At 41.8% G+C, this 129,238-nt stretch overlaps 8 protein-coding genes and 2 long non-coding RNA genes across 19 annotated transcripts; 3 read left to right on the top strand and 7 right to left on the bottom strand.

Annotated features, from left to right (window-relative positions):
• Positions 1 to 9,139: 9,139 nt before the first annotated feature.
• Positions 9,140 to 29,533, bottom strand: EIF4E (eukaryotic translation initiation factor 4E). 2 transcript variants are annotated; one of them, XM_014875264.2, is made up of 7 exons: positions 29,424 to 29,533; positions 20,482 to 20,588; positions 18,764 to 18,859; positions 16,730 to 16,793; positions 14,742 to 14,855; positions 12,189 to 12,328; positions 9,140 to 10,353 (listed from the first exon to the last, which is right to left on the bottom strand). In XM_014875264.2, the coding sequence occupies exons 1-7, from the start codon at positions 29,439 to 29,441 to the stop codon at positions 10,239 to 10,241; spliced, it is 654 nt and encodes a 217-aa protein (XP_014730750.1). In that variant the 5' UTR covers positions 29,442 to 29,533; the 3' UTR covers positions 9,140 to 10,238. The 2 variants fall into 2 exon arrangements, with proteins under 2 accessions (XP_014730750.1, XP_088020052.1); XM_088163926.1 differs by lacking the exon at positions 29,424 to 29,533 and adding an exon at positions 28,913 to 29,047.
• A 7,200-nt stretch (positions 29,534 to 36,733) lies between these two features.
• On the top strand, positions 36,734 to 63,675 carry METAP1 (methionyl aminopeptidase 1). 2 transcript variants are annotated; one of them, XM_088163907.1, is made up of 12 exons: positions 36,734 to 36,888; positions 46,801 to 46,852; positions 48,871 to 48,983; positions 50,281 to 50,341; positions 51,524 to 51,615; positions 52,337 to 52,420; positions 53,862 to 54,000; positions 56,552 to 56,683; positions 59,098 to 59,241; positions 61,365 to 61,430; positions 61,599 to 61,776; positions 63,182 to 63,675. In XM_088163907.1, the coding sequence occupies exons 1-11, from the start codon at positions 36,769 to 36,771 to the stop codon at positions 61,757 to 61,759; spliced, it is 1,164 nt and encodes a 387-aa protein (XP_088020033.1). In that variant the 5' UTR covers positions 36,734 to 36,768; the 3' UTR covers positions 61,760 to 61,776; positions 63,182 to 63,675. The 2 variants fall into 2 exon arrangements, with proteins under 2 accessions (XP_088020033.1, XP_014730742.1); XM_014875256.2 differs by having other exon boundaries at positions 61,599 to 63,675.
• A 2,593-nt stretch (positions 63,676 to 66,268) lies between these two features.
• On the bottom strand, positions 66,269 to 76,323 carry LOC106852558 (alcohol dehydrogenase class-3). The gene is made up of 9 exons (XM_014875258.2): positions 75,687 to 76,323; positions 72,864 to 72,965; positions 71,812 to 71,953; positions 71,122 to 71,209; positions 70,089 to 70,308; positions 69,318 to 69,578; positions 68,503 to 68,638; positions 67,498 to 67,636; positions 66,269 to 66,570 (listed from the first exon to the last, which is right to left on the bottom strand). Exons 1-9 carry the CDS (start codon positions 75,696 to 75,698, stop codon positions 66,546 to 66,548), a joined length of 1,125 nt encoding a protein of 374 aa, XP_014730744.1. The 5' UTR covers positions 75,699 to 76,323; the 3' UTR covers positions 66,269 to 66,545.
• Positions 75,786 to 79,082, top strand: LOC148224026 (uncharacterized). The gene is made up of 4 exons (XR_015803318.1): positions 75,786 to 75,883; positions 76,535 to 76,654; positions 77,240 to 77,418; positions 77,734 to 79,082. It is a non-coding gene; the product is annotated as an uncharacterized LOC148224026 (long non-coding RNA).
• Positions 79,083 to 80,566: 1,484 nt separating this feature from the next.
• LOC148224025 (alcohol dehydrogenase 1-like) lies at positions 80,567 to 85,005 on the bottom strand. Of its 5 annotated transcripts, none has more exons than XM_088163905.1 (10): positions 84,904 to 84,995; positions 84,606 to 84,777; positions 83,591 to 83,692; positions 83,000 to 83,141; positions 82,817 to 82,904; positions 82,485 to 82,704; positions 82,094 to 82,354; positions 81,650 to 81,785; positions 81,203 to 81,341; positions 80,567 to 80,801 (listed from the first exon to the last, which is right to left on the bottom strand). In XM_088163905.1, the coding sequence occupies exons 2-10, from the start codon at positions 84,621 to 84,623 to the stop codon at positions 80,777 to 80,779; spliced, it is 1,131 nt and encodes a 376-aa protein (XP_088020031.1). In that variant the 5' UTR covers positions 84,624 to 84,777; positions 84,904 to 84,995; the 3' UTR covers positions 80,567 to 80,776. The 5 variants fall into 5 exon arrangements, with proteins under 5 accessions (XP_088020031.1, XP_088020030.1, XP_088020028.1 ...); XM_088163904.1 differs by having other exon boundaries at positions 84,606 to 84,809; positions 84,904 to 84,990; XM_088163902.1 differs by lacking the exon at positions 81,203 to 81,341 and having other exon boundaries at positions 84,606 to 84,809; positions 84,904 to 85,005.
• A 3,827-nt stretch (positions 85,006 to 88,832) lies between these two features.
• LOC148224024 (alcohol dehydrogenase 1-like) lies at positions 88,833 to 93,281 on the bottom strand. Its single transcript, XM_088163917.1, has 10 exons — positions 93,185 to 93,281; positions 92,887 to 93,090; positions 91,872 to 91,973; positions 91,281 to 91,422; positions 91,098 to 91,185; positions 90,766 to 90,985; positions 90,375 to 90,635; positions 89,938 to 90,067; positions 89,480 to 89,618; positions 88,833 to 89,078 (listed from the first exon to the last, which is right to left on the bottom strand). Exons 2-10 carry the CDS (start codon positions 92,902 to 92,904, stop codon positions 89,054 to 89,056), a joined length of 1,125 nt encoding a protein of 374 aa, XP_088020043.1. The 5' UTR covers positions 92,905 to 93,090; positions 93,185 to 93,281; the 3' UTR covers positions 88,833 to 89,053.
• A 3,827-nt stretch (positions 93,282 to 97,108) lies between these two features.
• On the bottom strand, positions 97,109 to 101,552 carry LOC106864693 (alcohol dehydrogenase 1-like). 2 transcript variants are annotated; one of them, XM_088163912.1, is made up of 10 exons: positions 101,462 to 101,552; positions 101,164 to 101,335; positions 100,149 to 100,250; positions 99,558 to 99,699; positions 99,375 to 99,462; positions 99,043 to 99,262; positions 98,652 to 98,912; positions 98,215 to 98,344; positions 97,757 to 97,895; positions 97,109 to 97,355 (listed from the first exon to the last, which is right to left on the bottom strand). In XM_088163912.1, exons 2-10 carry the CDS (start codon positions 101,179 to 101,181, stop codon positions 97,331 to 97,333), a joined length of 1,125 nt encoding a protein of 374 aa, XP_088020038.1. In that variant the 5' UTR covers positions 101,182 to 101,335; positions 101,462 to 101,552; the 3' UTR covers positions 97,109 to 97,330. The 2 variants fall into 2 exon arrangements, with proteins under 2 accessions (XP_088020038.1, XP_088020037.1); XM_088163911.1 differs by having other exon boundaries at positions 101,164 to 101,367; positions 101,462 to 101,547.
• On the top strand, positions 101,507 to 122,009 carry LOC148224022 (uncharacterized). Its single transcript, XR_015803319.1, has 4 exons — positions 101,507 to 101,571; positions 118,290 to 118,364; positions 121,276 to 121,308; positions 121,875 to 122,009. It is a non-coding gene; the product is annotated as an uncharacterized LOC148224022 (long non-coding RNA).
• LOC148224023 (alcohol dehydrogenase 1-like) lies at positions 105,380 to 109,795 on the bottom strand. 2 transcript variants are annotated; one of them, XM_088163910.1, is made up of 10 exons: positions 109,708 to 109,795; positions 109,410 to 109,581; positions 108,389 to 108,490; positions 108,043 to 108,184; positions 107,646 to 107,733; positions 107,314 to 107,533; positions 106,923 to 107,183; positions 106,486 to 106,615; positions 106,028 to 106,166; positions 105,380 to 105,626 (listed from the first exon to the last, which is right to left on the bottom strand). In XM_088163910.1, the coding sequence occupies exons 2-10, from the start codon at positions 109,425 to 109,427 to the stop codon at positions 105,602 to 105,604; spliced, it is 1,125 nt and encodes a 374-aa protein (XP_088020036.1). In that variant the 5' UTR covers positions 109,428 to 109,581; positions 109,708 to 109,795; the 3' UTR covers positions 105,380 to 105,601. The 2 variants fall into 2 exon arrangements, with proteins under 2 accessions (XP_088020036.1, XP_088020035.1); XM_088163909.1 differs by lacking the exons at positions 109,410 to 109,581; positions 109,708 to 109,795 and having other exon boundaries at positions 108,389 to 108,611.
• On the bottom strand, positions 113,380 to 125,021 carry LOC106852560 (alcohol dehydrogenase 1). 2 transcript variants are annotated; one of them, XM_014875262.2, is made up of 9 exons: positions 124,782 to 125,021; positions 121,797 to 121,898; positions 120,478 to 120,616; positions 118,446 to 118,533; positions 118,118 to 118,337; positions 117,166 to 117,426; positions 116,527 to 116,662; positions 115,156 to 115,294; positions 113,380 to 113,759 (listed from the first exon to the last, which is right to left on the bottom strand). In XM_014875262.2, exons 1-9 carry the CDS (start codon positions 124,797 to 124,799, stop codon positions 113,735 to 113,737), a joined length of 1,128 nt encoding a protein of 375 aa, XP_014730748.2. In that variant the 5' UTR covers positions 124,800 to 125,021; the 3' UTR covers positions 113,380 to 113,734. The 2 variants fall into 2 exon arrangements, with proteins under 2 accessions (XP_014730748.2, XP_088020027.1); XM_088163901.1 differs by lacking the exon at positions 124,782 to 125,021 and having other exon boundaries at positions 121,797 to 122,025.
• Positions 125,022 to 129,238: the final 4,217 nt, after the last annotated feature.

The raw sequence follows: 129,238 nt of genomic DNA, 5'->3' as shown, positions 1-129,238 counted from the left end.
ACTGCTCTGTCAACTTCAAAAAACAGTATTATAAATTTATTCAGAAAGGAACTCATCAAATTAATGGAGACAGATCAATCAGGAGCTATTAAACACAGCAGTCTTAGATGCACAGTTTTTTGCCAAAAGTGGACAAGGTGTCCCAAAGGAAAAATCACTATGGATCTTTCATTCCTCAAGCTGTTTCCTAATCATCTGTCACTGGCCACTGTTGGAAATAGGACACAAAGTTGAGTCAATATTTTAACCAAGTCAGTAGGATACCTTTGCTGTCAGCCTCAAGTTTAAAATAAGCATGGTTGAGAACATAATATGTGCCAAAGGAAAGCAAACAGCAGAGCTCCTGGTTCCCAAGTGAGCCAGAAAAGTAATTTTCTGTATGGAATGCTCTAAGTAATAAACTATCTTTGAAGCTTTACTAGTAGGAATCAAACTCCTGCATTTGCAGGAAATGTTGGGGTTTTTAACTGCCCCCAGAGAATAAACAGGTCCTGGGTTTTACCACATGGAGACAAGTAAAGCATATCCCCTTTAGTGATATTTGAGTCTACAGAACACAAGTTCCTATCAGCCCAGTTCAGTGTTATAGTTACATATAATTAATTTTTCCTACTTGTACCACAACTCATTGTAATAGATTAGAATTAATAAATATGTTACATTTTTATCCTTCTACACCGAAGGGAGAACAAACTGCACACTGAAAACAACTACCAGCATTTTCAAAAACATCCACCATGGTTTATGAGTTAACTTTAATTCAGGCAGCTACAGAGAACTGCTCTAACTATTGCATTTCCAGCTTTGGACTATGGCAAAGCACAAGAACAATTTCTGCAACAGTTATTTTCCTATTGAACATCTCACTGCCACTAGACAAAAGAAATAAGCTCTCTCAAGGGCTCACTGCAAAAGTCAGCCCATGCCACAACCCCCTGCTGCAGATGCCTATTGATTTTTCCACGTGTTAAGTCCTTCTTGGTGGGGCAGATAGGAACAGCTTTACAGGAAAACACAGTGAAGGTGTTTTTAGGTGATCCTAAACACAGCAAGCAATACCAGCTGCTGGGAAAAGGCAAGGCACTGCTGGTTTGTGTGTCTCTTTTTACTGGAGTTCCATTTGGGATATGCTGCCTACTGCTGTATTGCCAAATGTCTCCTTCCACATGTGTTCACAGCTTGAAGTTTTTTACAGAATCACCTTATTGCTGCTTGAGGGCAGATGGCAGCTGGAGGCCAGCACCTGGAAAATGTGAACTTTCAAGTATTTGAGTCAGCATTCAATCATTTCAGCCAGGAAGGAGGTGGGAACAGGCCCAGCTGTCAAACCTTTCCAGAGCCTATCTGTAAATAAAACACACACCTGGTGACATTCCCAAACACTTCTGTGTGTGTGATCCACAACCTGCTGCAGGGAAATGTGTGGCCACATCCCCTCAGCAGAACAGTCTTGCACAAAACAGAGAAAAGAGAATGCCTAAAAGCCAGGAATGGCACTCGAGTTTGCAGCCTGGGTGGACTTGAGCTGTTCTTACCTGTGCCTCTGGCAAACCATCTGCCCAAGCAAGCACATCACCCTGCTGGATCTTCCTATTATCTGCCAGTTCTGTGTCAATGAGGAGTTCCTTTTCCCAGGGCAAAATTCCTAAACCACACATTCCTTTCCCTGAATCTTTTTAGAGCCTCTGCAGCAAAACCCAGACCACGAGAGATTGCCCCCGTGTTACTTAATGACAAAGCAAAAAAAACTCTGCTGAAAGGAAAAAAACAAAACAAACCAATAAACTAAGTTGTTCAAGTTGTCAATGACTGTTTTCTCCATGGGAACAATGTGGCAAGAATGGAACATAGCAAATGCCAAAGGGCTGAAGTTACTGGAAAACAAGAACTCAGTCCTCAGTGTTCGCTGAAATTTGTAAAAAAAAAAAAAAAAAAACCAACAAATTACTAGGTCTCACTAGTTGACCAAAACAAAAGATTTAAGTAGCATCTTACCTGACTTGTTTCCCTTTCTACAAGGCATCAAACTCAATTGAATTACTTTTCTGTAAAATATCACAGAGATAGAAGAAAGGTAGGGAAGCTCTGTGATTCCATATTCTACCGCAGCACTCTCCACACAGACATGAAGACCAGGATGGACTTTGGCAGACTATCAGGAAGTGACAGAAACTTTTCTCTGCCTTTCTTCCTTTCATGCCACTCCAGAGCCTTCTGCTAACACCCGAGCTGAACACTGGACCAATGCTGTGGCAAACTCCATCCAGAGAGCAAAAGTCCTTCTTTTCTTGTCTGGTTGATGTTTACACAGGGAATTTGCTGCACAGAGCTTATTTTCTTCCCCACTTTGTCTTCCGCAGTAGAAAGGCCTTTACAGTTGATTATCCCAAGGGAAACCTCAGACTACAAACTGGAAAGTATGAACTGCCCTGTCCAACAAAACTGTTTCAGAAGCTCTGATTTCTGCCCACTAGTAAGGGAGCAGCACAGGGTGAACTGGAAAGACCAAACACACTACATTAATTTAAGCAACCAGTAGAACTGATACATGCACAGCAGTCACCTCACAGAGGTGACTTTGCAGCTGCAAAGGAGGAATTAAAATATTTAGGACAAAACCTACAGATTTGAACAGCATTTTGGATGGACCACTTCAGATCCAGAAGCTGTTTCAGTCCCCCAGTAGTTCGGTTGCATCTGAGTAATTGTTTCACTGTCCTCTGGCACATTCCTGTGGCTCCTCTATCTGCTGCTGGCCACCCCCTCTCCATTCATAAGCAAACTGAAAGAATGCCTTTACTATCTGCAGTCTCCATTTTAAGGTTATGGCTCACCCTTGGGGAAAAAACTCCTCAAAACCAACCCTAAATAAATGCACTAGGCAGCTAGGAATCTCTTCTCTTTTCTACTCCAAGCAAACTAACCCAGCTGCTGCCAGCATGCAGGTACATTAACCAGCATGGTGCTCCAGAACTGCTGGAAGATATTAGCACTCCAATAACAGTTATATATATATATATAAAATAGTTAATGGCATCAGTAATAGTTACTAATGAGCACAACTCAGCAACTGAAACTGTTAAAAAATGACAAAAATAAAGCCTCTAAAAACTGACACAACACAGGGAAGAAACCAGGATTTTAAGACAGAAGTATTCTCAAACGTACTTAAGACCTGTAACAAAGCTCCTTACAAAGTCTGGACCCAGCACTGCAAGGCACAGCACTTGGCAACAGGACAGCCGGCAAATGATCTCACTGCAAACACCTCACACTGCCAAGGTATTTTATTCCCTTGCTCAATTCTGCTGCAAATTCCTTTAGGGGACAGGAAAGCAGACCTAAGCCATAGTTCAAGATTATCTGTATTAAAACAAAGGCATGCTACATTCCAGCATTTCCAAGGAGCTGATTCTCTGTTGTTCAAACCTAGAAAAGCTCTAAAATTAAAGGCAATGAGTAGGAATGAGTTGCCTCAAGGTAATTTAACTAGAGATGACCCCAAACCATACTACTTCTAGTGCCATTAAGTTGTAGCATCAAGAGCACAGAAAGAAGAGGAACGGTTGGTTGGGTTGTATTCAATCCAGAATGAATCCCGTTCTGGCAGAACACCTAGAATTTCACATGAATACCCATCTTGAAAGCGATACAAGGGGCAGGGTTAGTGCAGCAACATCAAGTGCACAGAAGCAGGAGCATGTTTGTGCACCACAGAAGCGCAGTTGGAGGAGATCATGCCGGAGGGTAGAAGTGAAAACCTCATTTCTCAGTCCTGGAGCTTACAGGAGATAACCGAGAGCACCCACAGCACAAGCTCAGAGAAGAGAAGCAGCTCCCAGCTGCTGTGAGCTGTCCCAGTGCACGTGTCCCCTCAGCAATGCCATTGCTCCTGCTGCCTTGAGACAGCTGTGCAGGGACAGCTGGAGAGCACCGCCTCTACTGAGAAACAATGGCCGAGGAAAAGCATCAAATCCATTACAAAATCTCATTCTTCCCTTAGTATTATTTTCACATTTTGCACAAATGTGAAAGAATCATCTATTGCTTAAGGAGTCATCCATATCCAAACCATGTTTTTTTTCCAGCACATTGCTCAGTTACAGCTTGTTACAGCTTACAACTACTCTGCACCACTGTTACAACCCCCACAAAACATTGGCAAAGCACCAGTTCAATGAAGACAAAAAGAGACACTCATGGCCTTGTCACACTCACAAACTTTAAGCAATACTGAGAGTCTGGGGTTACTTTTGCCATAATTAAAGAATACCAGAACCTTGAAGGGAGAATTTACCTTAAAATTCCATAAGGGTATCAGTGCTTGAATCTGGTTGCCAAGTTTTATTTCTTCCCAAATGACTTTTGAAAAACCCTCATGGCCTGAGGTGGAAAAAAAAATAATCAGACCTCAGTTCTGCCCTTGATGCCCACCTCCCCCTGGCCACCCCTCCACCTGGTGGGTACAGGGAAGCTACCTCTACTGAAGAAGCAATAAGCACTTAAGGAACCTAAGCTTTTTTCTTTTTTTACCCAAATCATCTGGGATGCATCTGTCCCCACACATCAGCCTGCCAATTTCTCCCTTGCTTTTAGGGAATGTACTGAACGATGAATTTTCCAGGCCCAGGGAAACTCCAAAGCAGCATCCCCACCTCTGGACTTTGGTGTCACCATTTCCTCACTGTGCAGGAGGACTCCCACTTCAAACACTCAATACAAACTGAGGCCACGTAGTGAGGTCCATTTACAGTCACATCAAACATTTACTCTTGTATCAGAAAAGCTCTCTGGCACTGAAGTGCACAGCTATATAGTGATAACACACAGTTTCTTTCTGGCACTGAAGCCCCCAGTGGACAGCACAGGCAGACCAAATCCCTCCTGCAACTTCTTGGCGCTGTCTGCAGTTGTTTGATATCACTGCAGTGGCACTAGAGGAGCTCCCATAAGGGTTCGGCTGCACTTTCCTGCCAGTTGATCCACTACACCATATTTAGGCTACTCCTTCCTACTGAAGAAACTGGTAAAAACAAGAGCAGTGATTTTGCAATCATGTTACACCAGTTTTGTTTAGAACAAGGCTGGTGTGTGGGTGAGCTGCAGGAGCCCCAGCAACACACAAGCTCCAAACCAAAGAGCAAATACAAGTTTCAAAGTAGTTCCATACTCAATTATGTTTGATCTGCATTTTTCTACATCCCATACAGAGTCAAGAAGCTGAGACATTAATTCCTCAGAAACTTTATTTTCATTCAAACTACAGAAATAAAATAGTACCTTCCCATTTCCCATTATATTTTCTGCGTATTTGTACGGCTCAGGGCAAGATGCACTAGGATAAACTATCCTGTACATACAGAGGAAGATAAGGCTCAAAAACTAGCTTTACTTCAAAGAATGCTAAACCTTACCTATGAGGTTGGTTCCAACTCTTTGATAACAATAATAGGCACAACATAGGAAAAAAGATTGATCTAAACTAGCTATTGTAAGCAAAATCCAATATTCATTACAGAAAGTCAAAGAAACCTTTTAGAAATAACAAAACCATTTTCTACTTTGAAAAAATAGATGAGTAATTTTTGCTATACATACGGTATATTCACACACACTTTCAAGTATCATTTTCACTATTATCATACTTACATGGCTAGAGATAAAAAAATGAAATCCCGTAAGCAGATTATTATGCCAAAGAAGTCACACACAGTCTTTATCTGGGTTTAGCAACACCTGGATTTCTCCACGGTATCACAGTAACTAAAAAAGCAGTGACTAGACTCAGTGTAATTTTTCCCTTTATTAAACATGTTTTAGTAAGGCTTGAAAAGCATCAGGATTTAGAAAAATGGAGAGAAAAGCATAGGCAGTCATAAACCCCACGCAGTCATAAAATTCATAAATTCACAGCTAAGCTTGTCACATGCTCAGTACTAGCAGGGAATTAAAAAAAAAAAAAAAAATCTGAGTTATGTTTGGTTAGCAGGCAAACATACCAACAGGCAGACTTCAGCTAGGATGTTTTTACATGTAAGGCATCACACACAATGACAAGTTAATGCTGTGAAGCATAACAATCATCATGTGCACAGCCATAATTCACGTTTAGCTCTGGACATCAGAACCTGCTTTATTTCAAAATAAAAAGGCCAGGAGGGAATCCCAGAGTCTTCTGAGAAAGCGCCAGGCAGCCACCAGGCAAGAGGAAAAGTGACCATGGTTTTTATGACAGGGGAAGGAATTTAAGTGCTTATTAAAGGAGTTGCTGCAGTGCCAGAGCTAGACACCTGAAAAATTCTGTCAGAATACAAAACTAAGAGCTAAAAGGCAGAAAATCTGTTCAAGCAACTGCAGTGAATGGGTGTCCCACAAAGATCAAAAACGGCAAGCCTTTGGGATTGAACAGCTCCTGGAGCTCTGAAGCAATGATGCAAAGGTGCAGTAGGTGCCTTCCACAGGACTGGTTCCACATCACCTGCTAATGCACTCTGCACTTCTGCCCTCCAAAGAATTTAGATGGACAGGTATGAAATGTCTCAGAACGAAATAGTTATATCTATTTCCTTCTTGGTCATGTCATTTCCATTTGCCTGCTTCTTACCCAATGGGAAAAGGCACAAATTCTGCATTAAAAAACCCCGTATTTTAAGACCTAAGTAAAACCTATTCACAAAAAATTTTGCAGAAACCACTGACTTTTTAAGAGGGCAAAGTCTTCTAAAAGTTAAGTGCCAGGCAGCCTGAAAGATTTATGGTTTTAACTATCAAGCTTAACTGTCTGGTAGACAGTTACATGAATGCAGGACGATCTTAAAAACTAGTTTTAAAGCCATCAGGCCAAGACTCAAAAATAAAGCTTCTTGGAAACATGGAAGGTCACACAAAGGGAAGATCTATGTCACTTTCAGAGACTAAAATGTAATGTTTTAGGCTTTTTTTTTTTGCATTTAGTAAGAGTCCCAGAATGGAGACCAGAGTATTTTTTCAAGCAATTTAGTAATAAAGGATTCCATTAGGAAGGATGGAAGCTTTGAGCTTGCTCCTAGCTTGGCTAAAAGCCATCACTGCAAGTTTCCAGAATTTGGGTAGCATTTAAGATAAGTTTCCTGAGCTAGAGACAACTTGATACATAACACAGTAACATCGAAGCAAGACAAACAGAAGTGACAATGAAAAACATTGCACAGCCCAAGACTTAACATTATACCCAGAAACTGACAACTCACATATATTCCTCATCTATTGCCCCATCTTCACAGGCTGTATTTTGGCACGTTCTTACACCTCTTCTAGCACAGCAATTTCTGCTTTCTTTGCTCTGCTGCACATAACCCCACTTCTAAAAAGATGCTTTAGATACTTACTCTGTAGTCTTCCCAGGCTTACTAAAACCACACATTGACAACAGCCACCCCTTTAGCTGGGAGTTTAATGACACTAAATATTCTGCATCAATACAAGATACTTGAACATTTACTGCTTTATCCTCTCCTGAGCCTGTGGCTGTTATATTAATATGCAGAATGGAGAGCTCTCAGCTTTCTCCCTTAGCACACAAATACAAACTACACCATTATAATCAGAAGAACATTAGTATGCAGTACAAAGTGATTTGCAAGCTGGAGAAAACAAGGTTCATGGTCATTTGCTTCCTCTAAAAATGAATTAAAGGCATAGGCTGTATGTTTGATAAAGCAACCATGTCAGCTAATTTCCTCTCAAGTCTTCTAGAAACACTGCAATTGTTGTGTTAGCAGCAAAGTCTCAAATCAACCTGCCTCCAGTTTTCATACTACAGTGCATATTAGCTGGCTGCTTCCAATAGGTTCAGGCTCAAAAACCTGAGGCCATACAAAAAAAAACTAGCAATTGCTTTTCTAGATGAATAAATGCTGCTACCCTAAATAATACTCTCGTCAGTCTTGTAGTGAAATGAGTAAATCCAACACTATATAGTTCTCACAACAGCACTCAGGTTAATCTCAATGCTCTTTACAGAAAGGCAGCACTACCACTGTTTCCAGTGAAACTCCTTTGAGGGAGCCTGGCCACCATGCTCCCAAATTACACACACACAGTCACCACTCGGGAGGCTGATTCATCTTCACATTCCTATGCATGCAAGCATTACTGATGATTAGCTGGAAAACAGGCATGGACTGCCATATTCTTTATCAATGAACCTATTAAACAAACCTGACTTGCTCTGCACACCAGCTGAATCAAGACAGGCAACCAGTTACACAGGAATCCACAGAAACCAGCACACAAACAGCCTTGACAGCTCTCTGCATTCACCAGCTATCCTGGTTAATAACCAATATTGAAGGCATAGTATCTTTAGATAGATATGTCTATTCTAAGTGTTTCTATTAAACAGCTGTAATAATGATACAGACATTTTTGGCATAGTCTGATATGCTCATTATGACACATTTCTGATCAAATGTGCAAGAAAAGCATTCAAGTCTATTTCAGCACACAGACACTTCAGTGCCTTCATCAAGCAAATTCAACCGAAGCTTCACTGCCAGGGACTAAACTTGCTTTAATAAGTTAGCACAAAGATCAAAACTGCAATAAGCACCTGCCTTGACACTTAGCTGAAGAAAGGCTCCATAGCCCTGGCAACACCTTTAAGTACATCGCACACTTAAAAAAACAAAACAAGAAATCACCAATAAAGCACTGATTTTGCTGCATGCTTTGCTTTAAGAGGTGGAAAGAAAAAGCCTCTCCTGTTTTGCTCAAAATAAGTGAATTTGACCCTCAAAATCTCCTCCATCCTGTGAGCTTCCAAGTAACCTTACAGCTCTCCTGGAGTAACTTCCAAACAATGAAACAAAGCTTCAATTAGCCAGACATATGTAATAGCTTGCTATCTAGATCCTCATTTTTATTTGTAGCCCTGTCTCTGGTATGCTCTACTTGTACTTTATGCATTTCATCCTCAGAGCAGAATCACTCACTAAAGCACTTGTACTGTAGCTCCTACCTGAAACTTAACTTTCTGTGTACCCTTGAAATTCTTGGTTGGGCATAAAACAGAAGTCAAAAGAGAAGCAACACAAACCATGATCAATTAGACCAACCACTAAGAAAGAACAGTAGCCACATTGATATAATTCCACTTTGATTTAGGGTGCTATCTAATAGGTTTATTAACAGTTTCAGACTATAGCTCCAGACTTTATCTTTCTTGGAAGACACTACAATACAAGCCACAGTAGAGACTGCCTTGTCACAAAGAGGTACAAATACTTGCTGTATAGATGGAGAAATAAAAGGACAAATCTAGTTGTCTAAAAGACAATTCACTGTACACATTTTATTTACAGTTTTGTACACTGTCTTAGTATGAATGGGACCGCTTTTCTACTTGAGCCATTTTAACCAAAGCAAAATAACCTAAGTAATACAAAGTGTTAAAATACAGCATAAGATACAAAAAACAGACATACTATTTCTAGTAAGGAATGTAAATTACGGTGTTACATTTAAAAAAAACCTCCACATTTATGTTCAGGAAATCACACAAAAAGATCACTGATTTGACTGAAATGCATAAATCTGTAGCAAAGCTTTGATGTTACAAAAAAACCAAAAAATTACCAAAGAATGCACAAAATTAACGTTTATTCCACCTTTGTCATATTCCCAGATTCTTCACCAAATGTTACATGAGCAAAAACAACTGAAATCAAAATACCACTAATGTTATCAAATAGGGAAAACAAATAAATTAATCTAGCAGCCATCAGCAGAGGTTACAGCAAAGATGATGCTGTATAAAAAAATTGCTAGAAAACTGTATGCACCATACTCTTTCCAAACCAGCAAAATCTTACTGCATACAATGCAAATGTAAAACAGAGTAATTTCCTGCAGGTACAGAAATGCAACTTTTCTGAATACTTTGGATAAACAAATTATGTTTTGCAATAGTAATGTTTCTACCAAGCTATTATAGAGTGGGCCAGAAACACACTTATGGATTTGGGGGGGCGAAGTGTACTAAAATTCGAATTGGTAACGGTTACTTCAGCCAAAATAGAAAAATTGAACATAGAAGTACAAGACAAAGGCAAATGAGACTTCTCACAAATCTTAGCAACATTTAGATGGAAATCTAATTTAAATGTAGTCCACTCTGCTTTTGAAGAGGCTTTGGTTCAGCTCCCAATCTCGATTGCTTGACGCAGTCTCCTATGAAAGAATACTCAGAAGGTGTCGTCTTAAACAACAAACCTATTTTTAGTGGTGGAGCCGCTCTTAGTAGCTGTGTCTGCATGGGACTGATAACCAATGACTATCTTTGGAGGAAGTCCTAATCTTTCCTTGTATACTCTCCTGGAGAGGAAAAGAAATAAAACAACAGTTTAAACAAAGTCCCTAGGAAGAAATTACTATCAGGACACCTGCTTTTAAGATCTGTGGACACCATAAAAGAGCTGCCTATTTAGAAACAATTTCTCAAATATGAATAAAGGACTTGAAATAGGATTTTTCTAGTGTATTGCATCTAAAACCCACTTGCAGTTTTGTAAAATGACTTACCACATATAATAGAAGCTCTTGCAAAAAATAATTAACAGGCCTAAATAAATGCAAAATGCAGGGACTCTATACTGCATTAATGTGAGTATCATTAATACCAGAAAGCTGCACTTCTACACACAGAAACAAAATGGCTATGAAGAACTCATGGTTCACAATTCCAGAACTACTGAGATGATAAAGTCACCTGAACCAAAGTAAACAGCAATTCCCTGGAACAGTCAGTTTTAATCACCCCACACATCGTGGCTGCAGAGCGCTTTAACTACTGACAGAAAGCAGAGCCCCATAGACCTGGTCACAAGCACCTTACCCTACAGAAGCTTTAAGAAAAATCAGCTTGGATCTTGTATTTTAAGAGAAAGAAGCAGCAGTACCTGCCTTAAGACACAAACACACACATAGCATTCCTTAGCACAGAGGGAGATGCAAGTCACTAATGGCCACTCCTGTCTGGAGTTAGGGCAACATAACTTACCTTGGTCTTTGTGTCAGTACTTTTTCCACAGTTTTCTAAAGGAGTCAACTCTTTAGTTAATGGTTAATACCATTCTAAAATGCTGTCTGATGCTTATTAAGTTTATTGCAACATTCTGGTAACAGAAGATGAATACCACAGTTTTGCTTGTTTATTATTAAACACTTATCACTGAAGCCTAAAAATATGACTGTATAATAAAAATGTTAGTAGAAGGGAGACACATACTCTTAAAGGCCCAAAAAAGGCATGTGCCAAAAGAGTCATCAGGTAGTGAAAAAAGTAGGCTGCTATGTTTGACAGTTCAATTTTGGCTTAAGACAGATGCACTAAGCCAGGAAGATAAATATTTTCATTGGTTTGCATAAGGTAAATGGCCTACAATGACAAATTTAACAGCAAGTTATTCCAAAACATCAGTACTACAGAATCCAATAAATACTTGTGTAACTAGTAACTGTAATCACATATTGATGCAAATAGTAACTGTGTAATCAGTAATACTTGCTACACACTAAAGCAGAACATGCATTTTCCATAGCATAATCAGAGGTAACTGATTCATAATCAGAGCTAACTACTGTTGCTTACTTAAAGTCTACAGTATGCTAGTACACAGGTCAAATAGCCCATGAATCTCAGCATTGTTTCATCTGTACCTAAACAGAGGCAAAATGCAGGAAAACACCTGTAGAGCTCCACAGCACACCACTATACAGCTTTTTTTTTTCAGATTTAAATACATCCTATGCTTAAGACTTGCAGCACCTATCCTATTTGCAAGCATCACTTTCCTAGAAAAAAAAATACTCTCATCAATGCTTTACTCTTACTGACTACCCACCTTTACAAACTGACAGGCTGGAACAGATTGCACATTACCTGCAGTTGTTAATTACAATGCCTCATTGTGAAATGAGAATTTTTGCCAAGATTTGTGGATAGGCTTATGTTAGTAACTACACTATAGTGCTGCACTACCTTCACTGTAGTTTAGAAATGAAGACTTGAACACAATTTGGCACAGTTACTTAAGCTGGGGATCCAGCTCTGCACAGGCTCCACTTGCCTGAAATGCCTCCATCTCGCCAGCCGCCTTTACACGCATGGATACACTTCATACAGCAGAGGCTCCAATCCCACTACTTACCCTATATGCGTAACAGCATCCTTGTTTTCACATTCAGTTGTCCATATTGCGATTTTATCACCCTTAGTTCTAACATTAACAACAGCACCGCACACATCATCACTGTAGTCATCAAATGACTCCCCAATAAGGCACAGCAGCTGTGGAAGAGAAAGTTCAGAGTCAGACTCCTGTTCTGTAGGCAAGGACTGAGGAACACATTTTACTGCCTACAGCCACTTGCCATACAACAATCATTTTCTATTTATTGCAGTGTCTTCTTGAAGTTCCAAATATTACAAGTGAACATACTCTAGTAGGGCATCCTCCTTCTATTCTGAATTTTCCATTCCTGTTCCTCTGCCACCTGCTACAAGTTCTGACACAGCAGATCATATCCACAGTGCTACCTTCCACCCCATCTTCCAAATCCAAAACAAGAGAAGAATTAAAGCACTGTGATCTTCTTTCTAGAGAACATTTAAAGATTGGTCTATCTAAAATTTTAGGTGTTTCCATCCATTATCTGGGAAAAACCTGTTAGGAACTATTTCCACAACATCAGGTACATAAGATTTAACTTCAATCCTGAAATCCATCAATTTAGAGGTATATCTTACCACAGACAGATGGTAAATGCTATCCAATGAAACGTTACTTCCTATCAACACATGATTTCCATAAACTCTAAAGTGGACATCAGTGATCCTCAGCTGGGAGGGTTTAACATAATGCACCAATAACACAAGATTCTTCCTCCCAAGTTTCTAGCAGTGGAGCTTGGAATTGGCCAGGAACATCAGACTGAGCAGGGTCACAGCCCTGTGCAACATGCTAACTGTGAAAGTGGTATTTAAAATCTTCAGCTTGCAACTTGTCAAATAAGCAATTCTGACATTCAAAACTAATGGTTTCTTATGCTTGAGACAGATTCACCTAGACTATGCTAAATTAAAAATTAAAAATCTTTCTGCACAATGAATACTTGTTTCCTTCACTTCTAGAGTATATTAAATACACTGCTGTTGTATCAGTTTTCTAGTATCACTTATGACATTTGGAAATTCAACATGTCTGCAACTTTTCAAACAAAGCATGGCTTCCAGCACCCATCAGACTCAGAAAGGCTGGCTTACTCGAGGAAATACAAAAAGGACAAAGTGTCCTAATGAATAAATCGGGTATAACAAGACATGCTTTCAACATTACATCCAACTGCAGACTGCACACAATCACTGAGTAATTCAAGCTATAAACAGCTAAGGCCAAACCACACACAAACATGCAAAATACCAAACAACTGTCTTAGTTCACATACAAGCAAAGATGGCTACCATGTTTAATAAACACTACTCAGGTACATTTTTCAAGAATGTTGCACAACAGGGAAAAAAATGTCTTCTCAAATGAAGTGTAGTTTACTGTTAAGATCATTGTAATAAAAATTTGTTCCAAAGTGGAGTTATAAAGGCTTTGATTTCTACTGCAGAAAATTGGTTACATATAATTACTGGAATCAGAGGTGACAGGGTTGTTTTAGGGCACGTATCACAGTCACCTGGGTATTTAGGCTCTGTGTCATTGCTCACTGCTAAGCAAAAAGCAGAGCCCTCTAGCTTTCAGTTTACATAGTCTATTGACATATTTCCAAGCTGTATGTCACGGCTACTAGCAGTCAGGACTCACACATACATTAGGCCAAGTATATGCAGCAGGATGTTCATTTGCTCACGTGCACTCACACTGCCCAGTACTGTAATGCTCTCTTCAAATCCTAACTACAGTAACTACAAAGATCCTGGAAGTTCTAACATTTTGGACACCTCTGCTTTGATTCTGAACGCCAGTTCTCCCTTTCAAAGGGGTGCAATACTCCTTGCCTCTCTCAAAAACAAGGACAAAAGTTTAAAGATTTGCCAAGACTGCTGTGCATTGTCCTGTCTGCAATCCATGTCCCTAAATCCCAGATCGCACTAGACTGTCTTAGGCTATTCTGTCTCAGTTCCTAGACAACACAATTTTCTCTAATACATTTACTGCCATCCACACTAGAAATATATTTACCATTCCATTCTATTCCAAAGAGATAACAGCAATGAAAAAAAAGTATTTCTATGGTGTTTACATACAGGATGAATGTGCTATTATTGCCTATCCCAGTATTAAGATAAACACAGAAAAAAAAAAACTGAATGTCTCTTGTTCAACAAAGCCAAAACCTGCAAACTATTCACTTTTTAAAAAAGTATTTGTAATACAAATTTTTTTATCAATTGAATCAGCAAGTTGCACTCAAGACAATGTATTATTTTCACAGCAGTTCAACAGTAATGTTCTTCAAAAGCTTCATCTGTCCTGCAGAACTCTCCCTGTTGCTGCCTGTTACAAGGAAGTATTAAACAGAATACACCCACATGAAGGATCACTATTGAAAAAACACTTCAAATACAGCCTGTCAATAAAACCCTACAGGACACTGCTGCCAAGAAGTTAGAACAGTGTAGCACACAAATACCAAATCAGTTAAATACATTTTCACACAAACATGACTTCTCAGCTGCCACTGGTGCTTACTGTCTCTAGCCAGAAGCGATCAAGGTCACTTCGTCTCTGCTGCTTGTTTAGTGTGATTAGCCATCGGCCTCCTCGCTTGTTTTTTTCATCTTCCCACATGGGCTCAATCCCATCCTGCAAAGAAAGGCCACAAGTTAAATCAGACTCCATTTCTTATTTTTCCTGAAGAGCCACCAAGAGGCCAGTGGTAACTGGAAAAGTAAATTAAGAAAGAAGTGTGCAGTTGAAGATACATACAAGAATGTCCAGAAATACTGTCTCACACCAACATTAAACACTAATGAATTTTTAGTTCTACAGAAATATCACAGTCCAGGCAAAACAAAAGTCTTAGCTACATATTACATTTAAAAAAAATCCTGAGGCAACAGGCAAAGACTACCACTTGCTTTGCCCTGCATGAAACCAGAACATAGCTGCTAATTTTATCTGGAATCCTTATTTTATGTCTTGCACTCAGTGCAAGATCAGCCAAGTGCTTCACTTATGCATACAGATTTTTCACTGAAACAGACACCTTTGGCAGTCTCTCAACAACTTCCTTCACACACAAGGTGAAAATAAGAGGGTTTTCATTGTTGGGGAGGGAAAAAAAAAAAAAATCCAGATACCCTTTCCAAACAAGATCTTATTCACATTTTGCCAGTGACCCTGCATTGAATTAAAGGATTCTGCATGTGCTGATACAGCAAAGCAGCCAGCTACTACTCCCAGCTCAACCAGCTATACTGCACTTCAGAAAGTCATTAAAAAATGAAACAGAGGAGTTCTGTTAAGAATTGTCCACTAAGAATTGCACTACAGGACTTATGGCTGAAAACCAAGTAATCAACATGCAGGATGGAGTGGTGTCATCTCACTTTAAATATAACACCCTTACTGGCAGCTGCAGAGCTTAAACTACTTCATCACCTTTAAGAGGACCTCTTAACAGGTCACAACCAAAGGAGAGCAGTAAGAGATTGTCCAGAAGCCTAAAACAGTTGCCAATTCTATACCTGTTCCATGAAGTTACATAATTATTACCACTTGATGACAAGCAAACGCAGAATAGGTACATGTACTTAAAACACAAGTTGAGGATTCATGCAAAAAAATAGAAGCATTATCCATAGATACCCAAATCTCTGAAGGGCCTACAGCTTCTTAAAATTCTAGTAAGGTTTCTCAGTCACCTGGAATACCATTACCTTCCCAAACCCAAGCAGCATCACCTCTTCACTGCATAAAGCTGCTGGGTCTAGAAATGGTGCACACAGCCTGCTGAGAAGGCCCAGCCTGTGGCTACATTTTATGAGCCAAGGAGGAAACAGGCACCAGCACTTCAAGGACTATTTAGGTGCTGGAATCCAGAAAGGAAGGTGCATGATCAAGCACTACCACGAGGTTAGGATCTAGCTTAGAGCCCCAATTTATATTTCCACCCTAGCTGAGGCATTTTTCATGTACACTTTCCTATCAGCATTTCCTATTCACTAGTCTGGACACTTCCTCATCATGTTCTAATTGTCCACGTTGTGTGCAGTTTTCTATTTCATGCTTAATTGATACAGCATTTAACTGTTAGTAGAAAAATTAATAGGAGTACTGCGTATCTGGCTAGTAGTACCCATAAGGAATAACTGGCAACATTGCTGCCTCCCACAGACATCTTGATTCATTTCACATCAAGTGAAATGTTTTACATTAGAAAAATTTACACTTAATTGTTTGCACAAATATCTCAAATGTAGAATGAAGACTAATAGAGTCACAGATTAAAATCTACTGTCTGTGATATGTGTTAAAGTGCTTGCAATTTCACAAGTTGTGACAACCTGATTTTCAGACAGCACCTGTTTGGGATTCCCTCAAAAAAAATGAAAACTGTTATGACATTCCCAACTGTGTTCCTAAACGTCCTAAGTGAAATATTTGGACAGTGTCTTGCTTAGTCAGGAAACCATCCATCAACACCCTTAACTAAAGAAAAATGTTAGCAAGCCTACCTTAAAGAGCGAGTAGTCGCAACCAGGCATTAAATTACTAGAGAGCTGGATATGGTTGTATAAACTATTGGAGGGAAAAAAAGCAGGATTAGAAACTAAGCATTCTTTTAAGGAACAAAATTCTTAAAGAATTTAAAACATATGACCAAACAAAGCGCAAAAATTAAGGGGCAATAAAGTCATTTCAGTAACAACCCTACTTCTTAAGTATTTTTAACAATATAAGAATATCAGTATTAAGATGTTCTAGGCTTAAAGCAGCAGAATGATATAGAAACACCACAATTGTTTTTAAACTAATTTCCAATGCTTCTTTTAGACCTAGTTCTAACGCTTAGAACTCAAGTTCAAAGTTATTAGGAACATAACTCACTGAGCTTTCATGGCAACAGGTTCTGTGTCCATATGTATTCTATACATTGATGAAATAAGGATAACTTTCTATTTCCAGGGCTATTCTCACTGCTGAGAGTGTTTTTTAGGAGAAATGCTCAACCTTGCTATCTGATACAGTAATCTGGGTATCTAGAATGCTGTAGGCCTGGTAATTGAAAATCAAAAGGCAAGAACAGGTGACAGACAAAATATATATTCAGAATTAAATTTGCAACTGTGCAATTCAGAAAAACAATCAAAGGAGTACATAGTGTCTCCTCCTCAAACAAGGAGATAGATGCCTTTTTTCACCTCTGCACTGTTAGGCCAAGACTTCAAAAAGAGGACTGCACCTATTATAGCAACCTGTAGCCCAAGACCAACTCATATTGAGGCACAGTTCAGCATCAAAAAGAAAACTTATTACTGTGCTGCTCTAACAGTGAGAAATCACACACAGGAATTCATAACACTAGTTACAAATTTAACAGTTTGCCTCTTAAGTTCACCTTGACACTGAAATTTTCTCTCCAAAACAACACGCTCATTTCCCACTCCAACTACAAAGGAGGTGTAACTTAACTGCTGGTGGCTGATTTTATACCTTCACTGCAGACATCTAGATTAAGCACTTCTTAATTACCAAAATTCTCTCGGTTACAGAAGCTCAAAAACTCACCCTAAACCAACTTTAGTAGCAAGCTTCAAACAATTCAGCTGCCCATCACATACTCCACCACTGTCAGCTGAGTGAACCAGAGTTCGCAGTGACCCCCACAGTAGGAATGGGAAAGCTGGTAACATGCCCAGAATCCATTCCCCTTCCAGGACTGCACCAATAAAGTTAGTGAAAACGCTGAAGCACTTTTCCTTCCGGTGCTAGTGGGTCACTGATGGGTCCCTATTACTACACTCAGACCCCATCTTGCTCCATGGGGATCCCATCCAAATAAAAGTATGCAACAAAAATAAGAACCCTACCACTCAATGTAGCATGAAACACTAAGATCAAATACGTAACACTTTTTTTTCCATTTTCAATTTCACAGGACTTGCATTTTTTCCATGTTTCAGCATTATGGCAATCAAAATCTTGACTGAAGAAAGTGTTCGGAAAGCACAGGCCCACCTTCAAAGGCTTTGCATTGCTGTTGGAGCCTAACCACTCTCACAGACCTTCAATTTACAATGACGGTAATTTCTTTTGCAACCACTAATGATTTTTTTTTCAAGGATGCTATTAATCTGCATGAATCTCAAGTACTACGTTCCAGATTCAGGCACACTTGATCTTGTGACATAAGCCAGCAGTCAGTTTAATCAAGGAGGAAGATGTGGGGCCATGGAAGTGGCAATAGTTGGCCACCAGAATTTACAAGTTCATGTTACTATGAGAGAGCTACTGCACAAATTAAATGTTCTACATGTCTGTCATGTACACATGAATATAAGCAGTGTTGCAGCAAGACAACGTGCATTGAAAGGACGAAAAATTTCTCCATTTACATTTTCTTCAAAAGACTTGAGTTTTGCAAATATTTCAGATTACACGCAAGAATTTGCGGTTAATGGAGTTACTTTATGGGTTTTTTGGCTTGGATGTAAGCATTCCCAACAAATCCCAGAATTATTGTGCAGATTAAAAAAACTTTTACTTACGCCCAAAAATCTTCAACAGTATCGAACTTTGAGATAAGACGAAGATTTGCTTGCCAAGTTTTGCTCTTATCATTTTTAAAAAACCAGAGTGCCCATCTAAAGGAGAATAAAATAAAAACATCTAGAAATTAAAAGTATATTAAAAATGCAATTATTTCTATTGTTATATTCAAACTAATTGCAAACCTTAATATATTATGAGCATGGAGGTCATTTTTCACCAATAAGCGACATGATCAATTCTTTAAAAACAATGTTTGTGCTTTCATTACAAGAATCATGGCAGTTTTATTAATCCATTAGGTAAAATATTTAAATAGCTTTGGAATTCTTTTAAAACTCTAAGCCTCAGATGTTTCTCCTTGCTGTCACTGCTAAACTGCAATCTCCTACCACAAACAACTGATAATGGTCTAAAACAACACCAACTATTCAAACTGGGCTCCCTGGCCACTAATTTCCCTGTAAAGGTTACATAAGCAAATTGTATCACTCCAAAGCTATGTATGACATGGAAGATTCCCAAGCACTCACATACTAGGAAAGCATAAATTTAAAAATGGAAGCTGCATTAAGTTTACTAATGGTAACCACCTCAAATCTTCATAAATTGATTGTTTCAAATTTTAAAATTAACCTATATAAAGACAAGACTAAATGAAAAAATCATCTCTGCAGAGTACAAATAAGACAAAATTGAACCTTTCAGATAAATATGCTCTTTCTGAATCTAAAAAGCATCATTGTAGCAATTTAAAATATGGGAAGAAGATACCTCATAAGGCATTTAATCAAACAGTTGGGGTTTTCTTTTCCACTCTGATCATTTCAATAGTGTTGAAATAACTCAGGTTAGCACTAGATTAAATTTATCTTCTCTCAGCAGAAAACCTTAGGTCACTAGGTGTCAATCTATTGTTTTGAGCCCTGACACTGCAAACCCAGTAAACTTTTAAAAGTTTATTCCTTTCCAGAATAGCCTCACTACACTTGTAAAGAAGTGTCAGCATCAATTTAATCAAGGGGTTTAGAAGAAAGGGAGGATGAAAGCTAAAATACAACAAAGAGAACGGAATACATGCACCACAGCACTACAGGGAAGCATTGTTTTCCATTTCCACACTTGCTCAATACTTAGAAAAAGAGTAAGGTATCGCTTGGTAAAAGGTACCTCCCAACAATATGTACTGAGCATTCCACAGTAACTCATCAGCTCACTTAGAGAAAATTACTTCCAAACTGGTCTTTTTGAAGCTGCAAGAGGGCTTGAATTTTTCATTAACTTTGACATATAATTTTACTTGTAGTAAAAACTGCAACTTTTTACCACTGGCACCTTAATTCACCCAAGTACAAGGCAGAACACAAGGTCTTCCAGTTCCAGTGGGCAACAGCTTCACCTCAGTGTCAGCCTCTTAAAATACACCAGAAAAAAAAGCAAAAAAAGCTCTGCCTGCCTCCAACTAAAAGCAAAGCCATGCTCTTTCAGAGTACCTGGCTGCATTTTGAAAACTTGCAAAGATTTGCAGCTTCTGTAACTGCACTATCTGAAGAAGACTCTGAATATTAACATCTGGATCAGATTGCAAAAATCTTTAAAAAAAAACCTTGAGAACTCCCAAAATACTGCTAGAGAATGTAAGGTCAGTAAGAGCTGCAAAGCCACAGGCATTTTTCTATCCCTGGCAAAACTACAATCACGTTTTGGTATCATTTACCTGTTTTGTAGTGGATGTTTGATATACTGTTCAGGGCTGGCAACCTCCTGACTAGGTGCTGGCTCAGTTTTCTCCTCTTCTGCAGGTTGGGGGTTGGGAGTGGTTTCCTGTTTGTAAAAAAGAGTTATTATTAATACACTCCTTATCAATTTTTATTGAAGTAATTTAGGTCTCTGAAGTTACTTTAGAAAGGGTAAAGCTAAAAGTCCCTATAATTTATCTTGGTTAGGGGCCCAAATCACATCATGGAAGCACAATTTGTATCCCTTTTTTCTTCAATATCTGAACAGATCCTACAATAAACATGAACCTCAGGAATTCACGTTCTGCGGTTCAGTGATTTTCTTCCTATGTAATTTGTTTCCAAAACGGTTCACTATACATATTGTCTAATTCTGAAATAGTTTTGAGTGCTATTTCAGAAATATACAGTCTATGTGCACATCTACAATAAATTCAGAGTAGTAATTTCAGAACAAAAATTATTTGCATCAGCTTCTGACAGAGCATCACTTGAAACAGGTGTACAGGCTGTTATTTAGCAAAAAAAAAAAAAAAATCTTAATTCAAGTAGAAGATAAAACTAAAGTTCTTGGATCGAAAATCAGCTACTGCAAGCAGCTAGAAGCCAAGTCAGTGCATAGTTGTCTTTGTATTTGCAACATCATCATGAACAAAACAGTAGAATTTAAACACTTATTTCAGTTGGAGATTTGAGAACTGATAAGTGTACTTACTGGTTCAGTATGTATTAGATTGATTTCAAGAGTTATTTTTTCAACCTTCTAGAGACAGCTCTAGAAATGTTAAATATACTTTAACATAAAGTAGCAAATTATGTTCTTTTGGCATGTAAACCCCCTCAGGCTTGTAATTCAGTTTGACAAGTCACTATGTCAGGTTTGAAATTCTAATGCCTTTCCTTCAAACCAGGGAATACAAAGCTTTATTGTGAGGCCAAGTGTCCCTGCCAGTTACCACCATCCCTCCCTAATCTGCAATCCATACTAGAATATTACAGAAACACAGAATGAGGACTGTAATTCCTTCCCAAGAGCTAACACAAAAATGCCTATACAGCTGACCCCATGAAAGAAAAAGCACATGAGTAATATAAATAAAAGCTAACTACAGCAGACCCAAAGACTCTAGACATTTCCAAATGTGGCAACATAAGAGTAGTATTTAAAAATTAATTTAAATTTTGTGGTTTTAACAGAACAAATTAACATGGGACTGAATTAAGTAATGTTAAGTAATGTAATTAATGCAAGTTTACTCCAGGCTTCCGCATACATTTATCACACCAAAGCTGTTGAAAAGTGGAATGGATTTGAAGTGGTAACACTGTTCAATCTTCACAGACCAAGCTGGCACACTCTTCTGGATAACACCTAAAGATCTGTCTTAACAGGGATTTTCTTTTCGTTATCAATATATTTAGCATTATTAAGCATTATATTATATTTTACATTGAAGAAGTTACTCTTTCATGGTTGAAAATAATCAAGTATGCTTTAATTTAACAGCCCACCTAGAAAAACAGCTCATGACATTTCAGAACACTCAAATGTACCTGCATTCACAGCAAAGAGACTGAAATGCCAGGATCTAACAAGAGCACTTGGCCAGTGCTTTGATTTACACAGTACAATACACACTTCCCTTCCTCTTAATACAACTAAATACTCTGAGGATTCCCCAAAGGGATCATCACTAAGAAACGCACAGAAACAGTGTTGAACAATCTGTCACATCTCCTCCAGTGTAATACTATAAAGAGCTAAGTAGACCTTAAAAAAAGTTACTAAGTTCTTCAAATTCTATCTAGAATAGAATTTCTAGTGTTACCCCCACTTATTTTTTGTATCCTTCAACTTTAATCACACAAAACCATTCCACTGAACAATTCAAGACAGTGCGCAAAAGCTGTAGAATTCACCAAGGAAGAACTTCAATACTTCCTCCTTCACATTATCTGTATTATATTACAAAGAAACAAGTACAGACAACTAAATTTTAAGTGTGGCCCCTTCAGGGGCTTCTAACCAGAAAACTGAGAAAAGTTACATGTGCAGATACAATAATCCTACAAGAAAAATTCTGCTGATATTCGGGAATAGCACTAGGTTTTGTGATAAAGCTCGCTTTTTGGTCACAATACTCTGCAGTTGTGGCATCTAATATTCACAACTGATTTACAAATGCTATTACACTAGGAATTTTAACGTCAAACAGACTCACTCTTGTTCAATGCAGATGCAGAGTATCTTCCAAAAACTATTTCAGCTGAGAATCTCATGTTTGCTCAGCAACTAGCTTTCAACATATGAAGAGTTAATCTCAAAGGCTCCCTGATCACTCTCCCAAAATTATCATAACTACATAAAATGGAAGAATCAATACAAAGCCACTGAGCACATGCAGGGCTAAACTGTTTCATAACTGCTAACAAACGACAACATTGGGAAGGATTAAGGTAGCATGTCCAGACAAAAAGAAAAATGAAATGAGCCTCAACACCTGCCCGGTACACTGATGAACATCCTTCACACAACTACACGTGATTCTATTTTTGGACAGACAGAAGACATCTGACTCAGCACAAGCATTTTATTTAAGCCACCACAATATCAAGTCCCATTAGATATTCTGAAAGCTACATGGAACTAATTAAACTCGGACTAACCATTATTCAAGCTCCTGTCCAAAATAGAAAATGACAGCTCAGCTCCAAGACCCAGCTAACTATGGCCTTGACCCAGGACTGTGCCACTCCCCTCAAATACTGTGCCACCAGAACAGACTTTTTGTTCAGCACCAGGCTGTCTCATTAAGGATAGCTACAGGTTTACACACCAGATGTAAGTTGGAAATAGAACTTCTTAAACATTCTTTCTGGCTGGTCTCAGAGAGCAGCCTAAAGGAGGTTAATTTCACTTCCTTCTATTTCCCACAGCCATCAAGGAAAACAGAAAAAGAACCATTTTACTTGTTGGCTCGTTAATCATTATCAGCTCCTATTTCCTTTTATCTTACCTTTATCACACTATTCTGAGTACCAAAATGAAATATTTGTATAGCAAAGCATTTTTCATTATTAGTCAAATAGAAACTATGTAAGTTCCTTAATTGGTATTTAAAGTCCATGTAAAGTCCTGGTATCCAAGAAATTCTACAAAAAATTGCCTACAATCCTATTCCATAAATACCATGTGAATTAATGTTACTGTCTACATTTTAGCAATTCACAGCTTGAAACCCTGCAATTTCAACACTATTAACCTAAGTCAGACTGACTCCACCCGTAGTTTCTGGACTACTGTATTTAAAACCCTTATAATACTTTACCATTGCTCATAACTAATGTATTCTTTAACCTAAAATTGACTTCACACTAAGTAACCACTGATCTTGCTGCTTTTAAAATATAAGTAATAAAACACGGTAGTATTACCAGATAAACTGGAAAGCTTCACATGGCCAATCCCACTTCCCATATACAAAACAGCACATAATTAAGTGACATTTATTCACTACCCACATGTTTTTTGATGTAGGAATCAGCTTGCAGAAGTCCATGAAATATTTGCCTACTCAGCATTTAATGACTGTATATCTGCAATTACTTGGATTCTGACACTTAGAGTAAATAACACCAATTAAATCTGCTTCTCCACAGCACATTAACGACCAACATATCAAAGAAAGGCGTGCACATCACTGGGACAGGAAACAAAGAGCATTTACAGTAAAAACTGCTTCATCAGGTTTGTCTATTAAGGAGAACAAGCAGCTTGACTAGGTTTTAGCAAGGGTTTTCAGATGCTGCCCAGACCATATTCATGTCATTGGCTGTCTACAGAAGTTGTTTAGCAAGTCCAGTTGGAGTGCAACAATTACTGCCCAAAAGGACATAACCTAGCACTAATTATGCACTCTTCGTGAAGGCTAAGAGAGCTAATTAGTGGAAGAGGCTTCCCAAGTCTTCTTGCATTAAACCAAAACAAGTTACTTCCCAGAGTTATCTTCTTGTTTCAGGTTTCCAAAAGAAGAAAACTGCATGCCCCAGTAACCTGATGTCTCAGAAAAAACAATTTCTATCTGCGGGTCCTTAGGCGTCTTACCGGTAACTGCTACGACACTACAGTTAGGATAATTTCCAAGGCAAAAAATTCAAGAGCTATTTATTTCAAAATATTCTGGACAGAAAAAAAAAAAAAAATTAAAGCAGACACACAAGTAAGGATTACACCCTGTAAAAAAACAAACCAAGTGATTTGACACACAACTCTGAGGAACGAATGTATAGTGGTAAAAATCTTATGTAATACATGTAATAGCAACTGGAAGAGTGGTACTAACACTCTTTACCAATTTAAAAGTCTGAATTAGATTATGAGACCGGGACAAAAATTATTTCTACTTGTGACACGGCAAGGCCTAATAGAGAACAACTATCCTAACTGCATTCATCAATACTTAGAACACCACAGACCTTTAGAAAGGTAATCATGATTAGAAAACAAACATGAAACCTGAATTTAACTGAATGACGTCCCCTCAAATTACAACAGCAGTGCAACATACATACAAGAGAACAAGAATAAAAGACTAAGTAAAAAAAGTCACACACTTCCTCCATGATCAAAGGTTTTCTAGGAAATATCTCAGATTTAAAACATACAAATACTATTTATAGCTCTCTTGACTTCTGCTGAATGGGTTGTATACACTTGAAAATACCAATCAGATTTTCACCATTTAACTCACAAACTTCTAACTAGCATTATCAAATAGCTTACAAGGAATATCAAACTACCTCAGTATCTTTGTCGTTTTTTGCTGCCTAAGCAAGTTGCCCTTGTGCTAACATCTCTAACCCCAGTCTGCACTCCACTGCTGCCTCTGCTACTGGAACACTAAATCCAACCACGGGATGAGTTTCCACATTTAACATTCTGTCAGCTCTAAATCACCCAGACAAGAAAACTTCCCAAAACTGATGGAGAGACCAGTTCAGATGATTCAAAGAACAGAAAGTCTCTAGTCTCCCCAAACACTCCTACACAAAAGACCTCCATGTTTAGCAAGTATACTTGAGCCCCTGGTTCAACAAAGCATAGAATTTTATATCTGCTGAAAATTTAAGACACATTCAATCTCCAAAAGAGAATTTAATGTAGAATGAATGGTCAAGAGAGAGGTCTTCAAAGAAAAAGTACTGGATGTACTACTGGTATGCTCAGTGATTGCAGAGAATGTCATACCTACAGGTTATCTGATGAACAGCACAGAGCACAAGAGAAAAAAACCTCAACTTTTAAACAGTTAAAACTTTTCTGCCTTACATCCACTATACAGAACTAAGGACAACTGGCACTTTAAGGCTGCTAACAACACCCATATTACAGCACACTTATACCTTCCTAATGTCAATGTCCTATAGAGGAACGGGTTTTAAGCTTCAAGAAATGAGGACTACTGCAAGCTAATAAACAGCTTCTAAACTCAAGTTTAACCTCAGCTACAGAATATTTCAAAAGTGAAAGACAATTTATCTGAGGAAAAAGTCACATTAATTCACATTTAAACTCTGCATTTCTCTTTCACGATGCAGGCACTCTGCATCCCTTATTTAATTCTCCCCTCTATCACCTCAAAATTCAAACTAATCTTTACAAAGCTGCCAAAAGGGACATTTTCTCAAAAAATCTCCAATATACCTCCACACCTGCGGGTAGTACCAGTAAATGAAACACAGCTGATTACGTATGCTATTTTTATGCATTTCTTTGAAATAAATTTGGTATTTTATATGCTGTGTGAAATGCAATTATTCAAAATTGTTTTCAAAAAAGCTTTTATCTCAAAAAAATTACAAGATGTGCAACATACTCCTCTTGGAGGAAGCTCCATATTCAGAAATGTTATTTAGAATTCAAAAACTTATGATAGATATTCTCAATTATTAAACAGCATGAAAGATACATCTATCCTGCATAACTTCAGAAAAATGCAATGAGCAAGCAACTGTGTTCACAATACTGCAGTTCAGTGCCATACTGACTTCAAACAGAGCAGGTCACCAAGTTCTACAGCAGAAATAACCAGCAACAAGAGCAAGTCTAAAGCTGAATTAAACTTACATGCTAACCGTCCACAAATAATACAAAATAAATACCTTTCAGCCTACGTTGAATTTTAGGAGCTACTATGAACTTTCCAGAATTTTAAGGTCCTATACCACTATGTTTGTAACCCCCTGAGATAATAGTTTCATTTAAATGACATTTTGAATCCCACCTATGTACAATTACCTTCTCAAACAAGCACTTTTCAAATAACATAACTGAAATGTCATTGTTGTCTGCTACAAAAACAGAGTTAAATTTACAATAATTGCATTTATAACAATAATTGCCATTAAGCAAAAATATAAAAGAACCAGGATGCAATTTCCAATTTGCACAATGAGGGCTTAGATTTATATGCACCTAGAAGTTATGGGCTTTATGCAGCTACATTTTAAAGTCACCTTTGGTACACAACTCTTCAGTAAAGCATTATTACTACTGGTTTTGTTGTTGAACTTTTGCATGGTATTACCCGATCATGTTTAATCCTCAAAGGCTGAGTGAGGACTCTAACAGGTGACACTTCTGCATATTCTCAAAAATTAATCTAGAATATTTTTAAAAGAAAAACCCAGACATCACAAGAAAAACTGAGAGTTTTAACCTATCAGTGTTGCAAAGGCTTAAGTCTTCCCTACAGTGGAGAAGTAAACGACTGTGCAATTGGTCTGTACTTATTTAGAATAATCTTGCTTTTTTGACACCTATTACGGGACTCTGTACAGAACGCGAAATTTAAGTTTCCATATTTGTTTCCCATCTGAAACATTTTTCAAGCCTCTTAAGACTTTTAATGTACCTTACTTTTGAAACCATGACAGAACTAGAAACTTCACTGATCTTAGCAGAAGCCTGTATTAAAAAAAACCCAAAACCAACCCATACTCAGTTGTATTTTCATTTCCCAAGACAGCATTACAGATGACATCTCTACAAACCCAGGTCCAGATTTTGCAGATGAGCAACAGAAAGGCCTCCCTATGATCAAGAGGTAATCCCTAACCACGCATGCAATTAAATTGCTCAGCTGCAAAGCATGCAGTATTTCTGCAACACTGTACACCTCTGACCTCAGTCACTACACAAGTCTAACTTTAGGCTTAGGTAGGACAAGTGAGCCACCTACAAGGACAATAAACAAAGACTTTGTAATTTACTTCAATTTGAAAATACGCAAGCATGGGTGGTAGCTGATTCCTGAATGCAAACATACTGCAGCTACAGCAGAACATTCAACAACTGCATTAATTCAACTGTTGTGAGTCTACCTTTAGGGGCTCAGCACAACTGCTCATGGTGAACTCAATCTGGGAAATCAATCTTGCTGGGACACAGCACAGCAAAGACAATTGTTTATTTTCTGCTACATTACGCCCAGACCTACCTCAATGTGCAGATAGAGTTAACGGAGAAAAAGGTGAAAAGACCATTTTTGTGCCAGCAGCACAGCAAAGAAAGCCACAAGGCCCAGGCCTTCAGAGTAATTTCAATTTCTTATGGCCATATTACAAATTATTTATCACAATTCCGGCCAAGCTCCACAGTCTCCACAAAGCAGTACACTGAGAGGAAGCGCTCATCTTCAGATATGTGGACAACAACTCAAAGATTGGCTTTCAGATGTGAAAACAAGAGTTTAACACTGGCTGAAGAACACGGGAAGAGTGCTGCTAGTGGGCTGTCTTGCACTCTTAATAGCTGACACTCTCCCTGTACAGAATTGCTGTCACACAATTTATAAATGCTGACCCACTTCAATCTCTACCTCATAGGTAAAAATATGGGTTTTGGGTCACAGAAAAAAAATCATTAAGGGAAAAGTCAGCGTCCCTTACACAAAAGGGCAAAATTAGTTTTTACTTAAAACCACTAATTTTCAAACTTTTTTCACTTTGTCTAAATGTTACAAAGTCTCTCCGAACAACACACTAGCTATTTATTCACAGCTGGTAAGCACACCAGCAAGAGACCTGTCCTCCTTAACTGTGTTTTCTTGAAACCCCAGAGTCTTCTGCCGTCCTCTCCTGATGATACACAATCATGTGGGATTAGAATAACAACTGTACTTGGATCACTTCCAGCTGCTCCAGCTCATTACAGAAGCGCAGGCTGGGGCTACGTTTGTAAAATCAAGCATAATACCATGAACACAACTTATCACCTGAAAAAAAAAAGGTACTGAATTATCATGAAAGGTCTGAAAAAAAATCCCCAAATCCTCGAATAAAAGATGACACAACCTGGAAAAGACGATTTCGTTTGCAAGTCTCACCAGCCGCGCATCTGTGACTTACCGGCCCCGCGCTCCCTCGCCGCGGGGCCTCTCCCCGGGGCGTCATCGTGTCGGGAGCGCGGCCCTTCCCCGCTGCCGGAGGAGCCGCCCCTAGCTGCCCGGCTCACCACGGCGGCGAGAACCAACATGGCCACCTCCACCGCGCCACATGCGCCAGGCGGCCGCCGGGGCCGCGGGCGGGGCGCCACACAATGGGCGCCGCCGGACCACGGGCCCCGCTCCCGCCGGGCCATATTAGAGCCACGGCCGCCGTACCCAGGCGGCGGTGCCAGCACAGACACAGCGCCCGCCGCCCCATCCCCCGCCCCTGCGAGCGTGCGCTCCTCGCCGGCCTCCCCGGCCAGCCGCCTCCTGCTTGCCTGCTTGCCCGCCCACCCGCTCCACCGGGCGCCCGCCGCGCCCTCGCCCATCGCGGCCGGCGGAGCGGCGCCTCGACGAGGAGGAAGAGGATAAGGACGCGGTGGGAGGAAGGCAAGGGAAAGGCGGGCGAGAGAAGAGACCGCGGCACTCACCGGCTCCACCGCCGCCATCTTAGAGCGCTCGGATCGCGGACGCACCACGGGGCGGGGCGGGAGCGGGTAAAGGCCCCGGACCGCACGCGATTGGCCGCCCGGTGGCCACGTGGGCCCGGCGGCCGTTTGGGGCGCGGTGGCAGCCGGGAAATGTAGTCGTCAAGCGCGGGGGCCGCCGGGAACCCCTCCCACTGTGGCCGGGCAGGAAGAGGCGGGCGGGTGCGGGAGCGCCCTCTGGCGACGGCTGTGGGAACGACACCGCCCGCCCGCGCTGAGCGGACGGCGGGGCCCCGGAGCTGCTTGTGCCCCGCAGTTTTGTCCCTTGTCCCGGGAACACAGCGGTGTGTAGTCCCTTGTCCCCCGAACACAGCGCTCTGTGGCCCTCTGTTTCCAGAAAAGAATCAGAGAATCATTTAGGTTGGAAAAGAGCTCTAAGAACATCGAGTCCAACTGTTAACCCAGCACTTCCAAGCCCAGCTCTAAACCATGTCCATACGCGTCACATCCACACATTTTTCGGAACACTGTCAGGAATGGTGATTCCACCACTCCCCTGGGCAGCCTGTTAAACCAGGTAAACTCAGCCATGGGATTAATTTTAGTGTTATGATTTGATTAATACTTTACAAAGGCAAAGGGTTCAATAAAGAAAAACACAACAAAAATATATTTAAGTTCTTAACCTTTTGTAATACTGCTTGATGAAACAAATACAGTAACAGTTTCCAAAGTAAAAGAACTGGAGCATATCTTTTTCCCAGTTACAAAACAGAAATTGAAAAACAAAGTATTTCTTCCTCAACTGTATAATTTTAAAACATATTGTGATGGCAAAACAAGAACATGATCTCTGAAATTTGTAAATTCAGGAAGTACATCAACACATGAAGAAGCTGCTTTTTTTTTGGGGGGGGGGGCGTCCAGTGACATACTGTTCATTTTACCTATTTTGTAAAATTTGGTTTCTGGTAATTATTTATAGAGGGTTTGATGCAAATACAGTAATTAATAAATCTTCCTATTTATTTGCCTTGTATGCTGCCATATGGATCTTATTTCTTATTGCTTTGTTTATTTGGCAGCCACACACATTCTTCGACTGCCTGTTTTAATCCTGCCTTTAAGTCTCTTAATATAAATAAAGATACTCCATCCAGAATTGTTTTCCTCCCTGATAATTTTTTTTCTTAATCTTCTTCTGTGTTTAACTTTGTATTTTTATTCTCAATGAGCCAAATGTACAGACCTACATTTTACAGCCTTGAACTTCATTTTACTAAGAACTATGAGTGAGTGTTAACCACTCAGTATCATACAGCATTTGGCTATTTCATTTCTCTTATGCAAGGCAGGAAGAACAGCATGAAGCCCTCTATAAGACAGCTATGCTTATTAAGTGTTTAATTAGCTAGATGAATATAACACAGCTGAGTTCAGAACATGGCCTACCTCACTGCCCCACAAATGGGAAGCAAGCACGTGTTGTGGTTTGGAATATGTTTTTCTTTGATTTGTTGAGTTTTGGAGACAAAAAGCCTCTAAAGATGACATCAGAAGTTATCCAACAACTTACAGGAGCAGTGAGAGGATTATGAGCTACTGTAATCTTCTCAAGTCGCTAAAACACATAATAGATAAGATGCTCAGAAGTGATGTGGCTGCCTTGCAAGTGATATAATCTTCGAACTAAAAGGAAATGTAAGGTAGAAGGCAAAGAGATATCACAGATACAGCCAGAAAATCCCACCTTTTGAACTTATAGTGAAGAAAAGAAGGAGCTGAAGTAAAGAAATGCTAAGTATCTCATCTTCAGTAATCCTTCAGGGATTTATCTGTTTCTGGTGTGAATTTAGGTAGTTGCTGGGAACATCTTCATTCTGCAAAGTGTGGCATCCAAGTCAGATGTGTGTAGGTATGAGCTCTAATTGATCTGCATACCTGTATCTCACTGATTTGAGTGAAATAACACTTTTAGAATCACCATGTTGTATGTGATTAAAAATCTGATCATCTGATTTTGCAACCTGAAAATGAAAAGAATTTTTAATGTCACTCAGTATCGTCCATGGTATTGAAAGTGGAAATAAAACACTGATCGTATTTTAGTACTATTATGTCTATTTTTATGGCCCTTTGATGACACAAACTAAGTGAATTCTCTTTGGATATCAGTAACATACCTGTTGAATTCATTGGGCCAGAACTTCACTCCATGACTTCTACTGTGTTTCCATAGCAAAGAATAAATTTTTTCCCATCTCCAGACATGTGCATGGATTCTTTCAAATACTTCCAGCAGTGGAGTTGCTCTTTAAAGTGTGCAACTTACTGGTTAAATAGGAATGCTTTTTATAAAAACACCTTTTTTTTTTACAAAGATGCAGCTTGTTTCCCTTTGATCTTGTCCGATGATAAAACAACCAGTTTCATATGCATACATTGGAAAATGCTAAAATTCTTGGATACTAGAAGTGTTCTTGAATGCAGAGAGAACCATTCTTACATCATAGTGCAAATTTGATGCTCTATATTAACACAGATTTTGCAAGAGGCAGTACAGCTTGAACCATCAAATCAAAACAAAATAAAATAAAACAATGTGCAGCATCTTCCTTTTCACCACAGCTAAAGCTTGTTTGGAATTAGCTTTGAGTAAGGCTGCTGCAGCCTGGATTGTGACTGGAGTGGGCCTTTCAGTAATTTAGTTTCCAACTGCACTAATGGAGGGGGAAAGAATGATTTAGGGGCTTAAAACATATTGCAACCTCTTTTGACTTAGAGAATTGGACAGAACTTGAAATCCCACATAATTTTTCCTTAAAGAGGAAAAAGTGGAGACAGGTATTCTTTTAATGCAACTCTGTTCATTTACAAAATATATTTACAATGATATTTTTTTCTCCTGTGCTCTTAGTAAGACTATTTTGCTTTGAGCACATGTTTGTCTTTCCTCTGGGTAATGTTTCCTTTAAATCTGTTTTCCATTCACTTTTTAAGACAATGCTTTTGTGGCCATCTTCGAGGTGTCTGTGATGTCTTTGCAATTCCTCTTTTTTGCACGCATATACAGACACACACAACCTACATAACTGTTGCATTTGGCATGAGAAACTCAGTAAGTGCCTGTACCATCTGGCCAAGCCATAGTAGTGCACATTTGCATGTGGTCTGGCTCCTGGGTGGCATTTTTGCATTGTTTCAGCCATTGCTAGACGAAGAGGCATTTAATTGCGTCTTCACTGAGCCTGAACAGGAGACAGCTACCAAGAGCTTCAGTGGGAAAGCAGGACTGCCCAGCCTCCACTCCTGCAATATAGAGAAGCAAAGCCAGGAGGGGGGACCCAAGCTAAGGTGCTGTCTTAATTAAGTAATGTCAAATTCAGTGGCCATTTTCTCCCTAAGCTGCAGCTGTCTCAGCTGCCAGCTGCTCTCGCTTTTCTGCAGCTGCTCTCTGACCCATGAGATATTGCTGACCTCCCCTTTTGCCCTCTTTGCTGCCCTCATGTACTCTCAGCCTTGCATCACTTTGGAGAAGTTGGGAGGACAGCGATGGACATAAATCAAGCATCAGGCATGGGCTATAAAATTTGTGACTCAGACACCTCTTTTTGCATTGGTCTGTAACGCAGGGGGACAGGCAGCCAGAAAGGGATGTTGGAAAGCCTGGCAGAGAAAAAAGATCTCTGCTCAGATAAGGTCATAGCAAAGGTCAGTGAACTTCCCTGGTGAGAATGAGTGTGCCACCAGATAATGGGAAATGGCAGGGGTGGACCTCCAGGAGGCAGGAGTCAGTTCAGTTTGTAAATCAGAACATCAAGACCAAATTGGAAAACAAAAGCATTGAAATACCACAGAAACCACACAATTTTTACTATGGAGAAGATGATGTAGGGCTGTTTGAAAACCATTTCAACAGCAAATCTTTCAGGGTTTGGTACTCTAGGCTGATCTGCCATCTCTGTGTTCTTTCCAAAGACTGCGGAGGACAAGTATATAAGTTTGCCAATTCCTCAATTAGGGGGCTTGCTGTTCTTTAAATTACACATATATTTAAATTATTTAATTAATACGTGCATCCTTGGCTTCTCTGAGGAAGCAGGGAAACAGCATGACTTTAATTTGCACTTCAGAAATACAGCAAATAAATGAAACTGAATAACAGAAGGAGCCCTGTCTACCAGTTAGAGCAGGAGTCCTCTTTTTTCCTTACATGCCTCCTTGTTGACCACTACAAAATGAGCACAAGCGTATTTGTACATTGTCCCAGTAAGGAAAGACAAAAATAGGAATAAATTGTGAATTTATACCCAGACATGAATTTGAATGTGAATTAGATGATCATAAAATTTAGTAAAGTATCCTAAATTATTAATAGCGATTGTACTGAAATCTCATCAAGAAGCAGATGATGACATTTGAGCAGGAGACACTGAAACTAGATCAGTCAGTATATTTCAGGTTTTTTACACCATGGCAGTGACAACAAGTACTTGCAAACCCGGCTTAACCAGGTAAACGATGTCTGCAACTCCTTAGGATTCTTCAAATGGAACAAAGAGGCAACTGAAGTGCATGAAGGTACCTGTCCTGCTTTGCTTGATAGCTTGATTTGTTGGTCACTTGGAAAAAAACCACTGATTTAACACAGTACAATACCTGCTAGGCTGGGTCATTAGGGAGTGATTCTGCCCGTTCAGTAACATTTAGCTTTAAGAAGGTTAAAATAAGCACTTAATGATGTGTCCTTTAAAGATATTTCATGAGATTGGTCGGCAGGTGGTTTCCTGTCTTCAGAATTTGGACATAAATACTGTCACAGTGTGAGCTGTGCGAATCAGAACACAGTTATTTTCACTTGTTAAAGAAAGTAATTATTGTAATCTCTGTGTTTTGCAAGCATCCTAGAAACATTCCTAATTTGTTCTGACAGTGAATTCACACTTTCTACAAATGGTAGGCTGATACAAGTATTCTCAGTACTGGAGAAATGAAGGTGAGAACTGTCAGAAACACAGGTGTCCACCTGCAAACACTTCAGTAATAGTATGGCATCAAATTCCTTTGGTTAATTTGCCATGCTAAGTGGAACTGCTTATCATACAGCAAACCTGGATCATACATTTTATCTGTTGCCCTTGTCCTATAGTCAGCTGGGCTACTTAGCCACTTTTTGCCAACTAACACTATCATAATGCATCAAGTAGATTTATATGAATACATTTATTCTGAAAAAATAGGATGTATGCTTTTCTGTTCTGGGAAAGCAGAAATTTTCACCTAACCTCTAAGCCTAGGAGATAAAGATTTAAAAAAATTATTATTCTTCTTTTATTCTTTATTAAAGATGGGGACAGAAGACCACGGGGAATAAGACAGTTGCAGAAAATACTGAGATTATAGTTTAGATTTTGAATCACACTTTCTGGGGAGTCATCTGGATGCCAGGAAATCAGGAGAATATTTTGTGTACTAAGAATAAGGATTGGTGTAGCTTAATTGAAGTTAATGGCACTGAAGTAGAAAGACAGACATAATCTCATCCCGCAAAGTTTTAACTGAAATCAGTCTGTACTTGCCAGCAGTGGGAAGACATCTGAAATTTAAACAAGGAGTGGGATCTCAGTACTAATGGCTGGATCTTGCAGATACATGCTCTGCAGTGTTTTGCAGCTATTCTCCCACTCAATAGGCATCTCCCCATGCTCTTTTTAAAAGCAACTGCTTGTTGACATTAACCAGCAAAAAGCATCTTGCACTGATATTAAGTTAGAGATGTTTTAGTACATAGGATAGCGATCATTCCTCTGAGATACTGTGGAGGCTGCACTGCAAATCCTGTGTTCAGTTCTGAGCCCCTCACTACAAGAAGGACATTGAGGTGATGATGTGTGTACAGAGAAGGGCAACGGAACTGGGGAAGGGTCTGGAGCACAGCTCTGGTGAGAGGCAGCTCAGGGAGCTGGGGGTGTTTGGCCTGGTAAAAAGGAGGCCCAGGGAGGATTTATTTTTCTCTACAAATTGCCTAAAAGGAGGTTGTAAACAAAATGGGGGTTGGTCTCTTCTCCCAGGCAACAAGGGACAGGACAAGAGGAAATGGTCTCAGGTTGTGCCAAGGGAGGTTTAGACTGGATATTACGAAAACTTTCTTCATGGAAAGGGTTGTAAAGCATTAGAACAGGCTACCCAGGGAGGTGGTAGTCACCACCTAGGTGGTGGTCACTTCCTAGGTAGAAGTGTTTAAAAAATGTGGATATGGCACTTGAGGACGTGGTTTGGTGCTAAACATGGTGGTGATGCAATGTTGACGGTTGGACTTGATGATCTTAAAGGTCTTTTCCAACCTTAACAATTCTATGATTCTACACTGACACTAGGTTTGACAATACCCAGAGAACACAAGCACAGCCATCTTTACAGGCACAGGTAGTAATTTTTTTCACTCTCTAACCCATGCAAGTTGGAGAAATACAATATGTGCATTAATCACATTTATTTTTATGACAGATCATTGGTTTCTAATCTTTCTCTTCCCAGGAAGACAATCAGCATTCTTCATGTGACAATGCCACCATGACTCTGCAGCCTATTTTTCTAATTTTAGTTACTGCCGTACTGAATATTGAATTTGTGATGGTTTTACCTGGGCTAAAAATAGAGCGAGAGAATTGTTATAAACCGCACAGACAGACCTACATGCCACAGCCCACTCTCCATAATAAAGAAGATATGCTTGAAAAATGTCTTGTACAGATGAAAAGTATGGGAAGTTCTTCACGGAATCAATAGGTTTGGAGGGGACCTCTGGAGATCATCCAGGCCAATCCCCTTGCCATCACAGGGTGACCCAGAGGAGGTGACACAGGAGTGCATCCAGGTGGGTCTGGAACCTCTCCAGAGAGGGAGAGTCCATGACCTTGGTGAGCAGCTGTTCCAGTGCACTGCCACCCTCAGTGTAAAGAAGTTCTTCCTCATGTGGAGGTGAAACTTCTTGTGCTTTAGTTCATGGCCGTTAACTCCTCACCCCGTCACGAGGCACCACTGAAAAGAGTATGGCATCATCCTCTTGACACCCACCTTTGAGACATTTATGAGATCCCCTCAGTTCTCTGGGCTGAATAGGCTGAACACCCTCTTTACTGGGAAGGTAGCGAGGCGCTGGCACACGTCGTCCAGGAAAGCTGCGGATGGCCCCATGGCTGGGAGCGTTCAAGGCCGGCTGAGATGCGGCTCTGAGTGCCCGGAGCCTCCCCCCTATCCCCCTCCCTCCCTCCGCCCTGCTCTCCCCGCCCGCCCCAGCCGGCGGCAGCTCCGGGCGGCGGCTCCTCCCCCGTGGCCGCCCGGCAGCATGGCGGCGGCCGTGGAGACCCGCAGAGTCTGCGAGACCGCCGGCTGCAGCAGCGAGGCCAAGCTGCAGTGCCCCACCTGCCTCAAGCTGGGCATCCAGGGCTCCTACTTCTGCTCCCAGGTGAGGTTCCCCGCGGCCCAGCCCCTCGCCCGGCACTCCGGGCGTGCGGCGAGCGCAGGATCCAGCTCCCCGCGCCGGCTCCCGGCCGCCCGGGCCCGGCCCGGCGTTCCCGACTCTGCCTCCCTGCCCGCCCGCTCCCGGCCGGCCTGGGGCAGCAGCGCCCGGCCAGGGACCCCGCACGAAGTTCCCCCTCGGTTCCTTGGGTGTTGCAGCCGGGGGAGCCAGGCTGGCGGCCCCGGGCGGGGCGGGAGCCCCATTTCTCCTCGTGGCCGCGGGCGATGCGGGACCTCAGCGGCACTAAAGTGCGGCCGGGGCGTTTGTGAGAGGGTACACGGATGTTCCTCTGCCTGAAGGTGTGGGTGATCCGTGTGCTCCCTTAAAAATAAAGGTTTAGTGGGACAAAGTGAGGACGTGCTCATAAATTCCTGTGGGTGCGTTTCTCTGCCGGCGTCAGCTCTGGAGTTGCTCGGCTTTGATAGACACCGGGAGACTTGTTGCTCTGAAAAAAGATTTTCTTTAAGTTAGGAGTTTCTGTGAAAACTGTTGGATACTCTTCTTTTTTTTTTTTTTTTAAATGATTCCTTTTTCATTCCTAACTTTTTTTTTCCCCACTATGTCCTTTGATGTTCTGCTCTGAGGGTGTCAAACCGGAAGGTTCAGGTTAGGCCACATGTCATATAGCAGTCAGCTCCCACGTAAAAATGTGAGAATTGAACGTGGTCTACAGGCCACAGTGGTAACAGAGAGTGGTCCTTCAATAGAACTGTCTGGTGACTGCTGAGTGTGATTTTTGTTTGTGGGGCTTGTTTGGGTTTTTTTATTAACTTTGAAATACATAACCTAATCCTTTGAACTTTTTGTATGTGTAATTCTGTCAAAATCAGTGAGGGCACGTGTGTTTAGTTCAGAGATTAACAATGGCTTTCCTTGTCACAACTGTAATTCAGACTAAAGTCTTTGAACTTTTGTGCATGAATGTAAGAAAATAATTCAGTCACATCTGCTAGATTAATTTACTAATTGGGAAGAATTTTTTTCTGAGTCAGGATGTAAACTGATAGTTATGGTTTGCATAGGACTAGGGGAAAATTTCCCACGTGCTTGTGACACACGCATTGCACGGTTTTTGGTACTTTCCCCTGAAGTCTCTGTGCCCTATGCTGGTAGCTGATGCCAGATTAGAGCAACTCAGAATTGTTCTGACAGTTCTGTATCTCTGGTTCCCGCGTGGTGCTTGTGGTTAATTTCTAGGATTTGCTCTGTGGTGTATTGTGTGTTTTGACATGTCTAATATAAAACTCATCATAAATGCATCATTGGTATATACAAATATTAGTTGGTGATGACAAAACCATTTGTTAAGAGAACAAACAGGCAAATGTGAAGAGTTCCAGTTACATCTTCACTCCCCTCCTTCCCATCTCTAACTCAGCTAATTCCATTTAGGATATAGAGATTCTTGTTTTCTATATACTGAGTTTAATTATTTTGAAATATCTGCTGCTGTTGTTAGGTAGAAGGGGAATTACTGGAAATACTTCCTGACTTGTTAAAATAGGTTGCTGGATAACTGACTACATGCTTATAAAGCTGTCCTGCCTAGAAAATGAAATAGTGAACTGGGAATCCCAGTCATCTCATTTCTGAGTGACTTGGGACTGTGTTCTTGGAACACTTGGGATTGCTGTCCCAATCAGGCATGTGGGTAAGCACGCTGAAGGTGCTTTGGAGGTTTTGGGGTGAGGTGTTACAGAGAAGGACATTAGTGACAGCCTGTTTTAAAGACGTGCAAGAATGTCATGCACTGAGAGAAAAGTCCCCACGTTCATCCTGTAGCAAGGACCCTTAGGACCCTGTGTTGGGCCCAGCATGGGCTGAGGCTCCAGCCGAGGCTGTCCTGAGGCTCCAGCTCTCTGCATCACCCGCTGTGTGCTGTGGAGGACACTTGCTGCAGTTCTGCCCTGGTGTCTGCAGGCACAGTCAGGAGGGTGGGTGAGGTGCTGGTGACAACCTGGCTGCTTCTTCAGATAAGCATGTGGCAGGTGAAGAACTGATATTTTCTGTGAACTTCCAGCAGGTTTCAGCTGACAGCAGTTAACTGCTGAAACTTTTCTGGAATTCTCTCTTCTGTGGTTTTCTTTCCATTCTGGTCATACATGCAGAAAAAACTCCTAGATAAGCTAGTAAGTGGACCTAGGATGTTATTCCTCACTGCACAGCCTGTGTTGTAGGCTGGCTTGGTGCTATTCCCTCCCTCTAAGGATGCACACTACCCTTTTCCCTTAGGCTGTCCCTGGTTCCTCGAGCCACTTCTGAGGTCTTCAGAATTTTCTTTTAAATGGAGGAAAAGTAGTTGCATAAATAGTTTTTGGGGTTTTTTTTTGCTTGTTTAGCACTGCAGGGTCATGAAACACTTCAGGAGAGTGCTGCTGAAGAGCAGGCTTGCCCACTGTGGCCCAATTGTGCCCAGCAATAAAGTCAGCCTGTCCTTATGGAATGAACTGCTGTTAGGCAGGTGTATGGGCACTTCCTTTGGGCTGAGTGTGGATTGGGAGCCACAAGCTATCTGGCGTCTCCTTGACAGGTAAAAGCATCTGTACGGGCATGGACACCAGGTAATTAATCTGCTTGGAAGCCTACAATGACTTCTTCATACTCCAATCAGAACTAAAACCAAATTTATAGGAATTTATTTTCTCTAGTGCTAAGAATAAACAACAGAAAATTGTGAACTGCTGTAGGAAGGTAACCATGTGAAGCCATGTGTTTGGATTATAAGTTACTAACGTATCATTTGCTAAGAAAAAAATGGTATAGGATTGAAAGGTATAGGAAGTATAGGACTGAGAATCCCAGTGTAGTGTGGAGATTGATTAAAAATTATTTTTCATGACTGCACATAGAGAATTGAAGTGAACTTTCCAAGTAGGTTGCATCAAGACAATGATTTACCAGTGGATTTATCATTTGTGTTTCTCCTTTCCTGGAGAAAGGGCGTTATTCTGGTCACTTATTTTTTTCTCCCTCTCTGCATCAAAACATCAAAAATGCCTCAACAACATGCACTGAAAATGCTTACACTGGAGTAATTTGACATTCTCTGAGGTTTCCTTCAGCCAACACTTAACACTCTCTGGCTGTTGGGCACCTTGGAAACTGGGTACAGCTGCTAAATAATAATTGTGCTTGTGGCCATGGATGGAAACGAGGCCATGTGGCCAGGTTCTGGCCTAGCAGGGAGGTTTTGAACTGGTCGTGGAGACAAGGTAGAAATGGCTTTTAGCAGCAGAGGAGCTCTTGAGATGGTGTGTTGAACCCTGGCACTTTTTTCCCCCCCTTTCACTTCAAGGTGTAACAAGAGGAGCTGTTCTGCTGAGGGATTCTGTCTGCTGTTAACCCTTAGTGATATTTTAGGCTAGTAAATCAAGTACTGTCACTACCAGCTACCTTTTTTCACTGTCTTGTTTTCTTTTTTTTAGAGACTTACTGAAGTGTTGTGTGTATTTATCATCTTGTGGTGAGACACAGTAATTCAGTCTATCTTCTGAATGTGGAAATCACACAGATGTCCAGCATCACATCCCAAGTGTAAAATTTTTCTTGCTAAGATGAATTTGCTGTTGTGAAATCTGCCTTACAGACACAGTCACTAGTATGTACATTGTGTGTAGTATACATGAAGAGTTTGTGTTTAAGTAGACAATTTGCATTTCTTTTATGACTTCTACAAGTGGCTGAAGGATAAAGAAAGGGAGAGTAGTGACTGTTCTTGAGATCTCTAGTTACCATTTTTATAGGAGCGTTCTAATTGTGAATGGATCACTTAGTAGTGGTTTTGTGTTGCTTTTTTGAAAAACTTCCCCTTTAATACTACTTATATAAGTGTTGGACAAAAAAGAGCAGGTTTACTCTGGTGTGGCTAGATGCTGGTGCAGGGCCATCTCTCTAGCCAGTAGGTAATTCAGAATTACCTGCTTGAAGGCACTTACTGGAAACATTCTCTTACTCTGAAGTCAGTGGCCTTTGCCATTTTTGTGTCTCTGAGAGCTGGTGGCCATGGGTTGTATCATAGTAGTCGTTGTAACTTACTCGAGGAGAAGTGTTGTCCCTTCCTGTTTTGTGTGCTCTTGTGTTGTCAGCCCCAGGTGTATGAAGTGGTCTGGTTATGGAGTCAGAAGTGAGGTCTGGGGTTATGTGGTGACTCTGCCATGTGTGTTTTAGGTGTTTGAAGGGGTAGCAGTAGCTCTGAGCTGTACGGTTAGGGGCAGCATCTCTCTTGCACTGGTGGGTGCCTCCCAGTATCTCTTGATACCTCTTGCTATCTCAGGTGGGGTATGACTTGTTCAGTTCTGGTGATAGGAAAGAAATGCTGTTTTGTTCTCTCAGTGAGTTTATATACAATTGACTGCTTTCTAGAAGGCATATTTTCACTGACACTCAGCCCTGGGCCCTGGACAGCTTTGGATGGTCAAGGTCACAGTAATTAGTGAAAAATTCTGGACATGAAGAGAAGATTGTTGTCCCATCTCCTGCTTTGCTGTTTCCTTTCACTGTCAATGTGTTGGGGATGGGGAGCAGGGAGCAATGAACCTGGATGAAAATGGTTTTTTGTCTTCTCTTACATCAGACCATAGGACTTCAGTGCACTGTTTCATCTTTGGTTCACTGTTCTTTGTGCCTGAAATAGGCTGAAACCAGCTGCTTGGATTCAACTGCAGCACACAGGAGTTTCCTCAGGCATAAATGGCACTCAGCTGATACCATCTTCTATAAAATCAGATTTCCTTCATCAGGAAGCTGACATTCTCAATTGCCTATAAATTCACCGTGAAAACATGTGTCTGATTATTGGTGAGGTAAAAAAGCTGTGCCCTCATGATTTCCTGAGAGTAAAACTTCAGACTCCTGTAGACAGACTTGCTGAGCTAGTGTTCCATGTACTGACAGGATAGTCCAGTTGGAATTCCTCTGGTCCATTGTTCCTTCACTGCTCTCAAAAATCAGTTGTATATTTCTGTAAATCTGAAGAGATGCAAAATGCAGTCCCTTCCTCAAAGGAAGGGCTCAGTCGTGAGGGACCCAGGAGTCTCAGGATAAGATCAGGTCTTAGATGAAGGAGAAAGTTGATCAACCCTGCTGATACCAAGGTTCTGCATGTAGGTACTTCTCTTGGACTTGAATCTGAAAACACATATTTGAGTTTTCTGAAAAACTGACTAATCACATATGCTGCTTAGGCTAGTTTGGGAATTTTGTACAGAGTTTTTCAGACCAGAGACTGTCTCTGTGGGCTTGTACTGCCCTAGAAGGATTTCAGCGTGCTGAAAAAAATAAACTGTTTCATTTAACATCAAATGTATTAACACCTCAACATATTTGTATTTACGGATAAAATGTGAGGTAATCTGTACTGTGTTTAATATATATATATATATAACTGATAGCCTGGTATTGAGCTAAATGCTGTACTTCAGGGGATATTTTTTGTCTTCTGTTTTGCTTACCTTCAAGGTGTTTGGTTAAAAATGAGTTCTCATTATGCAAAATGGCATGGTCTCAGATTAAGCCCCAGACAGTTTTACATTCTAAAGGACACTTGTAAATTCTGTTAAAAAGATTGCTTAAAATATTTTTAAATACAGTGTGCTGCTTGGCACCACTTCCTAGATGTTCGTCCATTGCAATTCAGGGTATCATGACATGCCAAGACACAGTCTGTCCTCACAGTCTTGATTCCAACTACTTTTTTTTTTTTTTTTTTTTTTTTTTTGTAAAGTAGGTATTTTTTTGAAATTCATCACAGTGGTTCTAAATGATGACTGCAGAGGATGGAGGGGGTAGTTCTGTGGAAGTTGGACACGAGTTGGAGTGCTGACGGAGGGGTTGTCAGAGCTGACTTAAAATGAGCTGCTCCCATGCAAAGGCAGTTCAGAAACACAGTCTGTCATCAGGCCTTAAATTCTGTGCTGTGGTGCCTGCATAGCTTCCTGGGCTTGGATATCATAGAATGGCCTGGCTTGGAAAGGACCTTAATAAGACCATGTAGTTCCAACCCCCTGCCATGGGCAGGGGCACCTTCCACTAGACAAGGTTGTTCAGAGCCCCATTCATCCTGGCTGTGAACACATCCAAGGACGGGGCATCCCTGTCTCTGGGTAGCTTATTTAAATCTATTTTGTTGTATCTTTGCTATACAGAGATTTGTAATGTAGTAATATCCTAATCTTGACTGAGCATCCTTTTCTCTTCTGGAATTTGCAGTTGGCTGTTCTTTCCCACCTCTTAATCAGACTGTATGCATACATGAACTGAATGAATAAGAAGCTTTCTGTTATTGTAAAAATGAAAATAAACATAACACAAATTTTTTTCTCTAATGACTTCAATAACTGTTTTAAAGATTTTTTCTTTTAATGGTTGATTTTAAAATACCCTCAAGATATTTAGTCATAATCAGTGTGTTCATAGTAAAAATGTACCATACTATAAAACAAATACTTATATGCCGCATGATTCTATTGATATTGGGTGAGTCCTTAAGGTAAAAATAATCTTCAGAAGTAACACAGCTTCCACAGGGGGGTCCAACCGGAATCTTTCCAAATGTTAATACTGGTTATACCTTTGGTTACCTTTTGATGTATTCTGGTGAACACTGGGTTGAACTTGTCTCCAAACACAAAACCAGTGGGATTGGCTTGAGAATGTCTTGAAGCTAGAAATGTTGTTAAAGGTTTCAGTATGTTGACAGCCTCTGACAAGAAGACATTTATATTTTCCTTACATGTAGAATAGTTGTACCCAAGATTGCTCTAAACAAGTCAAGGATTACCCCTCTGCTTGCTTTTTTGTCATACATTTGACCTCTCTTCTTGTACAGTCCTCTTCAGTGTTTCCACATCTGTCTTAATTGAGGTGTAAAAGTCACATGCAATGAAAGGAAAAATGCTTTAGGTGAGAAGGGTGGGGATATTATTATCAGGCATGCTAATGGATAATGTAAGGCTTGAAATGAAACCCAGGAAGTCTTCCAAGAAACTTGAAGCCTTGTTCCTGTGTACTTTCCCCTTGAAGCTATTTAATGTTTTTAAATATAGCCATGCAGTGTAACATGCTCCTTTTTTCACTGTATCTGGAAAAAAATGTATTTTTTTCATTTTAATATTAAAAATCACTCTGGATGGTTTTTCTCTGGACTTTGTTTATTTAGTCATTGATTTTCTATCCTGACCTGGGTGGGGCATAGGAACACAGAAGAATTGTTAAGAGATAGGAATGGTAATAGCAAGATTGAAGTAGATGTCTCAGGAGAAGGCTCAGTGAAAAGCATAATTTTCTCAAGAAAATATTCCAGAAAGTGGCCCAGTTGGAGAGGAAGAGGAGGTTTCTTCCATAGCTTGTTGGGAAGTCTGTGGTGTAGAGGGTGAAGATGTTTGCAATGTGCAATGGTACTTTGGTAGTGCTATGTTGCCAGAGCTATGATTCTCCAACCTGTGAGATGACAGCTGCCATATTTTTGTGTGAAATTGCCAAGGCAGAGCTCTGCAGTCATGTGAATGTGGTGCTTGTGCAGTAGACTGTTGAATATTAATAATTTGTATGTACCGTCTAAGTCCAGTGCTTGCAGGAAGCATATGGTTGATCCTACACAAAATAGATGGTCTGTAGGTGGATTTGCAGCATATCCTTTAAGGGACTTCCAGAAGTGTCAGACCAAGGCAGAGATAGTAATTGATTGTACATTGCACTTGTAGCAGCCCCTGCTCACAAAAATGCTTTGGACTTACTGTTGTGTGCCTGTTGCAGTTGATGGATGTGCACGTGTCTGGGTTGTCTCACGGTACAGCAGCTTTGGAACTGTGCCCCAGGAGTTCTGGCAGAGCTACTGCTCCTCTGGAGATAGATGGCAAGTAAAATCTGGGAAACATATTTGGAAAAACTTAGGCATATGGCAGCCTTATGCAGAATCATCTTAGGTTGTCCATAGCTGCAGGAAATAAAAAGCCAAAATGGAGCCTCTCAGGTTATGGTACTGTACCAGGTCCTGTGTTTTCCTGATGTTTTCTGCTTATGGGCCAGCAAAGAGGAAAGGCTGTTGGTGTAGAACAAAGCAAGGGCATTGGAGAACATACCCCAAAACTTCATGGGAAAGTAGAGAATGAACTACAATCAGTAATTACCAAAGCTGACGTTTGGCTTCCTTCCCCAAATACTCCTTTATATTCAAAAAAGTGGATTCTAAGTTTGCAGACCTGGTAGCTGCTGTAAGTCCTTAGTTGTGTAATCCTTCTTTTATGCTTCAGAACAAAGACCTTGTGCTTGAAAGGGGATTAAAACCATACTGGTGCTTCCAGTGTCCTTGAAATAGTGTTTTTAGATTTTTTTTTTAAGTTTTCCCTAAAGCAGGCCTCGGTTAAAACCTGTTCCTTTTCTCCCAGCTCCCCAGCAGTGCAAAGGTCTGTGTGTGCAGTGGGTAATATAAGTGTGACAGTAAAACCTTGGGCTGCTGTTAGGAGTGACGCTCTCCCTGGTCATCGGAAGCGTTAGTTTCAGAGCTCTTGGCAGTGCTGTCACTCCTGGTGTGTGGGATGGCAGAACGCAACAAGCAACTGGTCCTGGTTATCAGGGGGACAACACACACACACAGCAGGGTCTCTTGGAACATACTGTGCACCACTGCACTCCGTGTTTGTGGGCATACTTTGGTAACTAGTGGTTGTAATCCTAGTGAGGGAGGAGGGAGAAGGTGGATAACAGGAGCAGACAGAGTGCTCAAGAGCAACCCTGAAGCAAGCGTGGAATGTTCCCAGCTGGGCTTCGTTTGCAGATCTATTGCCTTGGGCTGGTTGAGTGTTGTATATTTTAGGTTGAATCAGTTGTTGGCTCTGGATGGTAGTTTTACAATGATGATTCAGCATTAGTATTGTTTTTCCTTAAAAGAAAAACAGTTTGCTTCCTGCCTCTTTCTTCAGAAATTCAGCTGTAATTGTCAATGATTAGAATTAGCAGTTTCTAATGAGTGTTTTGAGTGCACATAGCCATTGATTTAGAATTTCTGCTACAAACCCAAGTAATTTGCTAATTAGCACCTAAAAGGATCACCTTTAATGCTGCCTTCTGCGACTTTTCTCCTTAAATCTCTTTTCTTTCATGTCTTTTCTTCATCTTAGTCCTTCTTTATTCTCCAGCTGCTAGCCATTTCCATCTGCCCCTTTGGTGATTCTTTGTTTCTTGCATGAACTGCCCTATTTGTGCTTGGGAAGAAGAGAAAAGACCAAGCTCCTCCACATTCACTCTTTTCTTGATTTCCATTTCAACTTTCTCGGTTTTTTTTTTTTTCAATTTCCTATTTTCATTCAGTAGCCCTCATTTACGCCCTTTAGTCTACTTCATTGGTTCCCCTGTGATTGTGCTAATTGGCCTCTGTTGCTTTCCTGTGCTGGAGCAGGAGGCAGGAGAGATGCAATTAGCAGAAGGAGATGGCTTCTTGTAGGAGTTAAGGGAGGACCTTGCTGCTCACTGCAGCACTGTAAAATCAGGTACAGAGATAGTGGCTGCAGCTTGGCTGAAACAGAGTCTATGGTGTTTAGTTACTCATTAAAATATGTCACTAATGAGATAAGGGGTCAATAATATATAGGATTATATCAGTGTATTTCACTCCATGGGTGTTGTCTGTTTGGCTGTGCTTTTTCTGCCTATTCTGGTTCATAAACTTTTGAATGTAATATCTTCCATTGCTAAGACTAGCAGTTACAGTAGCATTTACTGCATATTGCTACAAGGGTTAATAAAACAGTCTTTCAGCTTTCTTTTAAAATACATTTGCTTCTCTATTTTGTCAGGTTGACATATATGTCCATGTAAATACTGCTTAAAATATGTATTTATACATTTTGTTTGCAATTCTAGGAATGCTTTAAGGGAAGCTGGGCCACTCACAAGTTATTACACAAGAAAGCAAGTAAGTACATTACTTTTTAAAATGCATTTTCATATTGCTTTGAATTGGTTTTACCCTGTGCAGTGAGGTCTAGGTGGTCTTGCTTGAGCTGGGGATTGGACCAGATGACCTCCAGATGTCCCTTCCAGCCTCAACTGCTCTGTGCTTCTCTGTCTAGGAATAGCACTGGTTTTTTTTCCAAGATACCTGGCACTGGATGACGCATGTGTGAAATTTTGTCCAGTTCTCAACAATCTAAAGTGCTGTGTAAAATTTCAGAGGCAGAGGTTCACTGAAGTGTTTGTTTCTGTTCACTTATCTATTTTATGTGAATTATTGCTTGAGCTACACTTCCAGATATATGAACACAGAGTGGTGCTGAAAGGGCAAGGAGAAAAATAAATGGCTGTTGTAAGGCAGTGTTCCTTTATAGCACTTGATGTCTGATGCAGTCAAAGGCAGTACAGTGGGAAAGGTTCTTGCAAAGTCTTTGTGGTTAGATACTTGCTGGAACACAAGTGAGTCAGAGTGCTGCTGTTCTGTACATTTTTGGAAAAAAGGGAGAATGCTTGTGTGTGTATGGTGCAGCCACTGATAGAGGATGTATCATAGCTAGGATTTTGCTGAGTTCAGTTCATGGTGGTGTCTGTGTGCCTTAGTGGTAGACAGCTGGTAGCTCTGGCACAGAAATACCAGGAGACTGGTAGATTCTACCTTACCTGAGTAGTGAAAATAACCCATAAGTGTAAAACCAAAGAGAGGGCAGACAGTTCTGCCCCCTTGCCTCCTCCCTGCCACCACCCTGCCTATCTTTATTAAGCCCTGCTGGAAAGGGAGGTAGAATTAAAAAGTGATATGGCAGAAATTCACATAATTTACCTCCTTTCCTAAAACCCAATAAAGCTTCTTTTTCCATGATAAATGTTGAATGGTAAATAGGTTGGCGTAGGACAGACAGTTTCCTTCTTTCAGAAGGAAAAACAGATATTTTCCTTCTTTCTCCCTTCCCGGTGTAGGGATCTAATAGTTCACACTTGCATTCTGTATCCTCTTAATTTGTGTGAATATGTGAAGCTTTGGACTTTTAAATTGTTATTTCTCAATTTCATCTGAACTGAATGTCATTTGAGCAGATGGCTCAGATGTCAGCCACAGAGGCTCTGAGGAATTGACGTTAGGGCTTGCAGTGGCAGACCTTTTGCTACCTCTTCATCCTTCTGAGATATAAAAAGAGAAAACAAACAAGTTATCCAGTTTTGAGTTAAAGATTAATGTTACCCTGTTCTTTCTTAACCGTTGCCTTCTGTTTCTGAGTAAATACTTCTACTTTTGGTATTGCTCAGGATCTGCTTGTTTCAATCCTTTATGTAAACACCTTCAATTTGCTTTCATAAGAATGTGTTATTTGTGAATGAAGTCAGACATGAATTTCACAAGATTCAGAGAGCTGGGAAGTTCTAGCAGCTTGAGACCCTCTTCTAAGGTGTGAGCACTGCTTGTCCTGAACTGCAGAAGTAGTGGGACCTGCACCCTCTTTATCAGCTCTGGAGGGGTAGCAGCCTCCATGTGTTGAGCCTGACGGTTGGATGGCCTCCTTCCCACCTCAGGTCATTTTGGTCACTGGGTGCTAAGGGATATCACAAGAAAGGAGCATTCATCTGCAGTGCAAGGGTGTTAATTGAAGATACTGAGTGCCTCTATAGAAAGAGGCTTTTTTCCCCCCCCCGGAATGCAAACATGAACTGCATTATAAAACTACAAATGAAGAACAACTTAATTACTACACTTCCTTTATGGATTCAGTCCTGACATTCCCTAGTTTGCTATTGAGTAAGGTAGGAACGATGTGAATTTGGAATGGACAATGCAAAGTGATAACTGCTACTTACGCTTTCATATATCACTATATAAAATGCCAGACAGACTCAAGTCTAGACTTAGGTACTTCTAAGTCACTTTCTAGACCCCACAGTTCTCATTTTTAGTAAGACCGATTTTGCTGCTGCAACTTTTCTCTCCCGTTTTCCTTGTCTTTTCAGAAGATGAAAAAGCTAAGCGCGAAGTTTCCTCCTGGAGCCTGGAAGGCGATGTTAACACAAATCCCTGGTCTGGTTATCGATACACTGGGAAACTCAGGCCACACTACCCACTGGTAAGCAAGAGGTGCCACTCTACTCCATCACTGCTATGTTCTGTAGCAACTAATGGACCACTCCTGACCTGATGACCTCCCACATTTTAGCTGAGAGAGCTTCTTGATCTGAACCCAATGGCAAGGATGTGCATGGCTGTCCTTATCGTGGTTCATTTTAGTTTAACTTGTTCTATCTCCTGGTGTATTTATAATTAAGGGAGTGTCTGTGAGCATCAGTAACAGATTTATGCTTATACCTTTTGGATGTACACTGTGACTTTTATTCTGCAAAAAAAAGCTACTGCTAGTTCAGATGGTGTCTCATAGCTGTTTGTTGTCATCGCCAGTTATGGAGCAGTCTGTTTCTGAAAAGCTCAGGTGAATTAATTTAGATTTTAAATAAATTGTTTTGTATTATATTATGTAAGTGGTTTAAAGTAACCCGGTGAGTGAACTGGTGAACAGCTGAAAGAACAGAGGTTACAGTTACCTTCAGCACTGAAATGATGAACAACAGAAGTCAGTAACATCTTTGATTGTGAAGGGTGGGTTTGGAAGATGATGACATACAGCTGTATATATATATGTAAATACACACACACACTTATACACACACTTAACTGTATTTTTAAATTGGTAGAAGTTTGTATGTGGAATAAGCTGAAGCTTTTTTTCACAGCAGTAATGGCATTTTCTTTACATTTGTCTTTTCTAATCGGCTGTTACAGGCTCATTAGAGAATAGATTAGGAGAGTGTGAGCCCATGCTTTGTTTGTTAGTGTTGTTGGAGAAGAAGGTGTTTGGGATATTTCACTGGCTAAGTAATTTAGTTGTGTTATCTCTGAACATTGTTTTTTTTTGTCTTGTGACTGCTGTGAGACTGATGCAAATGAAATTAGGGATTTTGACTAAGGTGGTGATCAGAAGTAGCAATCTTGCTAAAGAGAAGAGGGGGATATATTTGGAGCCAGTGCACTTGCAGTCTGAAAGGTAGCAGAAAAAAAACACTACAGTAAGGTATATAACACATTATAAAACCAGTTTGATTCACCTGACAATAAAATGGGATGTTTACAAAGCTGTGCAGTTGGCTGTTAAAAGTTGTATAATATGATAGCAATAGGGGGCAACAGCAGAATGTTTGGGAATGCAAGTTGGAACTTTTGGACTGTTCACATACTTTGCAACTTTTTCTAAATGGACTTAGCCATATTTCACATGAAATATTTCATACAGTATTTAATTTTGCTGTGTGACTCTGTGACTATAATAAGTGTTCTTGCAACCTAACCAGCTTTGCCTGTGATTTATTTAGACACCAACAAGACCTGTGCCAAGTTATATTCAGAGACCGGATTATGCTGATCACCCACTAGGTAACATGAAACAAATCACAATTATGAGAGTTATGTTTGCTCTCTATTTTCCTTTGCATTGGAAAAGCCTTTAAAGGATCAAGAAGATACTGGAGAAGGGAACCTCTTCTATCTGTTCTCACTTCTTCCCCGCAGTAATTTAATGTTTTTTAAAAAATCATAGTTGCAAGTATTTTTTTCAAGTCTAAAGTTTGTAATGGGTTGTCTTTCAAAGGTGTACAAAAATTAAGAGTAAGTTAATTTGGTTTTGGGGATTTTTTTATCTTAAACATGCAAGTTCTAGTTCTCTTGTTAATTTAGTAACAAACAGCAATCAGTTGACTGTGACAGATGAATTCTGCGAAACCATTCTCTGTGGCATCAGCGTATGTGTTGAAAATGTGTTCTTTTATAACAAAACCAAGAAAACCTTGCAATATGCATCCCCCAAAAGAAAACTGGTGTATGAGTTCCAGCTGGTTTTGGACAGAGGGAATGCATTCAAAATTACTTGTCTACTGGATTGTTTTGGTATTATCCCCTTTTTACACCAGTATTGAGGCTTTGCATTTCCACAAAATGCTGCTATAAAGTCTGTTAGCATTATTTTTTAATCTTAAGATGTTTCATAGTTATTTTTTAAGAGTGTAAATATTAAACAACATAAAATACTAGATGTTAGGGGGTCACTCATCTGTAAAGCTGAGTTTGCACAGAATTTGGTAGGAAGAATTTATGTGGTTTTGTCAGCTGATTATTGCAGTAGTTTAACCAGATATATTTCCAAGCACGTGTAACCCTTTATGACTGTTTTAGAATGTAATTTTCACTAATCATTTTTCTAAGAGCAGCTGAAAAACGCTTTTCTGTGAATAAAAAAACTTCCTTGTAAACCTGGGATTTAAGGTTGTGTTTGGACTAAGTGGACATGATGGTTTTATGCAGTCAGTGAATGGGCTTCCTGAGCACATGAGATTTTATGGTACTGTGGAAGGCTAATGAATTCCATTTAATCTGAGTAATGATGATAATACTATAGCTTGGTGAGTTTCTTTCTTTAGGCTATGATTAAAAAGTCTGTACTTATATTGCCTTCAGTAAGCTAAGGAAGTTCCTGGAATTGGATATGTATAGCAATCATCACCCTATATAACATGGGTTTTTTTCTTTCTTTTTTTAATCCTCTCCCTTTTTTCTTTTCAGGAATGTCTGAATCAGAACAAGCTTTAAAAGGAACCTCTCAAATAAAAATACTGTCATCTGAGGATATAGAAGGGATGCGAGTAGTGTGTAGGGTAAGGGGGGTTTGATTTTTCTTGCAAGGTGCCATTTTATTCTTTAAAAAATCTATAATGATTTTACCACTTTGTCACAGCACATTTGAGAGTACAAACTTCCAAACCACTTTAGAGCACTGAAAAATAGTTCAGGAAGCTTGATATTGTCTGCCTTTTTCTCTTCTTTTCACCCCAATTCCCAGTAAAGTATTGTGCAAGCAGAAGGATGACTTTTATCTGTTTCCCGCATTTGTTATTTGTAGTAAGACAATCTGTGCCTGACACATCGTTACTGTTAAGAATATGTTTTATTGTGCATAAATGAGAACTTTTTCCTCTCCTGGAGTTGGTACTAAGTAAAAACTAAAAGCAAAATAAAGCCCCATCCCTAACAATTTTTCAAAAATAACTGTTCAATTGTAATCACTCCCTTGTGCATAAAGTCAAACTTTGCAGTGTATTTAGGTAGTCTGATTTAAGATTATGGCATTCAAGAAAAATATGGTCCAAACCTTAACTGGAGTATGTTCAACTCTCACAGAGGTGGCTGAGTACATGACCTGGAGACATCTCAAAGTCTTTCTAGGGCCCAACTCCACACAGCTTTCCTGGTGATCTCAGTGTAGCTGTCAAAAATGGGTGACAAATCTTGTAGAGAATAGTCCTGGCCTATTTTAAATCAAATTAAGCCAATAGATCAATTTTAAATGTTTTAAATTTTAAATTGTTTCATTTGCAGCTTGCTAGAGAAGTGTTGGATGTTGCTGCCATGATGGTGAAACCAGGAGTAACTACTGAAGAAATTGATCATGCTGTCCATTTAGTAAGATTATTTTATTAGTCTTCTGATGTTTATAAGTGTTATTTTCTATCTCTTTAATTTTAAATGATTACTGTGTGGTTTTCTTTGTTGCACGAATTCCATTTCTTTATTCAAACTGTTTCCCAGTTTGAAGCTGGTGGGTAGTGCAGATGACAGAAATGTGCTATAGTGCAATGGTGGGTTCAATGTGATTTAGGAGGTCCTGGGCCTCTCTCTGTATCAGCTGCTTCCATATTTCTGGCTTCAGATTTCTTCTAAGTTTCCTCACTTGCTTTCTCAGTTAACATCATATTATTTTGTTTCTTCTAAACCCGTTTTGCTCCATGGAGAACACCATATGTAAGCCGTGGACTTCATGTACTCTCTGTGGTTGGTTAAGACATATAGAGAAGAAAGTTAAATTTTTTATGATTGGGAATCAGAGCTGAGGTGCCTCAGAGAGAATTGAAACAGGATGTTTGATGCAGTCTGACAAAATAAAGCCACATTCCAGTGAAGTGTTTAAAAAATATGCTCAAGAATCTTCCTGCCTTAGCTTTCCATAGATATTTGAACTGTGTAATTTTTTTCTTTGCTGTATTTTCTATGTAATCTGGTACTTGAGGCTACTTCTGTGCATTGTGGGAAAGGAAACAATTTTGGTATAGTTAACTTTGTTAGAGAGCTTTCTTTTTATCTGCATCTGCAGCTGTTGAGCCAAGATTGTCTACTTTCATTAGGCTGGAGACTTTTGTTGAACTGCATGAAACACCAAACTACTTGCTTAGGCATAATGTATAATATGAACAACTAGTAACATGGAGTTACCCCTCCTCAGCAGTTTATGGAAACTTTGGCAGGTTGTTGATACTGACTGATATCTCTTATTGGTATTTTGCAGTTTTAAAAACAGTATTAAAAAATTTAAAAAGTTAATATTTTTTCAGTACTTTGCTCAGTATATCACAAAGCATGTGTGTGTATGTATGTATGTGTAAATATATATGAAATGTGTCAGTTTTGCAAAAATACAAAAAAGTTATTACAGTGCAAGAGAGGTAGCTTGAGGTTTTAAAGCTGGGGGGAAAAGTAGTGCTAAATATTATTTTGTTTAGCTTGTGTGTGTTGCAAAAATCTCAGACTGGGCGCTTAAAAGTGGTAATTGAAAATTACTTCTTAAAACTGAATAAATATTGCCATGCTTTGTTTCAAACCTGAATATCTCAGCATTTGCAGTCAAAATGAAAATGAGTAGAAACAAAATTGGCAGCTTTAATTTCTTGCTGGTAAAAAATGCAAGGCATAACAAAACACTGCCAAGAAATACTTTAAGAATCTTATTTTCAAGAGTCACTCCTTTTCAGCCTTTCATTCTTACTTTAAAGTTATTGCACATATGGGTTTTTCTGTGTTTTTTCTTTGTACAAAACTTATTGCTGTAAATTGTATCTTCTCTATTTAGGCTTGTATTGCAAGGAATTGTTATCCTTCCCCTTTGAATTATTATAATTTCCCCAAGTCGTGTTGTACATCAGTGAATGAAGTGATCTGTCATGGAATTCCTGACAGGAGAGCATTGCAGGAGGGAGATATTGTTAATGGTAAGTTGCTGTGAAAATCAACTTTCAACATTTTTACCTTCTATGCACTTAAAGCATGCAGTAAGGTGAGGTTTCAGAAGCAGGCAGCATGATTGGAATAGCTTCTTAAGAGGAGCTTTTCTTCTCCTTTACCGGTTACTGCTCTTTACATACTTAATTTAGTTAATTTAATTAATAAAATAATTTCAAAAGTACAGTCCACTTTAAGAGCTTTGTAATTCTTCTGCTCTGATCTGTGCACTAGTATAGTGCCTGAGTATTCCACTTGTGGGCTAGATTTCAGTTGTTCCAGGCTGTGTGTATATAGTGAATAAAATGTATATTGAATTATTCAACTGGCTTAGTTCCGTGTGAATTCTTGATTAGATGGCTCTAGATTCTTACAATTTTGCTATGCTCATGATGATTATGATGACTGTAAAGGGTCCAAATGTGGAGGCATTGTATAAGTGAATGTTATCTTTTTTGAGCATCTCACAGCTTGACAATACCAGCTGCTTTTTCTTCTCAGTACTCAAAGTACTTAGGCCTTCTTGGGTGGTGAGAGATACTTTTATAAATTATTTGACCATATCTTGTTTTAACTTTAATTTCTTCTTAGTTTGGCAGTAAAAATTAAATTATGCTTTTTCTGTACAAATGTTTGCACCTTTGCTGATTGCATTGGTTTGCTTTTCTCTTAACTGTAAATAAATACACAGCTTCTGCTAAGGTTTGACCTGCCTGTAGTAGTAGGTTGTAATCTTTTTAGGTTATCAGATATTTGATACATATTAGCTTGTAATAACAGCTAGTAAATCTACACTTCCCTGCTGTGGGTACCAGCCTTTTCAGAACAAGTCTCGTGATTGCTGCCCCTGTTTAGGGAAGGTATGGTCTGGTTGAAAGCTCTGAGCTTGTAGGGTGCATGTAACAATGTCTGCCAAAGCTCCTTCGTCTTATTTTAATTTCAATAATGATGCCTTTGCACAGGTCTTTATTATTGCCAGCTATTCAGGCATTGCTGGAGTCCAACCTAAGAAGCCCAGCTCATAGAATCATAGTTTGGGTTGAAAGGGATTTTAAAGATCATTTGGCTTCAACCCTTGTACTGTGGGGCAGGGACACTTTCAATATAAACCAAAACCCCATCCAGCCTAGTCTTGAATGTTTCCAGGGATGGGGCATCCACAGTTTCTCTGGACAACCTGTTCCAGTGCCTCACTACTCACCATAAGGAATTTTTGTTTAGTATCTAATCAAAACTTACTGTCCTTCAGTTTGAATCCATTCCTCCTTGTCCTGACCCTACTTGTACTTTCTTCTTGGTTCCCTTTCAGCTGCTGGAAAGCCACAATTAAATCATTCCAAAGCCTTTTCTTTTCCAGGCTGAACAATCTGAATTCTCTCAGCTTTTTCTAATTGAAGAGGTGCTCCAGCCTTCTAATCAACATGGTTGGCTTCATCTACATGGTGCCTTACCTCTGCTATTTGGATGCCAAGGCTGTACCTCAGCCCTAGAGAACACGTTCTGTAAGAGGCTTTAGTCTTACCTTTGTCCACATTCCTGCACTTGATCAAGCTTGGAGCCTTCTGCTTTGTTACCATGAGAAAGAACGGGGCTTCCTTTCTGTACGGTAGTGGCTCAAAAGCCTCTTGAAAAGGAGGACCAAAACAGTTTACAAGAAAGGATAGAAAAGGTACCTTGGAGGGAGTGTACCCAATGAACAGTTAAAAGGAAGTGTCCATCTTTTTCTTTATTTGAAACTTTTTTAGCCTGGAAGCCATGCCAAAGTCCAAAACAGGTTTTTTGAATCACAGGAGCATGTCATCCAGAAGGTCCTAGCAAATGATGTCTAGTTGTTGACACCAAAGTGTATTTTCCTACATCTTCCTATCAAGATTGTACTGGTGTCTCTCAGCAGCTCATGTACAATATTCCTAAAGTATTATTGTTTATTACAGTTTCCTTCATGACTGTTTACCTGTGAGAGGATTTGAATGTGGGTTTCTTCATAAATAGCAGAACAGTAATTCTTCTAGTGGGTTTGGTGATCTAGCAGCTATCAGGCCTACCAGCTGACTAATAAAGACGTAGAAACAAAAGTTCCCGTTCTGCTACAGCAAGACAACGTGATATACACAACTATGATTACATACCTTTTAAAATTCCCCCTATTAGTGCTGGAATTAATTCTAAGAAAGTACTTTAACCAGGTAAATCGTCATGGAGCAAAGAGCTTCTCTTCCCCATTTTTACATTTACCTAAAAAACCAATGCTAGCTTACTGTGTCTGTGTTGCCTTGTTGGGGGTTTTTTTTCCTCCCCCTCCCCCTTTTATTTCATTAAATCAAGCTGTTCACCAGTGAAATACTAACTTATAAATTATTATATAGAATCTACAGGATAAGCATAGAAGAATTGATTCTGCTGAAAGTGTTTTCATACAGAATTCTTGTGAAGTAATCCCTTCACACTTCGAATCCCCCATTTTTACATGTTCTTTCACAAATCAAGAGGCAGGCATTGAGGAGCAGAGTGCTGATTTCCCATGTCTGCTGTTGCTTGCAGTGGATATCACTGTCTATCGCAATGGCTACCACGGAGATCTGAACGAGACGTTTTATGTCGGAGAAGTGGACGAGGGTGCCAGAAGGCTTGTCCAGACAACTTACGAGTGCCTAATGCAAGCCATCGATGCAGGTAAAACATGCCTGAAGCACCAAAGTTTTAGTTCTCAAACATGCTTGCTCATATTGCCACTGCTTGGAGTGACTTCTGGTGCAGCACACGGAAGCACTTGTGTGTTGTCACCAGCTGATGGTGGGTGTTGTGTAATGCAGTGATTCTTCAAATGGCATAGTTCTGAGTGGTGGTTGCAACTTCTTTTTAAATGTGGGCTGATGAGCAAAATTTATTTGATGCTAAGCTGATCCACAGATGATATTGATGTGGAAACAGCCTTTTTTTCACCATTGATGAGTCAGACATCCTTGATCTGACTAACTCAGAGAATATAACAAGGAAAGTATGTTTTGGAAAACCCAACTTTTATAATTTGTTGCACAGTGAACTGGTAAGGTAAAACACTGTGTATACACCTAAACATATCTCTTTAGCCCTGCCAAACCTGATGGTTATTTCATAAAGCTAGTTATGAGTCCTTGATTTTCTATGGGAGTGTGCCTGATAAGACAGATCCATATCCTCCAGTACCTACAGAACTTTAATTATCTTGCTTAATTAACCTCTGGGCAGCTACATCAAGACATACAATGAGATAGAAAGGTAGCTGCAGAATGTTATGTTCAGCTTCAGAAAACAAAAGAAGAATTTCTCAAGTCCCTGGAAATACTTGTACCATCTGTATCTTTAATACCCTGCAGCTTCTTAAAATCCTCATTATGATTGAATCACTTCATGGTGGCTAAAGATTGAAGTGCTATATAGTAAGGCTTTAAACTTGCATTTAATCAAAAGTAAATGTAAATGTAAGAAATTAAGATGAACATAACTTGGGTTAATAATTTGGAGATAGCTAGTGCAGCTGAAAAGATAAAAATCCATAGGATTGATGTCTTGTGTATCTGTTGTGTGAATAAGAAAATACTTCCAGATTGAGCTGTGAAGAATAGAGATTACCTGTTTATGTGGGATTTCTGTTCTGTTCTTTCTGTGAAATGACCACTTTGTTTTTCAGAGCTAAACCAGAACAGTGTGTATCTTTTTTCCTGTACTTTTTTATAGCAAGTGTTATAGCAAAGTCTTACCCTTTGTATCCTGGCATTGATGTAGAAACTGTGACAGAAATTTCCCTGTGTTTGTTACAATGAGATTAAAATTCTCACTGTAAGTCTCTTTTACCAACTTTTTAGATGCTGTAATGTGTTTTAAAGGGTTTTAGACATTGCATATGAGTAGGAATTCTGACAGCAAGTGTCTCAGCTGTTCAAAGGGGGTCTCCTGTCCTCTCTTGAAATCATCTTAATGTCTTGGTGTTGGAGCAGCAGAGCTCCAGCTGGGAGGGCTGTATGAGAGAGGAGCAGAGGGCTCCTTGCTCCATTGAAATCAGTGGCACGTGCTGTCAGGCCCATACTTCTCAGCTATTTAGCACAAACCCAACAGATTAATCCCTTCTCCACCATGTCCTTTTTTAACTTTTGGAGAAGCATGTATATTCCAGTAATATAAGTTTCTCGTTATTTTCTGTGAATTCACCTTAGGGGTTTCAGTTGTAGTTGCTTACATTAGCAGAGAATTTAACTAAGTGATTGCTTCACATAAAGTTTTAGCTTTATGTGAGTTCTGCTTAAGATGGCTCCACACAACCACACATCTGGCTCCTGAAGGAACAGCATATATTCAGAGAGTTGGGAAAAGTCTTGAAAAAGCTTTGATATTTTGTTTTAAGGGTCTCAAGGTTGCTTTTGGTATGTGTCTTCATTAGCTGAATGATTAAACATTGTTGCTTTTATGGTATTATTTCTCCCTTGTCCTAGTGCTCAAAGTGAATTTTTTCACACCATTTTCATGTGTTTCCGACTCTTTAACTTGTAAGGCTTCCTAAAGGGATTGTCAAAAAAGTTAAACCTGAATAGGATATTTGCTGTAGCATTGTCACTGAGAATCTTGTCTAAGAGTAGAGATAACCATTTTCCCTTTATTTGTTTTTCTAAATATTGGTCCTTTGTATGCGTTTTTCACATAGTAGAGGGATACGTGCATATTGAAATACAATTCATGCATTTATTGCAAGAAGCACTACAGCTCAGGATGTGAAAGCTCACCAAGTACTTTGAAAGTCCTTTTTTTTTTAATTTCAAACTTCGACATCCTTTTAATGTGAGCACTTGCATCCATGGAAGGAAGAAGGTAGTATTTTTGTGAAAAAGACGTTTTCTTCTGTCTCTATTGGTTTTTATTTAATATGAGACAGTTTCCTCCCTCTCTCAAGTTACTGCACTCGCATACTCAGTGGATTAAGTGATCATAGGAAGCTGCATACTGGAAAAGATGGACACACACAAGCCATGAGCGCTACAGAGTTGGTGTTTGATGGTTAGTTGTGTTGAAAGAAAGCTCTCTACATTTCCTTCTGTATCTCTTTAATTTTGCAGTAAAACCTGGTGTTCGGTACAGAGAACTGGGGAACATAATTCAGAAACATGCTCAAGCAAATGGATTTTCAGTGGTTCGGAGCTACTGTGGGCATGGAATCCATAAGCTTTTCCATACGGCTCCTAACGTGCCCCATTATGCCAGTGAGTATTCATTCTCTTTGTGCTGTCCTGTAAACAAGAAGTGATTTGCAGTGAATGTACCCAATTTATTTGAGCTATCAAGGTGGCATTTTGGCACTTGAGAAATAATTTTGGTTTCTTTTAACTCTGGACTGCAGCATACTTTATAAACCTGTGCTTGCATTATCTGCCTGCACTATTGGTTAGTGTTAGCTCTCATCAGTACTGGGTAAGTGCTCAAAGTTTTTTCCTGAATTCCCTTAGACATTCTTGTCTGACATGAGCTGCCAGATGTTTCTCTCTTTAGAAGTTCTAAGCAAAACCTTCCTGCCATTTACAGATGCAAATAAAAAGCTCTTTGAATAGTATAGATGGGTGTTGTGCCTGAATCTGGATCTTATTTCTTTCACTTTTCATCACTTGAGTGTTGTGATTTGGTATTTCTGGAAACTTCATCCTAATGTGTGGCAGAGGAGGAATGAACATTCCCCCAGTAGTGGTAGTTCTTGGAAATATCCATGGCCCCATAAAAATTTTTCCAGCAAGACTAAGAAACAACATCTACAGAGGCAAAGGATGGAAGGTTAAGTGCCAGTGAACAACTAAGGGCTGAGTAAACATCACAAAGCAGTGATGTACAATTCACATTCACTTTAGCTGTAAAGCTGCCCTGATAATAGGACACTTATTTCCTCAGACCTGACAGGTGCCTCCATCTTCCCGTCTCCTAATGAGCTTTAATACATGTTACAGTTACAGAATATAGTCTAGCAATTCGTGACTTTCCATGTCATCATTTCCCTAAGTTATTTTTTCTGACAACAGAGAAAATCTGTTAATTGCAGGGTAAAAGGGTATCAATTCCTGGGATGCACTTTTTGTTGTGTAAAATGAAGAAAATATGGATTCTTTGGAGGTGGAGAGCTTTTTATACCAATTAAAATCCAAGACAAAGGAAATGTCTATCTTTCCTGGCTATTTGGAACTTTGAATTTTATTTTTATTTTCATTGAGCAAATATGTTTGTTCCCAGAAAGAAAGATGCTGGGTGTTTTTTCAGGTATTTTTAAATACAAAGTGGAAAGATCTGAGGGACTTAAAGCCTCTTGGAGAAAAAAGAATAGTGCTGCTTATTTCTACCCTACTATGAAAGGAGTTTGAAAAGCAAAAAGCTCATTTTCTAAGAAAAAGGTTCTGTTGCTGTTGCGACAGCTTGATGTCCGAGATTTTTAAAGACTCTACATGATTTAGGTAGTGTAATAAATTTACGCAGTTAAGATGTTAGATGGGAGGGGGGTGTAAAATAAATGCAAATTGTTACAGCAGCCAAGTAGCTGGGAGCTAATGGTTCCTGTGTAGTTGTGGAGTTTGTTCCAGCTCTCAGGCTCAGTTACATCCGAGCTGTGCTGTCCTTCCAGGTGAAATAGGGCAGAGGAAATGAGCTGAAGCCTTTCTCCAGTCAAACTGCACTCCTGGAATCGTGCTGTCTCTCAGTTCATGTGCCTCCACATAAACATTTTTGGTGCATTTAACGTCAAAAAGTTCTTGTGTTATTGTCCTGGATGCCTGAAATGCTTTGCTATATTTTATATTAGCTAATGAACACAGCATTACCACTCTGACACTACTATGACCCCATTATCCAGGGTAATGAGGGGGTGGTGTGTCTCTCATAAATGGAATCATGGGATTACTTAACTACTGTCACATATTGGCAATTTATTGGAGCTAATGGCTCAGTGCAAACAAATTAGTAGATTCCAAGCCTTCTCTGAGTATCTTAGGTGCTTCTTACTTCTGTTGTTTTTTAATTACGATTTTCCATTATAGAAGTGTGTAGAAATTCCAGTATTATAATTGTTTAGTGTTTTTATAGAACTAGAGTTGAAATTCCAGTTGTTGGAGAGAAAGACAGCAATGAATTTTAAGCTGCTTGAGTTTGTATTACAGTGTTGGAAGGTGGGGAGAAGGAAAGAACTAAGGGAAGTCCTTACCTATATATAAAAATGGAGGAGTGAAAAGATCATCTCAGAAGGGCTTTTCTGACTTTACTGTGTTTCTGTTGCATTCTGTTAGGACGTGGATTCGTTCATTTACTAAGATGGTATTCTTTTTTCTAACTTGAGTGTTTTATTTTATTGCAGAAAACAAGGCAGTTGGAGTCATGAAGCCAGGTCACGTATTTACAATTGAACCAATGATCTGTGAAGGTGAGCAATTGAGCAGTAGAGTAAAATGGTTACTCTTGTTTGCACTTAAGTAGTGATAGAACAGGATGCTGGTTCTATCCTGTAGAGCTGATAGATTTTTCATTTCCCTTTGGGGGACTGATAGCTGTTATTTAAAGACTGGCAAGAAGGGATGCTTTCTGTTTTCAGGAGGCTGGCAGGACGAGACCTGGCCTGACGGTTGGACTGCGGTGACGAGGGACGGGAAGCGCTCGGCACAGTTTGAACACACACTGCTGGTCACGGACACAGGCTGTGAGATCCTGACCCGGCGCCTGGACAGCATTCGCCCCCACTTCATGACCCAGTGATAGTCCACACTGAGCAGGTGCATCAGAAAGAGAAATATATATATATTTTTTGCCCCTGTACTATGCATTTTTTAAGAGTACAGAATAGAAAGATTTCACCATTTACTTTGTTCTTGGTGATTGTAGATAAGAGGAATATCTCGAAGAACCTGACCCAATGTCTGCAAAAGTAGAGAAGAATTTAAAGAATTTCCTGCTTTCCTCCTACCTACAACACTCACACTGTACTTTCCTTTTTTTCTTCAATTATCCCTTTAGCAGCTTTCTTCCAATTAGACCCACAATTGCTTCTGTTGCTGCCATATTAGCTAGAAAAGCATTGGGTAAACTTTCCCACTGGGACTTGATATTTTGGGATCCGGGTTTTTTCACTATTTCAGTGTGCCCTGTCACTCTTGGTTTGTGAGTGGCACCTGAGATTTTAGGCATTTCTTATTCCAAAGACTTGCTCTTGCTTCTGCAGATACTGTTCTGGGCCTTGTTTGTTTATCAGTTGAGAAGGGGGCAGAAGAAAGAAATGCACCTACAAGAGCAGGCTACCTTTAATTCTGCCCCCATCTCTCTGCTGGTGGCTTCTGTGGTGATTGCCACTGTGGATGGCACGCTGTGTTAATGGCAGGACTTGTTTCTCTTGCTGGAGATTTGATAGGATGGGAAGTTAACAAAGTCTGTCTTATATGTAGCTCCCTGGAATAAGCTGCTTTTTCGTGAAGCAGTACTTGCTGGCAGCCTCCTGCACCAAAAGCTTGGTGAAGCTGATGTATCAGACTTGCCTAGGTAAAGGAATGAAACAAGAACCAAAAACATCCCATGATTCATGGGATCCCTACGTGTGTTAACTGTGGGGCATTTTTTAGAAGTACATCCACAGTAGCTGTGGGGGATTGGATTTGCAAAACTTACAGTGAAGTATCTCAAAACAAGTCTGAGTGTGTGAAAAGGAAACATATTCAACATTGTATTCATTTTCTTTTGGTAATTTTTAAACGGGTCATTCCCTCTTGGTTGAATGAGTTTAAGGCTTTTGGAAAGTCTTAGGGGGGCAGCTATGAAAACTGGGTTTTTTTCCTCAGACCGGGTATAGAGTGGGCAATGTTGGTATATATTCCCCTTTATATTTTGTTAATGGGTCATGGTGAGCTGGAAATGGTTATGTTAAGGAGTGTGGATTGATTAAGCCTCTTTTCTCTCTACCCTTTCTTTTTCCATGCCCATTTCTCTTCCATCATCTTTGGTGTCTCTGCTGAGGGAATTTATTTTTTCTTCTGGATTGTAATGAAAAATTTTTCAGACCCCATTGTAGACTTTGTCTTACACCACTCTAAACGCAAGAAATACTTAAACCAACACAGGCATTAAATCATACAATCATGGGCATAGAATACACCTCTTACAAAACGTCTGGTGAATTTGTTGCCACAGATCCAAGAACATGAAGTGCTGCATACCCTTGGCTCCCTTTGGCACTGCAGATTTAGGTGGGGGCAAAGAATTAGTGCTTCGCAGAACTGGACTCATCTACTCCCAAATTTGCCAGAAAATGTGTTCTCTGCCCTGAGTGCCTCAGACCTCTGTTGCTGTAACATCACTGCGATGTTCTCATTACCTTTATTCTTGTTTTAATTATGCAGTAAAGAGACCTGAAACGATGCACAGAGAGTGCGTGTGCGTGCGTATGCGTGTGTGTGTGTGTATAGAGATTTTTAGCAAAACCGACTGTAGTACTTGAGTGGGATTACCTGTGCTGAATGGGCTGTGTTGAGGAGATGCCTGTCCTGGAGGTTTGCCCACCATATCCTTCACTTGAATGGTTACAATGGTCTTGCCTTTTCTATGTGTGAGTGTGTATGATGCGGGGGGTGGGGGGCTTCATTTTTGGTCTATAAAATAAAAGTTGCAGCTGCTTTTAACAGAAATAACCTTTTATTGGTCTTGTAATCCAAACCCAGACATAGAATCTTCAATTACATCCAGGTTTACTTGCAGTAGTGCAAGCCCCAGTGGTAGATGCATGCACCCAGTTAAACCCACCCATGTGCCATTTAGATACCTCTTCATTGTTGCACTGATACAACCAAATTTAGCACATTTTTAATGCAGGTAATCTATGATGCCGTGCATTTCTGCCTACAAATTGAAATCACAGCATAACTGCTTAGAGTGAGTTCATACTACTGCAGTATTTCTAAATGAGTGGAAAGCTTAGTTAGCATCTACACCAGATCTTTCAACATGAGTGAGCACATCAGCCTTGAGAACAAAACTTATAAAAATATTGAGAAAAGCTATTTTTTCACCTATCTAGCTGTGTCTTTGCTTGAACTTGATGTACTAAACTTGTGCTGACTGGATTGTGGAAATTAACTATTTTTGATTTTTACATAAGTTGTTGTCCACTTAAATAAAAGATCCCAACTTAAATCTACTTTTTAATGATAGTTTTAGCAATTGTATACACTTTTACCAAAAACACAATCCTGCAATTAATTCCAAATCAATCTCTTAATGTATTTTCCCTTTACTGTTGTGTAAGTCCGTGTGGAAATTCTTCATGCTATTTCTTCAGCTTGAATATTAAAGGAAAGAAGGTTTGGTAGATAATGCTGAGTAAGAGTTACAGCAGGAGGAGAGTGGCCAGCCTGCATGTTTTATATGACAGCCAGCAGAGTACATGCACATTTCATGCACAGTGATTTGGTGGAAAATTTTTGTCCACTGAAGTTCTTACCATTGTCAGGATGGTGCAGTTCAATACAGCACCTTCATCGCCAAAAATCAGGTAGAAGCTCTCATTTTTTGAGTCCCTTTATTTGCTGAACAGCTTCAAAAAACCCTATTTCAAACATGCTCCATTCAATCGAAAGCTTTGCAGGACAAAGTAGTGGCTGGGTCATCAATTCCTGAGCCTGGAAAGAAGCTGCAAGTCTTTGACCCAAGTGCTCTGGTATCACTACATTTCTTTGTTGTTGGTATTACAGACTGGCTTCCTGCAAACACTCTGAGATGCAGAGTCTCTGAAGTAATAAGGTAATGCAGAAAAGATTGTGTGGTCTTGATCTAGTCTGTGCAGCATAGAGGAACAGCTGTTCCAGTGGAAGTATTTCAAATCTGTCAGATCCAGCTGGGGGGTGGTTTGCCAGGTTAGCTAGTATTGTATCGATACCATCTTGTAATTATGGAGTACTCTCATTGGAACAGCTTAACGGCAAGTTTTCTACTGGATTTTCTGATGTTCAGCCAGCCATCCTGGAGCTACAAGGTACTGAGAATCACTTGGTTGCTGGGCTAAAGGGCTCACTTTCTTGGTACACATTCAGTTTTTATTTCCTCCTAATGCTCAAAATTGAATTTTTAACACATTCACATTTATTCTTTACTGTCGGAAATGACATAGAAATGCAGTACCTCCGTTATTTTCAGAATGCTCTGGGAGATATTTTTTAATGAGAGATGGAAAAGATGTAATTGTCCCAGTTGTATAGCAGTGGCTTAGAGTAATTGGTGGTGGTGAGAGGGAATATCTTTAATAAGATTACTGTTTGCATTCACTATTTTCTGTTAGAAGTTGTTTTGACCAGGGTTCTTTGAAACATGAAACTTCTCACCTAATCAGTATCTTTGGTTCACTGAAAAACACTGAGTTTCTTTGTATCTAACTTTTTTTAACTGGCTAGGCTTTCTGCCTCTGCTTTGCAGTCTGTTTTCTGCTAGTTCTGTATGTTTTTCTGGATGTGAGGTACTGATACCAAGTTTCGATACAAAAAGAACCCTATCCTGTCAGAATATTTCACCTAGAATTAAGAAAACCTGCAGCTCCAAAACTGAGACTTAAACCCTCCCCCTCCAACAAAAAAATCCCAGAAAATCCTGAAGCCATCATCAGACAAGGCTCTTTCCTGTTCCCCTGCAGCCCTCAAGAGCACACTTGCTCTAACAGTAGTATTTCCTGCTTCAATGGCATGATCAGATTTCTGACTAGAGGTAACAATCCCACGCTGTTTATTTCTGCAGTGTTGGCTGCAAAGTTTGCTTCATTTGCCAGTAAGTTAAGGAAATGGGGCAACTGTCCTACTGAAGCCTTGGAGGACTCTACTTGAGCAAGTGACTAGAGGAGTTTGTGCCCTGATCTTTACAAGAGGCCTGCCATAGAGACCAGTGAGAAATAAGGCAGAACATGGACCACCCCAGTGAACCTGGGTACCCTTGGACACCAAAGTCTCTGCTCTACGTTTGGCTTCAAGGCTGAGCTGGATGCTACAATCCACTGTAGCCCTAGAATAGCCTCAGAAACTTGACAAGTTCCGGCCCCTCTCTCAGTACAGTTGCAACAAATGCGTGCTGCTTCTCACCCCAGTGCTTAGCTCTGCCTTGTGCAGCCAATCCCACATCATTTGCTGTAGACTCTGCAGAACACTCTTCCTCTGTCACATACACAGTGTAATAGCACTAGAGGAAAACAAGACACAGCAATCACAGTCATTCTTAATGCTAAATAATTCCAACACTGGGTTTAGAAATAAGCTTTTATTAAGTAGATTGAGTTAGGCACTATTGAATTTGAAGAATGAGTAGAGAAACAGAAGTTCCATAACCAGGACTAATTCTGTTATGCTATTCAGTGGTTAACAGTGTATTATTATTTAATACCCAGAATGCTCACCCTAAAATACATGGTCTTCTTAGTCCCCGTGAGTGTTCAGTTGCTTGATTCTATGTTCTATCAAAAATTCCATTATACAAAGGCAGTCAGCATGGTGCTGGCCAATGAGAAGGTCCACATTTGGCTCTAAAATTTTAGCACAGTTCGAATGCTTAAAATGAAAAAGAAAAAAAATTACCAAGAAGTCAATTTTCTCCCCGTCTCTCCCCTCCCTTTCATTGCTGAGACATATTTTATCTTCTGTCTTTTGTAAGAATGAAATCATGCTTATGCCTATAGATCGTATTAAAAATGCTTGCTATCTTTGGGGGGTTTTTTGGCTTTCCTCCAGTAAAATAAACTCCAAATGAACGTTTTTTCAAACTAGGTGTCAGCTTTCAGTAGCTAGCAGAGATTGATCAGGAGCAGTAGTATCTACTGGCATTCTCACTTTTGTCTATTTGGAAAATGTTAGGTAGCTTTCATTATTAGTTTCCTAGGACATGGTCATGTATGAAAAAAGCACTGAAGCTTATAATTGGGGCAGGGATAAACTGCTGGATGAAATTTGTATAAATGCAGTGTTTCCAACTGTAACAAATACAGTCAACTGATTTATCCAAAATAGAATCCATATGAGCTAAAGCAGATAAAGCTAGTACTTTCTCCAAAGTTATATACAATAAATTGATATAGATTGAGATCAAATACAAAGACCATGCTGGTTTCTGGAGATAATGCTCATAAGTATTTGTCTATCTGCAGAGGAACCTAAATATTACTGAATATGTAATCTTCAGTTTCTTTACATTCCTTTTTATAAGGAAGAATGTTTTAGCAATGGTGAAAGCCTGAGACTGACCTGTCCCCTTTTATCAGCTTTACATCTATGGGTATTTCTCTGTTGCTTTTTACTGTGTGCCTGGGTTTTGGCACATGCCTGGAAGTTCAGAGAAGTGTGTTTATATCAGAATCAATGCACGTGGTGTATGTCACGCTTTAGCTTCCCTGTTTAAAACAAGACAGTGGGCAGGGAACCTGTACTTTAACTGTCTGATCAATAAGTGTCTTGTGTACCTTTCAACATTGTGAACATTACCTTTTTCCTGAATGCATCAGCTCAAAAGCCTCATTAATTTTGTCAAAAGGCAGAGTGTGAGTCACAAATTCATCAACCTTGATCTTTTTGGACATGTATTCAGTCACCAGTTTCGGTACATTATCTACACTCTTCCAGCCTGAAAGAAGGAAAACATGCCTTGTTTTTTCCCTTTTCCACCCATCTCAGAAAATTAAAAACACAGCCCTTACACAGGCACTTGTATGATCAATATGAAAAGGAACAGAGACGAGTGACATGTTTGTCCCTCCCACGGAGGTCTGGCAAAAGCACACATTACCCAAACACACACAAGTGTTAATGAGAAATCTTTCACTAGCTATTCCAGCATTCAACATTAACAGCAGCCTTCACCTAGGAAAGTACACACAAGGCATCTCTAGCAGGCCCCCTACATATCTTTATAACCCAACCCAGTAAGTTTTGTATTGCTTGGACAAAGAGCAGTGTAATAATTCAAAGTCTGAATACTTCCAACTGCAGCAATTACTGAATTCCCCAAAAAACTCAATGTGGTTTTGAGTTGACAGCAGAAAATGTGTATCAACCACTTATTCCCTTTTTGTTTTAAAGGTTTTTATAGCACATTGTAATGTTGGCCTCACAATTTACTTAGTGGTTAAGCAATACAATTATACTGATGTCACTTCCCATCTCCCCAAAGACCAGGTCTTTTCACTAGATCAAACTGAACCAAACCTTCACTTGGTGATAAAGCTGTCTCCCTATCCCACTCCTTTAGTACTGAGTAGCATATAGACATATTCTCCCTTCAAAATATGTTAGATATCACCACTGTGCTAATCTGTACCCTATCTGTAGGAATAGCAGATTTTTAAGAGTCTTTATCTTAAAAGCCAACATAGCATTTATGAATAGCCTGTTAATAGTACATTTCTTGCACAAGCAAAACCAAGAGGGTGTGTTCTTCCCAGCTTTAGCCCAGAGTAAGTTATTTTTATCCCCATAGCAAGAGAGAGTTACCTCCAAACGCGGTCCCTTTCCATGTCCGCCCAGTTACTAGCTGGAATGGCCGTGTGGAGATCTCCTGGCCAGAGGCAGCCACACCGACTATCACACTGACTCCCCAGCCTTTGTGGCAGGCTTCCAGGGCAGCCCTCTTCATGGACAGACAGGACAAAGCAGAGTGTTTATTGCTGAGGTTTATACTGCCTCGACCGGCAGCGCTTCCTTTCCCCCAGTTAATGAAACCACATCAGCATTTAAGGAACAATAAATACACTGAAAATTACATTTTATTTTCCATTGGTTCAGAGTCTCTTATACTCTCAAAGGTTCACTTTGCACTTTTTATATCCTATCTAGCTTTCAAAGAAGTCACTCACAGACCATATTACCAACAATTAGGAATGCTACTGTAATTCATGAAAATCTAGTCTTACATTTAGTAATACTTCTGCATTTCCAAAGATGAAATTAATTACTTGAGAAACTGGGGAAATACTGAGTGATCCCTGAGATTTTATTGTTCATTGCACAATATATTTTATGTAAGTTTTTTTAATTTCAACTGTCAGCACAGAGAAACTCAGGATCTCAAAAAAGTCTGATTAAGGAAAAAACATTTGTAAGTGCCATTTTCAACCCAAGAAGTATCAGCTGCTTTCATTACATAATTAGGATTGAGTGTAAATTGTCCTTTTTAGACATTGCAGTTATCATTACTATTAAAAAAAAAATCAGTGAGTCTGGCATGTTTTGTGTTAAGAAAGCAGCTGATCTTGCTGTTTAGCTGAACTGGTCCCTCCTTGTACATGCTCCTGTTGGTCAACACTCACCATGACTCCAACATTTCCGATGCACTCAAATGAATAGTCCACACCACCATTAGTCATCTCAACCAGAACCTCCTGGATGGGCTTCTTGGAGTCTTGGGGGCTGATGCACTCAGTAGCTCCAAACTCTTTGGCTTTGGCATACTTATCCTTGTTAATGTCAATGCCAATGATCCGGGATGCTCCTGCTATTTTGCAGCCCATAATAACTGCCAGCCCAACTCCTCCCAAACCAAACACTGCACATGTAGAGCCAGGCTCCACCTAGGAATAAGAAAGGAGTCATGAGCAGCAGAAAAAAATTCATCCTTCCACGGGAAAAGGAAATGCAAGCTAAGGAGGTTGTGATAAAGGAAAAAATAGAAGCAAATATATATGGCTATGAGATCTAATAGATAAGGGAAACTATTTACAAATTTACTCCAAAAAGCTCTTTAAGTACTAAGCTTTTTATTTTGCCCAAAGACTCATGCCCACTCACCTACCACCTCTGTCTCACCCTGAGCTTCAGATTATCAGAATGACTTGTAGCAAGATGAACATGAACTGGAAAAGTAATTGATACATAGCTGCTACCAAAAAGCTATGAATACTCCACCTGAATTTCCTCCAAAGGGTTCAGGATTCTTCTAACCTGATCTGGCCTCGTATGAGGAAGTTAGAAATTCTTAGCTAAACTTCATTAGTTGAAGAGGAAGAAGAAACACAGATTTGGTACATCACATTTACAGTCCTAACATAGTCACTAAGCTGTGCCACAAGCCCAGCCTTTACCTTAGCAGTGTTGACAGCAGCCCCATAGCCCGTGGAGATGCCACAGCCCAGCAGGCACACTTTATCCAGAGGTGCTGCAGCATCTATCTTGGCTACAGAGATATCAGCCACCACAGTGTACTCAGAGAAGGTGCTGGTCCCCATGAAGTGGTAAATCTGCTTTCCCTTGCAGGTGAATCTGCTGGTACCATCAGGCATGACTCCTTTCCCTTGAGTAATTCTTGAGGCAAAGACAGGAGAGTGCAGTCAGCGATTTAAGCAGCAAATATTCTCACCAGACAGAATCTACTAAGCAGCACAGAGAGGCAGCTGCTTACTTGCACCTTTATATTTTGACCATTTCAATAAACCTAGGAGTTCACAGAAGGGAAATGCTAAACTCCTAAAACTTCATGCAGTTAATCTTCCTCCAAGGAAAAACTGAAAGAAATGGAGTTTATTCACATGCTGACGTTGTTAGTTAGCAATGCTAACTGCTTGTGCCACAGTACAACACCACTGTCTTGGCCTCTTTCAGTACCCTCCTCTTGAGTAGCACCTGTCAGTTATGTCACTGGGGTGTTTTTTTGAGTTTGGGAGAATTTTTTTCAGAACAGGAGCTGCAAATTTATCTGGGAAGCAGGTGTTAAGGAAAGAAAGAGCTGTCTGTATCATTTTGTACCGCTTGAAAGCATTGGTGTTCACTCCCAAGAGCTAAATTCCCTGAAGTGCTTCCCTTAAGTATGGATTAAATAGGCAGTCAGAACATTTATGTTTTCCATAAAAAAACATGGACACAAGATAGTAGTTTGCACCTTCACATACATGAAAAGAGAGATATAATTTTATTTAAGGGAAGAATAGGAATTTTAAGGAAAGAGTGGAAAAAATTGCTTAAGTGACCCCTGAAACACCTACTTTCCAAGTCATTAAATGATGCATCAACAGATTTATTCTTCAAAGAAAACTTCTGTCAATTACTTTTGCTAACTACAAGTATACTAGCAAGTATACATTGAACAAATACTATAGTTTGTGTCAAAGTCGTACAGACCTTATCTTCTGGCACAGGTTTGTTTTAGGATTCTTACAGAACTTGCACTCTCCACACTGAGGAATGTATAGAGGGATAACAGTGTCCCCTAAGAAAAAAATAATTCTGTGTCTAGTTATCGAGTCAAGCAAGGCATTCTAAAAAAAAAAAATGAAGTTACTTGATTCTCCATGTTTTTCTGTGAGCTTGAGTTCACTTAAAACCTCTATGTACTAAAAACTGTGTATGGTATATGGTAGTATTATAGACTGCTAGATAAACCACTTTAATCTTGGCTGAGCAGACAGCCCATCTGAAATTCATCATCCCAGAACAAGTAGCAATGTTACTGTAAAACAAAACAACAGTGAACAACATGACTGAACACTTTAAGCCTTTTAATTAAACCAACAGATAAAAACTATAATTTGAAAAAATAATAAACCCCCAGCCATCTTCTAACTATACACTGATCTGATTTCAAGTAAAAAAACCGCTATTCTGGGCTCTTTCAAGCTTTAAATCAAGAGCTCATTGAATATATTAATGTTGTGTCTCACAGACCACAGAAATCTACAGAAGCATACACCCCAGAATAAAATACTGTATTAACTCCTGCAATATGGCATTTCATGACCCAATTTGAGAGCTGGCCTTCAAATAAAGTAACACTTTCAAAGAAGGCAGGAAACTTGTAAGGTATTTTCTTACCCTTCTTTACTTTTGTTACGCCTTCCCCAACACTCTCTACAATCCCTGCTCCTTCATGTCCCAGGATCACAGGGAAACATCCTTCAGGATCAGCACCACTCAGAGTATAGGCATCAGTGTGACAGACAGCAGTGGCAACTATCTGTGAAGAAATATATAATCTGAGACACTCTGAAGAACAGAATAGTAGCACAGATCTAAGTAATTCCCCTTTGGCCAGAAATTCAGAACAATTGCTAGGTCAAAGTTTTGGCAGCATTTGGGATATGGGCAACATACTTTCAATTCCTGGAAAGGCAGTTTTTCTTACTTTGAAAAAGCAAAGTCATGACAGTACATTTTTATAATTTCCATCAACCAAAATGTGACACTGAAGGGGGTAAAAGATGACATGTTTTTTTCCCATAGCTAGAAATCAGTGCTCCAAGTCATCTCAAAGTAGTTTAGCATCTCAGATTCGAAGTAAGTTAAGACAGACGTAAAATTACCAGAGAGAACATGCAGAACTCTCAGTACTGCATAAATCCGGCTTAAGTCTTGAGAACCACACAGAAATCCTTTCCACAGAAATAAATTTCACATTATTGTATACTTTTTGGCAGATACAGGCTCCTGATGAAATCAGAAACTTGGGTATAGGGAATCCAAGAGACCAATCCCAGCTCAGTAGCCAGTAACTTACGGCCTCACTGAAGTAAAACCCTGCATGTTACACAGCTGCCACAAATGACAAACTACTGTCCTTCAAACAAGATAAAGATATTCCCAGTTCAGACATTTTGAGGGAACTTAGTCTGTAACAATTGGAACTGATCCTCAAGATTAGCCATTATCCTCAGACCAGACTGTGACGTGAGACTAGTAGAAATTAAAAGTCTTTTTCATAAACAGAAGATCTAAATACTGTCATTTTCTTCTCTGTAAAGCCAGTTGAGATACTAATGAACTAATGATATCTATTCAACATTTCTTCTGTTGGCAAACAAATTATTCATCTTTAATGCTCAGTGTCCTAAAATAGAAAATATATCGATAAGAATTGATGTAATTACCTTGATACGAACTTCATGAGCTTTTGGTGGAGCAACCTCCACCTCCTCAATAGAGAGAGGTTTACCTGCCTCCCAGGCAACAGCAGCCTTGCATTTAATAACCTAAAAGACAAGAACAACAACAACAAAAAAGAGGACATCTGTTGTATGGTTCATTTAAAATAATTCTTGTTCAGCCAAGTGAGAAAATAAAAGCAGTTCTTTTACTGGCTTTTGGAAAGAATCCCAGATCTGAAATTCATAATTTCAACACAAAGGTTTAATTGCCCCACATTTGCCTTTGGGAAGCTAAACAGTAACGAGCAAGCCAAGATCTGAAATCTGTATGTCATTCTCTTACTAAGTAAAAAATATAATAGGCCTGGGAGTGCTTGGGAGACACGCTGCAGTGAAGTGAGCAACATGAATGGAAGGGCTGCATAATAAAAATAGTGGTTTAAAAATCAAAGACTGCCATTCGTTTCAGATATGTTCATTAAACACAGTGTTTGAAGTTGGAAAATTCAGAAAGGAAACTGTGGAGACCCACATCAAGAGTGATTTTCCTGTTCCTTATCAGGACGGTTTCCAAGTAGGATTCTGGCAAGGAGATATGTGTGTGCAGCTGACATGCAGAGCCCCCCAGTGATGCAGAGGGACCAGAGGGACTTTGCTATAGAGCTCTAACACCTCTGCAGTGGCCTCAGGGATCCATGTGAGCAAATCTTCATTCACTGCTCTCAGGGCCATGGCAAATCCTGCTCTGCAACCACACCTAAATATCCTGGGAAGCTTTTCAGTCCCAACGGTGCAGAGCCTGGATGAAAGAGCAGGATTTCTGGATCTGTAAACCCTATTAACAAGTACATACAACAAATGACTGAGAAATCAGCAGGCATTATTGCCATACACTCTAGAGCAGCTTCAGGATAAGCATCTGGATAACCCTCAGAGGTCGATTTCATGAAGATGACAAGGTCTAAGCCATTGCTATTAGAAATATAAATTAACGGAAGAACATGACATTTTGTGTGTTCAAAATAGCTGTGGTGTTCCCAGGAATGCTTGAAAGAAAGAGAATGTAAATTTCCAAGATCAGAAATACAGTCACTCAGTCTTTTTGAAATTTCACTTGCTGGAAGAAATAACAGTGCCAAGACCACCTACTGAGCTTGCCAGGTCTGATTCATCACCTGTGATCAGGAGAAAAAAGGCTAGTCCATGCCTTTCTGTAGTATTTCTGTACAATAAACAATACCAGGCTTTGCCAGAGCCAGTTAAAATTCTTAACTATCAGCTATCCTTAAAATCCTTAACTACAGCTATCACTGTACCTGTAATAGCAGAACTTAAGATACTTACCTTGGCTTAAATTTGGTAAAATAAATACTACAGACTCAAAAAGCTTTGTAACAGAAAACAGGTACCTATTCCAACAGCCAGCAGTGGTCTAAATTAGAAATACCTCTAACAAGAACCATGAAATCTTCTTGTCCTACTTTTTAATACCCGGGCAAATATTACAAAAATGCACAGAATGTGCCATAGTAACTAACTGTGGAATCACAGTGTGAGCAGTCAATCATAATCTCTAAATCTACCAAAGATTTTGCCAGAAAATGTAAATTCAAAGCACAAAGTGCAAGAGGAGCCATCAATCAGTAAATCATTTACTAGTTTTCAATCCATCCCCTTATCTCCCCTCATTAAGTCATCCCTTGTTTTTGCATGGGACACTGCACATTCCTAAAATTTGATTTCTACAAGCTTAGTTAAACACAAAATCAAAGACAGAGAGGAGAAAAAAAGTCTCCTTACAGGATAAATTCTGATAATCTAAAACTTAACAGTACACATCTGGAAGCACATTTTGAAATAGTGATTTCTGATTCAGTTCATACAGCCACAAAGGCCCCTGGACTATTCAGAGTGGGTACCAGGAAAGCTCCGTATTCTTCTGCCCTCTTAATATTTACAGCTTTCCGCTGTTGCTTTGCTGAAAATCTTGAAGCCAACGACTCGAAATAAAAAACAAAATATCAACTTCCAGCAGTTCTTCATTTCCTCTATTACCATGCTAGCAGTGGAGCATGCAGCTGTTGGCTTGCTTGTGGCTATGCACACAATCAGCTATCTCAGTAGGGATGAAACCGAGCTCTGGGCAGTGACAGAAGCTGCTCCAAACCCAGAGCCAGGCTGGAGCAGCTGCAGGGTCCGGCCAGGAGCGGCCACGGAGCCTGCTCGGACCCAAGGCACTGACCGCCTGTGCAGAACCCAGGGAAATATTGGCAGAAGGTCTGGGCTATCGCGCTCTTCCTACAGCAATGCAGCAAACATGCCAGGCAATGGCTTTGTGAGCAGGCAGTGTCTTATTTTACTTCTTCTTTCCAGCCGATTCGGTAGCACCTACCCGAAGCCCACAGGAAACCACGCAACTCAAGGTCTTTGCTTGCTCCTCCACCACTGTGACCCAGGAGAGGCCGAAGCGCAGCCCTCACACCCGCATGAATAATCGAGTACAAGACACGGCGGGGAGAAAACACGTGTTTTCCTTCCCAATCCTGCAAATACTCACATCGGGAGCTTCCCACGCCTAAGCAGCGGCACCGTCTCCGCCGCACGCCTGGAGCGCGGAGACGCTCGGACACCCCCGCGCCCCGTCTCTCGCCAGCGCTGGGGCCGGGGCGGCCACGGTGACCCCGGCCCGCGGTCCTGGCCCCGGGCAGCCTCCAGCCCCCGGCAGCAAGGGCAGGGCAGGGAGGGCTCGCCCTCCTCATCCTGCCCGGTGCGGGACCCTCCGCCCGCCCCCGAGCGACCTTCCCGCCGCGGAACGCAGACACTCACCCCACTCGCCATCACGCACGGCTACAGCTGCAGCGGAAGGGGAGTCCACCTCCTTCTCTCCCGCCTCTCTCCCCGCCTCCCTCTCAGGGGCGGGTGGAGGAACTGGTTCCTTCTTGTTTCGCCTCCCTCCCTCGGAGGGCAGGGGCGCGCTGGGTCAGTTGCAAGGCCGTGTTGCCCTTTTGTTCCGGCAGAGCGCGGTGCGTGCCAAGGTCTCTGTGTTTCCTCAGGGTGCCCGCGGTGTTGCCTTGCGGCGTGGTTGAATTTGTGGCTGAGCCAGCGTCTTCCATCGCGGCCGCTTCAGTCCGGCCGGCTGGTGGGCGTTGCTGTGCCTGTGAGGGAACCGGGCCGCTGTCCTGGCTGGTGGGCTGTTCCTGCCGACACCAGGCTGCCCAGATTCCTTCCCAACTAACGGGACTCCACGGCCTCCTCTGCGCCGCTCCCTGAGGGCCGCAGCAGTGCCTGGATGTGCCTGCCTTCACCAAGCGGGGGAATCCCGCCCTAGCTCCCGGTCTGGGGGTGCTTGGTGCCGCCTGTGTCTCACCTGGACACAGGGGGAAGCTGACCATATCTGCAGAGCATGTCCTTCGTGCCTGAGTCTGTTCTTGGCTGGATAAACTGCAGTGGTGGAGGCTTCACTGGGTGGCAGTGTGAAGCCTTTACTTGAGACGGGGTGAAGGCAGCCCGCTGCCAGGGCAGGTGAAGGGATCTGCAGTAGGATGGAAGTTTTGACTAGGCTTCTTGACATTCCGTCCAGCAGCCTTTGAAGCAAAGGAGCTATTGCTGCAATATGAGATCATTCACTGGCTCATGCTGTTGTTTCATTTTCTGAACAACCTTTTTTTTTCCAGGCCGGGTAGGAAGGGCTTCTCGTGAGGTCTGGAGACATGATTGTGTAAGATGAGGGGAACAGTTCTGCCAGAGCTGTTGGGATTTTCCATGAGAGGTGATGGTGCTCGAGGAATTGCAGGGTAACTAAGTCCCCCTCAGTAAGAAAGGGAATTTTTATTTTCCAGTGACATGCTAACAAAAGTGTAGCAAATACCACAGATAGACAACAGCCCCAGCATGTGGAAAACTGATAACAGGAACATAAGCGACTATGGCATTCAGTAAATAGCATGAAAGTAACATAATATTTAATAACAAAACTAAAATGAGAAACTAAATCTGTAGGCTCATGAAAGCTGACATGGAACTTGAAGGTAATTTGGCCAGTGAGGGTCCTATACAGGTTACATACCTTGTTGTTGAAATCAACTCAGGCGTTGTCCATTTCCTTGCTGAAACTCAGCTCTGCCAACCTCTCCTGCAAATTTCATGTTCTTAGCAACCCCTGGTTTGTCAGTGCTTCCAAAAATCCTCCAAGCATTTTATATTTAGCTAAACTCCACAGATGCTCTGTTTTTTTTAGTATCTTTGAAATTCTAAGCATTGTAAGCACTGATTCTGGTGGACAGAGGGACAGATACATAAATCAGACCTCTTTAACACTCATTGTCCAATTTCAGAGATGAAAGAGGTTGTTTATTTTTTCATCTTTCCTTCCCTTGCAGTTTTGTGATGCTGCCCTCCGTGTTGCTGTGTACTTTTGGAAGCCCCTGGACACCTTGAGTGGTTTAGCAACTTTCTTTTCTCAGCACCATGCAAGCAAATCAAGTTACCACACCATGCTCTTGAATGAACTATCCAGGCTTTGTCACATGTTTCGGGTTTATGTACTGAAGTTCTTTAGGTGAGGACTTCCACTTCTGCTGTGGATTTTACATTGGTTTGGTTTTGGTATTGTTCTATCTGTTACATGTTAATCAGGAACATGAATTTGGATTGGGGAAAGAGGAGGGCTTGGAAGCACTCTGAGCATGTGGGAGGGAGACCAGGCAATCATATTCTTGTTTGGTTGATGTGGTCTGTTTCGTGTGCCAGGTGGGGAGAAAAGTCCAAAACAACTAGGGATCTGTATTACATTGTTTTCCTTTTTTAAAAAACTGTATTATTGTGCCAACCCTGGAGGCATTCGTTTTTTAGTGAGGATTTTTCTCTACCTTAGTTTAACTTTGAAATACAAGAAGATGTGGGGCAAGAAATGACTTGCAAGCTTGGCAGGCAGTGTATGGCTGAATGAAGATGCAAGTGATCTGCCAGGTGCCCATCCTCGGACAGTCTGAGTGCCAGTGGCAGAAGCTGGCTGTGTGCCTCCATCAGAAGGAGGAGCTGGTGCTTTGGCACTGGAACAGCTGGCTGCAGCCTCACACGCTGGTGAACACATTGGCAAGGCACAGGGAGGCTGGAGTAGACTGACAAGTCTACCCAGAGGCAAAAAACCTCAAGTGCATTAATACAGACGTTGCCTGGTTTGTTTTCCCCAAGCAGATATGGTCCTAGATTGACCCACAAGTAATTTTCCTTCTATTAATACTGTAAATTTTCCAAATAAAACCAATCGTTTTGATAGAAATATTTCATTAGAACAACCCTGCTAGAGCTGGGATAACCTGTGCAGTAGTTCCAGCAGTGGATGCTTGAGTGTAACTCTCTTTTTGTGGGGCGTTGCTCTCAAAACCATCCTGTTGAGTTCTGATTTAAGTTTTCTGTATTTTCCTGTGAAGTACTGGAGAGTAATACTTGTGCATAATTAAAAAAAAAAAAAAAAGCTAGAAATTTTTGTCATTCCTCAGGTCAGCATCAATTAATTTTTATAAAGTAGAAATGTAGCTGCTTTAAAAATGGAAGCATTTTAAAAATCAGAATTATTTTAATTTAGAATCACAGAAGCATTTAGGTTGGAAAAGACCTCTGAGATAATTGAGTCCAACCTTTGACTGGACAAATAACCTTAGCTGACCATGGCCCTGAGTGCCACATCCAGTGTTTCATTAAATCTCCAGGGACAGTGACTCCTCCACTACTTCCCTGAGGAATCCATTCCAGTGTTTAATCACTCCTTCTGTGAAGAAATTCCTCCTAATATCCAACCTAAACCTGCCCTGACGCAGCTTGAGGCTGTGTCCAAAAATGCTCAAAACTGGTTGGTATTTCTTTGGATAATTTTTAGGTAATTGCAATGTTTTGTAAACATAAATCTAAATCTAAATATTATCTGGTAATTCAAGAAATGGTTGGTTCCAAAAGAAAAACTTTAGGAATAATTAGGAATAAATCCTAGTATAATTCTAAACTATAGTAGAGTAAAATAACTTTTCAAACAAATCTGATGTACTCAAAATAAGTGTGAAAGTGACCATGACAGTTTTGCAGTAGAGACACATGAAGCTGGGATGCTGAAACATTTTTAATATTTTAGATATGGAAATAAGTAATTTGGGGAGTTTCGCGATTAAATATTCTCAGGTATCTGCATTCACTGAAAACCAAATAAAACACAAAAAGCTGATCTAATATGTGCTGATTTTAATATTTTAATATTAAAATAACTTTGCAAGGGAAATTTGAAAGATGAAAGTGGGGAAAGAGTTGTACTGTCACCTCCTTTTTTACACTTGGGAGCATTTTCTTCTGGTTTGTATAAATGTCTTTGCTTTCAAATGTAATTATTTGGCCAGCTGTGAAACAAGTGATATTTTAGGAATCAAGCAGAATTATCTTGGAATTATCTCTCTCTTATCTTAGAGATAATTATCTCTAATTATCTGCATAAATTTGAAGTCCTGCCCAGTTAGTGACTGTTGCTAAAGGGGCAGGAGGATCTCAGAGGTCCAAGGCAGCATGCCCAGAGAGCAAGGACAGGTGACCACCAGGTGGCCCTGCTGTAGCAGAGAGCTCCTCAGCGCTCAGAAGGGCTTACACAACTTTTCAGGTAGCAAAGTTCAAAAGAACTGGTAAAGTGCAAGTTAGAATTTACTTTAGGCAGAGGTTTTTTATAGTGATCAAACTTTTTTCAATCTAGGTTTAGATTTTTTCCAAAAAGGAATGTTATCTTTTGTCCCAATCCTGCACAGATTTATTTATGTGTTTATATTTGTTAGACAGATACTTGGCAAATTGATTACATTTTTGAGACTTATCACTTGTTATAAAATTAAGACTGAGAAGATGCATGTGCAGTATGGGAGGGAACTTCTTGGAGTTTTCTCAGTAGGGAAGTGCTAGAACTCAATTAATTAACATTTATTGAATTAAATTGGTGTTAACTCATTACCACTCTTATTGGCTTATGTTTAAAAAGTAGTTAAGAGAATTATAGCTTTTATGTCATGGCAGAGTGATATGTGCAGAAGTTACTAAAAATTGGTGGATAGGATGGGATTTATTTACCTGTGACAACTCATTCGTGTGTTCATGATATTCTATGTAATTGCTGATTGTGCTAAGGGGTTTCCAGAAGTTCAAAGGACTGTGGGATGTAATAAGTGTTGCACAAAAGAGGTCAAAATGCATGGTAGTGTTATGGGTCCAATGTTCAGCACTGAAAGAAGAATCCATTTAGCAGAATAACCATGTTGGACTGATAATCCTGTTGTTTGGGGAAGATTTTTTGGAGTTGTACTGTAACATACTGTGGGACTTGGTGCAGAAAATATATTAAAAGTACAGGACCACTTGCCAAATTGAAACCACATCCATGAATGCTGTATGAGTGTTACATAATAAGAAAGTTATCTAGTACTTTATGTAATATGCTTCAGAGCAGAAGCAGCAGGGGTGGTTTCCCTGCTAGGCTTTGCTGGAAGCTGCAGCATTCACCCAGCTGAGACGGGGACAGAAATAAGAGGGCCCAGCTCACTGAGGCAGATGAAGGTGGGAGGCAGCAGCAGAGGAGGTGCAAAGGCCCCATTGCCCACTGCTGAGACGAAGGGCCTTTGATGTGAGGGGGAGCTCCTCCTGTCATCTGGAAAGTCTATTGATTGAATGCACTTCATGGGTCGAGTTTCACAGAAGCCCTTTATTAATAAAAGCATATATCCTTGATGTCCTGTCCAGGCAAAGGGGGATTAGCAGTGACACCAGCACATGAGGTGAGTTCCTCATTCTCTTCTCCTTGTGCCCCACAAGCTGAGGTGCTGCTTGAGAAGGGCCCGGGCCAGGAGAGCATCTGCTTTGCTGGTCCCTCTTGGCTTCCTTGGCTGTGTCCTTCAGAAGAGCAGGACAGTGCGGATACTGAAAAGTGGAAGGGAAGGGAGGGTTTGCTGCAGCCCAGGAGCAGGTAGCGTGGCAGGCAGGTGTGCCTGGGAACTGGCCACTTCTTTGTCAGTCATCCAGCTCTGACTGAGCTGCATGAGACGTGCAGCAGTGGGACAGCCTTCATATCCCTGCTGATGGGAAGCCCTCAGGGGATAAGGCCACAGGATCTGTGCTGAGCTGAACCACTGGTGGGAGGGTTCCCTGTGCTCTTCCCTCTGGGCTGTGGCAGATCTTGCCATCACTCAGCTGTGAGGCCCTGCTTCCTCAAAAGGCTCAGGTGCTCTTTGGGAAGCCAGGGTTGCATGCCCTGCCTGTTGGAATTTTAGGAGGACATGTTTAGCTTTGCTGTACCTCACTCCTGCTGCTCAGGATCTCACCTTTTTCCTGCACGTAACAACTCAAATCCCTCGTTCACTTTAGCGAATGGCAGCGTGTGCGTGATCAGCAAGTCTAAATTGAATTTCTTCTCCAAATAGCTGGAAACTAATTTGGGGATACATTCTCTCATCTTCCAGCCTAGAAACAGGAGAAAGCAGCTGCATGACTAATGGGAGTAAGGCTGTTTTGGTAAGGTAGTGTAACTGTGTGGGTCTGGTTACGGAGTGACCAGTGCTGGTGCCACACTCTTGTGAGAGATTTTCTGCCCTTTAGGATCAGTGGGCTACTGTGTGAAACAGGTAGAGATGACTATTTGCATGTGTAATGCTAATGTTCAAAACAGGCAATGCAGTGCTCCTCTTTAGTTGCCTTCTACTTGAAAACCCTCATTTACTACCATGAAAGGAAAAGCTGAAATATTTAGACTGTATTCTTAAGTCTTATACCTCCGAGCAGTGTCCCCTTCCAGGTACGGCCAGTCAGCAGAAGCGTGGGATCAATGGAAATCTTAGAACCAGAATCTAGTTCCCCAATCATCACAAAGATGCCAGTGTTCAAATTGCAGGAAGCCAAGGCAGCAATCTGATGAGACAGGTAGGAGAATTAGAGAAAGCCATGATGAGTTGGACAGGGGAGTGCTCTTTTTGTGCAATCTCCCAGTCTTCCCAGGTAATCTGAAGAAACACACATCCCCCCTTGTGGAGCAGACCTGGAGAGCTTGTGGCCTCTTTTAAGATTTGTACACTGCTTTATCCCCAAGGCAACTGACTGCCTTTCTGCATCCAGCAGTGCAGGCAGCAGCCAAGGAACGTCCCACAGGGGTGACCTTTGCCCTGAGAGGAGCCTGTGGTGATGTGGGGGGGGAGGACAGGTGCTGAAGTGCCACCTACCATGGTGTCCGCGTACCCGATGGCCTCAAAGGAGTAGTCCACGCCCTGCCCGGTCATCTCAGTGATCACCTCCTGGATGGGCTTCTTGAAGTCTCGAGGGTTGATGCAGTCGGTGGCTCCCAGCTCCTTGGCCTTGGCAAACTTGTCCTTGTTGATGTCCACGGCAATGATGCGGGCAGCTCCAGCTGCCTTGCAGCCCATGACAGCAGAGAGGCCAACTCCTCCGAGGCCGAAGATGGCACAGGTGGAGCCTGGTTTTACCTGCACAGATGGGACCCTGTGAGTCTCCAGCAGGAAAAGGAGGTGGAGGAAGAGGAGGAGGTTTCTTTTGCACAGGATTGATGAGGTTGTGAGGGTGGCTGTGGGGTGTTAAACACGCCTGAATACCAACCTTGGCTGTGTTGATGGCAGCCCCATAGCCTGTGGAAAACCCACAGCCAAACAAGCAGACTTTGTCCAGAGGTGCTGCAGCATCTATCTTGGCAACGGCGTACTCTGGGACCACGGTGTATTCTGCAAAGGTGCTGACCCACATGAAATGATGGATCTGCTTCCCTTTACAAGTGAATCTGCTGGTCTTGTCTGGCAGGAGGTTTTGAGGTTCAGAGATACTGTGGGGAGATACAAACATTAATATTTGATTGAGTAAAGCACTGATAGGGATGTCAGACTTGTCATAAAGTCAACCCCATGTAAGTGTAGGGAAAGGCAAAGCAAACTCACTGGGAATTCTGGCAGTAGTTGGATTCAGGATTCCGGCAGAAGCTGCATTCCCCACACTGTGGGAGGCAAAGGGGAATCACTTTGTCACCTGGAAGAAAACAATATCCCATATTCGGTGGCTCTGAGGATGCTGCCTGTGTGAGAGCTGATTCCTGGGCATGTGTTTGTGTTTGTCTCAGTTACCTGGTTTCATAGAGGTCACTCCTTCTCCAATGCTTTCCACAATTCCAGCTCCTTCATGGCCGGGGATAACTGGGAATTCTGCCTTGGGAAAGTGGCCTTGCCGAAGGTGTTCATCTGTTTGACAAATGCCTGTGGCCACAAGCTATTTGGAGAAGAAAAAGTAGATGTGCTGGCCTCTGCCTTACTCAGTTTATGGAAGCAATTTTCTCGGGGGTGTTACGATGTCAATCAGTGCTGGCCCTCCACGGCAGCACACTGAGCCCAGGCTGGGCTTTCCCCTTCTGCTCACCCTGAATGCTCCATGTGGCTTTCCTCTGCACTGAGCTGGAGGTGGAAATGGAAAGGGGGCCACAGTGGCACAGGGCCCTGTCCAGCAGAGCAAGGGCTGGAGGTAGGAATTCCTATGTGACAGCTTAGGCAAGGATTAGTCCAAAAAGGAGTCCCTGGAAGATGGTGCATTTGAGCCAAGGCAGCTTTGGACAATTAAAGCATCTTGGAGGACACGCATCACTGAGTTATAGGGAAGGTTTAATCACAAGAAGAGCAATTCCCACAGAGAAGGAAGAAAAAGTTATGGAAATATATTTTTACCTTAATCCGGACTTCCCCTGTCTTTGGGGGTGCAACTTCAACCTCCTCAACAGAGAGTGGTTTGCCCGGGGCCCAGGCAACAGCAGCCCTGCACCTGATAACCTGGAAACAACCGAGAGGAATACATTGCATGGGAGCATTTGCTGTTAGCACGTGGCTGGGGGAAGTCATCCTGCAATCACCTGAATGCAAGATGTTCAAATTTGGTGAGGCTCAACTGCACCTGAAACCAAGTGATGTCCAATAATCACTGGCCTAGTTTAAGATCTGAGGAAACCCCATTTGTGGTTTGTCACCTGAAGAGTATCAGGTATAGCCCTGGAAAATTATTGGGTTTTGATGGCTTTGGTGGATTTTTCATAATATCCCCATATGGGGATATGTTACTGGCCAGACTGTGTTGTCACGGAGACGGTGGATCCTACCAAGTAGATATGCCTATGGAGAGCTTTGATGGCAGCCTTGTGACATCCTGGCAGAAGGTGAATGAGAGGGGTTATGGAATTGTCCCCGTCTGATTGGCAATTCGATAAATCTTTTCCCTTACCAAGGTTTGATTTGTGTGTGACATTGCTCAAACCCTGTGCCAATCGACTCAAAGCAGTTTGACATCAGCAGGATGGAGCTTGTAGCTTGAAAAGGGTGCTGCCATGGACAAGGCTGGGTGCAGGAAATGAGTGGCTGAAGAGGGCACCACTGAAGAGCTCTTTTTTGCTGCCAGAGCAGGAGGACAGAGTGGGATTGAGCAGGAGAGTGTTTTGCAGAGCAGCACAATTCTAGATTTTGTCTCCTGAGCAGCTGGGCAGGACAGAGGGGGAATGCACTGCCCAGTGCAGGTATGGACAGTGCAGTTGTCCGAAAGCAGAATCTGGTGAAATTGTCAGAGGTTTGGAAGAGGTGGGGGAGCGAGGTCGGAGGAAAGAGGCTATGCAGAGTGGTGTCCAGGCTGAGCCTGTTGCAGCGCATTTCGCATTCCTTCCTTCGGGAAGGAGGAGGGGAAATGCCATGTCCTTACTTTTCCCGCAGTGGCCATGTGGTCTTAGCAGAGCTGTGTCCGTCGCTGCCGCAGGCTGGAGGGAAGCTGCTGCCCCCGCGTGTTGCAGAATCCCCCAGGCTTGGAGCGGGAGCAGTCCCGGTGCGGCACCGTCGCTGGAGAGCGCTGGTTAATCTGTGTCGGGTGCTGGATGCTGAGGAGCCCAGGGAGAGCTGAGGGGAGGAGCTGGGTAGCGGCAGGGAGATGGATGGGGGCAGAAGTCCTCCAGGGAGGCTTTTATCAGTTACTCTGCCCTTGGGTCATTCCTTGCTCTACCCACCTTAAAGGCTCAGAGAGATTTCCCCCCCCCCTTTGAATCGCTTCCGGCAGGTGTGGAGGGAGGAGATCTCCGGCACAGCTGGGGCTTCCTCGGAGTTCCCTTTTTACCCGGTAGGAGTATTTGATCTGGTGGCCATTCACATCACAGTATTTGCATAAGGATTAAAAATTTAAGAAAAATAAATAAAACAAAACAAATGGCAGTGAAAATGTGGTGGGCAAAAAGACATGTCCTCCTAGGTTGAAGCTTTACTGTTTGCATTATTGCTGCTATTTTCACTCCAGCATTGAGGGGAGAATGTGTCAGAAGAGGATTCTTTTTCTAGGATACATGTGCTTCACTCCAGTGTAAGCAGGTTTGTAAGTGGGTTCACTCCACCCAGGCCTTTCAGGTTCTCCCAGGGCTGCTTTCTGCCGAGGCATTGGACAAGGTGATGCATTGCAGAGATTGGATGAGCGAGAGCTTGTTGGAGGACTAGGCTGAGATGAGCATCCAGAGTGTGAGGTAGCTCCCACAGATAGAAAGGAATTTTCCTTCCGTGTGGCTGAAAGGACACTTTTGCAAACCTAAGGAATGGGATAATTTCCTAGAAGACTGCCACTAATGACATAAACGCCCTTTTTGGATTATTAGCCATTTAGAATGCTGTAATGAGGAGAAGTTAACTCTTTAGCTATTCAGAAAGATTATATGTGTCCATATATATATATATATATATATATATATATATATATATATATGTACTTTTTTTAATCAAAAGACATCTGTTGACATTTGGATTAGCAAAACGGATTAGACGGGATCAGAACGAAAATGTAGCATTAATGAATCAGAAAGGTGTTACTCTGTGGACTGGAGCTTGGCCCACAGAGCTCTACAGTGGTTTCACATGTCCTTCACAAAATCACAGAATGGCTTGGGTTAGAAGGGACCTTAAAGGTCATGTTGTTCTAACCCCTTGCCATGGGCAGGAACACCTCTCACTCGGCAAAATTGCTCATAACCACATCCAAGTGGCCTCGAATGGTGCCAGGGATGGGGCATCCACAACTTCTCCTCAGCCTGTTCCAGTGCGTCAGTAGTCTCACAGTGAAGAATTTCTTCCTAATAGCTAAACCTAGTCTCTTTCATGACCTTTTATTCTATCAGGTCACCCACCAGAAACTGTGGAGTGAAAATACAGTTCTTGTCCAAGATTTTCATGTACTTTCCCATGCCTAGCAATCCTCACTTCAGCTGGAAGGTGGGCTAATTTAAGTGCTCAGCCATAACCAATAATTCTCCGTAGGCTGTTCAGACAGATGCACTTCACAGAAGTCCTGAGACATAGAGTAGTTGGCTTTGATTCCCATTCTGTTTTCTGCATTGCATGCTAGCTGGAAAGCAATTCCAGAAGACAATTGCTGTATGGCTGATATCTCATATGGTTGAAGTTGAAACCAACAAATTTTAAAAGTCCGGTAACAGAGAATGAAATCGTTCACCTGCTTCCTAGATAGCATTCCATAAATGTGGCTTATGATTTCATCTCACACATGAGGACATAAAGGTGCTACTTGTGCTGGCATTTCATGGCTCTTAAGACATGTCTAGTGTCTGCTGTTGAGTGTGTAACCTACACAATGGTTCTAAAAAGGTCTCTCAAATGTGTATTGTTATTTTTCCTTAAAGCATCCACGTGATGCTCTAGTGCCCCCAAACTTGCTAACCCACCACTGATGTGAAGACAACACAGGTTTGTGAATTGCTGTCTGCCCTGCTTGCAGTTTAGTGCCATAGGGAGCTGGCACCTCTGCAACGCGTTTGAAATATATGTGATTTTGCAGGGAGTCGACACAGAGATCCTGTTTCTGTGCAGTTTTTGTGTATATTACAGACAGAAGGTGTTTGTTGTTTTCTTCTTATCCAGGTAATAGAGATCAAACTTGTATGTCAGCAGGCATGGATTTAATGATTAACTTTTTAATGGCAGATCCTGTATCTGTAGTCTACAATATGTGTTATCCTGACTTGCTGTATATATTCAGGTATTTTGTTGGTTTTAATAGCTGGTCTGTGAGGTCAGATGTTTGTACACACAGGAACAGAGCTCCTGGTGTTTGTCTTCACCTTGGTAGTCGGTTTTCTGTCCCCTTCTTTACATTCTGTTTGTTTGCTGCCTGTATCAAAGAGGTGGAAAGACGGAAGAATATTTGACAAAAATCTCTGTGGAATAGATGCTGAAATGCACTTATGAGGGCTAAGTACAAATCTTATCTTTTCTGCTGCCTGCAGCAGGTTTCAATAATTTTTAATTAAAAGTTAGAGCCCAATATTGGTGCCTTTCTTAAGGAGTCGGCATTACGTTTCTGTCCACAGTGCAACTGGGCACCTGTTTCAGAGATAATTTTTCCATTCTGCTGTGAAGAAAAAACTAGATCATATCCCTGCATATATGGCTTTGCTTTTGTTAGCAGTATTGGTAATTCACTATTCTATAAGATGGCATGGTGCTTAAATTTCCATTAGAACAGAGATAATGTCTACCTCATACAAAATGATAGCAGAATGAGGTAAATGAGGTAAGGAAAGTGGGAGTTAGATCCACCCTGATGTATCGTAGATAGCAGAGATATAAAAAATATACTGATAAAAGTCGATTAAAATGAAAAATTGATTCCGTTCACTCTAGTGAAGGAGAACGGCTAAATGAAAAAGAAACTTAAAATGGAGAACAGGACTCATACAGCAATTGCTGATTTTGAGTCCATGCTATCATAGAATGATGGAATAGTTCAACTTGGGGAGACCCTTTAGCCTTACTCTTTTTTATTTTCATTTTAAAATCTTTTCCTTTATTCTATTTATGCTCAGAACGAATTCCTTTGACAGACTAGCTGTGATCATAGTACATCCTACAGAATTTCACTGTGCAATATAAGGAGGAATTTTACTTTATGATTTCTGATCGCCCAGGTATAGCACCTCTAGCACCCACATTTATATGTGGCGGGACATAAATGCACATATCTCTTCCCCATTACAGTCTGTAAATTTCTCAGGGGTTGTTGCAAGGTCAAAACTAGATCAGGAGAAAAGCTTCTAGACTGAGATCAGGATCTAAAGAGGACAAATATGAATCAAAGAAGGAAAAATTAGGAGAGAATAATACAGAGCAAAGGCATAGGTCTATAGTAGACACCCATGGCGACATCCACATTATTTGTTTGCCACTTGATTCTCACCAAGAGGCTCTTAACTGTGCCATTACAGATCCATACATTCCAATGCTGCTCTTACATAGAGTGCCACCCACCTGCCTCTTCTGCCCTGCCTTTCCTTCCTGAAGATCCTGTAACCATCCAACAGGGATGTCACAGGACTTGTCCCACCAGTTTCACTGATACCAATGATATCAAGTCTCTGGCACTGGGCAATAGCTTCCAGGTCATCACTGGTTGTTCCTCAAGCTGCATTTATTAGTATAGAAATATTTTGACATGTGGTACTTCGTAGCCAACACTTGTGAAGCAGATTGAGGTATCCCAGTAGTGCTCCTTTCCTCATGTTTTGGCACACAATCCCACTGTTCATCACTGGCCAGCCTGGTATTTTCCCATTCCTCTTCCCAGAATAGTTTAAAGCTCTGTCAAAGAGCTGTGCTAGCTCCTGTGCTAGAAGTCCTTTTCCCCTCTGAGAAAGGCTCATCCTGTCACGTGTCAGTAGAGAAGGTGTTGAATACATCACCCCACAGTCAAAAAACCCAATTTTTTTTTTTTTTGCTTACACCAGCCTCGGAGCCATGCATTGACCTGACGGATCTTCCAATTCCTACCAGTAAAATTCCTTGTTACAGACAGGTCAAGGAAATCACTACCTGTGTTCCTGATCCGGCAACCCATTGTCCCAAGGGCCTGGAGTCTCTGTTGATTGAGAGCACTGTGTTGGATGAGTTTGTTTAAAATCTTTATTAGTAAAAGCTTTTTCTTCAGAGAGACATCCTTCTGGATCTTGTCCAGGCCCAGGAGGACCAGCAGTGACACCAGCACATGAGGTGAGTTCCTCATTCTCTTCTCCTTGTGCCCCACAAGCTGAGGTGCTGCTTGAGAAGGGCCCGGGCCAGGAGAGCATCTGCTTTGCTGGTCCCTCTTGGCTTCCTTGGCTGTGTCCTTCAGAAGAGCAGGACAGTGCGGATACTGAAAAGTGGAAGGGAAGGGAGGGTTTGCTGCAGCCCAGGAGCAGGTAGCGTGGCAGGCAGGTGTGCCTGGGAACAGGCCACTTCTTTGTCAGTCATCCAGCTCTGACTGAGCTGCATGAGACGTGCAGCAGTGGGACAGCCTTCATATCCCTGCTGATGGGAAGCCCTCAGGGGATAAGGCCACAGGATCTGTGCTGAGCTGAACCACTGGTGGGAGGGTTCCCTGTGCTCTTCCCTCTGGGCTGTGGCAGATCTTGCCATCACTCAGCTGTGAGGCCCTGCTTCCTCAAAAGGCTCAGGTGCTCTTTGGGAAGCCAGGGTTGCATGCCCTGCCTGTTGGAATTTTAGGAGGACATGTTTAGCTTTGCTGTACCTCACTCCTGCTGCTCAGGATCTCACCTTTTTCCTGCACGTAACAACTCAAATCCCTCGTTCACTTTAGCGAATGGCAGCGTGTGCGTGATCAGCAAGTCTAAATTGAATTTCTTCTCCAAATAGCTGGAAACTAATTTGGGGATACATTCTCTCGACTTCCAGCCTAGAAACAGGAGAAAGCAGCTGCATGACTAATGGGAGTAAGGCTGTTTTGGTAAGGTAGTGTTACTGTATGGGTCTGGTTACGGAGTGACCAGTGCTGGTGCCACTCTTGTGAGTGATTTTCTGCTCCTTAGAATGAGTGGGTTACTCTTGTTATACAGATTGCGGTTTATTTGCATGTGTAATGCTAATGTTCAAAACAGGCAATGCAGTGCTCCTCTTTAGTTGCCTTCTACTTGAAAACCCTCTTTTACTATGACTTTTCAACCACCATGAAAGGAAAAGCTGAAATATTTAGACTGTATTCTTAAGTCTTATACCTCCAAACATAGTCCCCTTCCAGCTACGGCCAGTCAGCAGAAGCGTGGGATCAATGGAAATCTCTGAATCTGTTACCCCAATCATCACAAAGATGCCAGTGTTCAAATTGCAGGAAGCCAAGGCAGCAATTTGATGAGACAGGTAGGAGAATTAGAGAAAGCCATGATGAGTTGGACAGGGGAGTGCTCTTTTTGTGCAATCTCCCAGTCTTCCCAGGTAATCTGAAGAAACACACATCCCCCCTTGTGGAGCAGACCTGGAGAGCTTGTGGCCTCTTTTAAGATTTGTACACTGCTTTATCCCCAAGGCAACTGACTGCCTTTCTGCATCCAGCAGTGCAGGCAGCAGCCAAGGAACGTCCCACAGGGGTGACCTTTGCCCTGAGAGGAGCCTGTGGTGATGTGGGGGGGAGGACAGGTGCTGAAGTGCCACCTACCATGGTGTCCGCGTACCCGATGGCCTCAAAGGAGTAGTCCACGCCCTGCCCGGTCATCTCAGTGATCACCTCCTGGATGGGCTTCTTGAAGTCTCGAGGGTTGATGCAGTCGGTGGCTCCCAGCTCCTTGGCCTTGGCAAACTTGTCCTTGTTGATGTCCACGGCAATGATGCGGGCAGCTCCAGCTGCCTTGCAGCCCATGACAGCAGAGAGGCCAACTCCTCCGAGGCCGAAGATGGCACAGGTGGAGCCTGGTTTTACCTGCACAGATGGGACCCTGTGAGTCTCCAGCAGGAAAAGGAGGTGGAGGAAGAGGAGGAGGTTTCTTTTGCACAGGATTGATGAGGTTGTGAGGGTGGCTGTGGGGTGTTAAACACGCCTGAATACCAACCTTGGCTGTGTTGATGGCAGCCCCATAGCCTGTGGAAAACCCACAGCCAAACAAGCAGACTTTGTCCAGAGGTGCTGCAGCATCTATCTTGGCAACGGCGTACTCTGGGACCACGGTGTATTCTGCAAAGGTGCTGACCCACATGAAATGATGGATCTGCTTCCCTTTACAAGTGAATCTGCTGGTCTTGTCTGGCAGGAGGTTTTGAGGTTCAGAGAAACTGTGGGGAGGTACCAATATTTATATTTGATTGAGTAAAGCACTGATAGGGGTGTCAGACTTGTCTTAAAGTCAACCCCATGTAAGTGTAGGGGAAGGCAAAGCAAACTCACTGGGAATTCTGGCAGTAGTTGGATTCAGGATTCCGGCAGAAGCTGCATTCCCCACAATGTGGGTGGCCAAGGGGAATCACTTTGTCACCTGGAAGAAAACAATATCCCATATTCGGTGGCTCTGAGGATGCTGCCTGTGTGAGAGCTGATTCCTGGGCATGTGTTTGTGTTTGTCTCAGTTACCTGGTTTCATAGAGGTCACTCCTTCTCCAATGCTTTCCACAATTCCAGCTCCTTCATGGCCGGGGATAACTGGGAATTCTGCCTTGGGAAAGTGGCCTTGCCGAAGGTGTTCATCTGTTTGACAAATGCCTGTGGCCACAAGCTATTTGGAGAAGAAAAAGTAGATGTGCTGGCCTCTGCCTTACTCAGTTTATGGAAGCAATTTTCTCGGGGGTGTTACGATGTCAATCAGTGCTGGCCCTCCACGGCAGCACACTGAGCCCAGGCTGGGCTTTCCCCTTCTGCTCACCCTGAATGCTCCATGTGGCTTTCCTCTGCACTGAGCTGGAGGTGGAAATGGAAAGGGGGCCACAGTGGCACAGGGCCCTGTCCAGCAGAGCAAGGGCTGGAGGTAGGAATTCCTATGTGACAGCTTAGGCAAGGATTAGTCCAAAAAGGAGTCCCTGGAAGATGGTGCATTTGAGCCAAGGCAGCTTTGGACAATTAAAGCATCTTGGAGGACACGCATCACTGAGTTATAGGGAAGGTTTAATCACAAGAAGAGCAATTCCCACAGAGAAGGAAGAAAAAGTTATGGAAATATATTTTTACCTTAATCCGGACTTCCCCTGTCTTTGGGGGTGCAACTTCAACCTCCTCAACAGAGAGTGGTTTGCCCGGGGCCCAGGCAACAGCAGCCCTGCACCTGATAACCTGGAAACAACCGAGAGGAATACATTGCATGGGAGCATTTGCTGTTAGCACGTGGCTGGGGGAAGTCATCCTGCAATCACCTGAATGCAAGATGTTCAAATTTGGTGAGGCTCAACTGCACCTGAAACCAAGTGATGTCCAATAATCACTGGCCTAGTTTAAGATCTGAGGAAACCCCATTTGTGGTTTGTCACCTGAAGAGTATCAGGTATAGCCCTGGAAAATTATTGGGTTTTGATGGCTTTGGTGGATTTTTCATAATATCCCCATATGGGGATATGTTACTGGCCAGACTGTGTTGTCACGGAGACGGTGGATCCTACCAAGTAGATATGCCTATGGAGAGCTTTGATGGCAGCCTTGTGACATCCTGGCAGAAGGTGAATGAGAGGGGTTATGGAATTGTCCCCGTCTGATTGGCAATTCGATAAATCTTTTCCCTTACCAAGGTTTGATTTGTGTGTGACATTGCTCAAACCCTGTGCCAATCGACTCAAAGCAGTTTGACATCAGCAGGATGGAGCTTGTAGCTTGAAAAGGGTGCTGCCATGGACAAGGCTGGGTGCAGGAAATGAGTGGCTGAAGAGGGCACCACTGAAGAGCTCTTTTTTGCTGCCAGAGCAGGAGGACAGAGTGGGATTGAGCAGGAGAGTGTTTTGCAGAGCAGCACAATTCTAGATTTTGTCTCCTGAGCAGCTGGGCAGGACAGAGGGGGAATGCACTGCCCAGTGCAGGTATGGACAGTGCAGTTGTCCGAAAGCAGAATCTGGTGAAATTGTCAGAGGTTTGGAAGAGGTGGGGGAGCGAGGTCGGAGGAAAGAGGCTATGCAGAGTGGTGTCCAGGCTGAGCCTGTTGCAGCGCATTTCGCATTCCTTCCTTCGGGAAGGAGGAGGGGAAATGCCATGTCCTTACTTTTCCCGCAGTGGCCATGTGGTCTTAGCAGAGCTGTGTCCGTCGCTGCCGCAGGCTGGAGGGAAGCTGCTGCCCCCGCGTGTTGCAGAATCCCCCAGGCTTGGAGCGGGAGCAGTCCCGGTGCGGCACCGTCGCTGGAGAGCGCTGGTTAATCTGTGTCGGGTGCTGGATGCTGAGGAGCCCAGGGAGAGCTGAGGGGAGGAGCTGGGTAGCGGCAGGGAGATGGATGGGGGCAGAAGTCCTCCAGGGAGGCTTTTATCAGTTACTCTGCCCTTGGGTCATTCCTTGCTCTACCCACCTTAAAGGCTCAGAGAGATTTCCCCCCCCCCTTTGAATCGCTTCCGGCAGGTGTGGAGGGAGGAGATCTCCGGCACAGCTGGGGCTTCCTCGGAGTTCCCTTTTTACCCGGTAGGAGTATTTGATCTGGTGGCCATTCACATCACAGTATTTGCATAAGGATTAAAAATTTAAGAAAAATAAATAAAACAAAACAAATGGCAGTGAAAATGTGGTGGGCAAAAAGACATGTCCTCCTAGGTTGAAGCTTTACTGTTTGCATTATTGCTGCTATTTTCACTCCAGCATTGAGGGGAGAATGTGTCAGAAGAGGATTCTTTTTCTAGGATACATGTGCTTCACTCCAGTGTAAGCAGGTTTGTAAGTGGGTTCACTCCACCCAGGCCTTTCAGGTTCTCCCAGGGCTGCTTTCTGCCGAGGCATTGGACAAGGTGATGCATTGCAGAGATTGGATGAGCGAGAGCTTGTTGGAGGACTAGGCTGAGATGAGCATCCAGAGTGTGAGGTAGCTCCCACAGATAGAAAGGAATTTTCCTTCCGTGTGGCTGAAAGGACACTTTTGCAAACCTAAGGAATGGGATAATTTCCTAGAAGACTGCCACTAATGACATAAACGCCCTTTTTGGATTATTAGCCATTTAGAATGCTGTAATGAGGAGAAGTTAACTCTTTAGCTATTCAGAAAGATTATATGTGTCCATATATATATATATATATATATATATATATATATATATGTACTTTTTTTAATCAAAAGACATCTGTTGACATTTGGATTAGCAAAACGGATTAGACGGGATCAGAACGAAAATGTAGCATTAATGAATCAGAAAGGTGTTACTCTGTGGACTGGAGCTTGGCCCACAGAGCTCTACAGTGGTTTCACATGTCCTTCACAAAATCACAGAATGGCTTGGGTTAGAAGGGACCTTAAAGGTCATGTTGTTCTAACCCCTTGCCATGGGCAGGAACACCTCTCACTCGGCAAAATTGCTCATAACCACATCCAAGTGGCCTCGAATGGTGCCAGGGATGGGGCATCCACAACTTCTCCTCAGCCTGTTCCAGTGCGTCAGTAGTCTCACAGTGAAGAATTTCTTCCTAATAGCTAAACCTAGTCTCTTTCATGACCTTTTATTCTATCAGGTCACCCACCAGAAACTGTGGAGTGAAAATACAGTTCTTGTCCAAGATTTTCATGTACTTTCCCATGCCTAGCAATCCTCACTTCAGCTGGAAGGTGGGCTAATTTAAGTGCTCAGCCATAACCAATAATTCTCCGTAGGCTGTTCAGACAGATGCACTTCACAGAAGTCCTGAGACATAGAGTAGTTGGCTTTGATTCCCATTCTGTTTTCTGCATTGCATGCTAGCTGGAAAGCAATTCCAGAAGACAATTGCTGTATGGCTGATATCTCATATGGTTGAAGTTGAAACCAACAAATTTTAAAAGTCCGGTAACAGAGAATGAAATCGTTCACCTGCTTCCTAGATAGCATTCCATAAATGTGGCTTATGATTTCATCTCACACATGAGGACATAAAGGTGCTACTTGTGCTGGCATTTCATGGCTCTTAAGACATGTCTAGTGTCTGCTGTTGAGTGTGTAACCTACACAATGGTTCTAAAAAGGTCTCTCAAATGTGTATTGTTATTTTTCCTTAAAGCATCCACGTGATGCTCTAGTGCCCCCAAACTTGCTAACCCACCACTGATGTGAAGACAACACAGGTTTGTGAATTGCTGTCTGCCCTGCTTGCAGTTTAGTGCCATAGGGAGCTGGCACCTCTGCAACGCGTTTGAAATATATGTGATTTTGCAGGGAGTCGACACAGAGATCCTGTTTCTGTGCAGTTTTTGTGTATATTACAGACAGAAGGTGTTTGTTGTTTTCTTCTTATCCAGGTAATAGAGATCAAACTTGTATGTCAGCAGGCATGGATTTAATGATTAACTTTTTAATGGCAGATCCTGTATCTGTAGTCTACAATATGTGTTATCCTGACTTGCTGTATATATTCAGGTATTTTGTTGGTTTTAATAGCTGGTCTGTGAGGTCAGATGTTTGTACACACAGGAACAGAGCTCCTGGTGTTTGTCTTCACCTTGGTAGTCGGTTTTCTGTCCCCTTCTTTACATTCTGTTTGTTTGCTGCCTGTATCAAAGAGGTGGAAAGACGGAAGAATATTTGACAAAAATCTCTGTGGAATAGATGCTGAAATGCACTTATGAGGGCTAAGTACAAATCTTATCTTTTCTGCTGCCTGCAGCAGGTTTCAATAATTTTTAATTAAAAGTTAGAGCCCAATATTGGTGCCTTTCTTAAGGAGTCGGCATTACGTTTCTGTCCACAGTGCAACTGGGCACCTGTTTCAGAGATAATTTTTCCATTCTGCTGTGAAGAAAAAACTAGATCATATCCCTGCATATATGGCTTTGCTTTTGTTAGCAGTATTGGTAATTCACTATTCTATAAGATGGCATGGTGCTTAAATTTCCATTAGAACAGAGATAATGTCTACCTCATACAAAATGATAGCAGAATGAGGTAAATGAGGTAAGGAAAGTGGGAGTTAGATCCACCCTGATGTATCGTAGATAGCAGAGATATAAAAAATATACTGATAAAAGTCGATTAAAATGAAAAATTGATTCCGTTCACTCTAGTGAAGGAGAACGGCTAAATGAAAAAGAAACTTAAAATGGAGAACAGGACTCATACAGCAATTGCTGATTTTGAGTCCATGCTATCATAGAATGATGGAATAGTTCAACTTGGGGAGACCCTTTAGCCTTACTCTTTTTTATTTTCATTTTAAAATCTTTTCCTTTATTTTATTTATGCTCAGAACGAATTCCTTTGACAGACTAGCTGTGATCATAGTACATCCTACAGAATTTCACTGTGCAATATAAGGAGGAATTTTACTTTATGATTTCTGATCGCCCAGGTATAGCACCTCTAGCACCCACATTTATATGTGGCGGGACATAAATGCACATATCTCTTCCCCATTACAGTCTGTAAATTTCTCAGGGGTTGTTGCAAGGTCAAAACTAGATCAGGAGAAAAGCTTCTAGACTGAGATCAGGATCTAAAGAGGACAAATATGAATCAAAGAAGGAAAAATTAGGAGAGAATAATACAGAGCAAAGGCATAGGTCTATAGTAGACACCCATGGCGACATCCACATTATTTGTTTGCCACTTGATTCTCACCAAGAGGCTCTTAACTGTGCCATTACAGATCCATACATTCCAATGCTGCTCTTACATAGAGTGCCACCCACCTGCCTCTTCTGCCCTGCCTTTCCTTCCTGAAGATCCTGTAACCATCCAACAGGGATGTCACAGGACTTGTCCCACCAGTTTCACTGATACCAATGATATCAAGTCTCTGGCACTGGGCAATAGCTTCCAGGTCATCACTGGTTGTTCCTCAAGCTGCATTTATTAGTATAGAAATATTTTGACATGTGGTACTTCGTAGCCAACACTTGTGAAGCAGATTGAGGTATCCCAGTAGTGCTCCTTTCCTCATGTTTTGGCACACAATCCCACTGTTCATCACTGGCCAGCCTGGTATTTTCCCATTCCTCTTCCCAGAATAGTTTAAAGCTCTGTCAAAGAGCTGTGCTAGCTCCTGTGCTAGAAGTCCTTTTCCCCTCTGAGAAAGGCTCATCCTGTCACGTGTCAGTAGAGAAGGTGTTGAATACATCACCCCACAGTCAAAAAACCCAATTTTTTTTTTTTTTGCTTACACCAGCCTCGGAGCCATGCATTGACCTGACGGATCTTCCAATTCCTACCAGTAAAATTCCTTGTTACAGACAGGTCAAGGAAATCACTACCTGTGTTCCTGATCCGGCAACCCATTGTCCCAAGGGCCTGGAGTCTCTGTTGATTGAGAGCACTGTGTTGGATGAGTTTGTTTAAAATCTTTATTAGTAAAAGCTTTTTCTTCAGAGAGACATCCTTCTGGATCTTGTCCAGGCCCAGGAGGACCAGCAGTGACACCAGCACATGAGGTGAGTTCCTCATTCTCTTCTCCTTGTGCCCCACAAGCTGAGGTGCTGCTTGAGAAGGGCCCGGGCCAGGAGAGCATCTGCTTTGCTGGTCCCTCTTGGCTTCCTTGGCTGTGTCCTTCAGAAGAGCAGGACAGTGCGGATACTGAAAAGTGGAAGGGAAGGGAGGGTTTGCTGCAGCCCAGGAGCAGGTAGCGTGGCAGGCAGGTGTGCCTGGGAACAGGCCACTTCTTTGTCAGTCATCCAGCTCTGACTGAGCTGCATGAGACGTGCAGCAGTGGGACAGCCTTCATATCCCTGCTGATGGGAAGCCCTCAGGGGATAAGGCCACAGGATCTGTGCTGAGCTGAACCACTGGTGGGAGGGTTCCCTGTGCTCTTCCCTCTGGGCTGTGGCAGATCTTGCCATCACTCAGCTGTGAGGCCCTGCTTCCTCAAAAGGCTCAGGTGCTCTTTGGGAAGCCAGGGTTGCATGCCCTGCCTGTTGGAATTTTAGGAGGACATGTTTAGCTTTGCTGTACCTCACTCCTGCTGCTCAGGATCTCACCTTTTTCCTGCACGTAACAACTCAAATCCCTCGTTCACTTTAGCGAATGGCAGCGTGTGCGTGATCAGCAAGTCTAAATTGAATTTCTTCTCCAAATAGCTGGAAACTAATTTGGGGATACATTCTCTCGACTTCCAGCCTAGAAACAGGAGAAAGCAGCTGCATGACTAATGGGAGTAAGGCTGTTTTGGTAAGGTAGTGTTACTGTATGGGTCTGGTTACGGAGTGACCAGTGCTGGTGCCACTCTTGTGAGTGATTTTCTGCTCCTTAGAATGAGTGGGTTACTCTTGTTATACAGATTGCGGTTTATTTGCATGTGTAATGCTAATGTTCAAAACAGGCAATGCAGTGCTCCTCTTTAGTTGCCTTCTACTTGAAAACCCTCTTTTACTATGACTTTTCAACCACCATGAAAGGAAAAGCTGAAATATTTAGACTGTATTCTTAAGTCTTATACCTCCAAACATAGTCCCCTTCCAGCTACGGCCAGTCAGCAGAAGCGTGGGATCAATGGAAATCTCTGAATCTGTTACCCCAATCATCACAAAGATGCCAGTGTTCAAATTGCAGGAAGCCAAGGCAGCAATCTGATGAGACAGGTAGGAGAATTAGAGAAAGCCATGATGAGTTGGACAGGGGAGTGCTCTTTTTGTGCAATCTCCCAGTCTTCCCAGGTAATCTGAAGAAACACACATCCCCCCTTGTGGAGCAGACCTGGAGAGCTTGTGGCCTCTTTTAAGATTTGTACACTGCTTTATCCCCAAGGCAACTGACTGCCTTTCTGCATCCAGCAGTGCAGGCAGCAGCCAAGGAACGTCCCACAGGGGTGACCTTTGCCCTGAGAGGAGCCTGTGGTGATGTGGGGGGGAGGACAGGTGCTGAAGTGCCACCTACCATGGTGTCCGCGTACCCGATGGCCTCAAAGGAGTAGTCCACGCCCTGCCCGGTCATCTCAGTGATCACCTCCTGGATGGGCTTCTTGAAGTCTCGAGGGTTGATGCAGTCGGTGGCTCCCAGCTCCTTGGCCTTGGCAAACTTGTCCTTGTTGATGTCCACGGCAATGATGCGGGCAGCTCCAGCTGCCTTGCAGCCCATGACAGCAGAGAGGCCAACTCCTCCGAGGCCGAAGATGGCACAGGTGGAGCCTGGTTTTACCTGCACAGATGGGACCCTGTGAGTCTCCAGCAGGAAAAGGAGGTGGAGGAAGAGGAGGAGGTTTCTTTTGCACAGGATTGATGAGGTTGTGAGGGTGGCTGTGGGGTGTTAAACACGCCTGAATACCAACCTTGGCTGTGTTGATGGCAGCCCCATAGCCTGTGGAAAACCCACAGCCAAACAAGCAGACTTTGTCCAGAGGTGCTGCAGCATCTATCTTGGCAACGGCGTACTCTGGGACCACGGTGTATTCTGCAAAGGTGCTGACCCACATGAAATGATGGATCTGCTTCCCTTTACAAGTGAATCTGCTGGTCTTGTCTGGCAGGAGGTTTTGAGGTTCAGAGAAACTGTGGGGAGGTACCAATATTTATATTTGATTGAGTAAAGCACTGATAGGGGTGTCAGACTTGTCTTAAAGTCAACCCCATGTAAGTGTAGGGGAAGGCAAAGCAAACTCACTGGGAATTCTGGCAGTAGTTGGATTCAGGATTCCGGCAGAAGCTGCATTCCCCACAATGTGGGTGGCCAAGGGGAATCACTTTGTCACCTGGAAGAAAACAATATCCCATATTCGGTGGCTCTGAGGATGCTGCCTGTGTGAGAGCTGATTCCTGGGCATGTGTTTGTGTTTGTCTCAGTTACCTGGTTTCATAGAGGTCACTCCTTCTCCAATGCTTTCCACAATTCCAGCTCCTTCATGGCCGGGGATAACTGGGAATTCTGCCTTGGGAAAGTGGCCTTGCCGAAGGTGTTCATCTGTTTGACAAATGCCTGTGGCCACAAGCTATTTGGAGAAGAAAAAGTAGATGTGCTGGCCTCTGCCTTACTCAGTTTATGGAAGCAATTTTCTCGGGGGTGTTACGATGTCAATCAGTGCTGGCCCTCCACGGCAGCACACTGAGCCCAGGCTGGGCTTTCCCCTTCTGCTCACCCTGAATGCTCCATGTGGCTTTCCTCTGCACTGAGCTGGAGGTGGAAATGGAAAGGGGGCCACAGTGGCACAGGGCCCTGTCCAGCAGAGCAAGGGCTGGAGGTAGGAATTCCTATGTGACAGCTTAGGCAAGGATTAGTCCAAAAAGGAGTCCCTGGAAGATGGTGCATTTGAGCCAAGGCAGCTTTGGACAATTAAAGCATCTTGGAGGACACGCATCACTGAGTTATAGGGAAGGTTTAATCACAAGAAGAGCAATTCCCACAGAGAAGGAAGAAAAAGTTATGGAAATATATTTTTACCTTAATCCGGACTTCCCCTGTCTTTGGGGGTGCAACTTCAACCTCCTCAACAGAGAGTGGTTTGCCCGGGGCCCAGGCAACAGCAGCCCTGCACCTGATAACCTGGAAACAACCGAGAGGAATACATTGCATGGGAGCATTTGCTGTTAGCACGTGGCTGGGGGAAGTCATCCTGCAATCACCTGAATGCAAGATGTTCAAATTTGGTGAGGCTCAACTGCACCTGAAACCAAGTGATGTCCAATAATCACTGGCCTAGTTTAAGATCTGAGGAAACCCCATTTGTGGTTTGTCACCTGAAGAGTATCAGGTATAGCCCTGGAAAATTATTGGGTTTTGATGGCTTTGGTGGATTTTTCATAATATCCCCATATGGGGATATGTTACTGGCCAGACTGTGTTGTCACGGAGACGGTGGATCCTACCAAGTAGATATGCCTATGGAGAGCTTTGATGGCAGCCTTGTGACATCCTGGCAGAAGGTGAATGAGAGGGGTTATGGAATTGTCCCCGTCTGATTGGCAATTCGATAAATCTTTTCCCTTACCAAGGTTTGATTTGTGTGTGACATTGCTCAAACCCTGTGCCAATCGACTCAAAGCAGTTTGACATCAGCAGGATGGAGCTTGTAGCTTGAAAAGGGTGCTGCCATGGACAAGGCTGGGTGCAGGAAATGAGTGGCTGAAGAGGGCACCACTGAAGAGCTCTTTTTTGCTGCCAGAGCAGGAGGACAGAGTGGGATTGAGCAGGAGAGTGTTTTGCAGAGCAGCACAATTCTAGATTTTGTCTCCTGAGCAGCTGGGCAGGACAGAGGGGGAATGCACTGCCCAGTGCAGGTATGGACAGTGCAGTTGTCCGAAAGCAGAATCTGGTGAAATTGTCAGAGGTTTGGAAGAGGTGGGGGAGCGAGGTCGGAGGAAAGAGGCTATGCAGAGTGGTGTCCAGGCTGAGCCTGTTGCAGCGCATTTCGCATTCCTTCCTTCGGGAAGGAGGAGGGGAAATGCCATGTCCTTACTTTTCCCGCAGTGGCCATGTGGTCTTAGCAGAGCTGTGTCCGTCGCTGCCGCAGGCTGGAGGGAAGCTGCTGCCCCCGCGTGTTGCAGAATCCCCCAGGCTTGGAGCGGGAGCAGTCCCGGTGCGGCACCGTCGCTGGAGAGCGCTGGTTAATCTGTGTCGGGTGCTGGATGCTGAGGAGCCCAGGGAGAGCTGAGGGGAGGAGCTGGGTAGCGGCAGGGAGATGGATGGGGGCAGAAGTCCTCCAGGGAGGCTTTTATCAGTTACTCTGCCCTTGGGTCATTCCTTGCTCTACCCACCTTAAAGGCTCAGAGAGATTTCCCCCCCCCCTTTGAATCGCTTCCGGCAGGTGTGGAGGGAGGAGATCTCCGGCACAGCTGGGGCTTCCTCGGAGTTCCCTTTTTACCCGGTAGGAGTATTTGATCTGGTGGCCATTCACATCACAGTATTTGCATAAGGATTAAAAATTTAAGAAAAATAAATAAAACAAAACAAATGGCAGTGAAAATGTGGTGGGCAAAAAGACATGTCCTCCTAGGTTGAAGCTTTACTGTTTGCATTATTGCTGCTATTTTCACTCCAGCATTGAGGGGAGAATGTGTCAGAAGAGGATTCTTTTTCTAGGATACATGTGCTTCACTCCAGTGTAAGCAGGTTTGTAAGTGGGTTCACTCCACCCAGGCCTTTCAGGTTCTCCCAGGGCTGCTTTCTGCCGAGGCATTGGACAAGGTGATGCATTGCAGAGATTGGATGAGCGAGAGCTTGTTGGAGGACTAGGCTGAGATGAGCATCCAGAGTGTGAGGTAGCTCCCACAGATAGAAAGGAATTTTCCTTCCGTGTGGCTGAAAGGACACTTTTGCAAACCTAAGGAATGGGATAATTTCCTAGAAGACTGCCACTAATGACATAAACGCCCTTTTTGGATTATTAGCCATTTAGAATGCTGTAATGAGGAGAAGTTAACTCTTTAGCTATTCAGAAAGATTATATGTGTCCATATATATATATATATATATATATATATATATGTACTTTTTTTAATCAAAAGACATCTGTTGACATTTGGATTAGCAAAACGGATTAGACGGGATCAGAACGAAAATGTAGCATTAATGAATCAGAAAGGTGTTACTCTGTGGACTGGAGCTTGGCCCACAGAGCTCTACAGTGGTTTCACATGTCCTTCACAAAATCACAGAATGGCTTGGGTTAGAAGGGACCTTAAAGGTCATGTTGTTCTAACCCCTTGCCATGGGCAGGAACACCTCTCACTCGGCAAAATTGCTCATAACCACATCCAAGTGGCCTCGAATGGTGCCAGGGATGGGGCATCCACAACTTCTCCTCAGCCTGTTCCAGTGCGTCAGTAGTCTCACAGTGAAGAATTTCTTCCTAATAGCTAAACCTAGTCTCTTTCATGACCTTTTATTCTATCAGGTCACCCACCAGAAACTGTGGAGTGAAAATACAGTTCTTGTCCAAGATTTTCATGTACTTTCCCATGCCTAGCAATCCTCACTTCAGCTGGAAGGTGGGCTAATTTAAGTGCTCAGCCATAACCAATAATTCTCCGTAGGCTGTTCAGACAGATGCACTTCACAGAAGTCCTGAGACATAGAGTAGTTGGCTTTGATTCCCATTCTGTTTTCTGCATTGCATGCTAGCTGGAAAGCAATTCCAGAAGACAATTGCTGTATGGCTGATATCTCATATGGTTGAAGTTGAAACCAACAAATTTTAAAAGTCCGGTAACAGAGAATGAAATCGTTCACCTGCTTCCTAGATAGCATTCCATAAATGTGGCTTATGATTTCATCTCACACATGAGGACATAAAGGTGCTACTTGTGCTGGCATTTCATGGCTCTTAAGACATGTCTAGTGTCTGCTGTTGAGTGTGTAACCTACACAATGGTTCTAAAAAGGTCTCTCAAATGTGTATTGTTATTTTTCCTTAAAGCATCCACGTGATGCTCTAGTGCCCCCAAACTTGCTAACCCACCACTGATGTGAAGACAACACAGGTTTGTGAATTGCTGTCTGCCCTGCTTGCAGTTTAGTGCCATAGGGAGCTGGCACCTCTGCAACGCGTTTGAAATATATGTGATTTTGCAGGGAGTCGACACAGAGATCCTGTTTCTGTGCAGTTTTTGTGTATATTACAGACAGAAGGTGTTTGTTGTTTTCTTCTTATCCAGGTAATAGAGATCAAACTTGTATGTCAGCAGGCATGGATTTAATGATTAACTTTTTAATGGCAGATCCTGTATCTGTAGTCTACAATATGTGTTATCCTGACTTGCTGTATATATTCAGGTATTTTGTTGGTTTTAATAGCTGGTCTGTGAGGTCAGATGTTTGTACACACAGGAACAGAGCTCCTGGTGTTTGTCTTCACCTTGGTAGTCGGTTTTCTGTCCCCTTCTTTACATTCTGTTTGTTTGCTGCCTGTATCAAAGAGGTGGAAAGACGGAAGAATATTTGACAAAAATCTCTGTGGAATAGATGCTGAAATGCACTTATGAGGGCTAAGTACAAATCTTATCTTTTCTGCTGCCTGCAGCAGGTTTCAATAATTTTTAATTAAAAGTTAGAGCCCAATATTGGTGCCTTTCTTAAGGAGTCGGCATTACGTTTCTGTCCACAGTGCAACTGGGCACCTGTTTCAGAGATAATTTTTCCATTCTGCTGTGAAGAAAAAACTAGATCATATCCCTGCATATATGGCTTTGCTTTTGTTAGCAGTATTGGTAATTCACTATTCTATAAGATGGCATGGTGCTTAAATTTCCATTAGAACAGAGATAATGTCTACCTCATACAAAATGATAGCAGAATGAGGTAAATGAGGTAAGGAAAGTGGGAGTTAGATCCACCCTGATGTATCGTAGATAGCAGAGATATAAAAAATATACTGATAAAAGTCGATTAAAATGAAAAATTGATTCCGTTCACTCTAGTGAAGGAGAACGGCTAAATGAAAAAGAAACTTAAAATGGAGAACAGGACTCATACAGCAATTGCTGATTTTGAGTCCATGCTATCATAGAATGATGGAATAGTTCAACTTGGGGAGACCCTTTAGCCTTACTCTTTTTTATTTTCATTTTAAAATCTTTTCCTTTATTTTATTTATGCTCAGAACGAATTCCTTTGACAGACTAGCTGTGATCATAGTACATCCTACAGAATTTCACTGTGCAATATAAGGAGGAATTTTACTTTATGATTTCTGATCGCCCAGGTATAGCACCTCTAGCACCCACATTTATATGTGGCGGGACATAAATGCACATATCTCTTCCCCATTACAGTCTGTAAATTTCTCAGGGGTTGTTGCAAGGTCAAAACTAGATCAGGAGAAAAGCTTCTAGACTGAGATCAGGATCTAAAGAGGACAAATATGAATCAAAGAAGGAAAAATTAGGAGAGAATAATACAGAGCAAAGGCATAGGTCTATAGTAGACACCCATGGCGACATCCACATTATTTGTTTGCCACTTGATTCTCACCAAGAGGCTCTTAACTGTGCCATTACAGATCCATACATTCCAATGCTGCTCTTACATAGAGTGCCACCCACCTGCCTCTTCTGCCCTGCCTTTCCTTCCTGAAGATCCTGTAACCATCCAACAGGGATGTCACAGGACTTGTCCCACCAGTTTCACTGATACCAATGATATCAAGTCTCTGGCACTGGGCAATAGCTTCCAGGTCATCACTGGTTGTTCCTCAAGCTGCATTTATTAGTATAGAAATATTTTGACATGTGGTACTTCGTAGCCAACACTTGTGAAGCAGATTGAGGTATCCCAGTAGTGCTCCTTTCCTCATGTTTTGGCACACAATCCCACTGTTCATCACTGGCCAGCCTGGTATTTTCCCATTCCTCTTCCCAGAATAGTTTAAAGCTCTGTCAAAGAGCTGTGCTAGCTCCTGTGCTAGAAGTCCTTTTCCCCTCTGAGAAAGGCTCATCCTGTCACGTGTCAGTAGAGAAGGTGTTGAATACATCACCCCACAGTCAAAAAACCCAATTTTTTTTTTTTTTGCTTACACCAGCCTCGGAGCCATGCATTGACCTGACGGATCTTCCAATTCCTACCAGTAAAATTCCTTGTTACAGACAGGTCAAGGAAATCACTACCTGTGTTCCTGATCCGGCAACCCATTGTCCCAAGGGCCTGGAGTCTCTGTTGATTGAGAGCACTGTGTTGGATGAGTTTGTTTAAAATCTTTATTAGTAAAAGCTTTTTCTTCAGAGAGACATCCTTCTGGATCTTGTCCAGGCCCAGGAGGACCAGCAGTGACACCAGCACATGAGGTGAGTTCCTCATTCTCTTCTCCTTGTGCCCCACAAGCTGAGGTGCTGCTTGAGAAGGGCCCGGGCCAGGAGAGCATCTGCTTTGCTGGTCCCTCTTGGCTTCCTTGGCTGTGTCCTTCAGAAGAGCAGGACAGTGCGGATACTGAAAAGTGGAAGGGAAGGGAGGGTTTGCTGCAGCCCAGGAGCAGGTAGCGTGGCAGGCAGGTGTGCCTGGGAACTGGCCACTTCTTTGTCAGTCATCCAGCTCTGACTGAGCTGCATGAGACGTGCAGCAGTGGGACAGCCTTCATATCCCTGCTGATGGGAAGCCCTCAGGGGATAAGGCCACAGGATCTGTGCTGAGCTGAACCACTGGTGGGAGGGTTCCCTGTGCTCTTCCCTCTGGGCTGTGGCAGATCTTGCCATCACTCAGCTGTGAGGCCCTGCTTCCTCAAAAGGCTCAGGTGCTCTTTGGGAAGCCAGGGTTGCATGCCCTGCCTGTTGGAATTTTAGGAGGACATGTTTAGCTTTGCTGTACCTCACTCCTGCTGCTCAGGATCTCACCTTTTTCCTGCACGTAACAACTCAAATCCCTCGTTCACTTTAGCGAATGGCAGCGTGTGCGTGATCAGCAAGTCTAAATTGAATTTCTTCTCCAAATAGCTGGAAACTAATTTGGGGATACATTCTCTCGACTTCCAGCCTAGAAACAGGAGAAAGCAGCTGCATGACTAATGGGAGTAAGGCTGTTTTGGTAAGGTAGTGTTACTGTATGGGTCTGGTTACGGAGTGACCAGTGCTGGTGCCACTCTTGTGAGTGATTTTCTGCTCCTTAGAATGAGTGGGTTACTCTTGTTATACAGATTGCGGTTTATTTGCATGTGTAATGCTAATGTTCAAAACAGGCAATGCAGTGCTCCTCTTTAGTTGCCTTCTACTTGAAAACCCTCTTTTACTATGACTTTTCAACCACCATGAAAGGAAAAGCTGAAATATTTAGACTGTATTCTTAAGTCTTATACCTCCAAACATAGTCCCCTTCCAGCTACGGCCAGTCAGCAGAAGCGTGGGATCAATGGAAATCTCTGAATCTGTTACCCCAATCATCACAAAGATGCCAGTGTTCAAATTGCAGGAAGCCAAGGCAGCAATCTGATGAGACAGGTAGGAGAATTAGAGAAAGCCATGATGAGTTGGACAGGGGAGTGCTCTTTTTGTGCAATCTCCCAGTCTTCCCAGGTAATCTGAAGAAACACACATCCCCCCTTGTGGAGCAGACCTGGAGAGCTTGTGGCCTCTTTTAAGATTTGTACACTGCTTTATCCCCAAGGCAACTGACTGCCTTTCTGCATCCAGCAGTGCAGGCAGCAGCCAAGGAACGTCCCACAGGGGTGACCTTTGCCCTGAGAGGAGCCTGTGGTGATGTGGGGGGGAGGACAGGTGCTGAAGTGCCACCTACCATGGTGTCCGCGTACCCGATGGCCTCAAAGGAGTAGTCCACGCCCTGCCCGGTCATCTCAGTGATCACCTCCTGGATGGGCTTCTTGAAGTCTCGAGGGTTGATGCAGTCGGTGGCTCCCAGCTCCTTGGCCTTGGCAAACTTGTCCTTGTTGATGTCCACGGCAATGATGCGGGCAGCTCCAGCTGCCTTGCAGCCCATGACAGCAGAGAGGCCAACTCCTCCGAGGCCGAAGATGGCACAGGTGGAGCCTGGTTTTACCTGCACAGATGGGACCCTGTGAGTCTCCAGCAGGAAAAGGAGGTGGAGGAAGAGGAGGAGGTTTCTTTTGCACAGGATTGATGAGGTTGTGAGGGTGGCTGTGGGGTGTTAAACACGCCTGAATACCAACCTTGGCTGTGTTGATGGCAGCCCCATAGCCTGTGGAAAACCCACAGCCAAACAAGCAGACTTTGTCCAGAGGTGCTGCAGCATCTATCTTGGCAACGGCATACTCTGGGACCACGGTGTATTCTGCAAAGGTGCTGACCCACATGAAATGATGGATCTGCTTCCCTTTACAAGTGAATCTGCTGGTCTTGTCTGGCAGGAGGTTTTGAGGTTCAGAGAAACTGTGGGGAGGTACCAATATTTATATTTGATTGAGTAAAGCACTGATAGGGGTGTCAGACTTGTCATAAAGTCAACCCCATGTAAGTGTAGGGGAAGGCAAAGCAAACTCACTGGAATTTCTGGCAGTAGTTGGATTCAGGATTCTGGCAATAGCTGCATTCCCCACACTGTGGGAGGCAAAGGGGGATCACTTTGTCACCTGCAACAAAATGAATCTCTATTAGGTACCTTTTGCTCCGCAGGCCTTGAGGGCATTGCCTGTGGTATCGCCTCTTCTGAGCTTTCTGAGGGCAGAAAGCAACCAAACCCTTTGCTTTCCCTATGAGGATGAATGCTCCAGGTCCTATTTTTCTACATGAGGAACAATTGGGAAAGTGGACCACGAGAGCCTAGTGCAATGAGTGTGCACTCAGTTTTTGACCACTGAATCATGGGCATGGGGATGTTTCTGAGTTCTTGGCAGAGCTTTGAGGCATGAATCCTGAGTGTGTGTTTGTGTGTTGGTTACCTGGTTTCACTGAGGTCACACCTTCTCCAATGCTTTCCACAATTCCAGCTCCTTCATGGCCTAGTATAACTGGGAATTCTACATTAGGCAAGGAACCTTTCAAAACGTGATCATCTGAGTGACAGATGCCTGTGGCCACAATCTGTTTGGAGAGAAAAGAATAAATGGTGATTTCTAGAAATTGTGCAGCCTCTGTTTATCTCAGTTTATGGAAGGACTTTCCACAGAACTTCTCTGGACAGTTAAGGCTCATGGGTGGACACAGATCACTTGGTTATATCCAAGGTACAGCCACAAGAAGAGCAACTCCCATAAGGCAGAAAATATTAATAAAATATATTTTTACCTTGATCCGGACTTCTCCTGCCTTTGGAGGTGCAACTTCCACCTCCTCAACAGAGAGCGGTTTGTTGGGGGCCCAGGCAATGGCAGCCCTGCACCTGATAACCTGGAAACAACCGACAGGAATACATTGCATGGAAAGGTTCATCTTTGACAAAAGGCCAGGACAGTTGTCCTACAGTCACTAAAGCCAGAGCTGCACAAGGTGTATCTCTGCACACTGCAGCACACACTTCTAGAGCTACACATCTGTCTTGTGCTGTTTTCTGGGAGTTGCTGGTTGGGTGGAATGTGGTGGGAGAGCAGTAACATTGGAATACTCAGCTTTATGTGAAACCAAGCAATGTTCAGTAAACACTGGCTTATTGTGAAGTGTGAAATGCAAAATGAAGTGACTGGTTCATCTGGTGTATGGGGCAGATGTGACAGCAACATGAGTGCTTCTGCAGCTTAAGGCAGGCAGGACAGAATTTTAGTTTCAGTGGGCTGAAGGTACCTAAAAAGAGGTTACAAAAGAGTCCTAGCCTGGCTGGTAATGGATAATTTCTGTCCTTGCCAAAAGGATGATTTGTGTGTGACATTGCTCAAACCCTGTGCCAATCGACTCAAAGCAGTTTGACATCAGCAGGATGGAGCTTGTAGCTTGAAAAGGGTGCTGCCATGGACAAGGCTGGGTGCAGGAAATGAGTGGCTGAAGAGGGCACCACTGAAGAGCTCTTTTTTGCTGCCAGAGCAGGAGGACAGAGTGGGATTGAGCAGGAGAGTGTTTTGCAGAGCAGCACAATTCTAGATTTTGTCTCCTGAGCAGCTGGGCAGGACAGAGGGGGAATGCACTGCCCAGTGCAGGTATGGACAGTGCAGTTGTCCGAAAGCAGAATCTGGTGAAATTGTCAGAGGTTTGGAAGAGGTGGGGGAGCGAGGTCGGAGGAAAGAGGCTATGCAGAGTGGTGTCCAGGCTGAGCCTGTTGCAGCGCATTTCGCATTCCTTCCTTCGGGAAGGAGGAGGGGAAATGCCATGTCCTTACTTTTCCCGCAGTGGCCATGTGGTCTTAGCAGAGCTGTGTCCGTCGCTGCCGCAGGCTGGAGGGAAGCTGCTGCCCCCGCGTGTTGCAGAATCCCCCAGGCTTGGAGCGGGAGCAGTCCCGGTGCGGCACCGTCGCTGGAGAGCGCTGGTTAATCTGTGTCGGGTGCTGGATGCTGAGGAGCCCAGGGAGAGCTGAGGGGAGGAGCTGGGTAGCGGCAGGGAGATGGATGGGGGCAGAAGTCCTCCAGGGAGGCTTTTATCAGTTACTCTGCCCTTGGGTCATTCCTTGCTCTACCCACCTTAAAGGCTCAGAGAGCTCAGAGAGATTTTTTTCGCCTTGAATCGCTTCCGGCAGATGTGGAGGGAGGAGATTTTTTGGCACTGCTGGGGCTTCCTTGGCGTCTCCTTTTTGCCACGTTGGAGCATTCGACCTGCTGGCCATTCACACTAAGATATTTGCAAAGAGGTTAAAAATTAAAAAAAAAAAAAAAAAGGCAATGAAAACGTGGTGGGATGGACAAACCCACACCACCTCTTAGGTTGAAGCTTTACTGTTTGCATTATTGCTGCTATTTTCTCTAGAGTAATAAGGGGAGGGCTTGTCAATAAAGGTTTGGTTTTTTTCCAAGGACATATTTTCATCACTCCTGCGTAACCAGTTTTTTTGGTTCATACCCCCTGGGCTCTTCATCTTGCCCCAGAGCTGTTTTCTGCTGAGGCATTGGACAAGGTGATATATAGGGGAGGCAGGATGAGCAGCAGCTTGTTGGAGGACCAGGCTATGACAAGCACAGTATGTATTTGGGAACTGCTGCTATGTTTGGGAAGATGTCAGCTCCATGTTTATGTGTTCGGCCGACTGCCTGCAGAGGTTTGTGTTTGTGATAATTGGTAAAAGATTCGTGTTAATCACAAAAGCATAGGGGTTTGTATAAACCAGAATAGTAAGCTCTGAAGTGAAGCATGAACACTAGATTAAAAAAATTATATAATAAAATAATTCTGTTTAAAATCACCTTGTTATGTTATATTATGTTGTATTATGTTACGTTATATTATGTTATGTTTTCCAAATAAGTTGTATCAGCTACCAGCTTGCAAAATCAGACTTCCAAATAGCCCTTCCTGCCTTTGTCTGATCAATACTGCTTATCTCAAAGACTAGAGTTCCAAAACTTCTCTGGTGGTTATCTACAAAAACCAGATAGCTATCTGTAACTAATTATCACCCAAAAACTTTGTAAATTTGTATAAAAATGTTTATTCAACCACCACTGCTTACCTAGCAAAATTATAACAACAAAAAACCAAAAATTATTAATTGCAACAAAAAAACCATAATATTAAAAAAACCTACAAACCAAGGTTCAATAAAACATAAAATAAACAGTAACCCCTCACATTCACTAGCACGCTGCTTATTCTTTCTATATCAAATAAAACCATCTAAATTTTACTAAATATTGAGACTTTTGTCTCTCATTTATAACATGTTGGTGCTTGCTATTGAATATCCCAGCCCTGTTTCATGGGCTGAGGGAGGAAGGTTGGTAGCAGCTGTAGGACTCAGAACTGGCAGGCCAAGTCCCCAGGTGTCAAGTTCCCTGAATCCATCTCCGGCCTCGGGGATGCAGCCCAGCTGCTCTATCCTGCCCCAGCAGCTGTCTGAGCTCTTGCACAGAGCATGGCAGCCCTGTGGTGTGACAGTGGTCCCAGTCACATGGAAGTGCTGCTTGGCATTCAGTTCCCCAGCCCTGCTCGTCAACCCAGCCTCTAGGTGATGACATGCTCCTATCTTGGAGCTGAGCAGCTGGCTCTTGAGCAGACATGCTCTTGTGGAAAATTTTTATCTGTATTTCAGATAAACAGGGATGTTTAGCAGCTTTTCCCAAGAAATTTCTACTTTACCATACATTTGTTTGCACACCTCTGGTAGCCTCAATCAGACCATGAACGATGATGATGATGTATAATTTCCCAGGTGTAAGGAGTTTTAGAAGGAAGTTTTAAAGATTTTCAGTATTCAGCCTGGTGAATGTGCTACATTAAAAAGAAATAAATCTATCATGGCTTCTAGTATGATTTATGTATCTTCTTAGAGAAAAAAAATATTCACTTGTCCAGAGCAATTTTTTTCACTTGTCCAAAGATGTGATAACCCCTGAACAAAACATGGGCTTGTTGTCTCCCAGGTATCTGTGTCGCACATTTGTTTTTATTACTGGGATCTCTGGTGTCCATCTGATAACGTGGAAGCATTGGAGGAAATTACGTTGTGTGGGAATGATCATTTGGCTTTGATGCATTGTCAGGGAGTGTGATCTTAAAAGCATGTGAAAATAGATCTGGAGTGTGTGCCATTTCCTAGGGGAGTGTCTGGGTGGGTGGGATGTGGTGGGAGAACAGAAACATGGAGTGCTCAGTTGTACACAAGGCCAAGTGATGTTCAGTTAAACACTGCCATAGTTGAAGGTCCGAGGAAACACAATTTGTGCTTTGTCTGGCAGTTAGTTTGTTTCTTGGGAAATTACTGGATTTTTCATGTCTTTTGTGGATTTTTCATGGTTTCATCATGTGCTGATGGACAGTTGGTGCTCTGATGGGGCATGTGGTCTCTATTTGCTCCCAGGAAAGCTCATAAATGGAGGCTTACACAGAGCTTTGCAAGAGCTGTCCAGAGCTTCTGGATCCCCTGGAGCACCTCAGAGCCAGAGAGTCATTAGGAAGGGCCGTCAGAAACCTTCTGTCCAAGCTATACAATCACACAAATAAATTCATCTTCAGCTGAGTGTTGATGAGTGTCTGCAGGGCAAAATACTCTAGGAACATATGAACTTTTTGTTGTTTCCCAGTCAGAATACACATAATTCCTCCATGTGAAGACAGATCTAGATGGCTGCCTTATAAAATATCCCTAATAAGAATGATGTAATGGGTTTATTATTTTGGACTCCAGCAACTATCCTACTAAAGATACTAACAGCTGGTGTTTCCTATGCTTGACAGATGACAACCACAAAAATGGGCTTTGCATCATCCTGAAGAGGATAGAAATAAAGTTTGTTGTACTTTAGCTCTTTTACACTGAGGACTGAAGTTCAGCTCTCAATTGTTGTGTAAATTTAGTTAATCGATGTGTTTCAGGATCTTCTGTTAAACGGTAATCTCTTGATCCTCAAATCATTAAACTAACTGGGCTACTCAAAGGCTCTTTTTGCTGACACAAATATGTAAGTTATCAGTAGCACAGTCCCCTTGCTTCATAGGCTCTTCTACCCAGCTGCCATGCCTTTGAGTGCCTTTGAGCTCTGATTAGTCCATACTAAAGATATGTTAATCTTGACTATATTTGCCCAGATAGAAATATCCTCTGTTCCTGTTTCCACATTGCAGTTTCAGAAAACACTAAGATGCTTTATGTTTGAGTTGTTGGAAACTGTTACCAGTCACCTGTTTCTTCCCATTTATTCTGTATCCATACTTAAGAAATTAAGAAGCCTCCCCTTTGTATAATGGAAACAAAAAACAATACTTGGTGCACATTCATATTTCTTCACACTGCTTCCCAAACATCAGAGGCACTTGTATAAATTGGCCAAAGGTCTAAAACCTAAACCACTGATCAACAACTAAACCCCAAGAAAGAGGCATAAAGGTAAAAAAACCCCAAAAGACCAAATACAAACCACCACACGCTAGTTTTGCATAAAATGTTTGGGAGTGTTAATCTGGTAAAATACTGAGTGGTGGGACATTCTCCAGTACCTAAGTCTATGATTTGCTTAAATTATTAATTCAAACACATGATCACCATAAATTTTAATTTCTGCTATATCATTTCTTGCTTATTAGGCACTGGAATGATACAGTCATTCAGGGTGGATACACAGTTCTAACCCAGAGTTTTACTATACTGAACTGCAAGTACAAATTTCTTAAGCTTGCAGTGTTATGGAAGCCTAAAGAAGCAGTTTTCTTCCTTTATATTTTATTAAAAGATTGCATATGATAAGTAATTTTTAAAAATCCAAACTTTTTATAACACCTGTGACAGGAGCAAGTCCTGTAATTCATAACTGGCTACTAAAAAATTGCAGCACAATATAAAGAATTTAAAACAAGAATGAAGAGAAAGAGGTAGAAGGAAAATGATGGTTTCATTTATAAATTCTGTGCTTGAAATGTGGGCTTTGAGCTTGATCCTTTTATTCAAGGGTAGTGGTAGATCTTTCAGGGAAGTCTTGGTTTGCATTTATACAAGTTCTGTTGGAGGATGGTGAAGTTCATACTGGTGCTGAGCCATCTGCTGCTTAATGTCCGGGAATCCTAAAATGTCAGGACACTGCGGATGCTGCAGTATAAGATGACAAGTTAGTGAGTAGAAAATACCCTGGGCTGACATCAGCAGAACACTGATGCTTTCTCTGATCATCTGTGCTATTGCTGTCAAACAGGTACTCCCTACCTGCCTGCCCCTGCCCCAGCTTGCAGCAAAAAGACAGAGCAGATGTGCAAACTTTGCTGCAAATGTAGAGAAAAAAAATCACAGAAGACTGCAAAGCCTTCACTGATGAAGCCCAGGGCTCCTAGTAATTAATTACCAGCTACAGCCTGAGAAGTTCCTGAGAGAGGGGCCTAGACATATATTTCCAGTTACAGGGTAACTGGTACAGCTTATCCTGCTCTGAAACACTGAAGTATTATACTCCATAAAAATGATCAGCTGTAACGTGCCTCCATTTTCAGGCTGACTGTCGGTATCCTAGCAAAGCTGCTGGCATCTCTGTCCTCACCACTTTCCTGTTTGTTATACTAAAAACTAGAACTAACATTGATAGCCTATGTAAAATAAAGACAATCAAAAATGAAGTGTGTGCTGCATCGTTAGAACCTGAGAACAAACCTCACGGGCTGAAATTCTTCTGTTACTTGCTTTCTATATTCAGAGCAAATAACTTCTAAAATAACTGATAGTAAATGACAATGAAAAGAAAACATGAATGTAATTCTCCAGACTCTGTAAGTTATAAACATCCAGAATTTTCAAAAAGGGTAGTCCCCACATATACTAAGATACACAAATGTATTTCCTACTTCTGCCAAGGGCAATTGTCAAATGTCTCAGTCAAAAAATATTTCCAATTTCAATACCCTATGAAAACAGTCTGAGCTGAACTTTCATAATATTTGAGGAAAGCACAAGAGCTTAATTCTAAGTTTGCAATGTATATATATACGCCAAGTACCTTCCTTTTTTAAAAGCTCTGAAGTTCAAGGTCAAGTACCCAGTGACTTTAGGACCAATTGGACAGGGACTCTGTTCCCTAACTCACAAGAGGAATAGGTTATTTCTGTTTTCCTGCTCTTCATCCTGAAATGTTTCTTGGAATATGATGTAGCTAACTCTTGGCACTCTACAGCTTGGCACTCCCATGCTCCCTTGGTTGTGTGTTCCAATGGGTACTGGGAAGAGGTTTCCTCAATTGTGTAGTCTTTTCTCCCTCTGCCACCCAGTGTCTCTGCTCAAACTAGAATCTGAAAGTTCCTCTGCAAGGGCCCACTGCATTTCAAAAGCAGAAGGTTTGCTGGCTTTATTACTCCAGCTGCAACCCATGGGAACACACTGGGAGGGATTAAGAGGCATGCTAGGCTGCCTTCCCCATGCTCTGCCGTGAAGTCAGGCTTTGTCTTACATACATCTACTTTAGGTTATTTATACAGAACCTTTATAATGAAATTATGTTTACCTCTCTCCTGTCCTTAGAAGATCAAATCCTTCATTGATCTTTGTCCAAGGTAGTGTGTGGGTTATTAATGGATCCAGAAAAAACTTCTTGTTCATGTAGTCAGCAACCAGTTTGGGAACTGCATCTTTACTCTTCCAGCCTGAAAAAAAAACCCACAGAAAATGCATAATGAAATTAAACGCTTCTGAGAATACATAAAACCCAGGGCAGCTTAAGTTTGGAACAAACTTTCTATAGCAGAGTAATAGGATGAAATGTGGCAGCATGGCTTTACCTTTGTAACACAGGGTGCAAGCAGGAAACATGGGAACAAAGTGCCCATGTCACAAAGTGCAGCAATTCCACATATGACAAACTCAGCAGAACACCAGTACAAATGTCAGTCCTTACAGAATCCAAACTTTCCCCCACATTAAATACTGTTTCAGCTTAATCGCATTTCATATAAAACCCAGAGTGCTGACATCCATGTTAGTAAGTTGAAACTTGATTGTCTGCTCAAAATTGGGGAGTGAGTGGTGGATGTGTCTCTCTTTTCTTACAAGCACCACTAGATAAAGCTGTCATAAATACTAGGATGCCCTTCTAGAGGAATATGATTTGTCTCTGTTATTTTATTCAACTGTCTTTTGAATACATGGGAGGAACTGGTTAGGAGTGAGAAAACCCATTGTTGGAAACAAGTTTTCTGTGGCCTTTGTGTCGGGTGAGCTAGGACTTGCTGAGTGTCGGACTGCTGAGAGAGCTCCAAAAAGAGAAAGCATAGGAAGGGTCTGTTGGCATCTGGCCAGAGGCTAAGCTGGGGTCTGACCTCTGTGGAAATCAGCTGAGTATAAGCCCTGATGTCCTTTACAGTCCTGACTCTCCATCTCTCCTGTTGTCTCTTCCTCTCTTTCTATTCTCATTCTCCTTTTTGCACTTGCTCTTTTTCTCCCCTCTTTCTGTCATCTCTCTCCTCTTATCTCTCTCCTTATCTTTTTTCCTCCTTTTTATTTTATCCATCCTGCTCCCTCCCCTCCCCCTCATTTTCGTTTTCTCTTTTGCTTCTCTTCTATTTTTCTCATTTCCCCCACTTCTTTCCTCCCTCTTTTTCTATATTTTTTGTCTTTTTATGTCTTTCTTTCTCTCTGTCTCTTCTTCTGTTTCTTCCCCCTCCCTCCCTCCCTCCCTTTCTCTTTTTCTCCTTCCTTCTCTTGCCATTCACTAACAGTTCCCATAATTAATTCCCTTTCAACTTCTTTGTCAGCAAAATAGCCATCAATACTACTTCCAATAAGACAGCCTAAACAATTAATTGGATATATCCTGTTTCATTCAAGATGATTTACAAGTTTCCCTAGCCAGTTAAATCACATCTTTCTAAGTCCTTACCTCCAAAGACGGAGCCTTTCCAGCTGCGACCAGTAAAGAGGAGAATGGGATCAAAAGTGATATTTTGTGCTGCAGGGGGCACTCCCACAATCACACTGACTCCGTAGTTATAATGGCAACAGGCCAAGGCTGCAGTCTGCATTAGAAACAGAGGGACGCCCAGAATCAGGCAAGATTTGTCCTTGGGGTACAGAAGTTTAAACTCCGTCTCATCCTCTCTTATTGCAATTAATTGCTCTTATTGCAATTAAGTTTTGTAACTGAAACCACATTATAAAATTGTCTGTTGTATCTGCTTGCAACACTGTGTCTGCTCTCACTGGTTAAATATATCCTAGCTTTGCTCTTCTCGACTATTTTGTCTAAATTATTAGTGATAAGCCACTTTTGGAGAGCAGATAATGGGCTGTGTGAAATGTAGTCACCCTGGTTTGTCCAGGGCACTACAGTGAATTTCCCTTTCCTAAATTCTTGAGTGTGCTTCTGTCCCTGCATCTCAGTGGCTGGACTTAACAGGTTTGAAGTTAGCTTAGCAGTCTGCCAGTGGCTCCCAGCTCCTCCTCCTCGGTGTTTGGTGGCCTGATGAAGAGAGTGCTAGGGAGCTAATGCCTCATGTCACCCCATCTTTTGGTTGCATACCATGGTATCTGTACGGCCGATGACCTCGAAGGAGTAGTCCACACCCCCGCCAGTCATTTCTATCAACACTTCGTGGATGGGCTTATCCAAATCTTTAGGGTTGATGCAGTCGGTGGCTCCCAGCTCCTTGGCCTTGACAAACTTGCTGCTATTGATGTCCACGGCAATGATGCGGGCAGCTCCAGCTGCCTTGCAGCCTATGATAACAGAGAGGCCAACTCCTCCGAGGCCGAAGATGGCACAGGTGGAGCCTGGTTCCACCTATAATAACAATCACATAAATATGGCATACTGTTACAGGCCAGGGAAAGTACCGTGCATTTCCTCATTATCAACATGATTTCACTTAAGCCACTTCTTGCAATTTAGAGATTACCTGCTGAGAAGGAATTTGCACATGCATACCTGCTACTGCAGTAGCCAGCTGTGCTGTTATAATGCTACATGTGACTAGGAGAAATGTCCCTGAAATACATTTCTGAGACCAGGTTTTCATTATATGTCTCAGCTTCAGGTTTAGACACACATTGTTTTAATGACGCTTTATATTCCAGTGGTGTTAAGATCTGTAGCGTCACTCAGCTGGAGACAGAGCAGCTCTAAAACTCACATTGGTATATTGCTACAATTGTGAATGTTGCCTATATAGGCTTCTATGTACTCCTAGAGTTCAATTACAATAAAAAAGTGAAGTCTGTTGTAACTTTTTTCTAGGGGTGATAAAGCTATGAGAGAAAACATTATAGATGGTAATAAATAATTTTACTGGATTTTGAGTTGAAGACTTCTGACACCCTAGAGGCAGAATCTGAAGTAGGCAAAGAACTAGTATCTTCTTATCACACTGAACTGAACAGAGTCTCTACCTCCTGGCTGCCATGCTGTAGCTTGCAGGCTACACAATCTTGAACAGACACCATAAAATATCACAAACATCCACCACAATATTTACCTTGGCAGTCTGCAGAGCAGCCCCATAACCAGTTGAAAATCCACAGCCAATTAGACAAACTTTTTCCAGAGGAGCAGCAGAATCGATTTTGGCCACAGCAGATTCATGCACTACTGTGTATTCAGTGAAGGTGCTTGTACCAAGAAAATGGTAAACTGCTTTTCCTTTACAGGTGAATCTGGTGGTGCCATCAGGCATTAATCCATTACTTGCACCAAGGCTGTTTGAAAGATGACCACACATAATGGCAAGTGAAATTTGTTGTTTGTAAACAGTTTTGGATAAAGTCAAATCAAAATAGGGTTGTAAGGAATCCAGGAAAACTCACTCAGTTTTACAGCACAGGTTACCCTTGCTGTTTAAGCAGCTCTTGCATTCCCCACACTGTGGAACAAAGAGTGGAACAACCTTGTCTCCTAGAAATAAAACAGTAATGACAGAGTATTAAAAAAGGGAAACAAGAAGCATACAGGTAAAAATATGAAGCAAGTGTATTTTGTCCCCAGGCAAATATGCAATAGGAATGCACAATGGTTTTATTTCCTTCTGCTGCTTTTGTAAAATGAATCATCTCTCTGTGTTTTCTATAAGACATAATTAGGGCAAAGTTATGACAACTAGTTTTGATGTGCAAAATTTCTGGTCTTTCCACAGAACCGAGTTAGATCTATGTCATAAAACCATTTATCTACTGTCACTTCTGAAGTACTTACTCAGCAGTTTATTGCATCTTCTGTGTAAAAAGAAGGTAGTAATACACCTTCTTTCAGTAAAGAAACTGAGATAAAAATTGACATCCACTAGGACAGCAGATTGGAGTGCCAAGATAACAGGGCTGTTAACCATGCATACAAAGAATGGGGAATTCAGAATTAATTTGTCAGTCCTTTTGAGCATCTTTGCTATATAGCAGTCCTATTAGTGTTGTGTTAAGGTGGGTAAAATACTTGTCTGAGAAGCAGTGGCACACACAATCTAAGCCAGCATCTCTAATTTTCTAGTATAATTATGTGATTAACAAAGAAGCACATAGCTTCCCAGTGCAATTTTTTACTCCTATGCAATTTCCACAGCAATGATATAGGGTAAATACCTAGTAATCTCTAAACAGGTATTTCCTAATACATACTGGTTTATGATTTGTCAGTTTTAAAATGTGGCTAATCCTTCACACATTGAAAGTCAAGGGAAATTTTTGATTTCTACAAAAAATGAAAGATACCTACAGAACATTAAATGCCCCCACTACCTCGACCCTGAATTAACTTAGAGCTGTGATATGGGCTTAGTAACCATTTTGCTAAAGAAACGTTGCACAAATTGAAGCCTTTTTTTCAGAGCTTGGAGGTATAAATTAAGCAGCATCTGAGAAATGAGCAGCTAGAGTTGTCAGTGAAATTTGCAATATGCATATTTGTTTGGAGTTAAAGCAGAAATTTCTAACAAAATTTTTTGTCATACATACCAACCTCCTTTGGACAGACTTCATGCTTGTCAATATGGACAAAAACACTGGAAATACAGAGGTGTTAAAAGTGGGCTACGCAGGTATCATAACAAACTGCCTGGAAATTGAGTGATTTTGTGTAGATTTTTTCATGCATATTTTTCTCTTAATAATTTAGCCCTTGTTAGAATTTTTTCAATCCTATAAAAGTGTAGAGGAATCGCATCTCATCTTGCAGCAGTTGGCTGAAAATTGTCAACTTTCACTGACTACACACTGTGGTTCAGGGAACACGTAGGGAGAAGAGCAGCTGGTCCAGATGTGTGTCCTCAGAGCAATCCAGCCCTTAGGTAGTAGTGTTGCCTTACCTGCACTGCTGCTGCTCACATGCAAGAACTGCAGCAGGATGGGCACCCCATTTGTGCCCTGATGCTTCTAAAGTGAAGTAAAACCTAAGTTTTGGTCAACTGAAGTCAATGGATTATTTAGCTGCTACAAGAATTAAAAGGTGCACTGACATGTTTGTCATCTAGTGCTTTGCTTTGCCTTATTCTTGAGAAAGGTGAGCTGTATAAGCTGTGTTCAGAGAACTTGCAGCTAATGCCTGATTTCATATGAACAGCAGCAAAGACTCTACGTTCTTAGTCCCACAACAGGAAAAGCACTATGTAGGTGGAAAACAAGCTGCAGATGTTTTTGCTAAAACCAAAAGAAATTGAGTAGAAAATCTGAAAGTAAATCAATACTGGGGACACAGAAAGGCATAAAGAGCACGTTTATATCCTTTGAGGTATCCTTGAAAAAATTGAAATTGGAATATTTTCCCATAAAAATACTCACGAATGTAATAATCTTTGACATAAGGGGAGTCTGGAAACTCAGCACAGGGTTTGCTTTCAATGCTGTTTCATACCTGCTTTGACTGAAGTCACTCCCTGCCCAACACTCTCCACAACACCAGCTGCTTCATGCCCAAGAATTATTGGGAAAGGCTTAACCAGTGCACCAGTTATCACATGGTCATCAGAGCGGCAGATCCCGGTGGCCACGATCTGATTCACAGAAAGAGAAGAATATTTCTGCATTCAACTATGTCAGGTCATATACAGAAGTGAAATGATACTCTACATTTGGAAAAGCCACTTGCTTTTCTCCAAAATACAATATGCACTCGAAAGACCTACAGGTAAAACAAATTTAGTTGTCTGATTTAAGATTTTCATGGTATTTAGTCTTTAATTTACAGGGCAGAGCTCCTTTGTGAATGTTTGCTATGCAGTACTGAGTTCTATAGGGAGTTCAATGAATTTTCTGCAGAAAACCAATGTTCTAGCAATACAATTATTTAGGGAGAACAGAGTAAATTAAATTATTCCTAATATTTATATAGAAATACAAAAAAAGAAAAGTGTGTAATATTATATAAATATTATAAAATATGTAAATACAAATTAACAATCACATATTATTTATAAACAGAAATAGTGTGTTTTTATTAGAAATAGAAATATTTTATATTTATTATATTTAGATTAGATGACAATATATGAGATATTTATATAAATTATGTAATATACAATTATTTTACGTTCTAGATAATTACATAATTATATTAATGTACTGTGTATATATTTAAAATATTTGTATATGATACATTTTAAAAAATTTAAGCTACATACTGTGTTATATGACATTTTGCCTTTTCTTGCAGCTAGAACAGCACTACTTCTTTTGAAATATTCAGGTATGTATTTACAACTTTTATTCTGACAAATGTATTTGTCAACCCCATGAGAGGATTTTCATCACGTGTGTAACATTTGAAACTGCTCAAAAATTAAGGCAGCTGCTGAAATCCACTAAGGCAAATATCCAGGTAAATAAGGAAGCTCCCAGGCCTAATAAGCTATTTCCTAGAATAGATTCAAAATAATTTTCTTGCTCCACACTACAGGAAATTCTGAATTTTTCCTTGTACTGTAATTTTTTCAACCTATTAGAAAAACAGATGTCAGTAAACAAAACATACAATCCTGAAAACCCTTTTTTTTTTTAAAGAACCTCATCATAAAATTAAGGATGTTAAACATGCTCCATAGGAGCTCACTAATTAGTAACTGCTTTCTAGTAGAACGTTTTCTGACTGGGTCTTAAAAATTTATAAAACTAATTCTAATAAAAAGCAAGATAGAATGCAAGTCATGGAGTTGTTTTAAATTTTGTTTTTAGTACCTTTATGCGAACTTCATGTTCTTTGGGGGGGGCAACTTCCACTTCCTCAATGCTGAATGGTTTATTGGCTTCCCACAGCACTGCTGCCCTGCATTTAATAACCTGCAAACAGAGCAAAAAAAAGGGGAGTGGCACTTGCATTTTCAAGTCACCACACAGAGGGATTCTTCCGTTTCTGCATGTGAAACTCTTGCTCATAATTGTGGAGAAGAGAGGGAAACTACAGGGAAAAAACCCAAACCAAACAAGAAAAAAGTCAACACTGAAGTCGGTGTAAGCCAATTTTTCCCTCCATCAAGATCATGTGTGACTTTGCTCGTATTTCTCACATCAAGTTTTCAGCTGCATGTGAAATAGTCTCCTAGGTAACAGGATGCCTTACCCATTCTCATTTCTCCTTTGCGAACTTCCTTGGTCAATTTCTTTTGCTGTGTTGCATTACTTGTTTGTGTTTGTATCTTCTTAAAGATGGCATACTAAATGATGTCACTTAGCAGGCTGTGATAAAGTCTGTGTTGCCTAGACCTGTCAGTGTTGGGAACTGACAAAATCACTCATAATGGAATTCAGAGCCTAGTACAGATTTATAAACATTCTGGTAGAGCCCAAATTCAGCCACGAGGTGATGGCTTAAAGGACATCTGTGCAAACTGATGTAGCACTACACAGAGGTGATCTTGAATAGTCCCTTCAAGTGCAGTATTATCCATGCTAGGTACCCTCCTTCTCAAAAGGGATATTTAACTCAGATGGATTTACTACCCAACTATCCAACACAGATTTTTTTTTCATCTCTTAGACTGAAGTTTGTCCATTAATTCTTCAGGCTTTGTCCTGGTAATGGCAGGCCTTAGGGCTCCTCTGCCACTGAGAGAAAAATGCCCTCAGAAAAGAGAAGAGCATTGTCCACACCTCATGCCAGGCTCTATTACAGGTTTCCTCCCTGTAAGCTCAATCGTAGTGTATTCAAAAGCAGTGGGACCTCTCTGTCCCCGTAATTTCTGTTCTTTCTTGGAGGTGTTTCAAGATCTCATCCTAGGTATTTAAACAACCCTAGTCCCTGAAATATGATTTTCCTGGGTGACACATTATAAAGTCCTCAGTCATTCTGTAAAGTCTACTGACTGCAAGTGTTCAGGTAACACTATCTTGTGAAGGAAATGGAGGGGAATCAAATCCAGGATGCAAGAAGTTTAGCACATGCATACTTATCCTGTGTGACCAGGACAACTTAACACCAGTGTGCTGCAAAATTCACAGAGGAAAACAACAAACAAATTTTTAGTATCAAAACTTTTGAAGTAGAAGTAGAAATAATGTCTGATTATCCACAAACTCACAACTGGTAACAAAGAAAATAATTACTAGGAAATACTAAACATACGAAATAAAATTGCAGACTTTCAGCAGCCAGATTCAGAAGTGGAATGGGCACAATGCTTTGAAAATAACTGCTTTAAGAGATATTTATACTAAATTTAATGTTCAGATTAAAGTGTGATTAGTGAAAAATTTACAAGTGTGGTCAAAGGTCGCATTTCAAAGGGCACTATTTTCTAGGAAACTTACTTAAAAGGCAGTTTATGTATTTATGTTGTATCCCACTTAAGACAGTGATGATTTCATGACTTGCACGTGCAAAGCACACATGTTTCTAAGAACAAAGGTGGCCAAGAAGTGTGGATTGCCGAGAACAAATAAATCTCTTCTATAATTAGACATTAGTTAACTGGGTATTGTTCTGATTGTTTGGTCCCTGTGAGCTTTTACGGATTGCCACAGGATCCCACAGATGCAGCAACAGCACACTATCACCCACTTCATCTGCTAAAACAAGCACTGGCTCAACCATTTTCCTCTGCTCCTGTGTTCTACCAGCGGGGGAGGGCAGGTGTAGGAACACACCCTTGTACAGGACACAAGCATTATGCTGCTTGGTTACATAAATTGCACTGTATCTCCCGTGTTATTCCAAGATAAACACAGTGAAATCAAAGCAGTCAAGATACATCACAACCTTTCCTTCGCTGTGCTCCGTCCATTGCTGAATAGAGGACTGAACTCGGTGGACTTACTACAAGTAAGCTACAATTAATTTTGCACTTGCAGTAACTCAGAGTTAAAGAGAGCATTTTTCCCCTTTCTCTTTTGGTTTTAGAATAGTGAAGAGAGCTGGCAGTAACAGCAAATGATCCTCGTACTATCTTAAGGCACATTCTGCATGCTTTCAGTTGTTTTCCATTTCTAGTTGCTTGTCCCTTAACCCCTCTTGCAGGTCCCTGGGTGTCTGATAGCATCTCGCCAGCAGTGCAAGAAGAAACATGTATTGGTATCAACCTTCATCTCTCTTGTCATCTAATTTCTAGAAAAGATGTAACTACTCACTTCAATCCTAGCTCAGTACTGCATTGCATGTGAAGTTTACTTCTGTTCTTCATTAATTAAAGTTTGAGAGTTGTTATATGCAGAGTCAAATTTAACGACTGTCCCAATGCCAGCACAATTCATCCTGAAATTTAACACAATACTAGCTACATAAATTTAACACAATATTAGCTATATCTTCTTTTTAGAAAACAAGCAGATAGAATTATAAATAAACTAAAAATAGTTTAAGCTACTGTAGGCTCTCAAAATGGAAACTGGTAGACAAGATAAATGCATTGATCTAAACACTTAGTACATTCTATCCTATTTTGAACTACCAAATCAGAGATTAAAAAGAGTTTGCTAACCCAGACAGGATATTGTTCTTATTCTGGTGCCTCAAATAAACTATTGCCTTGAAGAGTTAACAGCCATTTCCTAGGAAACTACAGCAGCCTGCAAATAAAGGCAGCTCTTCTGTACTAGCTTCTGTACCATCCTAAACTCTAATCTGTGCTATACCACCAGGATTTACACTGTCCCTGCAAAGAGTTCACATTTAAAAATGCATTACTGAGCTGCAGCAAAGAAACTTTCCTAATACAAACTGTTGCTTACTTTGCCTGCTGTGCTCATGTTGACCGGTGTGTCTGTTGCAAATCTTGCCACGGCTGATTTCTTGAACCAAGAACTTAGTCACTCCCAGAGCAGCTGGGTTGCTGGTACCACAAGTCCTCTCCAGCACACTGGAAGCTGGTTGTGTCAAGCACTCCTACAAGTGGACTGCACTGATCTTTTAGCCAAGCCTCCCAGCTCAGAGTCCCACCCCTCAATCAGAAAAAGTGCTAGAATGAGAGTGAACCTCTCATCTGATGAAACGTCACTCTTTCAGTGCTATTCTCTTCCTGACTCCTTTCTCATGCTCTTCCCTACCTTTTTTTGCAGCCCACCTGTGGTTGCCCTCGACATCATGGAACAAAAGCAACAGCCCTGGCTGGAAGCTATTTCCCTTTTTCCACCTCCCTGGAAGCTGCCCTCCAAACCCACTACTCTCAGTGGCACTAGAGGTGCAAAGAGAAAGGGAGAGAGTGGGTCTTGAATTCACAGCAGCAGTGACACAGTGAGAACATGTAGGCTTTGCTGATAAACTTTGGTGACACTTGTAAGAGCCCAGCTCATCCATTAAAACATGGGATTGTGCAAGCTGCTTAAGAAATGTACACTGACTGGCTGTGGCTGTATCTGCTCCTGAGTTCTTAGTTTTACAGTCCAGCTACTCATTAATCTGTTGGAATGGCTTTCACTTCACAGTGTCCAAGAACAATGTGCCAATCATGCTGATGGAAAAACAAAAATCAGTTAGTCAGAAGTGCTGCAATAGAATGTTTCTTACCACGTGCAACACCCTACTTGTTTTGTGAGTGCCTGACCTGTTAGTTCCATCAACACCCACAAGCGCAGCCCCCATCACTGCTTGCATACCCACACACTTGCCCTCCCACTATTGGCTGGAAATTGGCACCGCATGCCTTTCCTGGGGACTTCAAGCCTCATCTATTTTAAAATTATGCCCAGCATTCAAGATTTTTCCTTCAGAAAAAAGTGAAAAAGAGATAAAATGCTGTATATAACCTGACTAGTAAGTACTAAGTAAAGCACTCTCTCATGTTTACCCTTACGACTGTAATTAATTCAAGAAGAGATTCTTCTCTTCCCTGGTCGTGCTGGCTGCACTATTTCTGATCCAGGCCAGGATGCCATTGGCCTTCTTGGCCACCTGAGCACAGGCTGGCTCATACTCAGCTGCTGTCACCCAGCATCCCCAGGTCCTGCCTTTCCTCCAGGCAGCTTTTCCTGTAGCAGTGCCTGGGGTTGTTGTTACCAAAGCCAGAACTTGACACTTGGCCTTGTCGAACCTCTGTGCTGGTTTTGACTGATGCAGAGTTGGCTTTCTTCACAGTGGGCTGGTTTGGGACTGGGTTTTGGATTTGTGCTGAACACAAGGCTGGTAATGTAGGGATGTTTTTGTTATTGCTAAGTATGGTTTACAGAGCCAAGACCTTTTCTGTGTTTAATATGGCCACACTGGTGAGGGAATTGGGGGTGCATGGGAGGCTGGGAGGAGACAGCCTGGACAGGTGACTCAAACTGACCAAAGGGCTATCCCAGACCACATGACATCATACTCAGTATATGAAGTGGGGAAAGAAGGAAGAAAGCATGGACATTTAGAGTGATGGCATTTGTCTTCCCAAGTCACCATTACACATGATGGGGCCCTGCTCCTGTTAATGTATTTATAGAAATATTTTTTTATTATCTTTAATGGCGGTAACCTGATTAAGTTCTAGTTGGCCTTTGGCTTTTCTTATTTTCTCCCTGCAAAAACTTCTAACATCCTTGTAATCCTCCTGAGATCTAAACCCTTTCTTCCAAAGGCCATAAACTCTACTTTCTTGTTCTGAGTTCCAGCCAAAGCTCTCCAGTCCTTTCACGGGATACGACCTAGTGATTTGCACTTCCTAAAATAACTTGTATCAGAATGAAGTATTTCTAGTCCACTCTATTCCTTGATGTTTATCTTTCTCCTTTCCTCCCTTCTTTTGTACTTGATGATTTTAGAGGTCTTTTCCAACCTTAACTGTTCTATGATTCTTCTAAAGTTCCCATTCCTTTTCCCTATTGGCTTATTTCTCATATCCCTTTATGTTTCCTTTCCCCTTGAAACTTCCCTCATATGCTATATGCATATCAAGGCCATAACTATTTTCTCCAACTGAGAACACTGGATCAGACAGTAGATCCTGTCTGCAGCCTGTGCAGGGATAGGTGTCAAGGTCTTTAGGCAAAAGGTGACAACAAAAGAGACTGCGTAAGGTTCCAGTGAAGCATGAGCAGACTTGCAAAATCATGTTGCAGAAGCTGCTTTATTTGCCTTGTTCTGGCCAATTCCTAAAGATAAATGAGGATGAGGCTCCATCTTGGAGCATACAGTGGCCCTGGCATGCAGGGAAACCACAGTGCCACCCCTTTACAACTTGCTTGCACAGGCCCTTGGCTCAACCCTCTGCCAGAAAATACTTAGCTGATCCCTAGATCTCTCCACTTTTAGGGCTGTTCATTAAGAAGAGAATTTTTCTTTATGTTTATCTACATGTTGTACAATTAAAATCTCTTCTTTCTGGTGACCAGTGATATGACCCAAGGGGATGGCATGAAGTTGTGTCAGGGGAGGTTTAAGCTGAATATTAGGTTAAGGTTTTTCACCCAAAGGGTGGTTGGGCACTGGAACAGGTTCCCCAAGGCAGTGGTCACAGCACCAGCCTGACAGAGTTCAAGAAGGGTTTAGACAATGCTCTCTGGCACAGGGTGTGACTCTTGGGGCTGCCCTGTGCAGGAAATGAGCTTTGATGCAGGTCCCTTCCAACTCAGGATAGCCTATAATTCTATGGATATATGATACATAATTCCTTTATCGTTTTTTTATCTCACTTTATCCAGCTGAACATGATGCATTAATATGCCTTCTCCAGTGATTTATTAAACTCAGCAGATTTCAGTGGAATGTGTATCAGAGACTGAAGACAAAGAATATACTGAAGGTGTTCATGGGTGGTGAGCTTGCACACAAAAGAAGTTAGAAGCAGTGGGCAAAGGCCTGTTCTTGCAACTCCAGATTATCTTCATTTGGGGACTTTAACTTGGGCAAATGTTATGAAACATGGACCATGCTCAGCAGATTGTTGCAATAGCTACAGTTTCTCACTACAAGACACTTCTAGGGGAAAGGGGTTCTTTACTGCCACTTCACAGGCAGCACAACCTGCTTCCCACTCCTGCTGCTGCCAGGGCTGAGCAGCCTTGCATTGCTTGCTTGCCTGAAGCAGTGCATGATGTTGACTCCAGGTGAAGAGAGCTAGTGCTTTCTGAAACACCTTTCTTTTAATAGAAAATTAGCTCTGCACTGAACCTGGCTCTATTTAACAGGAGACTATTTTAACCACAGTTCAAGTGACCTAACTCTTTAGAGAAAATAAAAAGCTTTTAATGGCAGTTATGCATCACAGATTTCACAACTATACATTCTGTCCTACGAATAATAAAATCCACACTATCTTTGCTAAAATGTTAGCATTTTAAAAAATAGGTTACTTCTTCCTTATCTACCATGTTGACTTTTAAGCTTACTAAGTTTTCTTTATTTCTGACAGTGACTTAGCTGTTAAGATAAATAAAACCTCTGGAGGATGTTTACATTAAAAATCCAGCATTTCTTTCTACTGTGTGATAGCAATTTCCAAGTTACTCTTTTATGAGTAAATTCTGAAGAACTTGATAACACAAAAGCTCTGGGACACACATGTTAGTAGAAGACAGGAAAAAAAAGCAACATTTCTGGTCTCACCCTACACAGTATAGAAGCTGTGACTGCTCCAACCCCTTTGTATTTTTCCACCTGCACATTTAAGGATGTCCAAAAGAATAGGCATACAAAATACAAAACTCTGCAAGTGCTCATTATTATTGAAGCACAGAGATTGAGCAGATCTAGCTGGCAGGGCAGGCTGTGCCCTTCACAAAGCTTAGGGATCATAAAAGAAGATTATACAAATGTGCATGGCATGGCAGTGGAGCTGAATTAAGTACATATAAGATGAAATCCAGTTTTGTGAGAACATGAACAAAGACACCTGGAAATAAACACCTTTCCAAAACACATGGGAAATAAATCAACTGCTCAAGGGACAATGCCTTATTCATTTAATAAGCTGAAGAAAAGTTAAAGGTGCAAGGTGCAAATTAGCTTATGGGTTTAGAGCAAGTATTAGAAGAATTTGAAGGGGAAAATAAAATCCAAGGAGAGTACTCAATCAAGTATGAACAACAATTTTTTAAATAATACCTTTTCTTTCTTTTAGATCTCTGAAAATACCACAGCCAAACAAAGCAAACAAGAAATTAAAAAGCATATCTTACACTACTTGAAGTAAAAATGCAGCAAAAGGGAATGAATATTAATCAAGCATTTGATTATTTGGCTTTAGGATTGTCAGCAGTTGATGCTGTTGTTCCTG

The sequence above is a fragment of the Sturnus vulgaris genome, chromosome 4, assembly GCF_052056855.1.
Source record: "Sturnus vulgaris isolate bStuVul1 chromosome 4, bStuVul1.hap1, whole genome shotgun sequence".
Lineage (NCBI taxonomy): Eukaryota > Metazoa > Chordata > Aves > Passeriformes > Sturnidae > Sturnus > Sturnus vulgaris.
This window is presented reverse-complemented; position numbering and strand designations above follow the sequence as displayed.

Coding starts and splice junctions, on each gene's coding strand:
- LOC148224024 (XM_088163917.1), bottom strand. Junction 91,186..91,280: donor AGTGACCTCTATGAAACCAG/GTAACTGAGACA, acceptor GTTTTCTTCCAG/GTGACAAAGTGATTCCCCTT. Junction 90,068..90,374: donor TCGGGTACGCGGACACCATG/GTAGGTGGCACT, acceptor CTGTCTCATCAA/ATTGCTGCCTTGGCTTCCTG.
- LOC106864693 (XM_088163912.1), bottom strand. Junction 98,913..99,042: donor CTGCCATCAACACAGCCAAG/GTTGGTATTCAG, acceptor CCATCTGTGCAG/GTAAAACCAGGCTCCACCTG. Junction 98,345..98,651: donor TCGGGTACGCGGACACCATG/GTAGGTGGCACT, acceptor CTGTCTCATCAG/ATTGCTGCCTTGGCTTCCTG.
- LOC106852558 (XM_014875258.2), bottom strand. Junction 69,579..70,088: donor CTGCTGTCAACACTGCTAAG/GTAAAGGCTGGG, acceptor TCTTATTCCTAG/GTGGAGCCTGGCTCTACATG. Junction 68,639..69,317: donor TCGGAAATGTTGGAGTCATG/GTGAGTGTTGAC, acceptor CTGTCCATGAAG/AGGGCTGCCCTGGAAGCCTG.
- METAP1 (XM_088163907.1), top strand. CDS start 36,769: ATGGCGGCGGCCGTGGAGACCCGCAGAGTCTGCGAGACCGCCGGCTGC. Junction 52,421..53,861: donor TTGATCATGCTGTCCATTTA/GTAAGATTATTT, acceptor TTCTCTATTTAG/GCTTGTATTGCAAGGAATTG. Junction 56,684..59,097: donor AATGCAAGCCATCGATGCAG/GTAAAACATGCC, acceptor TTAATTTTGCAG/TAAAACCTGGTGTTCGGTAC.
- LOC148224023 (XM_088163909.1), bottom strand. CDS start 108,532: ATGAACCTTTCCATGCAATGTATTCCTGTCGGTTGTTTCCAGGTTATC. Junction 107,534..107,645: donor AACTACTGCCAGAAATTCCA/GTGAGTTTGCTT, acceptor ACCTCCCCACAG/TTTCTCTGAACCTCAAAACC. Junction 106,616..106,922: donor TCGGGTACGCGGACACCATG/GTAGGTGGCACT, acceptor CTGTCTCATCAG/ATTGCTGCCTTGGCTTCCTG.
- EIF4E (XM_088163926.1), bottom strand. CDS start 28,957: ATGACGCCCCGGGGAGAGGCCCCGCGGCGAGGGAGCGCGGGGCCG. Junction 14,856..16,729: donor GCGACTACTCGCTCTTTAAG/GTAGGCTTGCTA, acceptor CTTTCTTTGCAG/GATGGGATTGAGCCCATGTG. Junction 12,329..14,741: donor ATCGCTTCTGGCTAGAGACA/GTAAGCACCAGT, acceptor TCTCTTCCACAG/CTGCTGTGCCTTATTGGGGA.
- LOC106852560 (XM_088163901.1), bottom strand. CDS start 121,994: ATGAGCAAGAGTTTCACATGCAGAAACGGAAGAATCCCTCTGTGTGGT. Junction 120,617..121,796: donor AACATGAAGTTCGCATAAAG/GTACTAAAAACA, acceptor TCTGTGAATCAG/ATCGTGGCCACCGGGATCTG. Junction 115,295..116,526: donor GAAAGGCTCCGTCTTTGGAG/GTAAGGACTTAG, acceptor TTTTTTTTTCAG/GCTGGAAGAGTAAAGATGCA.
- LOC148224025 (XM_088163902.1), bottom strand. Junction 82,905..82,999: donor AGTGACCTCTATGAAACCAG/GTAACTGAGACA, acceptor GTTTTCTTCCAG/GTGACAAAGTGATTCCCCTT. Junction 81,786..82,093: donor TCGGGTACGCGGACACCATG/GTAGGTGGCACT, acceptor CTGTCTCATCAG/ATTGCTGCCTTGGCTTCCTG.